Genomic DNA, 144,179 nt, shown 5'->3' with positions numbered 1-144,179 from the left:
ATTTGATTGCAATCGCACTAAAACATTAGATGTGAGGCCAAAAGTGTCAGCATGTAAGTGCAGATTTATTGTTCTTTACTGTACTCTCTTGTCTGACACCTGTAAGGCCAGCAATTTGTAGAAACGCTAAGCTTGCTCAATTTTCTGCTTTCTGTTTTTAGCTGTAATTGCACTCATTTTGAATTTTTTTGTGTCAGCATTAATAAGCCTCAGTAAGGAAGTCTCTAATTGAACTGAAATCATTATGTGTGCTACAATATATATAAGATCAGCACTGTGCAAACATTTTCATTTTTATGCTAATGTATGCACCCCGGGGGATGCAGCACTTTACCTAGTAAACAGATATGTGACGGGCAACAAATATTAATAAAGGATAAAGAAAGTCTAAGGCCTTTTTAAAGCCAGCTTGGCTGTCAGGGGAGATACAATCTGGCACAAGGTACAGAGTGCAACATTTACAAGGCACAAGGCAGCCCTGTAAGGTGGTAACAATTGGGCCCCAATGCGGCCTTCATAGTCCAATGAGCATCTGAATGACAGGCAAGCTAGGGGGCGGTAGGGGGTTCTACATGCCCCCCCCATGAGTTAGGGGGGAAAGTTGACATAATGCTTATCATACATATCAATATAAATTATAGTTAACAATGCAATAACTAAATGGTATTTAGTTTTAATATTATTATGCCATTGTATCGAATGTAACATATTCTTTTCATCTGCATAACATTAGCTGTCATACTGATTTCATTTGTTTAATATGAAAATCAAATCAAATATTTTCAAAATAAAACAACGCAATAACAATTCAATTGGCCATTAAAGGCAAAATATACCCCTCTTTTTACATGAGTTTGTTCAATTGAGCTTATGTAGAAAGGAAACCATGATACTATGGTTAACCAATTTTTAAGCACCCTTAAGATACACTGGCAGATATAAACTGCTGACAGATTAAGTTGCCCAGTGTATAGCGTCCTTCGCTTCCCCCACGATATCTGGCTGAAAGTTAGCCAGACGATGATTGGCCGGGCTTAAAAATTCAGTCGGATCGAGGACCGCATTGGTTCGTTGATGTGGTCCAAGATCCAACCATCCATTTTCTGATCTGATCATTGATCTGATCATTGGGCCCTAGGGCCACGATCAGCCTGATATCTCCCACCTCTTGTATAGCCAGCTTTAGGCTCACAGAGTAACACATCCCCTCCCTCATCTTGTTCCATTGTGAAGTAGTGGATCCTGGGAACTGATTCCCTCGGGGGGGGGGGGAGTCGGGGGGGAGAGAAGACTTTTATGTTTTCTTTCAATCTGTGGTTTTATCACAGTTTTATCTGTGTAAAAAATATATTTTTTGGAAGTTCAGATAGTGTTTAAGCACCTTAAATATCTTTATTAAACATACCCCAGTTATAACTCCTGCAACATTGCAGTAGCACCTATTGTCTGACAGGGTCTAGTTTAAAGCCCAAGAACTTCCAGGAAAATGTATATCCTCCCCCTTATGTGCTTATCCTGCTCGTGTTTTGTCTATGATTCCAGCACATTATCTGCCTTGAGCTTGTTAGGAGGTGATATTCACCTCAGAGTTCTATGGCCTCTATAGAAGCAACTGGCTGGCAGCCTCAAGCCTTTATATGGCCATGGAACTCCTCTGTGACTTCTAATATCATTATAATACACGAAAGCCATGAATATCTTGTAAATTATATCCTTATAAACGGTGAGTTCTGATGTCATTTCTGTCACATGACTCACTGAAACTTGTGTATTATAGTGAATAAATATGAGGATATTAGAAGTTACCTCAGAGTTCCATGACCTCGGCCTTCGGCCTCTTGTTTTTATATGGTCATGAAACTCCTCGGTAACTTATAATATCCTTATATTTTACAAGAGGGGGTACTTTATTCACTAAATAATTTACAGTAGGGCATAATTATTGTCTCTCTCTTTCAATATATATTTGTGCATGTGTTTAATCAGTGAGTATGCATGTTTATAATAATAAACCCATGAAACAACATCCATTTCTTGTACAAGTTAACCAGGAGATGGCAACAAAGCACTACAGTTACTCAGCCTTATTATCCCTCTTTCCTGCACATAAGCATTTCTATGTCCACGCCTGTCCCCATAACTGTGCCTCCAGCAGATCTGCTTTGTGTGTGTTTGCAAGTCATAAACTGAAAAAAGAACTTTATAATCGTTGTATAAAGGAAGTAGCCTGGAAATTGCCAGTGAGTGCCTAATAACAGATACTAAAGACCAAATGGCGGTTACATGTCAAGATGCAGAACAATCCAAGCTGATGTTATATATAAGTAAATTTTTTGGTTCTTGAGCTGCTGCTGCACAGTTCCCAGTGTTCAGGGCCTGCATTACACTTGCCCATGGAGCAGTTATTTATCACTGTCAGCCGGGCCCTTGATTTAAACAGGCCTTTAAAATGATGATCCTAACCCAGTGGTGTCCCAGTTTGGAATGTGAAAAATGTAATTGCACATTTCCTTGTACTGCTTGAACATAAATCCACTTTTCAAGAGTCTGGCTGATAAGTGCCTTTGTTAGTTTTTATTTCTGCTGAGATATAAACCCTTGCAACTAATTAAAGAACCCCTGTCGCCCCCCCCCCAAATGGTTTCCTCCACTGGTGGTGCTAGCTAATAAATTGCACACTCCTGTTAGGGGAAACACATTTTTTTTAAAAAAATACAAGCACTAGGCCAGCTGCCCCGGAAGAGAGCTCCTAGTCCAGGTAGCTATTTGAGAATTTGTTCATCAGCTTCTGCTCATTATGCACATGTGTGTGACCTCATGCACCTAATGAGCTCCCTGGGAGAAGCACTAATTACGCACATGCACCCTAAACAATATGGCTATTTTAGCCTGCACTACTGGTGGTGGGGGGGAACAGTTTGCGGGTTACAGGTGCCCTTTACGTAATTAATTGGATTTACATTTGAAACAAAATCACCACCTGCTGTTTTTTTAAGCCAACTGGGCACAGGTAGCAGAAAATTAAATTAGTGAGTTCTCATGAGGAAGCAGGATGCTCTGTGCTCAACCTATAAAGTTCTGCAAGACAACTCCCAAAACAATCGAAGCTCTGTATAGTGCCTCTGCCTTGTGTATTATAATAATACACAGTTAGACCCATCCATGGGGCACATGCTTTGTGCATATATTACAAATCAATAGTATAAAGTTTATCTGTAGTTTAAAGATATAGGGGCTGATTTTCAGGGCTGGATTTACATAGTGGGCGCCCCTAGGCCCACTGCCGTTCGTCGTCCCTTTCCCCCTCCAAGCGGACAGTAGCAATGGGGATTGGCACATGGGAAATTTAAAAAAATGATTATATCACCAGTGCATTCCCAGTGTTTTTGAACCAATGTGGGTGTGGTTGGGCAGCATGCCGCCCCCCTAAAATCCTGCCGCCCTAGGTCCGGGCCTAGGTGGCCTTTCCACAAATCCGGGCCTGCTGATTTTGCATGAAATAAAAATAAAAATTCTTCATGTCATGGCAACATGGTATAACTAGATATCACTGGGCCCCACAGCAATGTATTTTTCAGGCCCCTAATATTTATTGAAACTGTATATGAATTAGGGCCTCATGGGGCCCTTATACCTCCTGTGCCCCCTACAGTCACAGGGTCTGCTTCCTCTGTAGTTACGCCCCTGCATGGCAATAATTCTGATGCCAGCCATCTCTGTAATGCAGTGGCACCTCCACCCCAGGCATCTCTTCTTCAACTCTTTCCTATACAATGAACATTCCTGTCCCCTTGAGCTGGTGCCCCCCGTATTCTCACTGCTTGCAACAAAACTGCCTGTAAATGAAGAATCATGAAAGACTGTTGGCATCACATTCTCCTTCATGCGGTGTTTGTTTAACAACGACCATATGAAGAACTAAACAAGTGGAAAGATGTTTAAGTAAACACAATCCTTTTTTCCGAGGGGAATTGGCATAAATTCAACATTCTCTAGAAAAATAGAAAATGATAACTGCATATCCCAAGAATGCTGACAGAAATAAGCCCAAGTTAATTTACTAGGTAATTAGATGTATTTTAGGATATAGTTTCCTTTAACTTCCCAGAGCTTGAGGCAACAGCACATGCAAGCGGGAACCTCCATTGTACAGTTAAAGAATGTGTATGAAATTGTTGGTATTCTTTGAACCCTGAGAATGTCTTTGCTCACAGTTGTTTCCTGTTACCGTTAAGTATATCTGAGTCTGAGGCTTTCCCAATTTCCTTACCAGATGCCTGAATCTCCCTTCCCAATTCCCTTGCTTAGGTATAATTCTTTTTTCATTATGCTTAAATAATCTGTTTAGGGAGCTTTATTCCTTGGGTGGCGATGCAATGGTTATGTGACTAAGACTGTACCTTTGGTGAGCACAAATGTTCGCTGGTTGAAGGAAGAGGCCATAACTGTAATATAGAACCGTTCCTGAAACACCTGAGCTGTCAGTAGCCGTAGGACTTCAAGACATGTAATATGTCTTGAATAATTTGAAAGACATTTTTAGGAACAATGAAAGAAGAAGAGACGGGCCGGCCGAATGAAAATGGATCTTCAGATAGGGTCTCTCCATATTTGTATACTAAGGCTCCTACTGCCGGGTTGTCTAATTATACTTGCACATCTGGTCCTTCCAGACAGTTTCCTGAACATGTTAAAGTTTTTAGAACTTCTGCCATTTCTTTTATGTTTGAAGAATAGCTGTATTTTTGTTTCCATATTCCTCGCGCACATTCCCCCTCCATATGTGCTCTGTGTCTGCCTTTGCTCACATCTGTTGCATAAGCTCACTCTAGTCTAATCAAGATATTCTATCTGGAATAAAAGATTTCTCAGGTTTTACTTGGCTTTCCACCTTCCTTGAAGTTTCTTTTTGTGGGGGGTTTGACAATGTATTAAACAGGCCTTGTGCGCCCCTTTATACAATGCTGAGACCACACTTTCTGTTTTCTATGAGTAGTGGTGCAACTTCATGGGCCCAGGCCCCCCCCAGTAACATTTGCCATTCAATGAGGGTTCACTTGTGTTCATGTGTGACCCATCTCAGCTTTACTTTACTCTCCACTTATACATATGCTTGGGATGTGCCATAGCATTTATGGCCTATGGGCTGAAAATAGAATAGCATTACGTTTTGACCACTAGATGGTGATGGTGACTCAGTAGTTAGAGTGCAGCGATGGGTTTGATTCTGCCCCAGTGAAGCTTACACGAGGGTCCTTTTTCATCAGTAGCCATTTTAGCCAATCAAAATGTTTGTGTAATTTTGGAGACACAGGAAGACAATATTAGGGATGTACCCAATTCAGGATTCGGTTCAGGATTCGGCCAGGATTTTTTCAGCAGGATTCTGATTCGTCTGAATCCGTGAGCATGCCTGAACCGAATCCTAATTTGCATATGTAAATTAGGTGTGGGAAGGGAAAACATGACTTTTTGTCACAAAACAAGGAAGTAAAAACTACTTTCCCCACCTTTTCCAGACCCTTATTTGCATATGCAAATTAGGATTCAGATTTGGTTCAGTATTCGGCTGAATCTTTCACAAAGGATTCGGGGATTCGGTGCATCCCTAGAAAATATAAATTCTTTGCAGACAGTTCTTGGTTGGAATAGGACTGATGTCCTCACTGCTACAAGTGGTAACCACTGAGCCACCATGAAACTCTTTAGCGGGGTTGCTATAAAGCACTGAGTATCACCCTGCTGCTATATAAATAAAGGGTAGCGATAATATTTGGAAGTTGGTGAAGAGGTGGCTGTGAAGCAAGCAATATGGTGGCTATAACTCACGCATCTGCACAAAGACAGGATATTTGATGTATGCTATAAACTCATTTACTGTCTTTTTATTTTTTACAATAAAAGAACTAATCATAGATATACAGAAGTGAATGTTATTCAAAGCTTTTAGGGGTTTAAAAAGTGAAAGGAAGGGAACATTTCACAGCTATACTGATTAATACTCTGTGATTTATAATGACTATTTTAGCCATTCCAGATAAGGCAGATAATGCTTGATTAATGGCTATAGGCTAGAATGCAGGCTACACTGGGAAATCTCCATGTGACCTTGCCTTCACTGGAAAAACCAACGTTGCCTTGAAATCGAGCTGTGCAGTAAAATTCATATCAGAACAGCATTTGGGCCAAAACAGAGGTGATAAATGACCACGGATCCATTTCTCCATGACATAAAAGCCAAGTTTTGTGCATTGTTACAATGACAAATTTATTGATATGACCCCAAAAGGCATTTGTAACAAAAACAACCTATGCCTGTACCTATCCAAGGATGTTCATTTTCTAAAGTAAGTGTCTTAACTGATTTGGCCTGCTTTAGTGTTCAACTAATCCAAGCTGGAAGTTCATCTTTAAAGGGGTTGTTCACCTTTAAACTAATGTTCAGTATGGTGTAGAAAGTGATATTCTGAGACAAAGTGCAATTGGTTTAAATGTTTTATAATTTGAGTTTTTTGAGTTATTTAACTTTTTATTCAGCAGCTCTCCAGTTTACAATTTCAGCAATCTGGATGCTAGGGTCGAAATTTCCCTAGCAACCATGCATTGATTTGAATAAGAGACTGGAATATGAATTCAGAGGGCCTGGATAGAAAGAGGAGTAATAAAGTAATACAAAGTATCAATAACAATACATTTGTAGCCTTACAGAGCATTTGATTTTAGAAGGGGTCATTGACGCCCTTGTGAAAGCTGGAAAGACGAGAAATGCAAATACTAAAAAAAAAAATTATAAAAAAGAAAAAAGTAAGGCAAATTGGAAAGTTACTTAGAAGTAGCCAAAACTTTAAGTCAACTAAAAGTTAACTTAAAGGTGGACCATCGCTTTAAATGAACCATACATTTTGGCCAGTTTTGAATATGCAAATTAGGATTAGGATTTGATTTGTTATTCACCCCAAAACATTTTGCAGAGGATTTGGTATTCAGGTGCAAAACTATGTATTAGAGTGCACTTACTGGTTGCCTACCTACCAGGGGAATAGTATCCTCAGACACCCACACCCTGTTCTTTTAACCCCCCCACACACACACACCATCAATCCATCTAAAAGTTGAGAGGCATGAGTGGGGAATTGCATGAGAGGCATGAGTGGGGAATTGCATGAGAGGCATGAGTGGGGAATTGCATGAGAGGCATGAGTGGGGAATTGCAGACCACATGGAGAGGGAGCAGATTTTTACTGCCAGAGGGGCTGCTGTAAGATGCCATAGTCCAGTGGTCCCCAACCATTGGCTCGCGAGCAACATGTTGTTCACCAACCCCTTGAATGTTACTCCCAGTGGCCTCAAAGCAAGTGCTTATTTTTTAATTCCCGACTTGGAGACAAATTTTGGTTGCATACAAAACAGGGGTACTGCCAAACAAAGCCTCTGCCAGTCCACAGATGGGCTACCAATAGTCAACCGCAGCCCATAATTGGCACCCCCAGGAAATTTTTGCATGCATGTGTTGCTCTCCAACCTTTTATACATTTGAAGGTGGCTCACAGGTAAAATAAGGTTAGGGATCCCTGCCATACACAGTCACTATTTACAGGGCTTTTTGGGCCTCTGTGTACTTGAAATGCTAGGGCCTATCTTTAATTGCAGTCCAAACCTGGCATCTTGATTGACTTTGTAGACTACATAGAATTGGTGAGGTCCTTGAATTACACCCTTGAGTCTCTTTATTTGCCACTGCCCCTTCATATCGCTTAATATGTCCTTTACACTTCTGTAGAGTCAGTAAGTCACCCATGGGCTACCTGAATACAATTACATATCACACAGCCAGCAATTCACCCTGAGACTGACTATTAGGACACCCTTTCTTGCACCTCCTCTTCAACCCACTCTTAGAATTTGGATTACATGTGTGTGTTAATTAATTATATGACATAATCTCCCATCTTTATGTCACTATCTCTTTAATTGCCGGTCTTTAGATGCAGCAGTAATGACTTACATGTGCTGAGTAGTTCAATCCTTCAGACACTAGATGGCAGTATACCTCTTCATGCTTCTGCAGAGTTGAACCATTGTATAGTTAGTATAATGATATTATAAAGACTACATTACATGTTCCTGTTATGCACTGCAAAGGGAATGCTTGTAGTTAACTTTCATTTTGCTAATTGCTTTTATGTCTAGACGCCCCTTGAGCTTATAAATGGAGTGTCTGCAGATGTGACGTGAGGGATGGAGTGACTGTTTTACATGGTACAGGTGGTGTGCCTACCTTCACTCAAAACATCCAAATATATGGCATTCTGTAGGGATTGCTTAATGCCAGTTAGGATTAAAGGTGTGTATGAAAACTTGGCAAACAGACACTGTGAATGTCTTGCCTGAACTCTGCTGGAATGGAGATGGAGATGAAGAAATAATGTTTCCTAAAAATAACTTTCTGAATTATGGACTTGCAAAGAAAAAATATAACTTCTTTTATTCGTTTGTATGTGATGTTCATTTGCAATGGAGTCCATGGAGGTCAAACTAACTTCTAACATGCATTTTACATTTTTTATTTTAATACATTGACTATAGTGTTTGTGGTAAGTATACTCTTTCATCCTACTGGAGTAATAAACCTTGTTGGTGTGAGTAGGGGAAATCTTGTGGCAGCTTTTAGTGTGAATAATGAAGGAGTGGTCTAGAACAGTGTCTCGGTCCCCCTGAAGAGTTTAAAGGAGTTTTTGTGACCCCAGCTTCAGTCCAAGTCAGGCTGTTGGACCATGTTAAGCCCCAGGAAGGGCTAGAGCAGCTGCTGTAGGAGCTATTGTTTTAATTAGAGGTATCAAGTCAATCAGTCATAGCACCCCCTAAGGACTGGTAATTGGATTTAGTATAGGAATAGCCACTGGTACAGAGATCCAACATTAATAGTATTTGGGGTAGAGGCATCCCCTTAAGTTGGCCATTCACTGGCCAATAAAAGCTCCTAGAAAGATCATGAACCTAGCCGCCAAACGATTGGATCATGCCACTTTGGCCAGCCTTAATGGTGGCCAAATCAAGTAATGATCTACTTGTTTGACAACCTTGCCAATGAGCAGCTCTTACCATGTATTCCCAATTGAAGGCACTAGTTCAGATGTGAGCATTATTTTACTGAGTCGCATGTATGTACTGTGTTGCCAGGTTCAGACTGGGCTGACGGGACACTGGGAAAAAACCCGGTGGGCCCACTGACCCAAATGCACTCTCTCCACTGACAACTGCTAGCACCGGAGGAGGTGTTAGGTATGCAGTATGCAATGGGCGGAGAGGTGGCGTTTAGAGGAGGTGAAGCTCGCAAATGTGGTGAGGGGCAATCCTGGTGAGTCCCAGATATCCCAGTCCAACACTATGTGCTGCAGGGCTGTTTCTGTCATGAATTGAGCTGAAAACACAGAAACATTACCTATACTTCAAAGGAGCTTGTGTAACTTTCTGCAGAACCCCCATTTTTAACTAGCCATTCCTCTTGTTAGTGGAGGGTAGGAGTGTTTTGGATAATTCTTTACACTAGCAAAGGTGTCTATGTTATAATAGTTGGATAGAGGCTGTTATTAGAAACCATCCACCCCAACACCTTATGGGGCAGTAACTTGACTGAGTCCAGCCTTATATGTTTGATGGTTCAGTGGGGGTAAGAGATTCTAAATGTGCCTTTTGCTTCCTGTGACCCTCCTGTGGTCCTTTTCTTTTCCTGGCGTGTCCCTTTTATTATTACTCTGAGCACCACTTGTCTGTAGGGAGATGTTTCATAGCTGGTATCCTAAAAACTAAGTTGAGTATCTGTTGTGTAAAACCATTGGAAGAAAGTTTTTTTCTTTTTTTATTGTGCTTTACTGCATGACCACAGGCCTCAATCTTATGTTCACTCCCTGAAATCAACGAATATGAATAAAATAAATAAAGAAAAGATGCTGAAAAAATGCCTTGTTCTTAGGCTGCGCATTGCAGTCACATAGAGAACCAATCTCATCCTGCTGTTTGTTGCTGAACATTTGCTATTTCTCATCTGCCAGTCATTAACAAGAATTTCCCCCATCTGTGATTGCAACACTCTCTTCTAATACATTAGATACACACATCATACATTCATAGATTCACAAGCGAAAGAAAAATGCTGGAAACAAATAGAAAATTCCATCTGGTGAAGTTATGGACCCTGTGTAACCCAAACCAAAGAGTCAACACCTGGGCCCCGACCAAACACAAAAAGGATCCTTTATGAAGGCACTGCAGTGTGCAAAAGTTCGGATGCAAATTGGCATGTTTCTTACCCATAATGCATTGTTTTGTCTGAAAATTTGAGTTTAATTATGGCTGTTGGGGAAGCTGCAATTGTGTGCAATACATCAAAGCAAACACAATAGTGTGTGTAGTTGCAGCTAGTATTTTCAGAGTGGGCACTAAGTTAATTCTAGCGCAGCAACAAAATGCCATTAGTGTGTGGTCCTTTTGGTGAAAACAGAGCCAGAACTGGGGGTAAGCACGATTGTGGGACTTCATGGGGGATTTCTGGTGTCATTTACAGGTGGCTACTGATCTCCATTTATACAGAGGTGGGTTCAAGCAGCTGTGTATAGTCAGCCAGTCCTCTCATCCTCTCTCCACAGGCGCCTTGTATTTGGGGCTTTGATTGCCCATCCTCATGCACTGACATGCAGGTGTTTGACAACCTTATTTATACTGATAATTGCTCGACAGCTGGTGCGCACATCAAAAGGAACCATTAAGAGAAGCATTTGATTTTCAGATGCCTGAAGCTTCACATATATTGGGTGCTATACTGTAGGTTAGTGTTCTACTTCAAATCCTTTCCCTGAACTACAAAGACACTTATTTGTGGGAGCTGGGTGGTACCCTTCTACTTCAAATACTTTCACTGAGCCATAAAGGCTTAAACAATCCCGTCCCCTCTTATATTATTATTCTGTTGGATAAACAATCTCTCATTTGCCTTCTAGGTACCGCTGTTGCCCAACATCACACCTCTTCTCCTGTAATCTTCCTTGCCTTGATCTAGCAATGGAATTTAGCTGTGCCTTCCCAAGGTGTTACTTTGCTGCACATTATACATAAGATAACAAAGCATCTGATACCTACAAATTATGTGTCCCAAGTACACAATCCCTCCTGGACCTTCTCACTGCTTCGACTTTATTGATTTCTGCTTTTTCAAATATTGTCACGTGACTGGGGTGCGTGAAAATCTTTTGATCACTGCCAAAGTCTCAAAGATTGCCCCAGGGCACCTTCAGCTGTCAGCCATGGTAAGTGACAGGAGTAGCCCTTAGCAGGCGATTGTCATGCACCAATGAGCAGCGGAGATCAAGAAGCTGCATGTGCCAAAGCCTTGAAGATACCATCGCCCAGATGTCTACTGGAAGAACATGAACGTGTATCCACGTTAAATAGATGTTTCTAATTGTTTTGTCCTAGTGCTTCTATGGGTGATGTCCTCTGAGGGTCTCACCCACATCCAAGTGCCTCTTTGGGTGAGGAATCAACATCTAATCACTTAGAACTAGAAATCTGACTGAGCCCTGACTATGTAAGAAAGTGAAGGAAAAGCCACTGGTGGGATAAATTAATATCTCGACAATATCTCTGTGACCACAAAATACATATAGACAAATACAAGAGTCCTCTGCACTCAACCCATTAACAATATATTTAAGATGTAGTTGGCCAGCTTAAATATATTGCAATATATGGACAAACAATCCCTGTTTTGTTTAAAGGGTAAGGCATTTTTCAGTAGCAGTATGCACAAAATGTCTCTGTCTTAAATATATTGATAATGGGTTGAGTGCAGAGGAATCTTGTATTTGTCTATACTGTATGTATTTTGTGGTCACAGCCTCATTGCAACCCCGCCTAATGTTTTTAAAAATAAGTGGTGAGCACAACTTTCCCTTGTTTGTTATAGTTATACAGGAGCAGTGACCAGCTCCATGTTGTAGCCCCCACCCTTCCCAGCTATAGTCAGGTGATCCCACTGGTGTCTAATAAAAGGGCAGCCAAGTATGGGGGTTTTACCTTGAAAGCAGCAAGTTAAGTTGCAGGTAAAACCTAGTCCCTTTGTAAAATGTATAATGAAGCAATAGAATTCTTAATGAATCAGATGAAAATTGAGCGTAGGACTGGCCAGATATGGGATGACTTTGACGTAGTTGGCCAGCTTAAATATATTGCAATATATGGACAAACAATCCCTGTTTTGTTTAAAGGGTAAGGCATTTTTCAGTAGCAGTATGCACAAAATGTCTCTGTCTTAAATATATTGATAATGGGTTGAGTGCAGAGGACTCTTGTATTTGTCTATATGTATTTTGTGGTCACAGCCTCATTGCACAACTTTCCCTTGTTTGTTATAAATGAATATCTCATCAGAGTTGACTGGTTCCTACCTGAATGCTAAAGCAATTGAGTGACTTATGAATATGCAGTCAACAGAATGGAATCACAAAGTATTTTATATACAGACATGCACAAAGAAATCCCTAGCCTGACAATTGCTCATGAATGTATAATTGTGTGCATTCTCCTGCCAAGTGGATATTGTTTGCTTACTTTTGTTCCTACAAGTCAGTAAGCATTGTTCTAATCTCTAATAGCTCACTACTGAGCAAACCCTACAATGAGGTTTCTTTTTCTTAAGGCTAATGTCATACTGGGCAAAATTCCAGCAACATTTCTACACCAAAGACTGTTGCCAAGACTGCAAGTCACGTGGGATGGATGAGCACCCTGCCTGAGCAATAGTCTGCTCTGAAGCTACATCTTGAGTCTCAGTCACCTGGTGTGATGTTAGTCTGAATAGTCACAGCACAAGGGTCATATCTGCTCATTTGATATGAACGTAGGGCTGCCAATGCATCTCTATCATTGCTAATGCTTATGAAACCCAGGCAGAGCTGAATTAAATACCTTACATAAGTGTTGCTAATTGATAGTACAAGTTGGTCATCCTGTAAAAGCCTTTGCTTGCTCTACATAAGAAAATGCAGCCATGTTGGCCAGCAGGCTAGAAGATTGACTGGCATGTTAGGATGTGTTTGCTGATGTCTTGGACAGGCTCAATATGACCCTTGCCTGACTCACAAGAGATCACATGCTTCGTGTGACAGTGCCGATAATGGGACAATAATGGAAAGTGAGATTGAAGGGCATATACCTTCCACTGGTGGTCACATAGGGGTCATTGCTATGTCTATTAATGTATCAAAATTGCCACCACAGGTTATTTGCCCAGACCCCCAGGTCTCCAGGACCATTGAAAATGGGAGTTTATATATATATATATATAGTCGTGTTCCAAGGAATGACGCACTCCAGGACTTCATAATGAGATCAAGCAAAGTGAAGTTTATTTGTCAACGTTTCAGTCCAGTCTGGACCTTTCTCAAGACATGTCTTGCGAAAGGTCCAGACTGGATCGAAACGTTGACAAATAAACTTCACTTTGCTTGATCTCATTATGAAGTCCTGGAGTGCGTCATTCCTTGGAACACGACTATCTGCACTATATATGACAGCACCCAGGCAGTAAAACTCTGCTGGATTGGAGTGCACCACAGCCTGAACTGTATATATATATATATATATATATATATATATATATATATATATATATATATATGTGCATATATATATATATATATATATATATATATATTCCATAGTGTTACCGGCACTCTCGATAAAGTTCATTGGTGTGCCTGAGTACAAAATCATCATAACTTATCCATACCTCCAGAGAAAGATCTGCACTCGCAGACTTAAAAAAACGTCACTTTATTATATAGAGCAACAGGACTGATGTTTCAACCCTCACTGGGCCTTTCTCAAAGTGCCAAATAAACACTGAAAGTGCCTTATATCTACAATGTGGCGGGAAAACAACAGCATTGCCCCTGACATGTTAACCCTGTCATACCAAATCGACTATCATTTTAAACATCGCTAGACATACATATAGCTAAATAAGTTATAAATACATATCAATTAATAAAATTATATATTGATACTATTCATTACTTGTTATACATACATTTAAAAACAAGACACATAGTAGCAATCTTTACCACGTTTATATTATAACATCTCGGCTTCCAGTTTGAATACATTTTTGCTATTGTGTCAATCTCTGAGTAAAATGTTGTTATATAAAGCTACCAGTCATTCCGTGGACCGAGAATAGTATCAATATATAATTTTATTCATTTGGCTACAATAAAATGAATTTTTTTAAGTCCTGCGAGTGCGGATCTTTCTCTGGAGGTATATATATATATATATATATATATATATATATATATATATATATATATATATATATATATATATATATATATATATATATATATATATAAATATATTCTTGGAGTTGTATGTAAACAATAGCACAGAGAGAAAACTTCTAGCAAGTTAAGTGGCAATCATTATTATTCAGGTAAGTGCAAGGTATAAAAATTATATATTTTTTTCATCCCTGTAAGTGCAGAAACTCAAGTTATGGGTGGAGGAGATACAAACATACCTAACACCTCTCATCCATAATGAATACAGTGCTGCTGAAATTGTGGTCAGTTTTGGAGTGCAAAGACCTGTGGTTATTCTGCAAAGTGCAGGGAAGAGTGACAATGTGCAAACGTAGTGACTGTGGTGTAACTATACATGTCTACTTCATATATAGCTGTAAGAAATACCCCCTCCCCAGCCGCAATCTTACCTACTCAGTGCAAGCAGCTGGGAAATGGGGGACACAAACAGGTAAGCTCTAGGGGGTGAGGGAGGACCAGGTAGTTGAACGTCAGGCCCCTCCAAAGATTTTTTCCTGGCACATGTAGTTACGCCACTAACTGTGTGCCTATATTTTGCACTTTACACCCTGCCCTGCACTTTGTATAGTAGGCTTTTCTTTGTATCCTTTATCAGTGAATCAATGCAAGCTTTTGCCATAGCACAGCATATATTAAACATTATTGATGAACAAGTTCTCCACCAATCAGTGGGCTGTCAGTAACAGCATTATAGCTGCTAGGAACTTCCCATTTTCCCCTACCTCAGTTCCCCTGCCATCGCCAGACATGGAGTGTGAGATGCCCTGTATGGATAATTAATGCTTTATATATTGAGGTGGGACAATATCCAGTATACTTATCAATAGATGCAGGTATTTGTGTGTGTTATCATTTCAGTGATTTGTTTTCAAGCTTTAAGTTAAACATTAATTTCCCAATAAATCCAAATCTGGCGATTCCAGCTAAAAATTTCCGCTAAATTTTTTCCCGTTTTTTGATGCCGACGCCCGTTTTTGATGCCAGCGAATTTTCGCGGGCGTTTTGTGAATTTATTTGCCGGCGGCGAATCGTGCACATTCGCTGCAAATTCGCGCCTGGTGAATAAACTCGCCCATCACTAGGCAGAGGACTCCAGTGAGTGGCAATTCTCAGTAGGCCAGCTAAAAATAGGGCTACCCTTGTGACAAACAAGATAATCAGATCAGCGTCCTTGGAAAATTGCCGTCTGCTCATTAAGCCAACTTTAGGCAAAAGAGAGGATTTACTTCACTGTACAATAAATCATAATAACGTTTATTTCCATAATTTGTGCAAATACTGTAATTTCAGTTTAAATAATTTAAAGGAAAACTAAACCACCCACCTTCATTTTAAAGTATCTCTTTACCCCCTAGCAAACTGCAGAACTCCAACTGTGTAAAGCCCCACGGGCCCCCTGTACCTGATCTGTAAATGTAGATTTATACAGTAGGATTTGGCCACATTGCACCCACAGTCTGGCTCGTTGGGGTTGCTTAATTACCTATGTGCTGCTACTGTGAGGACTAAACAAGCGTAAGAGTGCTACAAAACATTAACTATCCATTCATCTTTGGATTAATGGAATTTTATAGAATTGCTTGATACAATTTCCCTGTGATTGACTTGGAAAGAAATTGGATTCACAGTTCAGTGACTTCCCCAGCCACAAACAAAGGATCTATCCCCCAAACATATTTTGTAAATCTCAATAAACCAGATTTAGCATAACTTCTGTTGTGAGTGCCATCTGAGATTAAAAGACTAATCGGCTGTAGAGGGGGATTTTCAAGCTATAGAGGAAATTGACCCCCTCGGCTTCCAGTCTCCCTTTTCCCCAGGACCCCTGCAATTATTTCCTCTATAGTTACACCACTGGTCTGTTTTTATCTACATATACACAGAATTGTTAACTAGTTAAAAGGAGTTAATGAGTTAATGTTTAGTATGATGTAGTGAGTGATATTCTAGGTTTTTGAGTTACTTTAATCGTTATTCAGCAGCTCCCCAGTTTGCAATTTCAGCAATCTGTTTGCTAGGGTCCAAATTTCCCTAGCAACCATGCACTGATTTAAATAAGAGGCTGGAATATGAATAGGAGAGGCCTGAATAATAAAAAGTAGCAATAACAATAAATGTGTAGCCTTACGGAGCATTTTTTAGATGGGGTCAGCGACCCCCCCCATTTGAAAGCTGGAAAGTGAAGAAGAAGGCAAAAAGATAAAAAAATATACAAAATAAAAATGAAGACCAACTGAAAGGTTGCTTAGTTATTATCCATTCTACAACAAACTAAAAGTAAACTTAAAGGTAAATTATACCTTTAAGCTTGGCTCTAACACCCACACAACCACCATAAGTTTTGTGGCTGTCTTCACCCAACTGCCATTTATTAGTATCTCTGGGTAATGAGCTACGGAAACCTACATAAGACCACTTCAGTTGAATCCCTAATCATTTGTCTTTATTCTTATATTGTATGTTGTTTTCATAGTCCTGTTTATTTCTAATTCTATTTATAATCATAATACTATATTTCTAGTCTATCCGTGTATGTTGATATTTCAGTGATATCTGCATCGAACTAAAAGAGTACTGTCCCAAAATATCTACCCACGTAACAACAAATTCAATCATTCCCAACCAAAGCAAAACTAGGTTTCCTCTCAATATTGAACTGCCTTTAGAACAGACCGTTCTCTTCCAGTGGACATAGATTCTATACAAAACATAAGGTCTAGTTATTTATTGGTTTTTGATAAGAAAGCAAAGCAGAAAGTGTATGAAAATAACACAAAAAGAGGGCACAGAAAAAGGCAAAATGCAGGGCAGTTGTCGTGTGATGAACAGTTATTGTATATTGTACTTTTTTTTCCTTCTCAGATAGGAAATGTGGTTGTGGTCTATGAAAGAGACTCAAATGAAGTCACTTAGCAAGATTAGCAAGAATGTAGAATATGTAGCCCAGATATCAAAGTGGGCTGGTGGTTTATTAGGCACTTTTCCAACCAGAGTGAGTTTGCAATTCAGGCTGCAATCTAATTTCATCTTTATTTCATCAGTTATTGGGCAAAAGGACAAATTTCCACACAGATGTATTTGGAATACAAGTAGTTGTCAGAATATGGTTTGCCAGTTTTAGCAGGGATTTGCTATGTCCTAGGTTTGCCTTACAATAGATTTATTTGGTGTCTTATGGGGTTCTTCCATGTGACACAGAAACTATACACGTATAGGACCTGTTTTCCAGAATACTCAGGACCTGGGGCTTTCCGGAAAACAGATCTTTCCATAATTTGGATAACCTTAAGTCTACTAGAAAATCATGTAAACATTAAATAAACCCAAACAGGGTGATTTTGCTTCCATTAAGGATTAATTATATCTTAGTTTAGATCAAGTACAAGGTACTGTTTTATTATTACAGAGAAAAGAAGTCTATGGGATTTTCCTGGATAACAGGTTTACCAATAACAGGTCTCATACCTGTACTCTATATACTTTGTTCTAGTGAGACCAGATCTCCGGATAGGACCAGTGTAATATGGTGCATGGTGTCTGGCAGCCTGCAGTGCAAATGTACTTTCAACAGGGAAACATAGCAGTAAACATAGCAGTAAACATAGCAAAAATATGGTTTCTATGTTAAAAATATTTATGTTGTTGTTGTTGAGTAAAGTAAGCAGTTGATCGGGGTTCTGCAGTCAGAGGCTTTTCGTCTGCTGAGTAAATTAGAAGCATGTTATGTTCCAAGTATAAGTATGTTTGCCTTTGTTTTCTTGGCCCTTTAGCACTTCCATCCAAATGTGCACTGACTGACTGGAGCAGAAACATAAGAAGCTCAGTAGGATCACTGCCATTGTCTCTAGCATATCTTTCTGCTATAGGATTCCAGCAGGGTTCATCTCAAAGCTGAAAGAAGAGCAGAATGTCTGGGATGTATAACATGAAGATTTATTTATTTATATATATTTTATCAACGGAACTTATTGCACCAGCCTAAAGTTTCAGCTTGTCAATAGCAGCAATGATCCAGGACTTCACACTTGTCACAGGGGGTCACCATCTTGGAAAGTGTCTGTGACACTCACATGCTCAGTGGGCTCTGAGCAGCTGTTGAGAAGCTCAGCTTAGGGGTCGTCACTAATTATCCAGCAGAAAATGAGGTTGGCCTGTAATATAAGCTGATGCTACAGGGCTGATTATTAAATTCTGATGCTATTTGCACTGGTTTCTGTGCTGCCGTGTAGTAATTATCTGTATTAATTACTAATCAGCCTTATATTGTGTCATTTATATTCTATGTGTACTTAGGGTTGCCACCCGGCCAGTATTTTACCGGCTCAGCCGGTAAAACACCTGCCAGGGCCGGGGGCTGGTATTACAAATGTACCGGCAATGTAGCTGCTGGTAATTTGTAATACCATTTACAAAATCCCTTGCCCGCCGATGAAAACTTACATTTTTGTGACGCTATACCCCATGGCCCCTCCCTTTTGTGGGGCGCTTCATCTGCTCCGCCATTTTTGTGTCATGTCCCGCCCCTTTATTTTCTGCCCCCACCACTGACCGGTAATTTTTTTTTTAAAGGTGGCAACCCTATGTGTACTGTATATTGTGAGTGGGTCCCTAAGCTCAGTAAGTGACAGCAGCACAGAGCATGTGCAGTGAATCAGCAGAAAAGAAGATGGGGAGCTACTGGGGCATCTTTGGAGACACAGATCTTTACTGCTAAAGGGATGTGGTTGCCTTGGGCTGGTACAGAAGTCCAAAACATAATGTACAACATTTCAAGCCTACTTCTTTAGTTAAGCTTTAGTTTTCCTTTAATCAGAACTAGAACCTATGGTCCAACATTTAAATCCCCCCATTATCCTTATTGCTTGGGATGCCTCCTCATAGTCCTGCTGCTGCACTGAGGGCCTCCTAGTGGGTCTCATTCACCCGCTGTCCCCAGAGGATTTATGCCACTGATCTTCACGTTCAAACAAAAGCAGCTAAATTACATTTTATAGAACCTTTTGCAGTTGCTTCCTTTGTGTCCACAATTTCCTTTCCCTAAATCTCCCCATAACTTGCCATCAAGCTACCTCCCCTACCCATCGCTTCCCTGCTTTGGCCTCTCCATGGGGTGGGTGCGACCCAGAAAGTTCAGGAAATTCTGCTGTAAACCATTAGCGACAGATAAAAAGAGCAACCATCTATCAATATGCAGCGAAGCTGAAAAGGCTCCCATACCCTGCAGTGACTGATGGAGGAAATAATGAAATCACCAAGTGCACATATATTTTGTTTTGCCTTTTTAATATTCCCTTGCAAATGCCTCAGGGTGGTGGCAACATCCCAAAACGAAACAAGAAAATAAAGTCAGACGTAAATCTCCGTTAAACGCACATGCCCTTTAATCTAACAGAAGCATAAACCAAATAAAAATGTACCTTATTATTTTTTTTTTATAGCTAAAAGCAAATGCCCTTTGTCAGGCTCTGGAGTGCTATTTCCCCCCTCGGGTCTCATTTCCATCTGTACTTCTAATTTAGCCGTGCAGTTAATTCTACAAGATTAAAGGCTATTTATTTAGTCTGGTTTATTTTTCTGTAGTCCTGCCCATGGGCTTTTTTTTGTTGCTGCTGTAATGTATGCAACATAAGTAAGTGCCAATCTTCTCTTTTGTGACTCCGGCACTTCACACAGAGACAGGCCGTCTTTTCTTTCTTTTCCTTGGGGTTTTTCAGCCTCTCCATCTTTGCAATTGGTCTTTGCAAGCACAGGAGCATCGGAATAGATAACCCAAGGAATTATTTGTGCTTCCAGGCACAAGCATAGAGTTTCCAGATGAAAGATCTGATCCAAAATAAAGTCCAGCAAACAATCAGCGAGTACTAAAGTGTCCATGGGAATGTGTCCTCACTCAGCCCAGCCAGGGAACCATGCTCCCATCTGCTTATTGCCAGCACTCAGTAACCTTAAATAAATCAAAAGAAAAGAAAACCGTGGCATCTGCTGCCCAGTGACCCAAACATGATGAACATTTTCAGTTAAAAGCCCTGTGTTGCCTATAAAAAAGAATGCAATCTTAATGACTGTCACGGCTAATGATTCTGTTGACAAATACAGCTGTCGGCCCAGTTTACTTCCTGCCCCCCTCATTAGGTTTCCACTCGGATGTGGGGGCTCGTAAAAAAAAGCTTAAAAGAAACAATATCAGGGAAAGAAATGTTTTTCATTTGCGTCTGTAAGCGATGAGTAATATAGAGGGAGCCCATAATGCAAACAAATGATATACATTGCTTTTTATTAGTTACGGCTTTTGTTTACTGCTTCCTGTGCAGCGATCAGCGCAGTCAGAGCTCATTTTAATTGGTTATGTGCTGTGGCATAATACACGAATGTGTGTTTATCTTTATTTATGTATACCCCGCGCTGTATGTTTTTATTATACATGGACAGTACAGAGGAGGGGACAAACGCTGCAATAAAAATAAGCACAGATACAAAGATTATTGGGCAGTTCTTATGAGACACAGGAGGTTCCTACCCTGAAGTGCTTACAATCTAATACGGACTATTGTTATGATTCCTGTTGGCTAAACAACACAGTTTTATGGTAACTATTATTATCAATATGTATTTATAAATGGCAACATATTCCGCAGCATTTTACAGTAAATGGCCGCATACATAAAAAATATAAGAAAACATACAAAACAACCAACACAAGAGGTAAAGAGGTTGCTTTTTTTTATATTGATCCAAGGCTTGTGTGCTTTACAGCAAAATCATGTTTAAGGTCTCTAGTGATGGGCGAATTTGTTCCGTTTCACTTTGCCAAAAAATTTGCGAATGACGCCGGCGATAATTTGACGCCCGTCAATTTTGTCCAATTGCATTAAGGCCTCAGGCGGCAGTGAACGGCCAGTTACAAGGGGCAGCAAAAAGCCACCTCCTATAACTTTAAAGGGATACTGTCATGGGAAAAATTTTTTTTTCAAAATGAATCAGTTAATAGTGCTGCTCCAGTAGAATTCTGCACTGAAATCCATTTCTCAAAAGAGCAAACAGATTTTGTTATATTCAATTTTGAAATCTGACATGGGGCTAGACATATTGTCAATTTCCCAGCTGCCCCAAGTCATGTGACTTGTGCTCTCATAAACTTCAATCACTCTTCACTGCTGTACTGCAAGTTGGAGTGATATCACCCCCTCCCTTTTCCCCCCCAGCAGCCAAACAAAAGAACAATGGGAAGGTAACCAGATAGCAGCTCCCTAACACAAGATAACAACTGCCTGGTAGATCTAAGAACAACCCTCAATAGTAAAAACCCATGTCTCACTGAGACACATTCAGTTACATTGAGAAGGAAAAACAGCAGCCTGGCATAAAACATTTCTCTCCTAAAGTGAAGGCACAAGTCACATGACATGGGGCAGCTGGGAAATTTACAAAATGTCTAGCCCCATGTTAGATTTCAAAATTGAATATAAAAAAATCTGTTTGCTCTTTTGAGAAATGAATTTCAGTGCAGAATTCTGCTGGAGTAGCACTATTAACTGATGCGTTTTGAAAAAAACATGTTTTCTGATCACAGTATCCCTTTAAGAGCCGAATATCCAGTTTTTAAACTGGACATTCGGCTCTGCTATTGCAGAAAGCGCAGTACAAGCTCATTGCACTAGCGAGACAGCCCCTTTGACCTGCTCCAATGCTAAACTTTTAAGCGCGGAGCGGGAGAGCCCACGGATCGCCCCTGGGTGCCTCAAATTGTCGCTGGCGTCAAAATTTCGGGAATTTTTTCACTGGCAGCGAAACACAGAAATTTGCCCCAAATTTGCACCTGGAAAAAAATTCACCCATCACTAAAGGTCTCCAATTAGAAACCTGCAGTGGGTTGGGTACCAGCAGAATGCCCGTAAAGCCGTAGGGTTTCGGACAAAAAGTTCCTGATTCACTAACCCGTCCGCTGGGTACCCTGTCTAGGTATCCGGTTCACCAGGATGATCTAGCAATTTTTTTTCCTTTACCTGATTGATCCGCGTCCAGAATGATGTCATTTGCCATTAATAGTGACGGCACTTCCAGTATCACTGATCCACTGATCAACTGGTAAGGTGGTGCGGGTTAGATAGGGGGTATATCGGGGTGATGGGTGCAGGACTCTACCTCCAATCGTTCCTGAAGGTTATCTGTATTTAAAACATACAGTATATTGAAAATGCACATCAAGACCCCCAACAGCTGCTTCCCCCATATGTTCTATTGCTGAGCCCCTGATAGTAAGACCTATTTTTATTGCCATATGAGTGACTAGGATACTTAGCAATTGTGTCCAATACCTCAAAACACACACAAATGTGCTTGTGTTATGTGGCGAATTAGCAAATTGCTAAAAATTTAAACAACTGCCAGTGGCGTAACTAGATGTTACTGGGCCCCACAGCAAATCAATTTTAGGGCCCCCAAAATATCCAGAGGTTTGGTTTCATTGGGCCCCCATACCTTCTGCACGGTCTGCTTCCTCTGTAGTTACACCCCTGACAACTGCAACGTAACTGCACCTTAATGACACTTTTGCCATTTACATTATTTTTTTTAAGTTCCATGATATTAGCAGTTGTTTACTGTTGTTGTGTACTGACAGCAAACAACATGAAAAAAGGAGAAAAAAACCCGATGAAAATTGCAGAAATGCTCAGAAAAAGTTTTCCATTAAATGATATGGTTGAGTACTCCTTTGAGTAGTCAGGCTAGGTTGTACTGTAGGAATCTTGTCCCTTTTCTTGGATGGAGGGGGTGTTATAAGTAAGAAATTATGGGGCAGGCCACAGTGGGAAGCCTATATGTGCTATTTGCCTTATAAGAATGTAGATATGCTGTACATGTAAAGGACAATGCATACAATATTTAAAACCTTGACGAAAGATAAATGTATATATATATGTATATACTGTACTAATAAGCTCATTATCAGATGATTTGTGATAACCCTTTTCTCCATTTGCTCCGTATTCCAAGTTCTCACACGTTGCTTCTCCTTATGATAAGTTATAGGCTCTCCTGGGGGCAGTGATTTCTTTCCATTTGTACTTAATTCCCAGAACTTGTCTATTTTACGCAGTATTTATTGCGCCTGTGTGTATGAATTGTCTTATTCTTGTCTCCAAAGGAATGTACCCTTGTGGCTCTATATACACAAAGCAACACAATATAGTTCTGAAGGGTAAATAAACAGTGTGGCCCAGGGCCCAGGATGATATATAGATGATATATATATTATATTCTTGTCTGGTTGTGGCTGAAATGCAGCAGTAAATGAAACTCATCAGGAGATTAAGGTGAAGCCTGACCTGCATTCTATCAGCTGGGGCATCCGGTGCCATGTAGAGGAACTTTAATGGACAGAGTGCTGTTAGGGATCTTTCGGCAAGACGTATATCAATTATTTGGCAGCGAGGAGAAACTGTAGCTATTAAGGGCACATTCATCTTTTCATTTTATTTGTGTGCTGAAAAATGATAATGATGTTCCAGTTGCATTGCTTCCCTGGCTTCTATAAATGTCTTTTTAAAGCTGCAGTTCACTTGCCAATTAACTTAGTATGTTATAGAGTTACCAATTCTAAGCAACTTTTCAATTGGTCTTCATTATTTATTTTTTATAGTTTTTTTTTTAAATTATTTGCCTTCTTCTACTGACTCTTTGCAGCTTTTTTGACTCCATCAAAAAGCAAATGCTCTGTAAGGCTACAAATATATTGTTATTGCTACTTTTTCAATGCATGGTTGCTAGGGTAATTTTGACCCTAGCCACAGATGGCTGTAATTGCAAACTGGAGAGCTGCTGAATAAAAAGCAAAATAACTCAAAACAACTGCAAATAATAAAAAATGAAAACTAATTAAAAATTATGTCAGAATATCACTCTCTACATTATACTAAAAGTTAACTCAAAGGTGAACAACCCTTTAAATGAATCTACGGCGAAAACAGTTTTATTTTGTATTGTGATAGAAAATGTCATTCTAAATGTGTAAACCCTTGAAACAACTGAATGCTTGGGGGGGGGGGTTACAATTTACATTCATTCATTTTGTTTTCTAGTTTTTCAAGATATTAGCGTTTTTTAGACGACTAATACCCCTGTATAATGAATATAAAGCACTCCTCATTGCACTTTGGTCAAAACTTGGTAAAAAAAAACAGACATTGAAACAGGACTTTATTCAAGTCAAAATTTGTGCAACTTTGCCTGGTTATTGATCAGAATAAAATCACCTTTTCACTTTGCACTTAGGAGTGAAGTTAGTAGGATTCGAAACGATCGTACATCTTACGATTTTTCGTCCGACATCTGTCTGAAAACTGATCGGCCAGGTTAAAAAATCTTTGTCGGTCCCAGTGCAATCTATCTGTGTTTGTAGGGACAAGAAGGCAGCTCCCCTTTGTTTTCCTGGCAAATTGTCTTTTTTTTAGTTGATGGACAATTCGTACAATCGTTTCGAGATAATCTTGGTCTCACGATGACGATCGGATCTTTTAAAAATCTTTACATCTATGGCCAGCTTTAGGTGGTTGTTTCATATCTCAACTGTTTAGGGACTAATACACTGAATCTGAAACACCACCACCTGCTGTTCATTTTGGCCAACTACAGCCTGCAACTACAGAGAAATTTTATGTTGTTGCCAGGGCCGGATTTACATAGTGAGCGCCCCTAGGCCCACTGCCGTTCGTCGCCCCTGTCCCCTCCCCTTTTATCATCTGGACCGGAGCAATGGGGATTGGCGCATGGGAAACTTAAAAAAATGGTTGTATCTCCAGCGCATCCCCACTGTTTTTTAACCAATGTGGGTGTGGTTGGGCAGCAAGCCTCCCCTCTAAAATCCTGCCACCCTAGGTCCGGGCCTAGGTGGCCTTCCCACAAATCCGGGCCTGGATGTTGCGCTGCTTAGAACTCGCCAGAGAAATGTCCATTGACTCTTCTCTCCTGCTGCTTCAAATTCATTATTTTAACAGTATCAAAATTGCTAATATCTTGAAAACAAGAAACAAAATCATGTAAATTGCAGAAATCAAGATGGCCAAAATATAGCAACTGGCTCTCAAAATTTTTATGCATAACCCTGTAAATAAATGTATTTGATTGACTAACCCTGATTTCAATTTCAGTAGCCCAATTGTAAAATTTCAATTGCCTAAAGTATTAGCATTGGTTAGAATTAAAATGGCTATAACCAGACTGATATAAGCAGCGTTTGGACTGGGGGGGCCCCCACACCCCCTGCCCCAGCCCAGGTCTGCATGACTGTGTTAGTGGTGCCCCCGGGTTTTTTCCCAATGTCCCTGTACAAACTTGGTTATAAGCTCTTCGGACCAAGTTAGAAGCTTATTATCCTGTGTTTAGCCTGCACCATCAATAGGTAGCCAAAATTTGGACAGATATTTATTGGGGAGGTTTAAAAATGCCATCAGGTGAGGACCTCATTGGGTCTTCGCCCATTGGGTCTCCTTAAGCTGCAGCATTATCCGATCCTTGTCCCAGTGCATGGGTAATCCAATCAAGATGTGCATATAGCCCACAATATGAACTTACTTGCACCCCCTGAGTTGGACATTTTTCAGACATTCACTTTTCCTATCAACTTCACAACCGGTATTGTTTTGTACACACACTACCTATGAGCACCAAATGAGTTTCATGTAATGCACATTAGGCATTAATAAGGTTATACAAGCTAGTGGCACCCATTGGCACAGTACTGAGCCTCCCGATATAAGGCAAAAGCATTAGACACAGAATAGCTGAAAGATCTATGTTCAAGGCTGCTGTGCATTTCCATTAGACCTCTCTGTGTGAGGTTTGGGGTGAAAGTTTTAGTAAAAGGGAATTTCAAAATTGGCAAGTCGCAATGAAATGTATTAAGATGGATGGAGGCGTCGGGTCAGGGGTCAGATCTCAGATGTAAGTACCAAACTCTGCGTGTTTCTCTGTTTGTTTGGCCTAGGCCTGTATAAATCATCCACTGTTTACAGTTTGTGCTTCTCTCTGGTTTGAATTTCTGCATATTATAAATAATGGGAATATTTTTGACCACTTCATTTCCAGCCATCTGTTGCAAGGCATGCCTGCAGCTTCTTAACCCTGTCACTGCCAGCCATCAACAGTGTTTAACCCTTTCCCAACAAGCCAGGGCCCCTATACATCGTTTAAAACTGAATCCTCAGGGGAGGGTTGGAGGCCACTCATCTCATAGACACCATAATGTATCATTAGCTGTGCGGGTGTCGAAGGAGAGCGCAACTCATCAAGTGGCTGTTGTTTCAAGTTGCTTCTTTCTATTAATTTCAGTCTCAGTGGTCATTGCTTATGCCTTGGGGGCAGCCATAGGGTGTCCCTTCCAGACCTAAATGCTCAGAGCTCTGCCCCAACCCCCTTAGACATCCTGTAACATGACGCAGCTTCTCCCTCTGTAAATAATTCGCTTTATTTTTTCTCCAATAAACACGGGAATTTACAGATGCTGTAAAAATTTGGCGGCAGTGCCGGTGGGAGGGAGAGAGGGTAATTCTGGGAAAGAAACAAAAGGTTGTGATGAAATACGAATGACTATTCACCCCCGCCATGCAAGCTTCCCTATACACAGGGCCAATATCTATAGAAGGGCTTGTGCCAATGACAGGTCAGACTCACAGATATTTTAATTTTGTCTTCAGCGATGTCCTTAAAACCAGGCACAGGCCGGTGCAGCACTAAAAATATCATTATCAGAAAGGCACTCGCTAGTGCCAGTAGGTTACGCCACTGGATTCCAAGTTTAGACTTTAAGTTCTGTTTATGTGTAACTTATGGATGTCAACTACTGTAGGTCATTGCACTGGGTAGGGGCTGAATGTATGCAACCTCTGTCTCACACTACAACCCATGAGAAGCAGATATAGCATTACAATGAACTGCATTTCTATCATATTTTCCTAGATGTTTAGGTACAATATTTTTTTTTACAGATTTGTGGTAAGAACAAACGACTGTAGCTGTGCCGAGAACCATTTTTATATCTTGCTGCCAGAAGAAACTAAATACATTTATATGTTGCAAATGAATGTATTAATGGCATAAACCAAAGGCACTGGTTGAGAGCAGTGAATGGGGCAGCATGAAGGCCAGTTGGGTTTAAGGGTGATTGCTGTTATTCTATCTTCAGTACCAGGGGCGTAATGATCGAAGATGCAACTTTCATATATACTGGTAGAATGGGTCAATTTAGCAATGTTTTGGGGGCCCTAAATTGAATTTGCTGTGGGGCCCATTAACATCTATTTACACCACTGTTCAGCACCCCAGAACTATTGGACAGCAACAGTTACGTCCATGTTTTCCGCTATCTTAAGATGGCCACAGACGCAAAGATCCGATCGGACTTTCCCATCTCCCGACCTGCCACTAACCATTCAGATCAAAGTCTTACCATTCCGACCAAATAAAGTAGTTAAAGAACAGATCAGCCGATGTTCTACCCCTGACAGCAATCATACGATAGACAAAGCTAGTGACCGTCTCCCACTGAAAATCGTACGATCGGCAATACACGCAGAGAATTTTTCTAACCTGTCCGATCAACCAAACGACCGATCTCCACCGGACAAAAAATGTCGGGACTCTCCACACACGTTCTGAAAATCGTATGAATCCTCGATTTGTACGATGAGATCTTTGCGTCTATGGCCAGCTTTAGGATAATGGCCAACAGGGAGATTTTGTCACGCGCCATAAAATGGCACTACTGCACCAATTTATCGCAGGTGACAAATCTCCCCGTTGTCTACTACCCTTAAAGGACAAGGAAAGTGTTATTTACTAGGTGGCAATTAATTAGGCAACCCCTTCCCCCAAGTGAATATAATCACTAACCTTGGAGCTAGGGTTGCTGTTCCTCTACCCTGAAAAATGCACCAACCAGGGCTACTATTGCTCTGAGTGCCGTGCTTTTCTGTCATTTCCCAGGGATCCTATGGGGCAAATTCACTAACCTCCGAAAATTCGTCAGCGAGGGCTTCGCTCACAGCGCAACACTTTGCCAGGCGTAGATTCGCCAGGACAAAGCTAATTCACTAAAATCCGAAGTCGCGTCCAGGGTGCCGAATGCTGGCGAAGTTGCACTAGCGTTACTGCACCAAGCGAAGTTGCACTAGTGTTGGCTAATTTGCATTCACTCTATTGCACTTCGCTTGGCCTGAGGTGGCGAAGGCAAGTCTGGCGCAAGAGGTAACGTTCGTGAAATCCGCATCTTAGTGAATTTGCGTAGTTACGTCCATTCGCCAAAGCGTAAATTCGCCAGGCGTTAGGGAGCGAAGTACCGCTAGAGTCTATCTCCTTCACTAGCGAAGTTACGCCGGCGACCATTAGTAAATCGGCGAAGTACTGAAATTACGTTACGCTGGCAAATTTCCCCCCACATTAGTCACTTCGCGGTTTAGTATATTTACCCCTATGTCTGTTCCCTACTACTCACATACACAATTTAAAGTAAAATTTCCCATTTCACTATACTGCACATGTGCTGATTTTCAGTGTTAGCCTATTGCACAAGCACTTGGACCAGAACTGCCAAGGGATCCCTGGAAATTGGCAGAAAATGACAGCATAGAATAGTAGCCCGAATACATTATACAGTCATGATATTAGAAGTGTTTGCTAATATTGTGAAAGTAAAAAATAATGTACCTCATATACAATAAAGTACTCAGAGGGACCATTTTTTGTTTGAACAATAAATGTCAGAGGCATTAGCGATCCTAGAGGGGGGCGGGCCCTGGTGAATGACGTGCAGCCGGGCCCCCCTCCGTACGGCCGCATTTGCCTGCATTTCTCAGTGGTGCACGGACTGCCGGGGGGCCCTGAGGGGGTGCGGGCCCTGAGGGGGTGCGGGCCCGCTCGCACCCCCTGCTCCCCCCGTAGTTCCGCCACTGATCAGAGGGTATCAGAGGGTATATGTGTCCTTTAATCTCTCATATGCCATTCTCTGCCTAGTCCTGTAGATAGGAAACATCATGGCAGATCCACATTTGGTAGTTTGCAGAACTGTGTGGTGAAGACATTAAGTTCAAGCTTCAAAGTGAATGGCAAGCAAATATGCTGATATATGGATTGAATAAAGAGATGGAGGCACATAAGGCACAGTTAATAACAGGCAGACTCCATCCAAGTAAATGAGCTGAACAATGGGCTGGCCTACTGTCCTTACTTTGGGGTAGAATTAACATTGTGAAAATGATCTTTCTTCCCAAAATCCTATGCGTCCTCCAACAACGCCCAGTGTATCTCCCTAGGGTAGTTTCTGGGGCAATAAAACTACAATATTCTTGAGTAAGAAGAAAAATGGCAGCCATACTGGGGGGAACTTGTTGACTTTCATATTTCCTAGCTTCCTAGCTTAGGCTGGTGACTAGAACCAGATCCAACCCAAACACTTTCCTGAAAACCTTTGATACTGGTTTCCTTCAAAAATGCCACATGCTATATTCTATAAATAAATGGACCTACAGACCCTTTAAACCCCCTACAGACCCCTACAGTTAGGTTGCGATGGAAGGTTTGGCTTGTCCTATCTAAAACCATGAAGTGGTTCTCATTCTATTTACTCTCTCTTTATCAACCATTATGGGGCAACTCACACCTCTCATAGAGGCAGGACAACTGCCAACTTTGACTTGGATGGAGAGGTATCTAGCCCTCCCAATGGATCCTAAGGGGATACTTCTTGGTCTGGCCGGTTCTATAGTTCAGAAGACACACAAAAGCAATGTAGTTTATTTCCTTTTGTTCCTTGCCAAAAATATCTGAATCCACTAGATGGGTCAATCTCTCCAGAGATGGAACAATAAATCAATATATGAATGATTTCCCCCTATATTTAACAGCCATTACTTTCCATCAATGACACTGAACCTCTCCCCAAAACCAGAAATAACTGTTAAGTATGTGTGCATGCCTTGCCTGTGTATATTCCTCTGGCCTGATGGAAAACAGATGTATAATTATGTGGCGCTTACAAATGGAAATCTTTACACGACAATGTAAAAATAAAAGTGTACATTATTCAAAAATGTTATTTTTCTCCTTTTTAAAATAAACATTGCTCTATTTTCCCTTCAAGATTGCTAAAATTCTTCCCAACGATGTATCATACAGTGATGAATGCTTGCCATGAAGGGGGTAGGGAGTTGCTGTAGGATAATCCCATAGTGCAAACAGGTTAAGGGGGAAACTGGCCCCGTGAGTCAAGACTGGCTCCAGGTAACACTTGGCTGGATGACGGCTCTGACTCCCCCAAGACTGACCTCCTTGGCTAAAATATAACTCTCCAGGGTAGATCATTCTTGGCAGGTTTATAAGCCATTAGGGCCTGAGAATTCTCCAGGAACATAAATCACAATGACATTGAGTGGCTGCGAGAGTTAACCCCTGCACAGTAACATATATATTCTAAATGCTGATAAGTTCCCAGTCCAGCCAGAATGCCCTGATTCCAGCCATGGCTAATCATCACATAAAACTATACATCTTCTCCGCCCTTGGCTTGCTGGATCCAGTTCTTTTTTCATTACCCTGAAATTCTATACAGCCTTCATATTTTATTAGGGTTGATTCACTTCTGGATATTTTGTGGTGGAACAAGCCACAGTGAAAAATGCATCAGATTATGTCATGTTTTTGGATGTATCTGTATTGTATTGATGTCGATATTAAAGTTATGGAGACTACCATGTCTATAGATAATACCAGAATATTCCCAATCTCCAGGTGTTCCATTAGCTTTGGGCTAATCTACACTATACTATATCACCAGCTTCCTAGTTAGTCTTTCAGCAGACTCTGCTTGGCTTTATCACATGGAATTGTGTTGCATTTTCATTCCAACGCTCCCAATAACCATGGCTCCTGTGTCACTCTCCTGCCATGCTGAATGACCAATTGGCTCACCTTAGACTTCTCAAGCACAGTGTGCAATAACTTAACTCATTAAGTGCCCCTGCACACTGTAATTAAGTAGAATGTATTTGTGTGATTCGTCGTGAATGACCTCTATAGAACCCTGAGTCTTTCTGCCTTTGACAGAAATTGCTTAAGGGATGAGGTTTACATGAAATAAAAATGACTGATATCAGGAATATAATAAATTGTCTTTCATGTAGATGATATAAGCATCTTCCTTTGTTCTACTATAGTAGAAATGCCATTCTAGCACTGCCACCTATAGCAATCACTTCACTCATCTAATCATTTCCCACTTGATTCCTGCCCTAACCATATATACCCATTCATCCTTCCTAAACGCTCATCCCATCTTCATTTGGGCTTGGCAATTCTAGTGGCTCAAGAGCAGCATGTTGCTCACCAACCCCTTGGATGTTGCTCCCAGTGGCCACAAATCAGGTGCTTATTTTTGAATTCCTGGTTTGGAGGCAAGTTTTAGTTGCATAAAACCAGGTTTATGGCTAAACAGAGCCTCCTGTAGGCTGACAATCAACAAAGGGCTACCAAAAAGCCAACCATATCCTTGGTTTGGGACCCCTTTTTGTAGACCTATTATTTTTTTGTTTTTTAAATTGTTGGAAACCAAGAGACCCACCTGATGGAGCCTATATCAAATACTAAACACTTAATTCCTTTTGTTCTGCTTGCATATATTTCCTTGAATCTATCTATCTATCTATCTATCTATCTATCTACCTATTTATCTATCTACCTATTTATCTATCGATCTATCTGTCTGTCTGTCTGTCTGTCTGTCTGTCTGTCTGAACTGCTAAAGCATTCATATTCTGATATACAGGCAAATAAATATGGCCAGTGTGTGTGTGTGTATATGATACTTATTTATGTAGATTAATAAAATGATATGAAGATATCAATATCTGTTTTGCCAAATTATGCCCCTACACTGATCCATGGATGGGCAACATAAACAGACGGCTCCATTGGTTTGCATATGGTCAGCTTTAATGTACAATTGGTTGAGAACTATACAGAGAGTGCAGCCTAAACAATATATTCCCTGTATATAATCTCTCCAAGCTGTGGTCTCTGTGGCTAATTTTGCACCGATGTTCCACCCTGAACTACAGTATGAATTTAAAGGAACATATAACTAGATGAGCATGGGATATCCACAAACATTTCTAATGCAGAATGCTAAGTAAATTATGGATCTTATAATACTGAACCTTTAATGAAGAAGGGCCATACCTGTCCCGCAAGGTCGGACAAACTTTCCCAGAATGCATCTCTAAACAAAACACATATGCAAGAGAGAGTCATGGGTACATGGACTCGACCACAAATGGCACCCAGTATGTATGTATGAGCCAATGTAGCCCTGGTATGATTTGATATTTCACAAATAAATAATGTCCTATAAGCATTTATGTGTACTGTCCATTTGAAATTTGTCTACCATCATTGTGCAAAACAGACAGTATAACTCCTTGTTTATCATCTACTTCCTGTTGAACCAGTGTTGAACTGCCCCTTTATAGAAAACATTCCTACAGGATAAAAATATCTGGCATACAAGTTCAACCTTATTATATATATTTTTTTATGTTACTGGTCCATTAAGGATTCATGGGATTTAGACCCAGCAAACAACATTTAAAGGGGACCTGTCACACAGACATAAAACGCTGTATAATAAAAGTACTTTTCAAATTAAACACGATATCCAAATTTTTTTTCTATTCAAAAATCCATACCTGTTATAAACTCATTTAAAAATCTCAGCTGTCAATCATATATTGCCTGCCCCTCCTCTATGCCAGAGGTATAGAGGCCGAGCAGGCAATTACTTTCACTTTCCATTCGGCACTTCCTAGATGTCACTGCTCTCCTCACACTCCCCTTCTCTCCTCACCATCTAATTGGTTAGCCAGTGCAAGGACATGGACATCAGGTGTCCCATTCTGGTACATAAACAAGATTTTGGCATGATGAAAAGCTTGCCTTCATAACGATGTCCACAAAATGGTACCTGCCTGCTTCATGTGATTTTGAAGTCCAAGACTAAAAAATGTAAATGAAGTTTATTTTGTTTTACTAACATCATAAAATAGGATTTGGAATTATTTATTAGGATGACAGGTCCACTTTAATAGGACTGAAGGCAACAGGAACATAAATGAGATGTCCTGCCTCAAACTATTGGCTTAAAATCAATAGTTCTCATCATCTTCATTATGGTTTGGTTAACAATAAATCAGTATTTTCTGCACTGATCAGATCCTAATATTGCATGCTCTCCTTTATGGATGGGGTCGCTGATCCTCTGGTGCGTCACATCACACTCTGTAAAAGGGCCGAGCAGATATCAAGCACCAGACACCTTCCTTTCAGTGTTGGTTTGTATGACATTGATTCAGTTGGCTGATTTGAACTCAAAAAGGGGCACATGTGTCTCTTGCCCTGCCATTTAACTGTCTTATGAGAGTCTTATGGCCGCGTATTGATGGTCACTTGTACAGACTGTCCCCAGAGTCGCATTTTGAAAAACAGATTTATTATATTCCGGTCCATCCACAGGAGAAAAAAAAAAATTCACTGCACATTTCAGGCTTAAACTCTGAGAGAAACATAAGTACATTCTGATTTAACGCTATTTACAGACAAGGAAACCAAAAAGTTGCAGAGTGTGGATGTAGAATATCCAGCTATACAGGCCTGGGAAATACACGTCAGACATGGAGATATAATGTTCCCACTGTTCCTTACTACAGACATTAGAGAAGCGCACTCTTTGTAATATGCACACGCTGTATTTATATCTAAAGGTATATGTGTAGCACCCCTCAGAAGCTCCTATAGGAAATCAGTGCACATTACTCTCACACTCTGCTTATACACAGATTATAGGCCCCGCATTTTATATACACACCAGCCATTCATGTACCTCTAATCTTCTAATAAATACAATGTCATATAGAAACGTACAGTACCTCTCATCCCTTCCTTATCAACACACATAATGACACTTACCTCCCCCCAGCTAATACATATATATAAGTACACTTCTCATCCACTCCTAATACACAGATACCAAGAAACTTACCTGTAACCCTTCCTAACACACAGACAGTCACTTACCTCTCACCATCTTTTAATACAAATACAGAGACAACAGTACACTTACCGCTTAACCCTTCCAAATCAACACACTTCCTATTCCCATCTAATTGAGTGATATCAGGAAATGTACCTTCACCCCTCCTAATACATCGGGACATGTATAATCCTCCAATCCAATACTACACAGACATCAGAATATGTAGCCCAAGTCCCCCTTCTACTATACAGATATCAGTGCAGCTCCTCTTATCTCAGGGGACAAATCTCTTATCTTCTCCTGGGGCACAGACATCAATATAGGTACTAATGATGTTAGGAAAAATTCAACCGACACCCAACCCTAGCCTTCAAAACCTTAACCCGCACCCAACCCTAACCCACAAAATGCTGCCATTGTAGGATCTGTGCCCAACCTCTACCTGTGTCTTCTTGCCCTCTACACTACTTCTGTGCAGCCTCTGGTTAAAAAACAATGGGGCAAATTCACTAAGATTCGTAGTTGCACCAGGCGTAACTTCGCCGCACTTCGCCACACTTCGGCAGGCGTAGTTTCGCCAGCGCTCCGCAAATTCACTAAAATCCAAAGTTTTAGTTACACAGGGGTAGTGTAAGGTTGTGAAGTTGCTCTAGCGTTGATTCGCTAAGCGAAGTTAAGCTAGCGATGGTTAATTTGCATACGGTGCCAAATTCAAATTTCAATGGAGGAATACGTATCAGCACTACAAATGCCTGGGAAACCTTCAAAACATCAAATAAAATTTTTATTTTGCCCTACACATGTGCCCACAGTATAGTTAAGTTGCCATGAGTTAGGAAATGTAGGGGGGAAGAAGGGGAGCCCCAAAAAAAATTTCGATCTTTTTCAGCCTATCACCCATAATGTAGAAAACACGCCAGCGTTTTTTGGGACTTAGAAAAAATGTGAACTTTTTTTGAAGCAATCCCTATCTACTCTATTGCGCTTCGCCTGGTCTGAGGTGGCGAAGGATGTCTGGCGTAAAATGTAGCGTTCAGTACAATGCCCGTGTTAGTGAATTTGCGTAGTTACGTCCGTTGCGCAAATTTGCCAGGCGTAAGGGTGCGAAGTAACACTAGCGAATTTAAGCCAGCGTTTGTTAGTTAATTTGCGAAGTAACGAAAATGCCCAACGCTAGCGAATTGACGCTAGCGTTAGGCACTTCGGCGCTTAGTGAATTTGCCCCATAGAATCTCTGGGAGCAGAGGAGTAGTGTACACCCCCAGTCTGACCTGCACCAAACCCTAACCCGCAATGGTTGGCCAAATTCAACCCAAACCTGCCCAACCAGGACCTCGTGGGTTTCAGGTCAACCCACACATTACTAATAGGTACATTTCCAAACTCCTAATACACAGGCATCATGGCAAGCACCTCTCACCTCTTCCTGCTTTTAGACAAATTCAAGGACAAATACATATAACCACCTCCTCCTAATACACAGATAATAGGACAAGCGCATGTAACCTACTCCTAAGGCACATATATCAGAACATGCTCTTCGGCGGTGCTGGGCTGCACATGTGGCCATATCAGTGAATATACTGAAAAAAATGACATTTCTCAGGATAATTTTATGGACAAAAGCAAACATGGCCAATTATGTAATTATAACTATAAAACAAGTGCTTACGTCAACAGAAACTTTTTTTTGTTGTTTTCCTTGCTTGTTCCTATGTACATATTTCTTATTAAAGTTGCTTTCAACCACTTATCGTGCAACCCCTGTCTCATCTCATTTTGCACATCTTCCTAGCCAACAGGGACACCTTTAACCTTATTCCATCATCAGGGTCGTACCTCTTTTATGTGCGTGATACCACCAGGCCAGATATCTCTCAGTTGTCCTTACTGTGTTCCTTCTGATTGGCTGCTGGGATTGTGTTTATTCTCACAATACACATATAAGTGGAATTGATTTTTCCCCAATCAATAAGAACTCATTTATTCCAGTTAATCAGACAACAACACAGACAAATGGAACTCTATTCTTGTCATTAGTCTGATGACTTGAACTAATTTCTTTCTGATACATATAAACCCGTGACTTGTTTCTTCTTGTCAATCAGACAGTTAGATTCATTGCTTCCCGTTAATCGCTCTCATTCATACATAGTCACGGACAATTTGGACTCTTCTCTTATCAATTCAAAGACAATTTATACTCATGCCATACCAATACGCAGACAATTTGGACTTATGCCATACCTATACACAGACAACTCTGGTTCATTTTGTACCAATAGTGCCAAACTAGACTCATACCATACCCAGACAATTCAGACTCATTTCATGGCATTGACTCGTTTCGTGACAATACTGGAAATATTACAAAATGCAGTCACCAGAGAAACCTCCCTTACCCTAAATGTAGGCCTCAGGCTTCAGGCACCTCCCCTGTTTCTAATCCACAGGCAACAGGGACACGTACCTCATTTTAAACAAAACTGACATCGGGGGGAAAACACATCATCCAATACAATAACAAATAGTCCACTATATAAAAAGGAAGACTTGCATAAAATAACATTCCTCTGTCAGCTGTATGTTTGTGCTTCCCTGTAGAACATCACTAAGCATAATAACAAGCCTCCCCAATCCTGTTGCCCGCTCCCCTGTTATGAATAGTTCCTAGCTCATATACTGATTATAGTCTCTGTCATTTCCAGAAAATCCTGTGCCCAGTTATCCAAGGGAATCCAAGAGTATATATAAAGTGCAGACTCACACATTGCTGAAACACTTATTTCCAGTCCAATTGGATCCAATGGCTGATATATTAAGGCCAAATTTAATTTTTTTATCTACTTTTTGTTTTTTTCTGAAAGCAGTAACATATCATAAGATAAATATATCTCCTAATGCTTTTGGATAGGATACCTATGTAATTAGATTCCAATGAATTGTACATGACACGTCTGCACCTTGCAGTTATTTCTAGGTTGTGGTCACAATAGTATAAGTTCTGTAAATAATGTACCCTAATCCAATTGGAATAGAGCTCCTCTGAAATGCATACATTCTTATTGGGTTGAGCTTTCATCATGGATACAGAGGTGCTCTCACTCCTCCTCTACTCAGAGCTTTGGAGTATTGCAGTCAGTTTTAATCCGAGAGAAAAAGTGGGGACAAGATTCAAACAGATGGCGTTGGACAGGGCAAACGTCGTTGTGTAGGAGAAGGGGGCTGACACACACATCGCAATGATGTCTATGGTGTAACAACAGAGACAAAATCTTTGTCAGTGATTCTTTATTGAAGTGTCAGCCTGCAGAGCAGTGATAATGGAGAGGTGCTCTGCAAACTGTATTGCGAAGTGGTCATGGAGCAATGATCTGCAGATTCCTGAAGTACTGGTGGGTGACAGAACAACACCCTACAGTTTGTGTAGTCTGAGAGGGGTTTATGTGCAATTATCTGCAGGCTCTGGTAGTATTAAAGCAGTAACACGCCTCTGACGCTCTGCAGGTCCCTCAAGCAAAGAAGACATGAGCGTCAGGGTTTTGGTAGAATCACATGATATAAAGGGTCCCCCAATGGTGTAATGTCACATAATTTCAGAAACTAGGACCGATCCTCTCTGTCCATACTGCGCCCCAGTAAAAGAGGAATTGGCATGGGAGGAATTTCAGTTCCCCCAATAAATAAAGTCTAAGAGACTCAGGTAAAGAGTAAACCCCCTTCTTTCTTTATATATATATATTTTATATATTTATATATTTATAGTTTGTTCTGTTTTTTTGTCATGATATTTTAAGAAAAAAAAATGAGGTTTGGGTAAAAAATAAAATAAGGGTCAGTCCGGAAAGGAGGCAAGATGAGTGGGGGGGGGGAGTAAGGAGATGAAGAATAGTTGGTCCTAGAATTGGTTGGTCCTGTTTCATGTCTGCAGTTCCTCAGTGGGCGGATGATTTCTCCGGTTCCTGGCACGTTTTTGGTCCTGAAACTCCTTTGTATCAGTCTGTGTAGAGCCAGAAGGGCGCCAGTATCCCTGACAGTACTGATTGAGAAGCCCCATCTCAGGCTGAGAAAGAAGTTGTACTAAATCATCATAGGCACCTGGGGGTCCCGCTGGGTTGGTGGCAAGGGCCACAGGAGGTTCTGGGTTAAGAAGTGCTGCTGTGACAGCATCAGCCCCCAGAACATGGAGCCGGACACGCATCACAGTGTGCTTAAAATTGTTCTCGGTGGCTGTGCAGTGGTATACTCCAGAGTCGGACAGTTGCAGGGAGCGCATGAGGAGTCCTTGTTCTGTCTTCAGGAAGCGACCTTCAGAGCGGAGCTAAAGAAAGACAAGAAGCTTCAGATATCACCTCAAATCTACAAGTCAGGTCTTTATAAAACAGAGAAAAAATTGAAGGCGCACTGCTTCATAAAGTAAAAACCACTGTTTATTATAACATTAAAAAACAGGTGGCCGCTATGTGTGGACGCCTAACGTATTTCGGGAACACCCCTTAATCATAGGTTGTATAAAACAGGAAGCAATTGTGCTGGATTATGAGGCTTATTCTGTCTGCCCCCTGCTACACTGATTAAAACATATATTTAATTATATTGTTTAAGTAATAGGATATTATCAACCATAACAAATGCCAGACATGGATGAAAACATCTCCTGTGCGCAATGACAGGTGGCTCTCATTCATCCCTGTCACTACACATGAGACGGGTACTTTAATGATTTGCAACAATATGCACTCTTTTTGGAGCACTTGCAGGTGCATTTGTAAATGACCCCTTATAATAAGATTACAAGATATCAAAAACATTAGGTCACACTGAAGCCAATGATTCCTAGAAAGGTTTCACATCATCATTCAGACGCATGGTTTAACCTACACTTCAACTCCTTAAGGAGGCAACTTATCCATACCATGACCATTATGTATCACCTGTTCATAAAAAAAATATACAGCAATTCAAGGATACTTCTATTCTGCAAATGGGATATGATTACGGTTTTCATCAAACCCACGTGGAAACAATGTTTTGCATTTATATATATCCATGATGTCTCTCTTCTTTGACTTATTTTTCTTAGGTATAGAATTTCCCACTTGTTCAATTCCCACTGCACTTTAAGCCTATTGGATCACAGTTGTGGAATGTCATTGGGAGATTCTGTGATTTATTACGGTGTTTTGCCAGAAGGATATTTACACTTTCCCTAACAGTTTCCAGTTTTAAAAGGATTATTTCTAACCAGCAGAATAACGCCCACTTGCTAAACTGAAACATTATAGAAGGACTTTAAACTTTCACCTAAAATGTATGTATATAGTATAGTTGATATGTTACTTCTTCTTAAAAGTTGCAGTTATAAAAACAAGATGAAAAGACTGATGTTTGTGCTCATGCAATAATGTTTATGGGGCCAAACAGTATAAACAAGGGGGTCAAGCTTCACTACCCACTTTATTTTTAATTGGGATAATTGATGTGGCCTTTTGTGCAAATTACAAAACACCCAACATTAACTTTATATTGAAGACAAATGGAATCATAATAATTTTAGAATTACTCCATGCATTGTCCCAATAAGTTGCCAATTCTAATTGCCTCCAACACAAAATGTGTTTTTGGTAGTTTGACGCTTCCTGCACAAAATGTGATTTGCCATGACTAGAGTTGCCCCCTGGCCGGTAAAAATTATGGTTGATCCCAATGTTATTAATAGGGAAAAAAGATTAATAAAAAGGTGGCAATGACCTAGCCATGACTGACAAATCCCCTTGTGCCATTTCCCTTAGTGTTCTTGAGGCTTCCCTCTGCTAGCCAAAGACAGTGGACATGAAAATAACTAGGTCTAAGTAGGGCAACGTTTTAGGGGGTTATTTATCAAATTCCGAATGCCAAAAAATCGAAAAATTCCAGTTTTTTTTTTTACTATAAAATCCAAATTTAAGTGGAACAAAAAAACTCAAATTTTTCAGAATTTATTAAACCCAGAGGGGCAAATTCACTAAGGCGCGAAGCGCCGAACGCTAGCGTTAATTTGGTAGCGTTTGGCATTTTCGCTACTGCGCAAATTCACTAACGAACGGTGGCGTAGTTTCGCTAGTGTTACTTCGCAACCTTACGCCAGACGAATCTTCGCTAGCGACGAAACTACGCAAATTCACTAACTTGCGCAGTGTACTGAACGCTACCTTTTACGCTAGACTTCCTTCGCCACCTCAGACCTGGCGAAGCGCAATAGAGTAGATAGGGATTGTTTCAAAAAAAGTCAATTTTTTTTCTAAGTCCCAAAAAACGCTGGCGTGTTTTCTACATGATGGCTGATAGGCTGAAAAAGATCGAAAATTTTTTGGGGCTCCCCTTCCTCCCCCCTACATTTCCTGACTCATGGCAACTTACCTAGACAGTGGGCACATGTGTAGGGCAAAATAAAATTTTTATTTGCTGATTTGAAGGTTTTCTAGGCATTTGTAGTGCAGATACGTGTTCCTCCATTGAAATTTGAATTTCGCGCCGTATGCAAATTAGCCTTCGCTAGCGCAACTTCGCTTTATATAGCGAATCAACGCTAGCGCAACTTCGCAACCTTACTCTACCCCTGTGCGCAACTTCGGATTTTAGTGAATTTGCGGAGCCCTGGCGAAACTACGCCTGGCGAAGTGTGGCGAAGTGCGGCGAAGTTGCGCCTGGCGCAACTTCGCATCTTAGTGAATTTGCCCCAGAGGGTGTTAAAAGTCTAAATAAAAAAATGTACTCCAGCTCAGACCTGCCGAGATCATGTTGAAGTCAATGGCAGAAGTCCTGAAGATATCCTGAGCTGTGCTGAGTTTTGTGCAATAATCCGAAGATTTTGTGGTTATAGGGCAAAAATCATAAAAAAAACGTCAAATCCGGAAAATTTGTACGATTCAAAATTATCATGTTTTATATAGTTTTTTTCCCACAAAGGAAATTTTCGGAAAAATGTATTGCTCAATATGGGGGAAAAATCAGTGCAGATTTGGTCGGACTGTTTTATTATCAGAAATCTTCGGATTTTGATAAATAACCCCCCCCCCCCTCATTTTAGGTCAGACAATGAATCTGCCCTGGAACACATATTATGTACTTGGTATGAACATTGCTACACAGAGAGGAGGAGAAGGTAGGTAGAGGCATGGCTCTTACTCATGAATACAGATTTGCTGTTTTTGCTGTGGCTGCATATAGCAATTCTCTGCTTCAGAGATACATGGTTAGCCTATTACAAGTGTCTGAGACTACTAAGTATTGCATCAACCTCAACAGCAAATATAATTTTCTGTTTGAAATAGGTCTTTCAATATCAGCCTTTATTTCATAGGCTAAGCAAAACGTATGCATATCAAACTAACACCTTTGACAACGTCTCTGTAATCCACAATAGTTTATGTTCTCACCTCTTTCTTTCGATCAGTGTTGTCCTTCTGGAGAATCCATTTCAGTGAGGCTTGGGGGGAGCGAGGCTGACACTCCAGGAAGGCTGAGCTTCCCTCCACTCCATACTGCACTCCGTCCACCCCATTCTTACTGGCTGCACAGTGGAGAGAAAGGGGTGGATGTTAACCAGAATGCCTGAAAGTGAGACCTAAACCCTAAAAATAAATAAGGCTAAAAATGGCAGCTTCTCAAAAGCAGCAATGATCCAGGACTGCAAACTTCACCATCTTGGAAAGTGTCTGTGACACTCACATGCTCAGTGGGCTCTGAGCAGCTGTTGAGAAGCTAAGCTTAGGGGTCGTGATAAATTATGAAGCAGAAACTGAAGTTGGTCTGTATTATAAGCTGATGCTACAGGGCTGATTATAATATTCTGATGCTAATTGCACTGGTTTCTGTGCTGCCATGTAGTAATTATCTGTATTAATTACTAATCAGCCTTATATTGTGACATTTCTATTCTATGTGTACTGTATATTGTGAGTGGGCCCCTAAGCTCAGTAAGTGACAGCAGCACAGAGCATGTGCAGTGAATCAGCAGAAAAGAAGATGGGGAGCTACTGGGGCATCTTTGGAGACACAGATCTTTACTGCTAAAGGGCTGTGGTTGCCTTGGGCTGGTACCAAATCCCAAAACATAATGTACAACATTTCTAGCCTACATCGTTAGTTAGGTTTTAGTTCTCTTTTAAAGCCTAAGTAATCAGAGCTGTCAGAGTGGCTTATGGGCACAGTTGCTTGTTTGTATGTAACTTGTATAGCTGCGACATACATCCCATTAAGTGCTACAGTTACTTTGCTACCATTATAAATGACAGTGCACATAATGCCAGTCACTTCCGCAAGAGACTCAACCAGAGGAGAAGCTACCAGACAGTTTCCTTGTTACTATGATGTGCTGAGTGTGGTTGCATCAGCTTTGTCGGCTATAGAAGGGAACATAAAATGACCCTCCTAACCTGGCCCTATGAGGCACTGCTGCAACAATCTTTAATTTGTGCTCAAACCTCAAGGCTTGGGAATTGGTATGTGTTTATATGCCAGATTGGCTACATCTATATATACTGTATATGCATCTTAACGTATCAGGCTCCTTACAAGTGTATGTGTATCTATATATATATATATATATATATATATATATATATATATATATATATATATATATATATATATATATATATATATATATATATATATATACCAGTTCCATGATTGTTAGGTCCTAGATGTATGAAACTTTGCATGTTGACATGATCTCACCATTTGAATTGTACCCTCTGCACTGCCTCATTGGATTCCCGTGTCTTACATCCTGACGTCGGCTACGTCTGTGATCATCCGAGGCAAGTCACAAGGCAGGCCGCAAGAAAGACGTGATGGCAAAACAAGAGAAAATATATTGTAGTTCCTTATTTTGCTGATCAAGAGTCAGATGTCACCCTTATTCACAAACAAAACACTAAAGGTGGCCATAGACGCACAGATAATATCGCATGAAACAAATTTACCTTGAGATATTCGGTGTGTATGGTGGGAAAAGAGCCAACCGATCAGCAGAAGATTGGATATCGGTCGCCTCGTCGATTGGTCGATTGTTAGTGCTGAATCGTCAGATACTAATTCTATTGTTTCTACCTGTTTATCTGATGACTCAGCTCTACACGTGTGTATTGAAACTAACGATCTTTCTTGGAAATCCGTAATTGTTACGTCTATGGCCACCTTAAAGGGATACTGTCATGGGGAAATTTTTTTTTTCAAAATGAATCAGTTAATAGTGCTGCTCCAGCAGAATTCTGCACTGAAATCCAATTCTCAAAAGAGCAAACAGTTTTTTTTATATTCAATTTTGAAATCTGAAATGGGGCTAGACATATTGTCAATTTCCCAGCTGCCCCAAGTCATGTGACTTGTGTTTTGATAAACTTCAATCACTCTTTACTGCTGTACTGCAAGTTAGAGTGATATCACCCCCTCCCTTTTTCCCCCCAGCAGCCAAACAAAAGAACAATGGGAAGGTAACCAGATAACAGCTCCCTAACACAAGATAACAGCTGCCTGGTAGATCTAAGAACAAAACTTAATAGTAAAAACCCATGTCCCATTGAGACACATTCAGTTACATTGAGAAGGAAAAACAGCAGCCTGCCAGAAAGCATTTCTCTCCTAAAGTGCAGGCACAAGTCACATGACATGGGGGCAGCTGGGAAATTAACAAAATGTCTAGCCCCATGTCAGATTTAAAAATTGAATATAAAAAAATCTGTTTGCTCTTTTGGGAAATGGATTCAGTGCAGAATTCTGCTGGAGCAGCACTATTAACTGATTCATTTTGAAAAAAAATGTTTTTCCCATGACAGTATCCCTTTAATGTGCGACATTCTCAAATCTTATCCCAAACTCCCACAAGGCCCCACCACGTACACACCTCTTCGAAGAAGCTGAGTAGCGAGAGCAGGTCTTCCCATCCCAGGCACAGTAAGGATCTCTGGCAAGACAGCAATCTGCGCAAGCTTCACCATACACATCACAGCGATGGAGGGCCAGGTGTGTCACTCCTGACAAAGAAGCCACGTAAAGCTGTTGCTGTTAGAGAAAAATAATAAGAATTGATATTTATATCCTCATACAACGTAAGGTGTAACAAATCAGTTGTCTTAATTTTACTGTACAATGTTTCTAACACATATTATATTGCATCCGACTCTTATGGGCATTACAAGGCTTATTTATAATCACTATGTGGTCAATATGCAGTGGTTAGGCACAAATAGTCCTGTTTTTAGCTAGGGATGCACCAAATCCAGGATTCGGTTCTGGCCAAGATTTGGCCTTTTTCAGCAGGATTTAGCTGCCTGAACTGAATCCAAATCCAAAATATAATGTTACTTTTCATCACATAAACAAGGAAGTCAAATTTTTTTTAACTGAGTGATGCGCACACGGTTATCTTTCCTCCTTGTTTACCTATTTTGCATATGCAAATTAGGGGTTGGATTCATTATTTGGCTCAATCTTTCACAAAGGATTCAGGGTTCAGACGCATCCAAATAGTGGATATACCAGCTATGTTGCAGTCACCACAACTTGCTGCTAATGTGGACACATCTTTTCGACGAATCAGGTGACCGTCCAATTATGGGGATTATGTATTTTAAATGTGTGGAAATTGATATCATGAGCATCCTATTAACTGGGAGCAAGTCAGTTGTGCCCAAGGATGCATCTGGCAGGTGCAGTGTCTGACTGGCCCACCGGGATACCAGGAAAACTTCCGGTGGGCCCAGGTGTCAGTGGGCCTCTTGTTCCAAAACATTTGGCCTATTTCATGGTCATTCCCTATTTCTTTATGGGTAAACATGCTAAATAATGGGAGAATATTGTAAGTATATATAAAAGACTAGGAGAATAAAGAGGTTGAGGGAGTAGAGGAGGAATAATAGCTTGGAAAGGTCCACTGTCTAAGGTTTTGTGGTGGGCTCACAGTTTTATGTTTTCTGGTGGGCCCAAGGTCTAAGGGTTTCTGGTGGGCCCCTGGCATCCCAGTCCGACACTGGGCAGGTGCAACTGGAATCATTGCCATGTTTAGGGGGGGCAGCAATGACAACGTTCCATGTGTACAACTCTGTGCAAGTCAACAGCACAGACTAGATGTTTGTATGGATGGGCACAAGTGCCTTTGTGAATGGTGTCAATGCAGACTCAAATAAGCCTCTATAAGTGTAAATCACAGAACACACGCTGCTAGTTTGCATGAGGATTCTAAATAAGAATAAATTACAATGTGCGCTACCTCCCTTAAACAGTGACTGTTCTCTTATTAATCTTGTCGGTTTCCCTATAAATCATGACAAGCTTCCCAGTGAGGCAGCCTCAAAATATAATGTTGAACCCGCTGAGCTGAATGAGAAAGCACAGGGTCGAATGGATGATTTTCCCACAGTTTATTTACTGCTGTGGGAAAGCTGAATAAGTCTCTTATTGTGCGCACACGAGTAGCAGCTGATACAATATTTGGCAGCCGGTGAATCTTCTAGAGACGTTCTCCTTTTGCCTTTACATGCTGACTATATTGCTGTTATAACTTCACCAACGACCCACCAACTTGCCCCCTTATGATTATCTCTAGTCTGAACCTCACAGAATCAAGGTGTCTCTGATTTCTGGTTTACATTGTGTCAATGTGAAATTAGCCTAAGGGTCATAATATAAGAATGACAGACTGGTATCATTCACTGTCCCCTCCCTTGGGATCACTATTAGCAAGCTATGTGCAATATAGTATAAGAAGTTGCACAGAAATGGATACATATAAAACAAAGGCTCAGAATGCTCCCATGAGGGCTTTTCCTTAAAAGTTGGCACTTTTTAGAGGTGAAGGCAGATTTTCAGGAGGTAAACCTACTCCATCCCTGTACTGCTACAATAGACAAGAACTATTTACATAAAGTGCTTAATTCATTCTAAACCAATTTTTTAGGTTTGCGAAAATGACCTAAACTCTTAATTTGGACCCCCTGTGAAAAAAGTTATAATACACTCCCGAAGCACTTGGAAATAGCAATTATTGAACAAAATAGAGGCTTCTGATTGAAGAACGCCTTCTACATTTTAAATAAACCATGTGTCAGTGTGATTGTATAGCTCTGGAGCTCTGTAATGCCACAGACTTGTAGCTGCTGTATTGAAAGTATAGGTAGAAGCGCATTAGTGATGCACCCGACCCTAACCCGCCCTGCTCCAGCCTGCGCCCGCGCTTCCGGGGTCCTTTTATAGACCCGCACTGACAATGACGTCACAAAAGGGGCGGGCGAGCAGACGCAAGACTATAAAACCAGAACCCGGAAGTCGGCATTTGAAAGTGGCAGTGCGAGGTCGACCCGAACCCACCCGACCCACGGGTAAACCCACGGGTATCAGGTCGGCCCGCACATCACTAAAGCACATGCCTTGTGGAAATGTGCAGAAGGGATTTTTATCAGAGGACTCATGCCCCCTTTATGGCAGAGACACATGCTCAGATTCGGGGATATTAGTCGCCCAGCAACAAATCTCCTCTCCTTCGGGGCGACTAATCTCCCCGAACTGCCTCCAGCCGGCGGGTGGCAATCAGTGCGCTTCGTTTTCCCATTAGTTTGCTTCACGAGGAAACTTCGGACGACTTTGGAAAACAAAGCACTTTGAGTGCCATCCCGCCGGCGATTTATATTCTCGCCAGCGGGAGGCAGTTTGGGGAGATTAGTCGCCCCAAAAAGAGGCGTTTTGTTGCTGGGCGACTAATCTCCCCGAATCTGAGCATGTGTCTCTGCCCTTATACTGTATTCCAGACAGCAGCTAAAATCTGCAACATCCATTGTAATCCAAACGTGTGGCGTATAATAAATGGCTGTGTCCTTGTGCTGTGTTACAGTAATACATCACAGGTCACTGACTCCGCTTTGGAACTTGTCAAGGTGAATGATATAAGAAACGGCATCAAACGTGGATGTAATTAATATAATATGTGTAACTTATTTTGCTTGGATTAAATAAAGCACAACTACAAAATCAATTACACTGAAATATAAACTTTGCGTATCACTTTTTGCAAGGGCTCTGTATGTCTGTCACTGAGTTTTCTACAAAGGCAAGCTGCAATTAACTTTGGCAATAAAAGACAAGGCTAATGTGCCCTATGTATATGTTTCTGGTCTTAACTAATAAGAGAAAATGTGTAATTATGATCCAAAGAAACAGCTGGCAACTAGAAAAGGCAGTCTGGTTTGGTTGCTGCCTCCACTATAAACTTCAAGGAGATGTATAAAGTGCTGGGAATAGCAGGCTAAAAAGTAAGGAATCCCATGTAGTAAAAATGTAACTGATGTTTTACACATTTGCTATTGTTAAATTGTTCTGTGTCATGTAAGAACAAGTTCACTGGTTCCATAACACTAGCCTTCTCTTAGGTTACTGACCTTGACCTCCTCCAGTCTATCAGTAATTCTAGTCTCCCATGATACACTTTGCTTGTGACCAGGCTGTAGTGTGAAAAATGTGATGCCCTTACTAAGTCTACAGGACTAGAAATGCTTGCCCAGACTACTGGCTCACTCCTAATTCCTTTTGTCTAGCAGGGTCACTGACCTTCTGTCTGTAGAGACCAATAACTTTTTTTTTTCTCATACAAATAACCTAATCTTGCTAAATGCATTTAAATATGCTTCCGTTGAAACTAGAATTTCGAAAATTGACGCATCCAGCCAGCAATATTAAATACCCAGCACTAAGCAAAGTGACATTTGCATATTCTTGTTCTAAATGACCTTTTTACAGGAATATTTTCATATTTTAGTTCAAGGTTTAAGTAGATTGTTGGAACATTTACTAACAATAAACTTAAACCCTTTACCTCAGAAACCCCAATAAAATGTTTATAGGCAGGTCACGTTTGATGGGGAGACAAAAGAATAAAGAGGGCAGCAATTTAAATTTACTGACCCAGTATTTCTCTGCTGGATTAGTTGGTGATGGCGGATTCCTTCGGAAATTTCAAAAAAGGTTTTAATGCCTTCTTGTATGTTGCTTTCTTGCCTGACATGCTCACAACTGATCACACTTTAAAATAAATCGTGTGTTTTGCCATATGAACAATATTCAAATTTACAAACTCTTTATGCTTAAAACTTTGGTCGACTTCGGAAAATGAAGTGCTCCGAGTGCCTTCCCGCAGGGGATTTTAATTCTAGCCAGCGGGAGAACAATTGCCCCAAAGAAGAGGACATTCATCGCCGGGCGACTAATCTCCCCGAATTGCAGCGTGTGTCTCTGCCCTAAATACAAGTTTGCTTTTTGTCATACGAACAATTATCAAATTTCCAAACTCTTTATGCTCAAATACAAGTTAGCTTTTGTTATCTGCAATGACATTGTTGACCTCACATACTATTTTCTACTTACTCTCTTTGTTGAGATCTTCATGGATTTAATGGGTGCTGGTACCTGAGAAAGGAGAACAAAAGAATAAAAAATGCTGATGGGAACAAGAAGCCGGTGCTGTGTAAGTAAATAACAAGGCTGATATCTTCTTAGTAGCAGTAATAATTGCAAACCAATTATTATTTTACATGTACTGTATGTCAGTAAAATAAATGGAAGGTTCTCCATAAACATCTTTATCACATCAGCAGTATAATAATTTTGCATTGCCTCCTTGAGAAGCAATAACATTGCCCCAATAACCTCCCCTCAACTGGTCCCCAAGAGAATCTGAGGAATCCTATTGTCAGGAAATTGTTCTCACCTTGAACACTTCTACTTCTTCTAATATTAGCTCTTCTGTCTCCAAATCATCCTTTGGTAGAACAATCACTTTCTGTACTGTTCCCTTATCTGAGAAGAAATAACAATCAGTACAGAACAGATACATTCTGAGGAAAGGAGCATTGACAAGATGTATATGATAATATGCAGAGACAGAAGAGGAGAAAATAATGATAAAATGACACATGACAAAGTGAGCCAAAGTGACAAGACTACAAAAGTATATTTTAGGAAAAATATGACCAACATGAAATACAAATCAGAAAGTACCATAAAACATAAATTAAAGTTACAGTTTAATATCGAGGTGTCTTCATAAATTTAGTCTACAGCGTCTATTGGAGTGTTCGAATAGTTGACTTGTGGGTATTGTAAAACTTGAGTTGTAATAATTAGAGTTGTGCAGGCCTGGACTGGCAATCTGTGGGTTCTGGCAAATGCCAGAGGGGCTGCTGTAAGATGTCATAGACAGTCACTATTTTGTGGGCTTGTGGGAGGTTGTTTGGGCCTCTGTGTATCTGAAATGCCAGGGCCTACTTTGAATCCCAGTCCAGACCTGGAGTTGTGGACATTAATACACTATCATTGGCTACAGGTCTGTCCAAAACAAAGTTTAGGACACACTGACAAAAAAACCCCATAACCATAATGATGTGTTCTCATACTCCAGTTACACAGTAAATAGTATTAAATAAAGGGACTTTTTACTCATGACTTAGTAAGAAAAAACTTTTGTGGCTAACTGGAATGACAATTAGGGGAAGGATTAGAAATGAACTGTACCTGTGCCCAAAAACAACACTTCATAGCGCCCATCAGATGCATCCACTTGATCTACTGCAATAGTTGTGAATCGGTAGTTGACGTTGGTTCGGACTAACAATGGCTGGCGGTGCACTGGATACACAGGATTGTACATGACAGGGTGTGTGCGCATGAAGTTTATCACCTCATCTGGGTAATCCTTGGTAGACTTCATAGATGGGGTGAAGGTACCACCTGGACACTGCATAGGATTGTAGAATTCAAAGGGTTAAAAAAATGAATTATCTTGAGTTGTTTTATATAGAAAAGTACTAATAGTACAACTGGTCAGGATGTAACTAGTGGGGATTTCCTTTGTGGCGTCAATACTGTGCTCTATTTCATACCTAATTCTCACTATGTGGGACATTCACTAAGATTCGTAGTTTCGCCAGCGCTCAGGGGTAGCGTAAGGTTGCGAAGTTGCGCTACCGTTGATTCGCTAAGTGAAGCGAAGTTACGCTAGCGATGGTTAATTTGCATACGGCACCAAATTCAGATTTCAATGGAGGAATACGTACAATCATTACAAATGCCTGGGAAACTTTCAAAACATCAAATAAAATTTTTATGTGCCCACTGTATAGTTAAGTTGCCATGAGTTAGGAAATGTAGGGGGGAAGGAGGGGAGCCCCAAAAAACTTTTCGATCTTTTTCAGCCTATCACCCATAATATAGAAAAAACGCCAGCGTTTTTTGGGACTTAGAAAAAATGTTAACTTTTTTTGAAGAAATCCCTATCTACTCTATTGCGCTTCGCCTGGTCTGAGGTGGCGAAGGAAGTCTAGCGTAAAAGGTAGCGTTCAGAACAATGCGCGTGTTAGTGAATTTGCAGAGTTACGTCCGTTGCGCAAATTCACCAGGCGTAAGGGTGCGAAGTTACACTAGCGAAGTTACGCCAGCGTCCGTTAGTGAATTTGCCAAGTAACGAAAATGGCCAACTCTAGTACACTGACGCTAGTGTTAGGCGCTTCGGCGCCTAGTGAATTTGCCCCTATATGTAGCTCTGATTAAATATAACACAACATATAAGCGATATATGGAGAGCATTGCTGACATAGTGGGAAAGACAATGACCAATGTCCAGCTCCAGATTTTTAGCGAAAGGAAGGCATGTATTACGGTATAGTGTAATATAGCAGCACTTTGTAAATAAATGATAATAACAAAGGCATTCTTGAATAGTTTAGCCAGAGGCTCAAGCAGAGTAGAAAGTCTCTCACCGTGCCAGGTCGTGGGTATGGAATCTTTCCTGTGTAAGGCATCCATTGGTAGTTGGGTCCCTCTTTGTGAGCAAATGGCCCATTAAACACCATACGGATGTCGGACATGGAGTATACACAAACTGCTGACCCTTTAAACACAGATCTGCCAAATACAAAGCATAAGGTGAGTGTGCAAAGGGCACGTTGAGTAACAAGGAGAGCAGGATGGTGAAATGTGGTACTCACCCTGATGAAGAAAAGACAGCATATATGACTGGATTTTTATTGTCCTGTGTCTGCTGAATAAAGACATCCTCTGCAAACAGAAGCAATAGGTTAATATACAAAAAAGCTTAGAACCCTATTACTGAATGGCAGCAGTAAAACCAGAAAATATTTAACAAGCTTTCATTGTATACATACGTAGCTCATCAAAGTGAGTCTCTATTCCATCCTCTCCGGGCACTGAGCATATCAGTCGTGCTTTCAGAAAAGTGCTCCATTTATTGACAAGGCAGCAATGACCTCCATCGTCATTCTGTGGAAGCAATTCAAGAAGTCTATGTACCAGAGGAGCAGAAATAACCGGAGAATCTGCCACACAACCCCCACTGATATGAATGGTGGATAGTGGGCACTAGATGCATTCATCAATCTTGATTTACAGACAACACACATTTAATAAGTCAGTGGAATTGCTATATTAGAAAGATGAGACACATGCCTGCCCTGTATGTTTGTGCTTATAGTATTATGTGATAGAACAGTGCTAAGATATTATTTGTGCAACAAATGTCTGAGACGTGAGAGTAGCAGGGACAATGTTTTGACTCACAAGGCAGACGCGTCCAATGCGGGAATAGACGGTGGGACTGTGAGGCGAATCTGTAGACTTTTCACGGAAAAAGAAGTAAAGCTTGTCATCATTTCGATCTGCGCTGTCCGGAATGAGATGCACATGGACAAATGCCGGGTCTGTGGATTTGGACACATCACAGGGTTACAGAAGGGCACAATAGAATTATGTCTGGCGTGAGCTATTAGATACTGTACAATCAAGCCCAGACTGGCAATCTGTGGGTTCTGGCAAATGCCAGAGGGGCTGCCATAAGATGCCATAAAAAAAACACTATATAGTGGGCTGATGGGGAGTTGATTGGGTCTCTCTGTACTTGGAATTCCAGGGCCTATTTTGGCTCCAGTACAGACCTGTGTACATTCAAGTGGTACACTGTTGAGTGGAAGCCCACAGTGATGTGCATTATGGGGTTGCGGTGGCCATGTTTTCCTTACCATTGAGCCAGCGTGAGTTGTACTGATCTGTTCTCATTGCTGCCTGCTTTCCCATTGCTCGGAAAATGGCAGCGTCCGTCCCCATGAAATCTATATATACACCAGAGTACAGCTCTTCATCTGTGGATAACAAATGATAAAGGGGCATGTAACACCACAAATAAAAAAGAAAAACAACGACTTTATTTACCGAAAACAAGGTTATAAGATATACAATATCTTATGGAACAGACAGGAATGCAGACACCAGTGCAGAACAAGCAATAACCCCTCTAGGTACTGACAGCATGAAAGTGGAGAGGATCTGAAACTAAAATATCAGAGAAGATATGGAAAGTTCTGGGACAGTAAAGAAGACTATCTTCAATTACAGCGATGTGATATACAAGTACATAGTACAGCTTAATACAAGAATAGAATATACTTGATATGCTTAAGTCAATTTTGGGTAGCCTCTAGAAACTATTATTTAAAGAAGCAGAGGTCATGATAACTAGGGTGTAACACTCTCTCCTGCAAGCCCTGAATGGAGCACGCAATATTTGCTCACAGCTCTATGTGGTGTATGATGTGATGCTCATCTTGCTGGCTCTCAGCCCGACAGCTGCTCCTGATTAATTAGAGAGTCTCGACCTCAGATTTTAACGAAAGCCCTTCAGGATGGGATACCAAAGGGGGGGTTCATATGGCGGGTCCCTCCCAGGGGGGCAGGAGGATTAGCAGGAGTAAGATCTGGCAGCCCAGTGTCCTCAGTCTTTCTCCATTTCTATTCCACGCCTAGATCTGCAGCTGCTTTGGGACACTCTTTATACTCTTTTTAACCACTTGCAGGAAAAGTTTAGACATTTATCGGACCTTAGCACATATTAAGAGTCCCACTGAAACCTAAAATTCTTTAAGAATACTTGATAAAAGTGTATTACATTTACAGTTTCTGGCCATCTGCTTAAAGTATACTTTAATTGAATGAAAGTGATTGTAAATCAGATTACACTTGCATCTGGTGTTATCTAGTTAGATCCCATCCATATAGGCATTAGGCCCAATAATAAATGCATCTAGACAAATACAAGAGGTCCTCTGCACTTAACTCATTATCAATATATTAAGGATATTGAGACATTTTGTGCCCTCTCCTGTAAAAAAACAGGGATTATTTATCCATATCTTGCAGTATATTTAAGCTGGGCAACTACGTCAAAGTCATCCCTGGTCTGGCCAGTCCTACGCTCACTTTCATCTGATCTGATCATCATTATGAATTCTACTGCTACATTTTACCTGCTTGTTGCTTTCACAAAATTCACAAAATAATTTGCTCTTTTATTGGCCACCACTGGGATCACCTGACTATAGCTGAAAAGGGTGGGAGCTACACCATGGAGCTGGTCACTGCTCCTGTATAACTATAACAAACAAGGGAAAGTTGTCCTCACACAACTTTCCCTTTTATCCAATAGCAAATGCCCCAACAGTAAGTTGGAACCGATATATATAATGGTAAACTTGTCATCCTCCACCTGTTAACTTACTAAATGAATCTACTTAAAGAACTTGGAATTTCTTAAACTGAAGTTTGTGTCTGGGTAAAAAAAATGTTTTATTTTTTATATTATTGACAATATTATTTTTGGGGCTTTTATGGGTATAATATATACTAATCCAGAAAACTCAGGGAGATCATGAAGAACCATGTTACTGGGCTGAATTGAAATGAGACCAAGATAAAGTGAATAGTCAAAAGGTGGCAAGAAAAGAGACCCGAATACAGGTAAGCTTTAAAAAGAGGCAGGGATGTATCTAAGGGTAAGGACACACTGGACGATTTGTCGCCAACGTTTTAAAAAAGTACTGTAAATCGCGGCGACAAGACGATCGTCTTTTTTGAACAGACGATTCACAGTGACTATTGGCACAGAGCGATTTGTATCCCATTACTCTGTGCGGTACATGCTCCACCCAAACCGGAAACGGTTTGTGCTTCCCGCTGTAACCTGGCGTCTTTACGTTCTTGCGTTCTTGCGTCATTGCGTTCGCATTGTAATTTGAATACAATTGCTGCTACTTATCTGTATGTGTGTGCGTGTCTAGGAGATTTCAGTGCTTTTCTAAGTACATGCTATTTCTGATAAATCGCTCGGAAAAGGGTCTCAGTGCGTTTTGGAGCTACAGGCGATTCACAAACGCGCTGTGGGCACAGGAGCTGGCGTCTTTCATTTGGTTTTGTTCAGAGACAAAACGAGCGATATGTCGCGGCGATTTGCTTTTTAAAAACATTGGCGACAAATCGTCCAGTGTGTCCTTACCCTAACAGATTAATTCTATTAAAACTGACGGTAAAATATACAGAATAGCAAGAGATATAGTGAAAATGTAGTCCTCTAAGGATGGTGGCACATGGAGAGATTAGTCGCCAAGTGACAAGTCTTCTCTACTGCAGGCGACTAATCTCCCCAAATGCCTTCCCGAAGGCAAAAATGCAAATTGCTGGCAGGATGGCATACGTATCACTTTGTTTTCCAAAGTCGCCTGGAGTTTCCTTGTGAGGCAACTTCATTTTGGAAAACAGAAGCAATACGTAGGCCATCCCACCGGCGATTCGCATTCTTGCCAAGGCATTTCGGGGGGGTTTGGTCTCCTGCAGTAGCGAAGGTTTGTTGCAACATGGGGACTAATCTCCCCATGTGCCACCACCCTAAAGGTAACAGTTTACATTTTACTTACTGATAAGGGCTGACACACTATCTAGCTTGGGGTCATATGCACACTTTCCCTTCCCAGATTCCACACGATCCGGCTCCAGATAAAACACATAATCCTAGAAAGTAAAAAAAAATAGCAGAATTGCATCACTCTCAGTGCTCTAGACCTTCTGGTACTTAACAGCTTATCTAACCTTGTAGATCATTTATGACTAACTCCAGGTGTCCTCAAGTTGCAGAGAGAGAATGGAATACGAGGAGGTATACAAGAACCTGGGTTACCTTGCACATTATATTTGCATGAAAAAAGGAGACCTTAGGGAATTCTAAAATGCCAAATGACCCCAGCATTGCAAGGAGCATGGAGACTGGATATATTATATCTACATACTGTTATGGGATCTGATGTCAGAATAAAAGGAGCTTTCACACATTACTCATCTACTTTGGTGATCATCCATAGCATACGCCGTCAAAATAAGACATCAGACATGTCTTTGCCACATTTATAAAGGGGTACATAGATGCTGCTCTGGCCTAGAAAGTAATTACTGCCCTTTAGAGCTTACAATCTAGTACTGATGCTTTCAGAAACTTGTGGTAAATTTCCTTTAGGGGCATTTTTTGAATAAGGGGCAACAAGCCATCTATAGTACTCGGAGAACAAGATGGGCTGCAGAATTTGCCTTTATGGGGAACAAAGTGGTAACATATTTCTGGTGGTGCTCACATGATTGCTGCCAAGCACATTAAGATGGGATATATGAGCGTACCAGGATGAGTGAAGATGACTGGGCTGCTGGTCTGGGTTACAGATTTTTCAGAGCACAAGCAAGTTTTGGATTATATGAAACTGGGGTAGAGGGGAACCAACTGCAGTGGTACTGTCTGCATCTTTACTTCTGCAACTCCAAATTTTGCCAATTGCTTTCTTTTTTGGGCCCCCGTCTGGAACACTATGGGGTATATAGATCAAAGAGTGAAGTTAATAGTGAAGTTCCGCCACTAGAGTAAAATTCCACTCTCCATTCATTTCCATGGGATTTTTATAAGCGTATTTATCAAAGGGTGAACTTTCACTTCACCCATTGATAAATACGCCTTTCAGAATCCCATAGAAATGAATTGAGAGCTACTGAATTTCACTCTAGTGGCAGAACTTCACTCTTTGATAAATTTACCCCTATGACAGCAGGGGTTTAAGCAGACAGTATTTGGGAAATGTTAGGGACTGAGAGGAAACAAATGGATGAATGTCTTCTTTAGCATGGTCAGTCATGGGCAGCATGTTTTTTTTCAATTAGGAAATGGTGATGTAGAAAGTCATATTGGCTCCTCTGCTTTGATAGGCGAAATATCTTTTAGTGATTGTGTTTGAAAAGTCAGTGGTCAATATATTTTGTTGTCTGTCACATGAACAAAACAGGGTAAATGCTGTCACTCCTAGGTTTTTGGTGAGGGAAAGGGTTCTCCTTGGCCCCTGGGAGTGGCCCCACCTTATGGTCAGCAGGCGTTGGGCTGAGCAGGGAATCAGCAGCTCTGCTCCCTCGTCCTCCAGGGGGTGCTGTATGACTCAGCTCTGAGGCCTATGGAGAGGAGCATGGCAATAAGAGTTAGACCTAAAGGGAGGTCAAGAGGAGGCGGGAAGTTGGACACCTCCAGGGACATGGTTGTGACATATGACATGGATGATGGAGACACAGGGTCACAGATGGAAGCTCTGTCCCTAATACTGGGTGTTAGTTTGGATGCAGATCTGCTGCTAGGAAACATATGTGGTACAACACGTCATGTAATGAGCGCAGGCATGTGACATACACTTGTTATACAGATACATGCATATACACACAGATTCTACTGGTACCAGGAGACAGGGTGCACATGCAGAACACAATATAACAATAACAGGCAAATGATTCACATTGACATACAAGTGTGCAATACAGGTATACACAGAACAAACACAATTTAAAAACAATAGTTTACAATCAGTGTAAAAATAAAAACAGTATTTAGTCGTTAAAATCTCATGTTTTACAATCAGTGTAAAAAACAGTATTTACTCATGTATTTCTCATGGTACACGAAGACACACTTTAAACACATTCTGCTTTCTCACAGGGCACCCGCACTCCCTTTGCCAAGGAATATTGCAAAATGAATTTGAATTGATTCAAATCTGAGCTTTTGTGTGAGCACAACTGTCAAACACAAAGAGCACCAGGGGCTGAAGGATCCATTATGTGTTTTCTTTTGGGCAGATGTATCTACAGTATATTAGAAAAACTGCCGATCCATGCCATGTTGAAATATCAGAAAAAAGTTTCTTGCGTCTATGGCCTAAAGCTGTTTGTTAAACGACCGGCATATTTGCACTTCTTTCTCAGTACCACCTCCAGTGATCCTGAGTATGTCCTCCACTAATCCACTGATCATACAAGTGTGTTTTCACACCAACGTTTTGGAATTCTTACACTATAGCTAATCTTATTTTGTATATCTCATACGTTCAGATATACTTCAGATGCTTTCAGATGGATTTAAAGGGGAACTATTGTGAAAATGAGAATTTAACATAAGCTTCAGCATACTGAAATAAGAAATTTCTAAATACAATCAATTAAATTTTCTGCGTCTTTCTGAAATAAGTTTATGTTCACCATTCCTCTCTCAGCAGAATGTTTCTCTTCATTCTGTCTTCTTGCAGCAGTTATATGTCAGATAATCATTGACAGTTAGATCCAATATATCTTATAGGGGGCGGGGCTCCCTTTCCTAGCAGATGTATTAGAGTTCACTCAAATAACTGATTCCAGAACAAACAAAATAACTGCATTTTTCACAAATTCTGCATGTAGAGAGACAGGATTTCTGTTGATTTTAAGAGTGAGCTCTAATACATCTTCTAGGCAAAATGATCCCCCCTATAAGGTATATAAGGTATATAACTGTCAATGAATATCTGACACCTAACTCCTGCATTAAGAGAGAATGAAGAGAAACAGATGCTGAGAGAGGGATAGTGAAGATAAACTTGATTATTTCAGAAGCAATGCAGAATTTTTAATTGACTGTATTTAGGAAACTTCTTATTTCAGTATGCTGAAGCTAATATTGCATTTTTGCCATAGTTCCCCTTTAATTCTGACTTCCTCCACTGTGGGCAATCTTGTACAGTATTAACTAAACCCAGACATCATGCTTCGTGCTTCACATACCAGACTGTTGTACCGTTTAACATCTAGCACCCGTGAACTGCTTTCCATGTGTACACACAGCACACTTCACACACAATATTATGAACTGTTTATTCTAATTCCAATGTTCTTGTATTGCTTCCACCTGACTCAACGATCTCTCTGGCTTTCCCCAAACAGTTGCTTAGAATATGATATGGGCAAAACACTGCTTAATATTTACCCAAAGTTTTTGCATTGCTTGTTACATACCTAATAGTTTATCACTAAGTGCTGAATACTGATTATTCCATTCTATACCCATTTAATGTAAATTTATGCTGACTGCAGCTTTCTAAGACTGCTAAACCAATGAGCAATACCACTGAGCAACACTTCTGATACACAGTAAATGCCATGGACTTTATCCATACTAAAACATCTAAAATAAGGAAACTGTAGAGCTTTTCTTGCTTGAAATGAAAATTCTTCTGAACTAAGATGTGAACCCACTGACACTTGCCCCACTGAGCTGGATGAGGTTACTAAATAGCCACCGGTTTTGAGCCAAATAGAAAGACAATAAGTTAATTTCTCTGGCTGAGGGTTATTTAGTGATACCTGTGCTTTGCGCCCTCGGTTGATGTAGGTGCACACGGGATTGTATGCCCCAGTTCCACAAACATACAGGTGAGTTCTGTTCCATGGCTGGATCAGACGGATAAAGTTACCACATTCCCCCTGAGAATGAGAAATAGAGAATAACTGAAGGCAATGACACTTTGGAAAGAAAATAGGGATGAATTCATGGGTGATACTATCATAGGATTTCTCATTGCCAACTCAATAAGAGATTCAACATGATTCATAACCATAAATCATGCCTGATGTCTTCTGGGAGCCTCAAGTTACGAAGCCCTTTTAAACAGTACTACAGTATAGGATCCCTTATCCGGAAACCCGATATCCAGAAAGCTCCGAATTACGGAATGGATGTCTCCCATAGACTCCATTTTATCCAAATAATCCAAATTTTTAAAAATTATTTCCTTTTTCTCTGTAATAATAAAACAGTAGCTTGTATTTGATCCAAACTAAGATATAATTAATCCTTATTGGAAGCAAAACCAGCTTATTGGGTTTATTTAATGTTTAAATGAATTTCTAGTAGAATTAAGGCATGAAGACCCAAATTACGGGAAGATCCATTATCTGGAAACCCCCAGGTCCCGAGCATTCTGTATAACAGGTCCCATACCTGTACTACATATATGTGTGTGTGTGTATATATATTGGAGCTTCAATAAAAAAATTTTTAACTTTGAATCTGTCGCAAATCCTGTGAGTGCCGCTATCTTCTACATTCGACTATATATATATATATATATATATATATATATATATATATATATATATATATATATATATATATATATATATATATATATATATATACATATACTTTAATAGGCCTGATTAGTCATGCTTGTTGTGCTTAGCTTGGTGACTCTCGTATCCCTTTGTAAACTTTGAGATCTGCAGTCCTGTCATACTCACGTTGCTGTCTTTCCCAGATAACACACATTCTTCTATCCTCTGCTGGGATGCTGGCCAGTGAATCTGCAGACAAAGAAAGACCCAGAGGCAGTTAATTGAGTAGGAAACTTTAGAGAAAACGGGCAGAGCATGTACCCCACTGTGCTCATTCAGACCTAAACAACATCGAGATTTGTGGCACTTTCACACGTATATTTGTTAATGATACAACAAAATAATAAATATGAACACAATAGCTGTTCTACTGAATCACAATACACTGAATTTTAACAATGACGTGGAATTATAGAAGTTGCCATTTGTCTTTCAAAAAAGCAACTCATGGAAATGTGATTTTCAGGAATGCAGGCTTAGCGGAGACTGAAGTCACTCCTTGAGCTGGTGATATTTGTACAGTGTAGGATAGAAATGCTGCCTCGTAATGACCAAACAACATGATAATAACAAGTAAATAAATGCAGGTGATAAGAAAATCACTCGCTGTCCATATTAACCAAGAATAATAAGAAGACCCAAATATCCCACTCAACAAACCAAGTGGATAATTTACTTTAGTTTAATGGCAATGTCCGTACCTTCTTGAACAAAGGACAGATTAGAAGCCACATCATTATCGACACATAAAATGTATAAACATTATACTAGAGCAGGAAGGAAGAGCACTGATAATGAAATCATTTGTTGCATGACTGTGTATTAGTGATGGGCGAATCTGTCCCGTTTCACAGAATAATTTGTGAAATGGCAAACAAAGTCGTGAAACGTAAAAAAAAAATTGTGAAACGCATTGAAGTCAATGGGCATCAAAAAAATCTGTGACGCGAGCGTCAATTTTTATGCTCAAAACTATTTTGTACAAATGCATTAAAGTCAATGGGCGTTCGAATAATTTTGATGTGCGACAATTTTTATGTGTGCGCCAATTCTGACACGCAACAATTATTTTTGTCATGGCGAATTTTCACTGCAGTTTCGCAAACTTATTCGCAGGTCATGAAACACGGAGATTCGCCACAAATCCATGCCTGGTGAATTTATTCACCCATCACTACTGTGTATTATACAAAATCACCCTCTACGTGTTGGATCTCTTAGCCAAATCAATCAGCCTCTACTTATAGGTGCCTAAACCAGGTCTTGATTACAAACTAGTCATGTAGCAAGGCTCATGAAGGCTAAGAAATCACCCTAATGCAACACAGTCATCATCCCATGTAGCAAAACCAAGCAACCAGAAAGTAGCAAGGTCTGCCAACAACTGTTTTAGAAAAAAGTCAGCTACAGGGTCAGGTATATGGGAATGAATATCCCTTCAGGAAGTCAACACAGCACACAAGCATTTTATATTACGCAAATTTGTTGTTTTTTTTTCAAAAAAATGTTTAAATGTAGTTTTGATCTTTAGCATATGCACTCATTAAAAGCTGTAGAGGGTTCTTCAGTGTCCCTTTGTATATATGGGAGAGGTATTTGATGCTCAAGAAGAATACAGTCCATTGAATACTTACAATGAGAGGTTCCCGGTTGATATCTTGCAGGTCCAAAGATAAGATGAAGTCTTTGCTCCCAACATACATACGATCGTGATCTTCATCCTTTAGTAGGATCCGGTAGTCTGTTGTGTTCAGCAGGAAGCTTAGAAAGTGAGCAGTGCCAGAAGCCTTGAGATCTGTAAGAAGAGTAAGCTGTTAAAACGTGGTGTGAAGCTTAAGAAAAAGTGCATTACCCAGAAGTATTTTTAAATAGTTTACCTTGGACAAAACGTATCCAAGTGTGAGCCTTATATACACGAAGGTCTTGAAACTAAACCATGATTGAAACAACCCAATTAACAAACCCAGGTGGTGCTTGCATGAAGGTGTAGAACCTCCATTTCACGTTTTTCAGGGAACCAGAGAAAAATGGTGTAAAATCCATGAAACAGTAAAATCTGAGAAATACCCTATACATTATATACTGGTGAGACGACATAAAAACAGTGTAAAATGCTGGAAAACTTCAAATCAGAGTATGTCAGTCCACATAAGGATGTTCAAATACCCAATTACAGCTTTTATTGGGCATCCCCAAGGACTTTTTTGCTACACAACACTTTCTTTTTTACGTTTGAATATTTCTCAAGGGTAAAAAAAGGTTGGTGACTCTGGACTAGAAGAAAACAACAACAAAGTTTCTTTGTATAGGCAAAAGAAATTAAAAAATGCCTTAAAATGTGTAGCTTATAAAATGCAAATGCATACCTCTGCATCTTTGGCAAATATCACCTAGTGATAATGTCTTAAATGCTGAGACAATTCCAGGCTTTTTGTCTCACGCTGCATATTTTTTGTCTCACATCGCATATTAAGAAATGCTTCAGCCAATATTGGGCCATACTGGGTAACTCAGTTACAGATAGGGAGGTGGGAGACTGACGTTTCCTTGACTGCAGGTGCCTCAATGGCTTAAAGGTTAATTAAAAGGTGAAACTAGTGTTATTATCCTTCCTTATTTAGGAAGAAGAGGCTAAACAAGCTCTGTACAAAGCGGAAAATGCTTGGAACATTGTATAACCTCCTGAATTACAAAGGCCGGAGCATGTGTCCCACCAAAGCTAAGAAAAACAGCGAGACATTGCTAGGACTGGGCATGTGCCCCCCTGCTGAATGTAATCTCAGCTTACTCCAGGGGATGCCAGACATCCCAAATATCTTCATTAGAAGTGTGAAGGGGCTCTAAGCTCACAACAGCTGTGCCGAATGATGTCAATCAGACGTAGGGGGCCTTCATACCCACTTCCTGCACCACAATCTAACGTACAATAAAACATAACTTGTTTATAATGATACTACTCATCACCGACCTGGAAATGTACACAGATATGCTCCTACAAGCTCACAGGAAACCATAAATATTCAACTGATCTGCATTGGGAAATTCCAAAGTAGCCGATGGATCCATAATCAACATCTTGTGGTGAGGCATTTAACCTTGAGTTGACATTGCCAAGTATCCATTATTTTAAGAAATTGGGCTAGTGTGAAACGTGAAAGACCAGGAATTCACACTTATTAGTGCCATAAAAAGACTGACCCATCTCTGAACCTGTTGTTTTGGATCCCTCAAACGTGGCGCTATCTTTGTGCAGAAGGCTATGAAAGGCTTCAGAAAGGAGTATGTTCCATAGCATTGTGAGAGAGGACAGCACGGCAATTAACGTGAGGGATAATAAATGGATTGCATTTCATGTGGATTATTCTACAAATACATCCATGAAAACATTGATATGCTTTATTAGTGCTGCAGTTACCGAATGGCTGAATATTTCTTTATGTTATATATATTTGTTAAAAAATAGTCGTTCTAAAAATATTCGTAGGCAGCGTAAACAATGATTCATGGGGCCTCTATCTGTCAGCCTACCCCAGAAGTCCTGGCAGTTTGGCTAAAAGTGCTAAAGGCATAAATGTTAGATCCAAGACTGACTGCTGATTTGTGAGATCTGTCATGGACATAAAAACTTTAATTCATCAACACACTGGGCCAATGCACAGCTTAATCTTTCCCTTCCCAGGACATCATTATTTATAAAAAATCCTTGCACTGTCAGCAGTTTTGTAGGAATAATAAATACTGCTGAAATATGTTTAAATGGCTCTGCTGGTGGGAGACTACAGTTTAGATGAGCACTGCCCAACTTTTCGGAGGCCAGCTGTTTAACTAGGACTTTCGACATGCTCGGCCTGCCACTGGGTGTGCGGAGCTGCAGCTTATCAACATCAGGAAGGAAGCTGGTTGGGCAATACTGATTTACAGCCAGCGGAAGGGTAGCCTTTTTTAATCAAGAGGTGTCAACTTTCAATTTAAGTTCCCTCGGATAAACAGTTAAGTATCAAGCCATACTTACCATATACACATAAATTATTTTATAAAGATCAGTGCAAACAAAGAACAAAAGAGCGCCATCTACTGGCAGTTACAATCATCTGATTTTTCTATTCTATAATTTGCTGATCTAAACAATATGGCAACTCCTATTAACACACAGAAGAGAAAATATGCATATAATTTATTTTGAGGATGCAGTCTATGCTGGCAAATATATTGCATGACGAACCCTGATCATTATAGGGACTAGTAATAATTCCATCAAACTGGTGCAATATTTTAGCACTGGGAGTCATTTAGTATGCATAAGGGCAGAAGATCAGTTACCACCAGTGTCGGACTGGCCCACCGGGATACCAGGAAAAGTCCTGGTGGGCCAAGGTGTCATTGGGCCCTCATGCTGCTAGACATTTGACATATTTCATGGCCATTCCCTATTTCTATGAGAAAAAAGAGGCTAAATAGATGGGAAATATATAGTGTGTAAAGAAAAGAGACTAGGAGAATAAAGGTTGAGTGAGGAGAGGATGAAAAATAATACTAAGTGTGGACCCCTGGTGTAAGATTAATTGATGGGCCCCTGGTCAAAGGTTTTTGGGTGGGCCCCTGGTGTCTGAGTCTGACACTGGTTACCACGTGTTTGTAGTAGATATAAAAGATTCAATATCAAATTGTCCTTATAGTGGTCTTCCGTGTGTTCAGTGCTTCTCAACGAGCCGCAGTCCCCGTGTCAGATTGCAAAAGATTCCAAGTAAATCAAAAATAGCCGGAGAGCACACCTTTATGTTTTAAAAGGTTTTCATTTTTATTTCGCAGACAATCCTGCAAAACAAAGACAAAACCTTTTAAAACATAAAGGTGTGCTCTCCGGCTATTTTTGATTTACGTAGATATAAAAGAGTTTGTCAGTTATTTTCATACAAACCTCACAAAGTTGCCATGGTCAGCACCATTGCCCAACTAACCCAACTAAAACATCACTACTGAAATCGCAGTAGTAGTTTTAGTAGGAGAAAAACGTTAGGTTGAGGAAGCACACAAATAAACCATATCTTGTCATAACGCCCCACACGGCAATGGATAGTCTAATGCTTTATTAACTGCATTGGTGACTTCATGAAGCCATATCTTTTCTTTGTCATTTCATCTTGTATATTCTAGCCTTTATTTCTCCACAGGGAGCATTTGAGACTGAACAGACCAGCTATATATTTAAATAAATGCACATCTAGTCTAGTAGATACACAGCAGCTTACATTTAATGAACAACTGGGGTAACATTTAGCAGAAAGAGCACAAATCAGTACATAGGAGTGGCGGTCATGTACCAGTGAGTAAATATAAAGCACATAGATATCATAGAAGATGAATGTTAAAGCAGGGAACGGGTTAATGGGCTGTTCTGGCTTCAAAGCAGGTCAAATTCCAAGAGGAGAGAAACAGGCTGAGATGAGGGGGAGAAGTTGAAAGCATTTTTTGGAATAGACGGGGATGTTGTCTTGTCTGTGATCCCATAAAGTACAGAGGAAGATTAAAATCATGGCTGTCATAGCTCCAGGGGCTATAAAGCATATTCTCATATCATACCAACAATCCAACAGTGCCAGGCAGTGTAAAGTATAGGGGTATAAGGGGGGATTTGTTAAGCATAGCAATGTTTGGCAGAACTATGGTGACATAATCTTCTATAATCTATTAGTGTCACCCTGAGGGACAGAAGGATAGACTAAAGATGGTGTAATACTCTAGCTATTCGCTGTGTGTGTCTCCCTGTGGTGACCGAGATTAGATTCGTCTTCTTCAGCAATTTTCTGTCATTTTGCACCGACCTCCCTGGGAAAGAACTGACCAGCACCCTGTCCCGTGACTCATTTCTCACTGTAACCTTGCCCTGTACAGAGCAGGATTGAGTCAGCTCTTGGGTCAGGGAGGCTAGAATGACAAATGATTCCAATGGATGTCAAGATGCTCCATCATGTACTTACTCAAAGACAGTTGACACTGGGCTTTGAAGTTCAAGCTGGCCTCTGCCTGTCCTGCTGTAATTATAGAGCTTAGACTAGGAGCTGCTAATTAGGAACTGGAGAGTACAGTCACTGACTGCTGGGGGGGGGGGGTTGGAGGCCATAGATGTTTATGCAAGAATAGACTAACCTTCTGAAAGTAATAAATATGCCCCCTATTAGTACAATGCAGTTTAACAGTTAATGCTTGTGTGGGTTTTCTGCAGAAACTTGTATTTCCTACCACACATACATAAAACATACTGGTACGTTACCTGGCTCCTAATAAAATTGACCATAGAGTGTGTGTGAATATGATAGGGACCTTAGATTGTAAGCTCCACTAGGGCAGTGATTGAGGGACAATATCAATAAAGAGTTGCTGAATATGCCAGCACTATATTTCTAGATGGGTTTCTTAACCTTTCTCTCTTGTTCCCCAGATTTAATTTGGGAGTCAATTTACTGAATCAAGAATGGATCATTAATGCATATTGTAGGATGAAAAATAATTGTTGTATAAGAGATCATGGAGATGATCATGGAACCACATCATGGAACCACATCATGGACCACATCATGGAACCACACTCTAAAAGATTGTGAAGATTCACATTTCCCCATTACTTCGGGATACATTTTTGGGGTACTGAATCACAGGTGAAAAGATGCCAGTCTTATAACTTGTTAATTGGTCAAGTCAAGGGGATCAGCCTCTGTGACTTTTGTTGAAAAAAGTCTGTTTATTTGGGGAGAACATAACCAAAATCCAATGATCTTCCTGTATAAGTTCTTGGGTTATCGTTCCACATACATGCACGGGGCTGCACTTCACCACTGTAAGAGGATTATTTTAGTAAACGAGTTGTGCTTTACAAAGAAGTTAAAAGCCTAGGGTGGGGGTTTCATTGGTTGTGAGGAGTTAAAGGTAAGTCTTTGATTATAAGTGTGTGTGCACTGAGGAGGAGACACTTAAGACTTAACATGAAACAGATCCCCCTACAATTATACTTCTTCAGTATCTTCACTTTGCTAATTGGCATCACTGATGCAAACTCTAACAGGCCTGCTCTGTACCAGGATACACTTACTCTGTGACCCTCTCTAGATCTGATAACCCAAGGAATTTAATCTATACATAGCTGTAGTGCCAACATCTCCCCTCCCAAACATATCAGGGAAAATAAAAAGCAGCATTTACAATATAAGCTGCCCTAGGTACCAGCTGGAAACTAGTATGGGCCCCCATCCTTGTCAAGGCCCAATTATGCTCCTGATAGAACTAAGAACCAGGCTCTTTATCTACCCATATCCCTTAACCCCTGTATGTATAATCATGCACTGCAAGCTTAAAAATGGAAACTTTGCATCTAATGAGAAAGATTCATTGTACCAATGAGGACCCTTGTATTCTACAGCTCATCTACAGTCCTCTACTCACTAGCCGTGAAGGACCCTGCACAACAGGGCTTTCTCGCCCCCAAGGTATTTGCAATGGAGTCAAATAGAGCTGGTCTTACAGTGTAACCACAATTTAACCATAAACAACTTGACTGCAAATGTATATCTATGTAGTTACACGGAAGTCTGATTTCCACGCCGGTATCGGAATATGATACCCATAGATAACGTTACCGTTAAAATCAGATTACTATGATTCATGTCCGTATTGCAAGGGATATGACTAGTAGGTCCCCCCATTTTAAGTGTGACAAATGTGACAGCTGCTAGTGTGCAGGAAACCAAATGCACAATACCCAAACAACACACACTATTACTAGCTAGCCAGGACTCAAGTTCAAGGGGTCACTGAGTGAAATAAATGGTGGGGCAGCTTATCCAGAATAAAGCAGTAATTTAATATAAGAATAGGAGATACTTGCAACAGAGCTTGGAGAAGAGAAGCAAAATAACTTAAGGAGCAGACTGGTTGGAGTAATTAATTATTTTCTGGGGCCACCAAAGCCAAACAAAATGAGTGTTCAAGTGACATACACATGGCATACAGCTGGCGTGCACTTCCCCTCATACACAAGGGAAAGCAAATAATGCCAATCAAAACCATACTCACACATGTCTGGACTCCTAGCCAAAGCTTGTTATACAGGACGCCTATAACAATGATGATAGTGTTTCATTTTGTAGTGTCTAAGTGTCGTATATTAGAGTTCAAATCAGATTACATACAAAGATAGAAAACTCTTAAAAATCCTTTTATGGGATTTTGTGATTGACTATGAATTTTACTTGCTGATTAAAACAAATATAATCCAAATCTAAGAGGTACTGGGTTGAATAATAAGCAGCTGTCAGATCTAGACCAACATTCATTCTCCTACTTTTATTTTGTATTTGGTCACTGGGGACCTCTGTTACACTAAAGGTGGCCATAGATGTAACAATTACAATCTTTCTCGGAAAAGATCTTTCCAAGAAAGATTGTTCGTTTCAATACCAATGTGTAGAGCTGAATCGTCAGATATAAAGGTAGATATACAGGTATAAACAATAGAATTCTACCTGCATCTGACGATTCAGCACTAACAATGAACGATGTTCAAGTTATCTTCAAAGGCACCCGATCAAAATTTTCCGTCCAGCCCGATCGACAAGCCGACCGATATCCAAGTCTTCTGCACCATACACGCACCGAATACCGGACGGAAATTAGTTTCGTATGATATTATCTGAGCGTTTATGGCCACCTTAAGGCAAGAGCCAGACATTATGGATTCTTGGCAGGCGGAGAAACACAGACTGAGAGTCCGCACTTTCGCTGCTTGATGTGCCTGCACCTGGATACATTGCCTTGGCTTGGGTGCCTACAGACACAGCAGATTTCAGCGCAAAATGCAAAGCCTTGTGTTTTGGCACCAAAATCTGCTGCGTTCAGTGACAGACTGGCCCACAGGGATACCAGGAAAACTACCGGTGGGCCCAGGTGTCAGTGGGCCTTCTTGCTTATAACCATTTGGCCTATTTTATGGCCATTCCCTATTTCTATGAGAACAAAGAGTCTAAATATAAATAAATAAAATATAATAAACAGATTACAGTATATAAAGAACAGAGACTAGGAGAATAGAGGTTGATTGAGGAGAGAAACTAGTAAATGGGCCCCCACTATGAGTGGGCCCCTGGTCTAAGGTTTTTTTGGTGGGTCCCTAGTGTCCCAGTCTGACACTGCGTTTTTCTGTACCCGATCGGAGGCGGAGAAATCCGCTCCTTTGCTGCTCGATGTGCCTGCACCTGGATACATTGCCTCGGCTCGGGTGCAGGCAGACATAGCGGATTTCGCGTGAAATGCAAAACCTTGTATTTTGGCATCAAAATCTTCTGTTTTTGTCTGTACCTGATTGGAGGTGGAGAAACACAGGCAGAGAATCCACTCCTCTGCTGCTCAATGTGTCTGCACCTGGATACTTGGCAAAAAAAAATCTGCTGCGTTTGTCTGTACCCAAGCGGAGGCAATGTATTTGGGTGCAGGCACATCAAGCCGCAGAGCAGCAGTGAGGAGCAGATTCTCTGCCTACATTTTCTTCGCAGGCTGAAATCCACAACTACTGGCCCTTGCCTTGAGGTCTGGATGAGAGAACAGTACTGCAGCTCCCACTCAAATATATATATTTAAATATACAGGTTAATGGGCAAAATAACTCCAGTTATTTAAAAATAAAGTAAACGTATAAAGCTGGCCATAGATTTTTAAAAGATTAGATCCTGATCGTGAGGCCACGATCTTCTCAGAACGATCGTACGAATTTACCATCAACTAAGATTTTTTGACCTGGCCGATCAATTTCCCGACAGAAGTCGGCCGAAAAATCGTAAGATGTACGATCGTTCGAATACCACTAACCGCACGATAATTTCGAAGGATTGGTCGGGCTTCCCTAAAATCGGTCGTTCGGCAAGAAGAATCGTCGCGTCTATGGGGAGCTTTACTGTTTATCAATTGTGAATTTGCAAGTTGCTAATAATGTGCAAGTCTATGAAATGCATTGTTTACGTTTCCCTTAACGTCATTAACGACAAACATTGCCCCAGCACTGTTCAAACACACTCTTACTCAAACAAATACCATGGATGCCGAATTCATCACCCTCCTGTGAAATGCTGGATGAGGATACTGGGATTTGTAGTTTTGTTAATAGCTGTATCTCTTGCTTTAATACGAGCGGCATGGGCAGTGAAGGCCACCGGAATTGTCACAAGATTGCTTGAGAGTGTATGAAATACGCAGCGCAGGTGTGATATGGCCAAGCAAAGCACACATTTTTCCTCTTAGCAACACACATAGAGCATGGGAAGTGGCAATGCCCCTTTACACACTCACCCGCTAACCAAAGCCAACAGTGTGCACCAGAGACCACACACACACAGTGAGAGTGTTTCCTTAACCTCTCTTGGGGGTCACACTCACACAAGGCTCATTCATGGAAGTTGGAGCCTGTTATAGATCACACTCTTTAACCACATCGGCTCTGGAGAGCCTTAACAAAAGTCACTTCAGTGCCAGAGAGACAAAGAATGGAGCTGCACACAAAAATGCCCTTCTTCTCATGTTTTTCTTTAGCCGAACAAAGCAAAGTTCTTTTAAATAAACTGCACAGTACTGAATAAAGAAGCAAAAGGGCGGATTTACTATCACAAAGTGAAGCGCTAGGCACAAAACGGGCACAGATATGTGCTAGCTAAAATGTTGTTCCAAAGTGCCTACTGTTGGGCAAGAAGCATGAGGTACAGCACAATTATAAGCAAGGGAGCCTAACACCTGACTTGACCAAAGAGTTAAATAATGGCCTTGTTGTACCTATAGGAATTTGACCAACTAGCACTGAAACCATAAGACACACCACTACAAAATGCTTACACCATATGTAATACAAGGCACTACGTTTGCCCAGGAGTAGTAACCCATACCAACCAATAAGATGTTTGCTTTTAAACAGGTGACCAGTAAATTCTACCTGCTGATTGGTTGATATGAGTTAATGCTTCTGGGTAAACTTACTGCCTTTTATTACGTAAACCCATCCAAAATACCTCATCTAATTTCTCTAAGGTTGGATAGAGTTGGGTTTCTGAGATGGAAGTGGAAGAACTTAACTGATTTACACAAAGCCCTGATCTCAACCCAACTCAACACCTGTGAAATCATTCAGAATGCCAAGTGCAAGCCAGGCCAGTGCCAAACCTCACAAATGCTCTTGAAGCTGGATTGAAGCACATCCCAACAATATTTCAATATCAAGAGGGAACCCATACTAGCATGTAGAGGCGGTTATAACAGCAAAGGGCTCACCAACGTCATAGTAAAAGCCTGGGAATGAGATGCTGGACAGGCAAATGTCCTGATACTTTTGGCCATAGAGCATGGCATATACACAGCCTTTCCACTTGCCATGTACGTCAATGGGGAGAAACGCCACAGCTTTACAAATAGGTATTAAATTTGATGCCAGATTTCACACTTTTTTTGGCATAAAATTAAGCAGTAAATGAAAACAAAGTAAACAAAATAATGCAAGTTGTGCCATTATAAGAATGAAAGAAAGGAAGGAATAACTATGACTCAGTACTCGGCCATTCCCTTGACCATCATCTGTTTGCCATTGGTTTGCATCACTCTTTGGCTTTTGAGTATAATCAACTCACAGTTACAAGGACTAAGCTTCTCAAAGTGGATTGCAGAGTTGGCAATGGTGTTATCAGAAGGGATATTGTGCAGGGAAACACCCCATGATAACTCCTCTTGGGAGTCCCAAGGTTGGCACTTGAAAGAACTGCTATTTTAATACTTTCCCTTTGGGAGGAAATGGTACAGCTGAATAAGAAAAGGGGAGGAGAACGATTGTTACTGTAATTGATGAAAAATGTATGCCTATGGCTTGGACTCACATGTGTCTAGAAACATATAAGGTTATGTAGAATACCTGGGAATTTTTCACTAGGGATAAGCAGTTTATAAACAGCAGTTCTGAAGCTATGGAAAGAGTCAATAAGCAGGTAATAATAACCAGGTACAGTCACTGCAGGGATAAAGTTACCACCTTCCCTGGCAAGACAGGACTGACCACCTGCATGAATTATTTGGACGGTAACAGCATGAGAGCTCCACCGCTACAACAGCAAGATGCAGGGGGTGGAGGGACCTTTAATTGATGAAAAAAAGACTAATGGCCTCACAAGTTAGGAAACTGCCAGAGTAAAAACGGAAATGAAGAGTAAATGGAGTGATTCATAGGATATTTTAATATGGAGCAGAAGGAAGCGAGGCGTACAAAGTGCTAGAAATCCGTCACACACGCATCACTGGAGCCAAGAATAACATGGGGACATCCCAAAAGCAATGAGTCTTGGCCTGGCAGGCAATGTTCCATCATATGGGTGGAGAGCAATTTGAGGTTTATCTAAACAGCTTTTTAACTGCTTCTTTCCAGAGTGAGCTTTGGGTAGCAAAGTTACATAACTTCCTCCCTGGAATATTATCAGAGATATTAAAATAGACCTGCAACGAGTGACTAATAAACATGATCTTTTTCATACTCCTAAATCCGACAGAAGCCTTCGCTACCCATTGAACCCCCCACTGGAATGAATATGAGGTATTTTGCTAGGTATTTTGTTTGCTCTTTTCTACAAAAAAAGAGGTGACAAAAAGTGCTTGTTCAGGAAAGAATTTCAGCAGCTGCTTTGATAGTGTCCCATATAAATGGAAAGCCATTTACCATGCACTTGAACTGAGTGGCTGAATAAAAGGAATGTGCACTAGACAACTCTGGCAAGTGCTTCATGTGCCTGCTGTGTGTATGCTATGAATTATTTATTTTCATAATAACAGTGGAAACCACCCTTCCTAGCCAAAAACTGTGTGAAGAAAAATTAACTTTACGGTTGGAGGAAGGGATTTAAACACAGATTTTCATAATTACCTATAATTAGTTCAAGGGCCGTAACTTGAAGTCCCAAAAGACTTGCGTCGGCTTCTCTGAGGGGATTGTAATAAAGACTGAGGACTAGTGATGGGCAAATTTGTCCCGTTTCCCTTTGCTGAAAAATTTGCGAATTTCCTGTGAAATCCACGAAACGGCGAAAAATTCACGAAGTGCATTGAAGTCAATGGGCGTCAAATGTTATACACGTGCCTATTTTGGCCAAATGCATTAAAGTCAAAGGATGTCCAAATTATTAATTGATGATTAAACTATTTTGACACACAGCCAATTGTTTTCGTTGTGGCAGTTTTGCGAATTTATTCGTTGGTGGCGAAACGCGGAAATTAGCTGCAAATTCACGCTTGGCGAATTTATTCGCCTATCACTACTGAGGACAGCAGCTACAAAGCCTATGCACTTATATAACTGCTTTACCCAGCTGAATGCAATGTACAGTGCAGCTGAGTCTCTTTTAGACAACCCTATGAAACTTAGAGAAATCTCTGCAATTTCTCAGTGGATTGACAGAGCAGAGCTGCAGCTTTCTGTTGTATATCTGCGTCACTTCTGCTGCACAGTGTCCTCCAAATGCACTGCTTGCTTATGAGTCTATGAGTATGTGCAGGGGTCGAAGAGTGACCCACAGAATAATACAAATATGCTGTCGAGTGGTCTCAGAAGAAAGATTCCACTAAATTGAATGCTTATGCATGGCTCATATTCACTGAAATTAAAAATAAAAAATAGTGAGCAGTAAAACACATTGCTGTTTGTTAATGTCCCCAAGGAACGCGACTTCATCTGCTGGTTCATTTGAATGAAATCTGCCACAACCAGTTAAATCTCGTGCAAGTCGAATAATTTCCATAAAGTTGTGACTGTTTCGAAGATAAATGATCAGAATTCCTCGGGCAAACCAGAGCAAACATGATGAACCTCATTAGTCACCAGGGTGGTAAAAATTAACTCTAATGAGGGCAACATAATAAGTGTCATTAACAAAACACACACATACAACACAGTTTTTCCACTAAGCTATCAATTTTGCATATGTCTTACGGTAGTTAGTCTTGCTAACTCAAATGGGTCCTAGAGATTCCACTGAAATCAATCTCTCCCTACTATATCTGCTATCCCACAGCCCCAGTCCCTTCCCAGAGACCATTATCCCCGTTACTATAGGCACCATCTCTCCCTACTATACCTGCATTCCCACAGTCACACTCCCTTCCCAGAGACCATTATCCCCCTGTTACTATAGGCACCATCTCTCCCTACTATACCTGCTATCCCACAGCCACAGCCCCTTCCCAGAGACTATTATCCCACTGTTACTATAGGCACCATCTCTCCCTACTATACCTGCTATCCCACAGTCACACTCCCTTCCCAGAGACTATTATCCCACGGTTACTATAGGCACCATCTCTCCCTACTATACCTGCTATCCCACAGTCACACTCCCTTTCCAGAGACTATTATCCCACTGTTACTATAGGCACCATCTCTCCCTACTATACCTGCTATCCCACAGTCACACTCCCTTCCCAGAGACTATTATCCCACTGTTACTATAGGCACCATCTCTCCCTACTATACCTGCTATCCCACAGCCACACTCCCTTCCCAGAGACTATTATCCACTGTTACTATAGGCACCATCTCTCCCTACTATTCCTGCTACTCCACAGCCACAGCCCCTATCCCCACTGCTAATACAGGTATTACACCTACTGCTATCCCTTCTCAAAATTTACTATCCTCGTATACTTTTCGTGTTTTAAAATGATGTCTACATCATGTGTCAAAGCAACTGCTGTACCTTGTGTCTCTTTTGCATTATTACTGCTACAGACGCCACTTTGTATACCCTAATATTACTGCTACAGTTACAGACCCTTCTTTAGATGTTATTATACCCATTAGTCAGTCCTTCACTAGTACATGCTAGAAAAGAGGTGTCATATTATTGCTACAAAATTCAAAATGAACAACATCACAATGTAATTTATTATATAGTCACAATTACTCATATGTAGGCCTCTATGCATACATGAAAATACCAGAGAAACAGCATTGCCATACATAGAAAACGGAATGTGGGGATGTTGTCTCGTACATGTTATGATCTATTCTAAACTAACTGTGTATTGCACAAGGGACAGGGAAATTCAAAATTAGAATGCCAGTAGCTAAGGCAGGAAGGAAGCAGGAACCATAATTCAGTCAGATGATCAGAATTGAAGGTCAGGAGTGAAAATATGGCCAAAACATCCATCCTATGTAAATGTCCAGGAAATCCCAGTAATAATATGGATACCTTTGCTCCAAAATGTGCCCCATTTTAAAGAATTTTTTTTATCATTCATCAAGATAATTGATCCTCCTTTGTCTTGTGAGATTCTGGGTCTGATTGTAAATGTATATCTAGAATGCCTTGCATTTATTGTGTCTTGTTACAATATTCATTGCATTTTTTCTACTGTATTAAAGAGTAGAAATAAATATCTGGAATCCCTGCCATAAAGCAACATAGGAAAACTGTTGTGCGGCCGGAAGGACGAGATTCCTCCACGTAAACACATGAAAAATCAATGTTTTTTTTTTACAGATTTAATTTGTTTAATATCTAGACTACTTTGCACCTTATTACTATGTTTTGGTGGGTTTCTTTTCAGGCAAAAGTTAAAATAGAAGGAAATCTAAGCCTGTACTGAACTGCAAATAGTTTTTACATAAAAAAGAAATAAAAGAATGAAAATGCATATACCACTTTTACCACAATTCTCCAAATTTCAGCTTATGTGAGCAAAAGTTTGTTTCTTCAGGTTTTCAGCACAGTTTAAAGCAAACCTTGCAAAAAAAAAAGATTGGATTCAGCCAAATGCCAATCTGAATCCTTGCTATGGTGCATCTCTATGAGAAATAAGGGTATATAAGGTAAGTGTACACAAGTTGTTTGCCTTTCTCTTAGGGTAAGGCCACACTGGGCATTTGGGGGAGATTTGGTCGCCTGGCGACTAATCCTCTCATCTTTGTGGCGACCAATCTCCCCAAACGCCTTCCCTGACTCTGCGCCGGCTAAAATGAACAAAAAACCCCGGCGCTAATCACAGGCCGCGATTCATTTTCCAAAGTCTAAGTTGGCCGAAGTTTCCTCGTGATGCAACCTTGGGCGACTTCAGAAAACGAATCACCGCATGTGATCAGCGTCTGCGTTTTTTCATTTTAGCCAGTGCAGAGTGAGGGAAGGCGTTTGGGGATATTGGTCGACGCAAAGACGAGGCGATTAGTCGCCAGGCGACCAAATCTCCCCAAAGCATGACCTTACCCATAGTCTTCAGAATCTTACTACATACTTTCATTATCTGGTAGCACTGGATAAACATGCTGAGCCCTGCACTTACAGGCTATCGGCTTCAGGAACTAAAATCCATTAAACAAACACGCCACTGGTGTGAGAAGTGGGATTCCAGAGATAAATGGGATGAGGGAGTTTTATCTGGGCACATTTTATAGAAGGACAGGTCAGAAGGTGCTAATCCTTTGCTTAATCCACGTAAGTGGACAATAGAAGGAAAAGGTCACTGACCCTGGAGATCATTTAGGAAGTCACAACAATGTACAGATAAACCACCACTCAGCTATCGTCTGGCTTCTTGCAAACAGAGTTAGACTTCCATTGTCCTAATGATATGCGAAATAGCCTTCATTTGGCACTTGTTCTCCATCCTGGGCTTGTCTTTTCTCTTTCTGATCTGTCACACATACGTTACACCTCTGTGAGTCACTTAATGGTAGAGGAAATCCTATGATGGTCCCTGGTCTGGGTGGTAGCATGGGAAACACGGAAACCTCCACACCCATATATCTCATCTATAGGAAGTGGCAGTTAACTATCTTCCATTGCCACATAATGATACTGTGTACAGTTCATGGCACCATATTGTTTTTCAGATGCTGGATTAGATATGCAGTAGCCAAGTACGCAAATAGTCTGACGGGACGACAGGATCCCAGTAAAGATGGAACCAGAGATGTACATCTTATCAACTGACAAGATGGAACAGGGCAGTACTGTAGCTAAAAAAAACTGTTGTAATGGACACATAATATATATATATATATATATATATATATATATATATATATATATATATTATATAAAGCACATTAAAGGTTCCATAAATGTCTTAATAATAATTAATATATATTCAGTCCAAGGATATCTGAACCTTGCCAATTTGAATATAGCTCCCTTTAGGGAAACTATATGCTGAGCTCGGATATCTATCTTGGACTTTCAGACTTTTCAAACCTACTGGGGCTAGCTCTGATTTTGAAAAGATATGCTTTTCCAAAGAATGAATTATTAGTAAAACTTGGGGTCAGGAAGCATGCACCAATTATTACCCTTTTTTTGAGTATTTTTATCATTTTACTATACTGTAATTAGCCTTGGATTCCCACAACCCACTTGTTTTTTGGAGAACAGGGCTACACTCTCATAGTTTGCGCACCAACTCTGCTCCACTTTACTTTTTAAAAGCTTACACTTTGTTTAGAGAAAACCGGTTTATTAGGTGGCCCTTCCAGCTATAGCAGCAGATGACCCTTGTATTGCGTCTGACATTGGAGGATGAGATCCTTTAATGCCAGTAAGGGGCAGCTCCTATCACCAGCAATGACAACACTTCAAAACCAAAGATTTTTTTATAGAATAAATAAACAAGACAAAATAACAAATAACAATAAAATAACAAAAATAACAAGTCCTGTAGTTTATGCTAATACATATTTAAGGCACGCGTGTCACTGTAACTTTAATACTTACACATATCAGTAATTCTAATGGCAGGGGACTGAATATATTAGAAAATCCAGTTTTGGCACAGTGGTTAGCATCAACTCGCTGGAGTCCCAGGATTTGAGAAAGCTTAAACAACATCTGTATTGAATTTGCATGTAAACCCTATGTTTGTGTGGATTTCTTGTGAGTGTTCTGGTTTCCTCCCAGTCCAAAAACATACAGGCTGGTTTCTTGGCTTCTCATTTAGTAACCCTAAGGGGGTTATTTATCAAAGGCCAAGTTGTGGTTTTTTTCCGAAAAATTCAAGTTTTCAAGGGTAGTTTCAGTAATTTTTGGGGATAAAAAACCCTCAAATTATTTATGCCCCGAAGCTCCAAAAAGCTTGAATCAGAAAATACTCCAGCGAACACCTGTCGAGGTCATGTAGAAGTTAATGGCAGAGGTCACTTCAATCATTTGAAGATGTTTTTAGCCTTCGTGATTTTCGGGTCTTTTGGTGGTATAGAATGCCTATGCCAGTGCAAGAATGGACTCCACTTAAGTGTTTTAAAGCAATTTTACAATATAAAGATATGTAAAGCTGAGTGACATGAAGAGTCTGCTATTTCTGACAGATGCATTGTGGTTAAACGAATGAGGATCGGTCCTATTGCCCTAGTGGGGCTATTGGATAGGACAAAGGGCTTTAAATATCATCCAGCATAAGCACTACTTGAGCTCTATGATTATTAGAGATTATAATATTGTCACCTAATATTGTCAGAAGTTTTTTTTTTATTTTTTAGGAAGGATACAGTAGGTAGCTCAAGACCAAATACTTCATCTCAGACAGCGGAAATGTCCTATTTCCTTATAATAACATAGTATGATATTAACAGTATATAATGAGACATTTCAGCTACGCCTCACAAAGTCATACTAAAATATGCGTCATGCAAATGCACCACAGTGGGGCTGTTAAAATTCCTGTGTCTGTCACACATGAAAGCTGCATGTCCTGTACATGAAAGTATCTGAAAGTCAAACCACATAACCGTCTCCTACTTCTAAACAACAGAGACTTAGATCTAAATGATGTGACAATGTCCGAGACAGGCCTTTGCAGAGACATTGATGCTTATCCACTTCATACTCTTTTGTTCTGCACCATAAGCTTAAATGGTTGAACAGTTGAGTAAGTTACAAATGCGCAGGAAGTTTTTTTTTTTACCCACAATAGAGTGTTTTTCCCACCCGGAATTCTGGATTAATTGCAGGTATATGCAACCTAAGTTGTGTTTTGGTAAATTGCATGCAAGTTGTAGCACGTACTATTTCCCCTGATTTTGTGCTGGAACAGCATCACTGATAGCACAGCACAAGGGGCTAGTGCCTTTCACTTACACCAATTCAGTTGCCGTGAGTAACTGACGCAACCTGCAAAGGGTATTGCTGCTTGCCAGGCTGGTGGAAACTGCAGGGTTCCTTTGCATCAAGATTTGCACTTGCATGTAATTCAACACAGGAAGCTGAAGGGGTGCACTACCACTCCCCACAAATTGCAAAGAAGCATGTATAGGTGCAAGTATCTTTCTGAAAAAAATACACACTGAATTTTGCATCCAAACTAGTACTTTGCACTGGGGCATGCATTAATAAATGAGCCCTCGGATATTTTTTGGACCTTTGTGCAGACTGCACTATATCAACCAAACAACCACATACATTCTACACCTATAATCTCATATACACAGTTTCAATACAAGTTCCACCGACATCATTTCAGCTTGTTAGATAAAGACTTTAAACTGACTAGACATGAGCCGTTGGAAACATTAATCCACATAACCTCACTGAGCCTGCACAAGCAGTAATGCTACAATGATAAATGAGCCCCCTTATCTTTGCATATTGCGCTGTTTCTTGTTTGCACAAATTCTCACTGTATGTGTATGATGTAAAAGCATTTTGTTGTACAGGGTCAAGTTATACTGTTGCATAATCTATACTATTTGTATGATTAAACTGGCCATAGACGTGCAGATTATTAGCCTACAGTATGTCAGACGAACGTGCCAATCTTCCAACCTGCTACTAACCATTCAGATTACTATAAAGTAGTAAAGAAAACACATCACACGATGCTCAGGCCATTAATTTAAGATGGCCATAGATGTTGAGATTTTTAAAAGATCCGATCGTCATCGTGAGACCACGATTATCTCAAAACGATCGTTCGAATTTACCATCAACTACAAAGACCAATTTACCAGGAAAACAAAGGGGAGCTGCCTGCTTGGCCCTGCAAACATAGATAGATTGCACTGGGACCGACAAAGATTTTTTAACCTGGCCGATCAATTTTCTGACAGATGTCGGTCGAAAAATCGTAAGATGTACGATCGTTCGAATCCCGCTAACCACTAACCGTCTGATTGGTCAGACTTCGCTAAAATCGGTTGTTCGGCAAGAAAAATCTTTTCGTCTATGGGGACCTTAACACTCAGCAATCGTACGAAAGTTATGTCTGACAAATAGTAGTGACAATCTCCCACTGTTATCGTTATATAAATATAAATCGTTTAACCTGTCCGATTGACTGAAAGACTGATCACCATGGTATGAAAAATGTCAGGACACTCCATACAGGGTCTGAAAATTGTACAAATCGATAGTATCTTTGCATCTATGGCTAGCTTTAGTCTTGGGCTCCCTTTCCCAGTTATCTTTCAAAAGCTGATAGAAACAAGACAAACACCGCACTAATTGCTGGAAATTTGATGTAACCGAAACCAACAACTAGTTTGCATTGTGCTTTATTATCAAAGAAATGCCTCTTTTACTCTGACACGTAACTGCTTTGGGGTAAAAATTAAGTCTACCTGTTATGAGTTCCAACATGTATAATGTGCCTGCAAACACTGCCTGTGGAAAATGCACACAGTCCTCAGTCACAGACAGATTAACACACTCATGCTCCTTGAACACGCACATTAACACACTCACGCTCCCTCGCACATAAAAACACAATCCCTCCTGGCAGGTAATTATCTTTTGAGGACAAACTCACAGATAATCAGCTCAGAGAGAGAAAGAGGGAGGGAGAGAGATAAAGAGTAAAGGAAGAAGAGGAAGCAGGACAGAGTCAGTGGAGGAGCTGCACAGGGATGCAGTCTCTTAAAAAGATGATTAAAAAACAGAAGCAGTGAGGAGTCGCACAGTAAACAAGATTGAGGATGAATAGGAGAGATAAAACGTGCACAAAGTGAACAAAGGGTCTGCCGGTTAGTGGGAATGCTGTGCAAGGTTTAGTCATTTTGCTTCCTGCACTTAATGAGTCTGGGGAAGTGGAGTCATGGATCAGTTACCCTCACCCTCTCACAGCCCCTTTTTCAGGAGTGGGTAAGCAGGTGTCTGTGTGAGCTCAGCAGGAGCATCCTGAGGCAGCTCCCCCTTCTGCATGCGCGCCGATTCACAAGACTGAGACGGGTTAAGTGTGCATGGTGTTATTCTACAGTCTACTGAGGCACACTAGTAATAACCAGGAGCTTTGTGTTTATGTAGGTGGGGAATCAATTCTAATAGCAAGTCACATGGATCGACCCCCTTATATAGTGCCATGGGCTTGTGCTTGCACAGAGTACAATACAATATATGCAGACAATAATGGAGAGAACAAAGTGATTTTCTTTGTTTACAAATGGCAACAGGTACACTTAACCCTTTCCCTGCCAGCCGTTTTGTCCTAGATGCGAACATCTACTGCCAAGCAGTTTTTAGATATTTTGCACTCTTTCACTTTTAGGCCCCTTCCTGGGGCGGTCTTTTAGTTTACCCAGGAAAACAATATATTGTTTTTTTCAGGACAACCTGAACTTTCAAAATATGCAAGAATTTTGGTGTAATTCTACTTCTGTAAAAAAATATAGGCTTCTAAGTGTCCAATAAAATGAAAAAAATCATGTTTCACAAAGAACAATCACATATATCAGAAACATTATTTACTTTATGTATGAGAAAACAGCTGATTTGGAAAGGTCTGTGTCTCCTGAACGCGGCAATACCAAATATATATAGTTTTATGGAGATTTCTCACTTGTATAGATCAAAATCTAAAAGCAGTACACTAGCAAATGTCCAAAGCACCGCTCCCCAAACGGCATACTTCTGATTTCAAGGCCAAACATTCCACTAACAGTAGGTTTACCCTAGAAAACTACCCATTATTAGAAAGAACAGATTCTGGTGAATCAAAAATGGGTAAACATATCGTTGTACTCCAAACTCCCAAGTTGCAATTGTTTCCTAAAGTTATAATGTTTTATAGAAATTGGTGAATTTTTTGAAAAATGACCTCAAAGCTTCCAATCTACAGAATCGTATCTCCCACACATCATTAGGTATCAATGTAAAACACCCCAAATATGAAAGCCTGGGATCCACTGAACAGTTTGATGCCCAATATGTATAGGTGTACCCAAGCACGTGACATATAGGGGCCCTAAACTGTAGACACCTCATTTGAGCTATCAGTTCTGTAATTCCAGATACTGCAAAATCAGCACATTTGCATCGTTTTGGGGTGGGGTAAAAGTAAAAAAAATAAGTTCATCCCAGAAAACCATATATTTTCGGAAAGTACACATTCCCACGAATCTAAATTGGGTATGCATGTCTTTGTACTACAAAGTACCAAGCCGCAAACGATTCCTAAATTTGGTGATTTTGGCGACATTTCCAAAAATCACCTCAAAATTTCTACCCTGCAGCATCGTATTACCCACATACTTTTAGGTATCAAGAGAAATCACCCCAAATATGAAAGCCTAGGGTCCTCTGAACAGTTTGATGCCCAATATGTATAGGTGTACCCAAGCACGTGGCAGACAGGGGCCCCAAAAGGAAGACCCCCATATGGTCTGTCATTTCAGGTACTGCAAAATCAACACATTTACATAGTTTTGGGGGGGTCAAAAGTAGAAAAAAGTGGGTTCACCCCAGAAAACCATATATTTTCGGAAAGTACACATTCCCATGAATCTAAATTGGGTATGCATGTGTTTGTACTCCAAAGTACCAAGCCGCAAATCATTCCTAAATTTGGTGATTTTGGTGATACTTCCAAAAATCACCTCAAAATTTCTACCCTGCAGCATCGTATTACCCACATACTTTTAGGTATCAAGCAAAATCACCCCAAATATGAAAGCCTAGGGTCCTCTGAACAGTTTGATGCCCAATATGTATAGGTGTACCCAAGCATGTGGCATACAGGGGCCCCAAAAGGAAGACCCCCATATGGTCTGTCATTTCAGGTACAGCAAAAGCAACACATTTACATCGTTTTGGGGGGGTCAAAAGTAGAAAAAAGCAAGTTCACCCCAGCAAACCATATATTTTTGGAAAGTACACATTCCCACGAATCTAAATTGGGTATGCATGTCTTTTTACGCCAAAGTACAAAGCTGCAAACCATTCCTAAATTTGGTGATTTTGGTGATATTTCCAAAAATCACCTCAAAATTTCTACTCTGCAGCATCGTATTACCCACATACTTTTAGGTATCAAGAGATATCACCCCAAATATGAAAGCCTAGGGTCCTCTGAACAGTTTGATGCCCAATATGTATAGGTGTACCCAAGCACGTGGCATACAGGGGCCCCAAAAGGAAGGCCCCCATATGGTCTGTCATTTCAGGTACTGCAAAATCAACACATTTACATCGTTTTGGGGGGGTCAAAAGTAGGAAAAAGTGGGTTCACCCCAGATAACCATATATTTTCGGAAAGTACACATTCCCATGAATCTAAATTGGGTATGCATGTGTTTGTACTCCAAAGTACCAAGCCACAAATCATTCCTAAATTTGGTGATTTTGGTGATACTTCCAAAAATCACCTCAAAATTTCTACCCTGCAGCATCGTATTACCCACATACTTTTAGGTATCAAGAGATATCACCCCAAATATGAAAGCCTAGGGTCCTCTGAACAGTTTGATGCCCAATATGTATAGGTGTACCCAAGCACGTGGCATACAGGGGCCCCAAAAGGAAGGCCCCCCATATGGTCTGTCATTTCAGGTACTGCAAAATCAACACATTTACATCGTTTTGGGGGGGTCAAAAGTAGAAAAAAGCAAGTTCACCCCAGAAAACCATATATTTTTGGAAAGTACACATTCCCACGAATCTAAATTGGGTATGCATGTCTTTCTACGCCAAAGTACAAAGCTGCAAACCATTCCTAAATTTGGTGATTTTGGTGATATTTCCAAAAATCACCTCAAAATTTCTACCCTGCAGCATCGTATTACCCACATACTTTTAGGTATCAAGAGATATCACCCCAAATATGAAAGCCTAGGGTCCTCTGAACAGTTTGATGCCCAATATGTATAGGTGTACCCAAGCACGTGGCATACAGGGGCCCCAAAAGGAAGGCCCCCATATGGTCTGTCATTTCAGGTACTGCAAAATCAACACATTTACATCGTTTTGGGGGGGTCAAAAGTAGGAAAAAGTGGGTTCACCCCAGATAACCATATATTTTCGGAAAGTACACATTCCCATGAATCTAAATTGGGTATGCATGTGTTTGTACTCCAAAGTACCAAGCCACAAATCATTCCTAAATTTGGAGATTTTGGTGATACTTCCAAAAATCACCTCAAAATTTCTACCCTGCAGCATCGTATTACCCACATACTTTTAGGTATCAAGAGATATCACCCCAAATATGAAAGCCTAGGGTCCTCTGAACAGTTTGATGCCCAATATGTATAGGTGTACCCAAGCACGTGGCAGACAGGGGCCCCAAAAGGAAGACCCCCATTTGGTCTGTCATTTCAGATACTGCAAAATCAACACATTTACATTGTTTGGGGGGGGGGACAAAGGTAGAAAAAAGTAAGTTCACCCCAGAAAACCATATATTTTCGTAAAGTACACATTCCCCTGAATCCAATTTGGGTATGCATGTCTTTCTACTCCAAAGTACCAAGCCACAAACCATTCCTAAATGTGGTGATTTTGGTGACATTTCCAAAAATCACCTCAAAATTTCCACCCTGCAGCATCGTATTACCCACATACTTTTAGGTATCAAGACAAATCACCCCAAATATGAAAGCCTAGGGTCCTCTGAACAGTTTTTATGCCAAACATGTATAGGTGTACCCAAACACGTGACATATAGGGGCCCTAAAATGAAGACCCCCCCCATATGGTCTGTCATTTCAGGTACTGCAAAATCAACACATTTACCTTGTTTTGGGGGGGGCAAAAGTAGAAAAAAGTAAGTTCACCCAAGAAAACCATATATTTTCGGAAAGTACACATTCCCACGAATCTAAATTGGGTATGCATGTCTTTGTACTCCAAAGTACAATGCCGCAAATCATTCCTAAATTTGGGGATTTTGGTGACATTTCCAAAAATCACCTCAAAATTTCCAACCTGCAGCATCATATTTCCCACATACTTTTAGGTATCAAGATAAATCACCCCAAATATGAAAGCCTAGGGTCCTCTGAACAGTTTGATGCCCAATATGTATAGGTGTACCCAAGCACGTGGCATATAGGGGCCCCAAAAGGAAGACCCCCATATGGTCTGTCAATTCAGATACTGCAAAATCAACACATTTACATCGTTTTGGGGGGGGCAAAGGCAGAAAAAAGTAATTTCAACCCAGAAAACCATATATTTTCGGAAAGTACACATTCCGACGAATCTAAATTGGGTATGGATGTCTTTGTACTCCAAAGTACCAAGCCGCAAACCATTCCTAAATTTGATGATTTTGGCGACATTTCCAAAAATCACCTCAAAATTTCTACCCTGCAGCATCGTATAAGCCACATACTTTTAGGTATCAAGAGATATCACCCCAAATATGAAAGCCTAGGGTCCTCTGAACAGTTTGATGCCCAATATGTATAGGTGTACCCAAGCACGTGGCATATAGGGCCCCAAAAGGAAGGCCCCCATATGGTCTGTCATTTCAGGTACTGCAAAATCAACACATTTACATAGTTTTGGGGGGGGGCAAAGGTAGAAAAAAGTATGTTCGCCCCAGAAAACCATATATTTTTGGAAATTACACATTCCCGCGAATCCAAATTGGGTATGCATGTCTTTGTACTCCAAAGTACCAAGTCGCAAGCCTTTCCTAAATTTGGCGATAAAAGCAACGGTTTTTACATTTCTGAAAATCGCCTAAAAATATTGCAATTGGCCGCATTTATCTCACCCAACTTCTTACATACAATTGTAAAACACCATAAATACTGATGCCAAGGGTCTACTGAACAGTTTTATGCCCCAATATGCATTGATATACCAAGGCAGCTGGCATGTGCGGACCCCAAATGTAAATAGTGAATATGAGTTTTCTCTGCTGCCGATTCGCCTTCTGTAAACATAGACCATTGACTTCATATTATGTGCCTCAAGACCCTCCTAACAGCAAAGACCCCCCAAAACCATATGTTTTTGGAAAGTACACATTCTGACGAAAACAACCAAGATAAAGACGTCTTTCTACAGCAAAGTACCAAACTGCAAAACTTTTATAAACATAGAGATTTTTACATTTCTGAAAATCGCCTAAAAATGTTGAAGTATGCCACATTTATCTCACACAATGTTTTACGTACAAAGAAAAATCACCCCAAATATGGACATCAGAGGTCTACTGAATAGTTTGATGCCCAATATGTATAGATTTACCAAAGTATATGGTGTGTACGGCCGCAAATGAAAAATGTGCATATGAATTTTCACACTGGCCAACTAAGCTGCTGAAAAGAGAACCCCAACTGTGCGTTATGTGCCGTAAGACCCCCAAACTGTAAAAAGACCCCAGAAAACCATATATTTTGGAAAGCATATATTCTGACGGATCAATCTAAGTAAAATAATATACCAAAGCACCAAACAGCAAAACTATACTAAAGATACATAAGGAACAATAATCCAGGGATAAAATTGCAATAAAACCACAAAAATTGTGCAAATCAATGAAATAACAAAATAACTGCACCGACAGCATAATTAGTGGCCGAAATCGATTATCCAATAGTCACGCTGCTGAAATAAACAGTTTTTATGGGTAAAAAAAACACAAATTGGTGAAATGAAAAAGTAAAAAAAATAAAATGTGTATACATGTGTGTACACTTCCAAGAATTGTGTGACAGTGTATAAGTGTGTATAAGTGTGTATATAAGTCCATATAAGTGTATATAAATGCATATAAGTGCATATAAGTGGAAAATGAAAAATTAAAAAAAACGTTTTTTTTTTTTTTTTTTTTTTACTACTAAAATATGTGTGTATGTGTGTATAAGGTAGGTAGGTGTATGCAAGTGTGTAAAATAAAGGGCACTTACCGTTTTTGGCTGATCTAAGAGCTGGAGAAGAGAGATCTGCAGAGTTACAGCAAGCAGGAAGTGTGTGGGCGTCGCTGGAACACGAGGTGAGCAGGAGGAAGCAGAGCAGCAAGGCAGACACGCGATTTGCTGTGTCTGCCTCTTTTAGGTCGGCCCTGCGACAATCCAGTCGCAGGACCGACATGACAGCCCCCCAGCCTCGTTGCCCAGGGGGCTGTCAATGCTGCTAAACCTCTGCAGAGGCGGCTAAAGCCGCTGATGCAGAGTACAGCATGTAAAACTGCAAGCACGTACAATGTACGTGCTTGGCAGTTAAAGCCCTTGCCTGCCAGAACGTACGGTGTACGTGCTTGGCAGGCAAAGGGTTAAAGAAGAAAGTCCTTTTTACTTGGGGGCACCAAAAGTTAGGCACCCCTAAGTGATCACATTTACTTACCTGAAACCCCGGGCTGGCGCACCTATCAGGAGAAAACTGCACCCAGGATTTCTCCCAGCGAGCACCACAGACGCATGCGCAGTAGAATGAAATAGTTGGCTTTTTCATTAAAGTTCAGCTTTTTGCTCTACTGCGCATGTGCAGCCGCCAGAAGAAAGAAGAACCCAGAAGACAATCGTTCCGTGGTGCTCACTGGAAGAATCCAGGGCCGGTGCAGTTTTCTCTTGATAGGTGCATTGGCCCAGGGTTTCAGATAAGTAAATGCCATCACTTGGGGATGCCTAACTTTTGGCACCCCCAAGTATAACAAGACTTTACTTCTCCTTTAAGGCCCCCATACACAAACAGATATAAACTGCTGACAGATTAAGTCAGAAGCTTATTGGGCAGTGTATGGGGCCCTCAGACGGGCTTCCAAAAATCGGATCAAGGACTGCATTGGTTCATTGATGCGGTCCTCAAATTGACCGCCCCTATTCTCCTCGTTGTGATGCAATCATTGGGCCCTACCTCAAGGTGGACATATCGGGGAGAGATCTACTTGTTTGGCAATCTCCGTATGTATGGAACAAGAAAGTGCAGCCAGGTCTGAAAACTTTTTGGCTTGATTATGTATAAACGGGTATAGGACCATGCTTGGGACCTGGGGTTTTCTGCATAATGGGTTTGGATCTCCATGCCTTAAATCTGCTAAGAATAATTTAAACATTAATTAAGCCCAATAGAATTGTTTTGCACCTAATAAGTCATCATATATCTTAGTTGGGATCAAATACATGGTTCTGTTTTATAATTACAGAGAAAAAAGAAAATCCTTTTTTAAAATTTCAATTATTTGTTTAAAATGGAGTCTATGGATGGAGATTGCCTTCCCATAAGTCATCATACAATATATAAACTGTACATAAGTGGGACACTATTAAATCCTTTGTGTACACAGTAGGAACATGTGAATAGAGGGTTTGACAATATTTATTCCAGAGTTAAAGTGAGAACACTGCAGAAAGGGATCACTAGAGGTAATGCCAGACACTGAGATTTTACCAGACATTGAAACTACAATTTACTTGCAAGATTTATTCGTTAGTTTTAATAATCCAAACCCATCAGATAATGAGGCAATATAGGTTTTCTGACAGCGTAAGAGTTAATGGTAGCTCTGGGTTTGGCATTAGTACAGGGTCTCGGCTCAGTGAATCCTTTTTCCGGTGGGTTGTGGAGTCCTCATTCCAAAGTACTGACCTTGCACAGTTGGAGAATGACCTGATCATACACAAGAACCCTATATAAACATCATCATTTATATCCCACAGTGCACAGCAAGCATTTGGAGACATGCAGCTAGGTAACCAATTAAAAGGATTTGACGAAGCAAAGATGATTTAGGTGGTATCCCCCAGATGAGGGCTCTTGCATATACCTGGCACCCTGCAGCTGTGGTTACAGTAAAAGTTAAAAAAAAAAAGTTTAAATATTTGCCTCTATCTGGTATGTATCAAATGACCTGCTTGCAAAAGACAGCTTATACATGCTTTTTAATAATAGTAATAATTATATTCACAGTCTTCTACTGTATGGCTTTATAGTGCCAATTTTCAAATATTGACAGCACCAGTCATGGATTTCTTTGCTTAAAATGCCTTTATTGAGACATGGGCTCAGATCCCGATACACCAAGCATATCGGGGTCTGAGCCCATGTCTCAATAAAGGCATTTTAAGCAAAAAAATCCATGACTGGTGCTGTCAATATTTGAAAATTGTGAGTGAACGGATACATGGTGGAAACCGTTGTACGTGCCCCAGGCTCTAAGAATTGGGAGGCTACAGGTGCTGACTAAGAAACCTGCTTGGCTTTATAGTGCCATCAACTGCCCAACTTTTGCCTTGAAAGCACCAATATGACTTCTAAAATACCTCTTGAAACGCCCATTGTCCAGCAGACTCTGCAGTAGGTCATTCTAGTGGATGAATTATGGCACTTAGCCCCCTCCTGGCTATAAAAGGTTTATATGCTTATATTATTACAAAGAGGATTACTTACTTCTCAATGCAGCAAGGCCAAGAGCCTAAAGCTTACCCTACCCCCATAGGGTACCCTCATTTATTTAAATAGAGTAACATCCCACTTAATTCAAATCCCTGAAATGCCCTCAGTCCTTGGTTACAATGAGGGTGTCAATGTCTGACAGATGGGTGACACCCACTCACTTAACCCCTCCCCCCGCTCTAACCCCATCAAAGAGAGTCGGGTGAAGAGACACACTAGAGAGGGCAGTAAGCAAGAGAGTGATGACTGGCAGCTGTCACTCCCATCTCTCCTCTCTCACAAAAGCATTTTTAAGAGCTGGGAGATTTAGGGGATTTTGCAAAAGTGATGGATGAACTGATAAACCCAAACTGTGACCCATGACCATTCCAGGGTGCCGACACTCCTTGGGGCCAGATAAGAAGTGGAAAAAAAATCCTTATGTAATATAACAGTGGTAATTGTAGTGGGTTAGTCTTCATATAAAATGCCTACAAATCTCCTATTTCTTATATGCTCTATACTACTGACCTAGTCCATGCTAAACCCAGTTGTAGAAGACACCTCCAAGAATATTGTATGTGACCTCCTATACATCGCACATAAGCAACTATCTGCATCAGACTTTCTTTTCATTTATCATATGTTTTAAAAAAAAAAACCCTCCTCTTCCAAGATCGGATCTTTAAGCCTCTTCAATATGAACACAGGCAGTGGGACCCAAGCTGTGGGCCCTAATCCTATTTGAAGTCACTAGTGGTTAGGTTTGCGGTCGCTGATCATGCTCGGGCAAGTTCATTTTCTTGATTAAACCTGCTTATGTATTTTAAATGGTGACAGACGTCTACTCAAAAGCTCTGCAATTATTCCCATCTATTTATTTACATTGCTTTGATATATTACACAGTGCTTTAAATAGAATGATATTTAATCAGTCATTAGAGCCAGCAGAGCCTACAGGCTAATTTCCCTTGCACAGACACACACATATATATTAGGGTCAGTTTCATCAGAACTCAATTAACCTACTGGTATGTTTTTTGAATTGTGGTAGGAAACCAAAGAAGCAAGAGGAAACTAAACAAACATAGGAAAAGAAAAATACAGCAACAGTGTCATTGTTAAAATCAAACCCAAGACCCAATTTAAAATTTTTTAAAGGGCAAGCTGAATTTCAAATACTGATAACATAGGAACACCTAGGGGTACAACAGATAAAAATGCCACAAATTGGTTTCCCAGAGTGTTAGTAAGGGTTTAGCTAACAATACTCCTAATTACTATTTGCCTTAAACTAGCTATCAATAGAGAAAAGATGTTTATATGCAGGAGGTTATTATCTAAGACACACATGAACTGTTACCCTGAAAGCTCTAAAGGTGGCCATACACGGATAGATCCTCTCGTTTGGCGATGTCGCCAAACGAGCGGATCTCCCTCCGATATGCCCACCTTGAGGTGGGCAATATCGGGCTGATCCGATCGTGGGCCCTAGGGCCCAACGATCGGATCCTTCACGTTCGCAAACGGGCGGTCGGATCGCGGGACCGCATCAACGAACAGATGCGGCCGCGATCCGACGGGATTTTTAACCCCATCCGATCGAGATCTGGCCGACTTTCGGCCAGATCTCGATCAGGGAAGCCCGTCGGGGGCCCCCACACACAGGCCAATAAACTGCCGACTCGGTCTGTCGGCAGCTTTTATCGGCCCGTGTATGGCCACCTTTAAAATGTGAAAATCTGAAATCTGAAAATCTGAAAATGTGAATCTGGTAAAGTGGGCTGAGAAGGCCTCCCTGGATCACTGAGCAGTGCTGAATATCCAGGGATTTAGCAGAAGGCTCGCACAGACATATGTTATTCAGCTAATCTGCCATAAATCTTGTAGCGTAATTGCGGGTCCTGCTGTGGGCAACAGAAATGGGCTAAGCAGGACTCTGGACCAAGCTGGGAAACAAATATCATCAATCCCAACTAAATGGTTCTAGGAGTCATTTAATTTTGTGTTAGCAAACACAAAATAATTTAAGTCAAGGGTCACAATATCCAAGCTCCATTGAGCGCACCAGTGTCTATTTCATCAGCTATATGTAAAGTAAACACCATATTCTTTTGGTTATCGACTTGGTGCAAGAGTCGATGCTTCTATTAAGCAATAGGGGGTATAAGAGATAACCCAGCTCTGATGTGTCATAACATACAGTATAGACCTAGCATACAACAATTTATATCACAGTGCCAGTCCTATAAAATAAATTACTGAAAGAGTTATTCGCTTTACAAATGAGCAACCGAATCATGAAGCAAAATTACTTATGCCATTGCAATGACAATATATCCTTGGATGCCAGTGGAAGAGCAACTGGCATGGTTACTTGCCTTGCTCAACATGAGTTATATATATATATATACATATATATACATATATATATATATATATATATATATATATATATATATATATATATATATATATATATATATATATATATACAGTAGTTCCCCAAGATTGACGCACTCCAGGACTTCATAATGCAGTTTAGAAAAGAAAATTTATTTTCAACATTTCGGTCCCATTCTGGGCCTTTCTTAAGACAGATGTCTTACAATATGGGGGTTATTTATCAATTATTTATAAGTTCGAGTTTTAGAGGTTTGTGAGGGTTTTTTTTATCCCTCGAATAAACTCACAACACAAATGGTTTCTAATTTAAAAAAAACCTTGAATGGAAAAAACTCAGATCAGTGAATTTGGGGTGAGAAACCTGAAAACTCGTATTAATCGAGTTTTCCGCAGAAAAAAACTTGAATCACTCGATTTAATCGAGTTTTCCAGCGAAATCCACCTAAAAAAAACCCCCCCAACATCATGAAAGCTATTAACATCTTCAAATGGTTGAAGGGACCTCAGCCACTGACTTCTACATGACCTCCACAGGTTTCAGTTGGGGTGTTTTCTGATTTGAGCTATTTCCATCTTCGGGGTATAAAAAGTCTCAAAAAATTCAAGTTTTTTTTATAAACTCCTGAAAAATTTGTTTGTTTTTTTTCAACCTGAAAACTACCCTCGAAAAACTCGAATTTTTCAGGAAAACACAACTCGGTCTTAGATATATAACCCCATACTGAATATAGCTGTATATAGAAGTATATTGCCTCCTTAAAGAAATTAATTATGATCCACAGCCAGACTGGAAGGGAAAAGGTTAACCAAATGTGATTTGGGCCCCTCTGAAATCAGTGTGCCAAGAAAACCCATTACATCCTGTTTGTGTCAATTAGCTTCTAATTATGGTCTTGTAATGCTCGAGAGATAATTAACATGTAAATGACATTACAGTGTTTATAGTCAATAAACTCTCACTGGGGCATCGCTTGGCGCAGAGAATTACCTGAGACTGGCTAAACAGTAGCGTGTGCCAGATAGGAAGACAGGCGAGAAATGAGATGGATAAAAAGAGATCCACCTTCATGGGGCTACGTCATAATAAAGTGGTACAGATGTGTTTCTATTCAGTGCTGGGATTAAAGAAAGAGGAACACTGAGCCATACAAGTGCTGTTATATAGGGAATAATAAAGTCCAGTGAGTCATGTGACAAATTACATCACCAAACACCAATTATAACGGATGACATCACTAATCACAGTTAATAAGGATATATTTTACAGGGTAAACATGGTTCTTGTTTACCAAACCAACACCCATTAGCAGTTAGTTCTATGTTTGGAGTTTCAGTACAAAATGAGTTGTAAGACTGCTGGTTGTAAATCTGTGATATATACAGTGAAATATTGTATGTTTAATCTATTGTATGTTCTTGTACTCAAGGAGCTTCTTTGGATCTAGAGCACAGATACCCCTCCTGTCCTAGGGAGGGAATATATATAGAAAAGCAAATGCAAGATGTGTGTGTTGGGGGGGGCTGAAAGACTGGGAGAAAATACATAATGAAAATATATTTTTTTTTTCTGCAACGGAGAAAAAATAATACAGAGAAAGCTACATGTACAGCAAAGTCTAGGTGAAATGATATTGTTTTGTACAGGTATGGGACCTGTTATCCAAAATGCTCGGGACCTGGTGTTTTCCGGATAATGGATCTTTCCATAATTTGGATCTTCAAACCTTAAGTCTACTAGAAAATCATGTAAACATTACATAAACCCAATAGGAGGGGTTTGCTTCCAATAAGGATTTATATCTTAGTTGGGATCAAGTACAAGCTACTGTTTTATTATTACAGAGAAAAAGGAAGTCATTTTTAAGAATTTGATTAAAATGAAGTCTATGGGAGACAGCCTGCCTGTAATTCAGAGCTTTCTGGATAACAGGTTTCCGGATAATGTATCTCATACCTGTACAGAGATATTCCTCCTTATATGAGTGTGAGACAGCATGAAGAGCATAAGAGAACAATGGAGGGGGAGACGCTTAATTTGCCTAATATCAGGTTAGGGAAGCTGGTGAGCCACAGGCAGCTCTTAGTGGGAGAGAGAAAGAGCCAAGATTGGCAGATAATTATAACTGCTCGTACTGCGGCTGTCAGGGGACCCCCTACACTCAGTCATTACTAGAAAGTGAGAGACAGAGAAAAGGGATGGGGAAGAGCAAAGGAAACATTGAAGAAAAGAGGGACAAAGGGTTATAAGGGAGAAATATTCTGGATGAATTAAAGAAAGAATGTAGCGAGTAGGGATGTAGCGAACGTCGGAAAAAAAGTTCGCGAACATATTCGCGAACTTGCGCAAAAACGCGAGCGGTTCGCGAACGGTTCGCGAACCCCATAGACTTCAATGGGAAGGCGAACTTTAACATCTAGAAAAGACATTTCTGGCCAGAAAAATGATTTTAAAGTTGTTTAAAGGGTGCAACGACCTGGACAGTGGCATGCCAGAGGGGGATCAAGGGCAAAAATGTATCTGAAAAATCTGCCTGTGTGTGCTTGGAAGAGATAGTGTAGGGGGAGAGCTGTTAGTGATTTCAGGGACAGATGATAGTAAGTTTGCTGGCTAGTAATCTGCTTGATACTGCTCTGTATTGGAGGGACAGAAGTCTGCAGGGATTTGAGGGACATTTTAGCTTAGGTAGCTTTGCTGGCTAGTAATCTACTGTTCTCTTTAAACAACTGCCATACGTTGACCTTGTAGGCATTGTTTGCCCAGTTTTTTTGGACGCAGCCACTGAAGCACAGTTGCCAGAAAAAATATGCCATATAAATGCTGAAAATAGTCATTTTTCGCCATACGTTGACCTTGTAGACATTGTTTGCCCAGTTTTTTTGGACGCAGCCACTGAAGCACAGTTGCCAGAAAAATTATGCCATATAAATGCTGAAAATATAAATTTTTTTGGTTGCAGCCACTGAAGCACAGAGGCCAGAAAAATTATGCCATATAAATGCAGAAAATATGCATTTTTTTGGTCGCAGCCACTGAAGCACAGTTGACAGAAAAATTATGCCATATAAATGCTGAAAATATAAACTTTTTTGGTTGCAGCCACTGAAGCACAGAGGCCAGAAAAATTATGCCATATAAATGCAGAAAACATGCATTTTTTTGGTCGCAGCCACTGAAGCACAGTTGACAGAAAAATTATGCCATATAAATGCTGAAAATATAAATTTTTTTGGTTGCAGCCACTGAAGCACAGAGGCCAGAAAAATTATGCCATATAAATGCAGAAAATATGCATTTTTTTGGTCGCAGCCACTGAAGCACAGTTGCCAGAAAAAATATGCCATATAAATGCTGAAAATAGTCATTTTTTGCCATATACGTTGAGTCAACGTATGGCAAAAAATGACTATTTTCAGCATTTATATGGCATATTTTTTCTGGCCTCTGTGCTTCAGTGGCTGCGGCCAAAAAAACTGGGCAAACAATGCCTACAAGGTCAACGTCGTTGACCTTGTAGGCATTGTTTGCCCAGTTTTTTTGGCCGCAGCCACTGAAGCACAGAGGCCAGAAAAAATATGCCATATAAATGCTGAAAATAGTCATTTTTTTGGTCGCAGCCACTGAAGCACAGTTGCCAGAAAAATTATGCCATATAAATGCTGAAAATATAAATTTTTTTGGTTGCAGCCACTGAAGCACAGAGGCCAGAAAAATTATGCCATATAAATGCAGAAAATATGCATTTTTTTGGTTGCAGCCACTGAAGCACAGAGGCCAGAAAAATTATGCCATATAAATGCAGAAAATATGCATTTTTTTGGATGCAGCCACTGAAGCACAGTTGCCAGAAAAAATATGCCATATAAATGCTGAAAATAGTCATTTTTTGCCATACGTTGACCTTGTAGACATTGTTTGCCCAGTTTTTTTGGTTGCAGCCACTGAAGCACAGAGGCCAGAAAAAATTAAACCAGTAGGGTTTGCACCCTAGTTTGTAACGGTGGCGGAGGGAGGAGGAGGACGCTAAAGGACAGCTGTGTGTGGAGTCATGAGGCTTGAAGAGAAGGACAGCTGCATAGAAGTCAGAACAAGTCTTCCGGCGTGCAGTAACCCTCCGAGATCCACCCCTCATTCATTTTAATAAAGGTCAGGTAATCGACACTTTTGTGACCTAGGCGAGTTCTCTTCTCAGTTACAATCCCTCCTGCTGCACTGAAGGTCCTTTCTGAGAGCACACTTGAGGCTGGGCAAGACAAGAGGTTCATGGCAAATTGTGACAGCTCTGGCCACAGATCAAGCCTGCGCACCCAGTAGTCCAGGGGTTCATCGCTCCTCAGAGTGTCGATATCTGCAGTTAATGCCAGGTAGTCCGCTACCTGCCGGTCGAGGCGTTCTTTGAGGGTGGATCCAGAAGGGTTGTGGCGCTGCCTTGGACAGAAAAACATTTGCATGTCTGACGTTACAGACTGGCCAAAGGGCTTTGTCCTTGCAGGTGTGCTCGTGGCAGGATTACTGGCACCTCTGCCCCTGGAATGTTGATGAGTTCCTGAAGTGACATCACCCTTAAAAGCATTGTACAACATGTTTTGCAGGCTGGTTTGTAAATGCCGCATCTTTTCGGACTTGTGGTATGTTGGTAACATTTCTGACACTTTATGCTTGTACCGAGGGTCTAGTAGCGTTGCGACCCAGTACAGGTCCTTCTCCTTAAGCCTCTTGATACGGGGGTCCTTCAACAGGCATGACAGTATGAAAGACCCCATTCTCACAAGGTTGGATGCAGAGCTATCCATCTCCGCTTCCTCATTATCAAGGACTGCATCATCCACGGTCTCCTCCCCCCAGCCACGTACAAGACCAGGGGTCCCCAAAAGGTCACCACTAGCCCCCTGGGAAGCCTGCTCCTGTTGGTCCTCCTCCTCCTCCTCCACAAAGCCACCTTCCTCCTCTGACTCCACTTCTGGCACCTCTCCCTGCGTTGCAGCAGGTGCCTGGGTTCGTTCTGGTGATTCCGACCAGAAATCGTGCGCTTCCAGCTCCTCGTCACGCTGGTCTACAGCCTCATCTGCCACTCGTCGCACAGCACGCTCCAGGAAGAAAGTGAAGGGTATTAGGTCGCTGATGGTGCCTTCGGTGCGACTGACCATATTTGTCACCTCTTCAAAAGGTCGCATGAGCCTGCAGGCATCGCGCATAAGCACCCAGTAACGGGGGAAAAAAATCCCCAGCTGTGCAGATCCAGTCCTACCACCCAGTTCAAAAAGGTACTCGTTGACGGCCCTTTGTTGTTGCAGCAGACGTTCCAACATAAGGAGCGTTGAATTCCAGCGAGTCTGGCTGTCAGAAATCAAACGCCTGACTGGCATGTTGTAGCGCTGCTGAATGTCAGCAAGGCGTGCCATGGCTGTGTAGGAACGTCTGAAATGGGCCGACACCTTTCTGGACTGGGTGAGAACGTCCTGGAATCCTGGGTACTTGGAGACAAAACGTTGGACTATTAAATTTAACACATGTGCCATGCAGGGCACATGTGTTAAATTGCCTAGTCTCAACGCTGCCAACAGATTGCTTCCATTGTCACACACCACTTTTCCGATCTGCAGTTGGTGTGGGGTCAGCCACCGATCGGCCTGTGACTGCAGAGATGACAGGAGTACAGATCCGGTATGGTTTTTGCTTTCCAGGCACGTCATCCCCAAGACAGCGTGACAACGGCGTACCTGGCACGTCGAATAGCCTAGGGGGAGCTGGGGGTGCACAGGTGTGGAGGAGGAGAAGGAGGACCCAGCAGCAGAGTAAGAAGAAGAAGAAGACGAGGTAGAGAGCGATGGAGGAGTAGAGGTGGTGGCAGAACCGCGTGCAATCCGTGGCGGTGACACCAACTCCACTGTTGTTGTTGAGCTACCCATTCCCTGCTTCCCAGCCATTACCAAGTTCACCCAGTGGGCAGTGTAGGTGACATACCTGCCCTGACCATGCTTGGAGGACCATGCGTCAGTAGTCATATGGACCTTTGGCCCAACACTAAGTGACAGAGATGCGGTAACTTGGCTCTGCACATGTTGGTACAGGTGTGGTATTCCCTTTTTAGAAAAAAAATTGCGGCTGGGTACCTTCCACTGCGGTGTCCCAATTGCTACAAATTTGCGGAAGGCCTCAGAGTCCACCAGCTGGTATGGTAAAAGCTGGCGGGCTAAGAGTGCAGACAAGCCAGCTGTCAGACGCCGGGCAAGGGGGTGACAGTCAGACATTGGCTTCTTACGCTCAAACATGGCCTTCACAGAAACTTGGCTGGTGGCAGATGACTGGGAATGGGAACAGGTGGTCAAGGTGGAAGGCGGAGTGGAGGGTGGTTCAGACGGGTCAAGGAGAGCAGAGGTAGAGCAGTAAGATGCTGGACCAGAAGGAGTGTGGCTTTTAGTTTGCCTGTTGCCTTTGAGGTGTTGCTCCCAAAGTGCTTTGTGCTTGCCGCTCATGTGCCTTCGCATAGAAGTTGTACCTATGTGGCTGTTGGGCTTACCAAGGCTCAGTTTCTGACTGCACTCATTGCAAATTACAATGCTTTTGTCAGAGGCACACACATTAAAAAAATCCCACACTGCTGACTTTTTGGAAGTGTGCGATCTGGCGGTAACAGTAGAAGTTGGCGGCATTGGCGGCAATGGCGGGTGCGTTGGCCGGCTGAACACAGGTGCCGATACATGTTGTTGCCCTACTGATCCCTGCGGGCTGTCCTCCCTGCTTCTTCTAAGTCTTATTCTCCTACTGCCTCTCTGACTCTCCGTCTCTCCATCTGAACTACCCTCCTCTTGCTCTCTTCTACTAGGCACCCACAAAACATCAATCTCCTCATCATCATTCTCCTCAGATGCATCAATTTCTTCTGACACATCACAGAAGGAAGCAGCAGCGGGGACCTCCTCCTCATCACTCATTATGTCCATCTCTATCGTGTTCTCTGCCAGAATTAAATCTGGTGTAAGGTCCTCATCTCCTTCATCTTCTTCTGGCAATAATGGTTGCGCATTACTCAGTTCAAGAAACTCATTGGAAAATAACTCCTCTGACCCCAGTGAAGAAGGGGCACCGGTGGTGGAGGAAGTGTTACGTGGGGTGGCCATAGCAGTGGAGGATGAGGAGGATGTTGTGGTAAAGTTAGAAACGGTAGAGGATGGGGTGTGCTGTGTAAGCCAGTCAACTACCTCTTCAGCATTTTGGGAGTTCAGGGTCATTGGCTTTTTAAAACTGGGCAATTTGCTAGGGCCACAGGATTGCATAGCAGCACGGCCCCTAGCACGGCCTCTGCGTGGCGGCCTGCCTTTGCCTGGCATTATTTTTAAAAAAACAACAACAACAACAAAAACTCAGTTGGTTTTTCTGGAAACGATAATACACACAGCTAGATGGCGGGTTGAAGAAAACACTGTGCAAATAATGCCTACAAAGTCAACGTATACACTACTACAGCGGTGGATACGGATTACGTAAAATATATGAATGCTGCTTGAAAAAAAGTAACTCAAGTGGTTTTTCTAGAGACGATAATATTATCAATATTTAGACAAAATGTGAACAAGGTCACACAGCTCGATGGCGGGTTGAAGAAAACAGTGTGCAAATAATGCCTACAAGGCCAACGTATACACTACTACAGCGGTGGATACGGATTACGTAAAATATATGAATGCTGCTTGAAAAAAGTGACTCCGGTGTTTTTTCTGGAGACGGTAATATTATGGATATTTAGACAGAATGGGAACAAGGTCACACAGCTCGATGGCGGGTTGAAGAAAACAGTGTGCAAATAATGCCTACAAGGTCAACGTATACACTACTACAGCGGTGGATACGGATTACGTAAAATATATGAATGCTGCTTGAAAAAAAGTAACTCAAGTGGTTTTTCTAGAGACGATAATATTATCAATATTTAGACAAAATGTGAACAAGGTCACACAGCTCGATGGCGGGTTGAAGAAAACAGTGTGCAAATAATGCCTACAAGGCCAACGTATACACTACTACAGCGGTGGATACGGATTACGTAAAATATATGAATGCTGCTTGAAAAAAGTGACTCCGGTGTTTTTTCTGGAGACGGTAATATTATGGATATTTAGACAGAATGGGAACAAGGTCACACAGCTCGATGGCGGGTTGAAGAAAACAGTGTGCAAATAATGCCTACAAGGTCAACGTATACACTACTACAGCGGTGGATACGGATTACGTAAAATATATGAATGCTGCTTGAAAAAAGTGACTCCGGTGTTTTTTCTGGAGACGGTAATATTATGGATATTTAGACAGAATGGGAACAAGGTCACACAGCTCGATGGCGGGTTGAAGAAAACAGTGTGCAAATAATGCCTACAAGGTCAACGTATACACTACTACAGCGGTGGATACGGATTACGTAAAATATATGAATGCTGCTTGAAAAAAAGTAACTCAAGTGGTTTTTCTAGAGACGATAATATTATCAATATTTAGACAAAATGTGAACAAGCTCACACAGCTCGATGGCGGGTTGAAGAAAACACTGTGCAAATAATGCCTACAAGGCCAACGTATACACTACTACAGCGGTGGATACGGATTACGTAAAATATATGAATGCTGCTTGAAAAAAGTGACTCCGGTGTTTTTTCTGGAGACGGTAATATTATGGATATTTAGACAGAATGGGAACAAGGTCACACAGCTCGATGGCGGGTTGAAGAAAACAGTGTGCAAATAATGCCTACAAGGCCAACGTATACACTACTACAGCGGTGGATACGGATTACGTAAAATATATGAATGCTGCTTGAAAAAAGTGACTCCGGTGTTTTTTCTGGAGACGGTAATATTATGGATATTTAGACAGAATGGGAACAAGGTCACACAGCTCGATGGCGGGTTGAAGAAAACAGTGTGCAAATAATGCCTACAAGGTCAACGTATACACTACTACAGCGGTGGATACGGATTACGTAAAATATATGAATGCTGCTTGAAAAAAAGTAACTCAAGTGGTTTTTCTAGAGACGATAATATTATCAATATTTAGACAAAATGTGAACAAGCTCACACAGCTCGATGGCGGGTTGAAGAAAACACTGTGCAAATAATGCCTACAAGGCCAACGTATACACTACTACAGCGGTGGATACGGATTACGTAAAATATATGAATGCTGCTTGAAAAAAGTGACTCCGGTGTTTTTTCTGGAGACGGTAATATTATGGATATTTAGACAGAATGGGAACAAGGTCACACAGCTCGATGGCGGGTTGAAGAAAACAGTGTGCAAATAATGCCTACAAGGCCAACGTATACACTACTACAGCGGTGGATACGGATTACGTAAAATATATGAATGCTGCTTGAAAAAAGTGACTCCGGTGTTTTTCTGGAGACGGTAATATTATGGATATTTAGACAGAATGGGAACAAGGTCACACAGCTCGATGGCGGGTTGAAGAAAACAGTGTGCAAATAATGCCTACAAGGCCAACGTATACACTACTACAGCGGTGGATACGGATTACGTAAAATATATGAATGCTGCTTGAAAAAAGTGACTCCGGTGTTTTTTCTGGAGACGGTAATATTATGGATATTTAGACAGAATGGGAACAAGGTCACACAGCTCGATGGCGGGTTGAAGAAAACAGTGTGCAAATAATGCCTACAGGGCAAATAATGCCTAAAAGGTCAACTTATACACTACTACAGCGGTAGTAAAATAAAAAAAAGTAAAATAAAAAAAAAATGAATATTAAAAAAAAAAATTAAAGTTGGTGCTGCTGAACTACTAGGAGCAGCAGATTAGCACACCAGTCCCACTCCCCAACACTGCTAGACTAATAGCACTGGGCTCTTATAGTAGTAGTAGTAGTAGTAGTAGTAGTAAAACAACAAAAAAATAAATAAAAGCAGTCCTTACAAGGACTACTGTTATTGCAGCAGTCAGCAGATGAGATCAGAAGCAGGACAGCTGCCCACAGCAGCTACATACAGAGCACTGCAGTAGAAGGTAGATTACTAGCCAGCAAAGCTACCTAAGCTTAAATGTCCCTCAAACCCCTGCAGACTTCTGTCCCTCCAATAACAGAGCAGTATCAAAACGATTACTAGCCAGCAAACTTTCAACTGTCCCTGAAATCACTAACAGGCAGCAGCTCTCTCCCTACACTATCTCTTCAGCACACACAGGCAGAGTGAAAAAACGCTGCAGGGCTTCGGTTTTTATAGGGAAGGGGAGTGGTCCAGGGGAGAGCTTCCTGATTGGCTGCCATGTACCTGCTGGTCTGGGGTGAGAGGGCAAAAAAAAGCGCCAACAATGGCGAACCCAAAATGGCGAACGTCGCGCGACGTTCGCGAACTTCCGGCGAGCGCGAACACCCGATGTTCGCGCGAACAAGTTCGCCGGCGAACAGTTCGCGACATCTCTAGTAGCGAGGGAGTCAATGAGCAGAGAAGAAGAACTGAGACTAAATAAGATAGTGAACTGGGTGTCATTTGCATCTGCTAGAGAAGGGATGGCTAGTGGGTGAGACAAGATATACACTTCAATTGCATGAGATTCATTTGGAACAGCGAGCAGCTATATATGTCACATGTAAGGGAAGCAGGTTAACAGTTCACTTTCAAGTTAACTTTTAGTATGTTACAGAATGGCTAATTCTAAGAAACTTTTCAATTGGTCTTCACTTTTTCTTTTGTAAGTTTTTTGTTTTTTTAATTATCTGCCTTATTTTTCTGACTCTTTCCAGCTTTCAAATGGGGGTCAATGACCCCATCTAAAAAACTAAGGCTCTGTAAGGCTAGAAATGTATTGTTATTGCTAATTTTTATTACTCATCTTTCTATTCAGGCTTCTCCTTTTCATATTCCAGTCTCTTATTCAAATCAATGTATAGTTGTTAGGGTAATTTGGACCCTATCAACCTGACTGCTGAAATTGCAAACTGGAGAGCTGCTGATTAAAAACCTAAATGACTCAAAACCCACAAATAGTAAAAAATGAAAACCAATTGCAAATTGTCTCAGAATATCACTCTCTACATCATACGAAAAGTTAATTTAAGGGTGGTGGCACACGCTCAGATTCTGCAGGATGGCACTTGGACCGCTTCATTACCTGAAGTTGCCTCACGAGGAAACTTCGGACGACTTTGAAAAGCCATCCCGCTGCTGAGTCACATTCTAGTTGGCGAGAAGGGAAGGCATTTCAGGGAGATTAGTCGCCCGAAGAAGAGGAAATTTGTAGCTGGACGACTAAATCTCCCTCAATCACTATGTGTGCCACCACCCTAAAGGTGAACAACCCCTGTAACACTCAAAATAAGCCCTGAAATTTCAAGCATACCCAATTCCATTATCCACAGTTCTATGCATCTGGCCCTCTCCTAAGGCTAAGGCCACACTAGGCGATAGCGCCGCGATTTGACTCGCGGCGACTTTTCGCCGTGACTTTTAAGCCGCAATCTCTGGGGAAACTTTTGCGCTGGCGTCTATGGGGAATCGCGAAAAATCGCCAGCGTAAAAACACACGCGGCGATCTTTTTTCTATTGTCGCTCGAAATCGCCTAGCGAGGCAATTTCGAGCGACAGTAGAGAAAAGATCGCCGCGTGTGTTTTTACGCTGGCGATTTTTCGCGATTCCCCGTAGACGCCAGCGCAAAAGTTTCCCCAGCGATTGCGGCTTAAAAGTCGCGGCGAAAAGTCGCCGCGAGTCAAATCGCGGCGCTATCGCCTAGTGTGGCCTTAGCCTAAACAGGTACCACAGACCGGCCCAAAACTGTTTGTAACGACTGCAAAGACCTACTACACAAGGAGGGTTTATTGTTAGAGCAAATGAGTGTCAGGACTTATCAGTGATGCCATTTTGGAACACATTATTTTGTTTCTCTCTGCCTTACCTCGAAAAGATAGTTGTATGCGTGGAGTGGGCGGCGCTGAGTCCCTGGCGAAGGTGGAGCATAAGGCCTGCAGGACACACAGCCACAGGATTGGTTCCCGGGCTGGCATGGCGGGAACGCAGAAGGACACCCAGGGATCCTGTCGTAAATAAAGAATTCTCATTAATTATTTATCAGCTTTAAAGGCAAGTTTAGATAAAAATGATGAAAGGACTGTTACTATGTGTTGCTCTATATGCCCATGTGGGCCATGGTCCCAAATATGTTTCCTTATAATCACTATTTAACTATGTCAGTAATGATGTTGTTTTTCAATCGCACCAGGACTTTCCATTCCTCATCCATGGCATGCAGATATAGTTGTCAACCTCAGACTCCGCAGTTTTTAACTTCTGTGTAAACATTTTAATTATTTACATCTTGGCTTCTATAAAAAAAATACTACCTGCCCAACGTTCCCTCTAAGGTGTGCGCTCGTGCACGAATTTTGAAGCCATCACACACAACAAATTGTGGCATGCACTAAGAATTTTGTGTTACTTCTGACAGTTTTTAAAACGTGCCCACAAAAGTTTAAAATGCACGCACAAAAGCATTTTATTGCTCATATAGCTGACAAGGAATTAGAGGGAACATTGTACCTTTCCTAACTCTAATAATAGACTTGATTTCCAGTGGCTAAAAAGGGCAGAGGCGCTCAGATTCGGGAAGTCTTAGTCACCCAACGATAAACCGCCTCTTATTCAGGGCGACTAATCTTCCCGAGCTGCCTCCTGCCAGCTAGAATCTAAATTGACGGCGGGATGGCACTCACATTGAATCGTACCATCATCCCGCCGCCAATTTACATTCTAGCTGAAGGGAAGGCAGTTCAGGGAGATTAGTCGCCCCGAAGAAGAGGAGATTTGTAGCTGGGCGACTAATCTCCCCGAATCTGAACGTGTGTCTCTGCCCTAAGGGGTCATGAGTAGCTCAGTTGTCATAGATTCCCGTCTGTCTGGTAATGTTTTCAGTATATGGTGCCCAATATTGTAATCATTGTGCATGGCCAAAAAGACTATCGATCTAGTCGTTTGGAAAACTGAATGATTAGCTAGCTTGAAAGGGGACTCCTCAATGGACCCTTCGATTGTAGAAATCCCACTGAACAACATTGTTACATACCTTAACGAAACAGCATTGGGGTAAAATGGCCACAGCATTTATTCACATTTTATCCAACAAATAGGACCTTGCCAGCTTCACCCCAAGAAATAATAGTAGCCTTTTTTATATTCCTTTCTCTTCCACCCATGTCTGCAGCAGTAGTATGACTATGTAACTTCATCTCAAAATCCTTTGCTAATAAATATTGGTAAAATCCTTAGCACGTTATCTTTTTGTGATGTTTTGTAACCCTAAGGAAAGCCCGATTTCTGATGACTTGCCGGCTCGGCTGCTGAATGACTTATTGATATTATATGGTGCATTAGAAGAAAGTTGACATTTTTGCTGCACGTGGAAAAATTGCAGATACAAGTCTGTAGTTATTTCCATGTTTGTTTACATTTAGAAATAGTTTTATAAAAACCTTCTTAATTTGGTAAACCAAACTTTATCTAGTTTGTTTAAGTTGAGGTGGGTTAGAGGGATCCAATAAGGCCTGCACTATGAAATACTATATACGTATATATATATATATATAAAAAGTCTTATATATTAATGTTTTTGTAAAACTCCTTGCTCGCTACACTGAGGGGCCCATTTATTAACAAATTTATCTGGTCAAGGGGAAAACTCGAATTTTTCGTGGGGAAAAAGAACCTCAAATTTTTAGAGATTTATTATACCCCAAAGCTGCTAAAAATCCGAATCCAAAAATACTTCATCTCAAACCTGTTGAGGTCATGTAGAAGTCGATGGCAGATGTCTATAAAGTTGTTTCGTCCACTAATCCAAAAAAGTTGCGTTTTCGCAGAGATAATTGAATAAAGTCGAGTATTCGTAGCGCTAATCGTACGATAAGAATTGACGCTACATTTTGTCGTGCAGTTTTTCCACTCCGCCTTTTCTGAGAAAAATATGGATAAATGAATTTAAAAAAAAAATTGTGGAAGGGAGTTTGGTCGACTGTTTTAATAAAAAAAATTACATTAATCAGAGTTTTAGTAAATAACCCATTTATGATTGCCTTTACTTAACTAGAGAATGACCCTGATTTAGGAAAGTTGTATTTGGATGTGTGGATTTTGAAGGGGTAATTGCCTACATGTGTCATAACCATGGAAAGACTTTTTTTTTCTCAGAGTGTTTTGTTTTCTTTGGGAAAAGTTGCCAAAAAGACTAGAAAATTTCCTTTGTACTGTTATCCTACATTTTATCTCGTTATTTTTATTTTTTTTTAATGCAAAATGCTGTATCAAAATTGTGTTGGATAAGATAATAATATTCCCAAACTTTAAAGCGGTTGAACAATCATTAAAAAATGGATTCAACTGAACTCCCAGTTTTGACTTCGTTCTTTTTAAAAAGCTTTTGTATTTTGTCCAGTTTGATTTAATAATTTCTAAGGAAAGAGCTTTTCTGTTTCTAACTTAATTTAATGGGCTGCTGCTTACATGTCGATATCATCACTTCTTTGTGTCACTTGTTCTTTCATAATAATTCTCATGTATTGTTCCTTTTCTCTGCCAACTATTCTGCCATTGCTTCTTTCTTTTTGTGTCACTGAAAGGTTCTTTCTATTTCCTGGCAAAAGTGCATTCACATATGACTATGTTTAAAGGGGGAATTTTCCTGGCTTGGCTCTGTATTCAAACTGTGGCATCAAAATGCAACATAACAGCTAGAAAATCGAGCATGTAGACTTCCCTCTGTCTTACTCCAACGGTTTGCTGTAATGATCTGTTATTCATCACACAGCATAGTTGCAGTTAATAGACAAATCCCAGAGGGAAGAACTGCATGTAGCAGGGTCGCAATTTTGAGCAGTTTCCCAATGTTTGATTTGGCTTCCTCGAGAACAGGCCACGTGGTTACTAAGAGTGACAGAAATCAGCCAAAACAAAAACAAACAAAGTCTGCTTCTCCGAAGCTCTTTATAACCCTTTCACCCTCTGCTTCCCTTCCTTCTCTTATCTATGAAAGAGGAATTCCCTGGTGAGAAAGTAAGAGGAATTATGCTTCATATTTAGGATGCCCTACTGAGATTGTTATTACTGGGCAGAAATCGAATGCGTTGCAAAGCAAATGTACCAGTTAAAACTATTAACATATTTAGCCAAAACTATATTTAGGGAAATAAACCTGGTTCTTATATTTTGTATCAATAAAAATGGTTGGAACAGTTTAAAAGAAAAGAGTTGGAAAAAAGCATGGACATGCAAAGATAAGGGGCAGATTTACTAAAGGGTGAATTTTCACCATCGACCACTTCGCACACATCGCACCACTTCGCAAGGCGCAAATTCATTACCACTACGCTAATTCGCTAAAATGTGAAGTTGCATCCTGGGCGCGAACGCTGCCGATTTTTCGCAAGCAATACTTCTTCAGTGTGAGCATTTCACAATGAAGATTCGCTAGTGCTTGTTTATGCCTAGCCAAAAGTCGCTAGTGATCTTACGGTGATCTTACGCTTAGGTCAATTTGAATAGGGTGGGTACATTAAAGCTGTATGGACGTCTATTATAGATGTTGGTGCAAATGCTTGAAGTGGCCACTTTTTATAACAAATGTCCAAGGAACCTTAATAAAGACAAAAGAGATCATATAATGCCCTAGACATGAGCCCACTGTAAAATGAATGTTCCATGGCCCTCAAATGTCTTAGGAAAAATGTTAATCCAAAAAACTTCAAGTAAAAAAAAGGAAAAATTGCCAGTGTTTTTTCAACTTTAATGCAATTTTGGCAGACAGGATAAGATGTAAGTGACGTAAGATTGAAGAAGATCTAACTTCATTTTAGCAGTTCGCCTGGTCTGAGTTGGTGAAGTCAACTCTGGCAGAAGAGGTAACGTTCAGTAAAATCAGCACTTTAGTGAATTTGCGGAGCAACGTCTGAGCGAAAAGTATGAACAAACGCTAGCGATGGTCTCTTTCGCTAGTGAATTGTCATCTGTGCTTGTTAGTGAATTGGCGATGTTTCTGTGGATGGGATTTCTGGTGAAAAGTCTCTAGCGTTAGCCACTTTGTCCTTTAGTAAATCTGCCCCAAAGTGTTTAACGAAAGATGACAGATTGTATAGTGAGAATTGGAGTGCAATGGGTTTGGAAAAAGAGCCTGAAATTTACATGCAGGAAGACATTTAGATATTTAGATATTTAGAAAACAAATAGAATTGTGATATGTTCGAGGTGACGTGACAAAGTACAAGAGGAGAGGCAGAAGAGAAGTAGAGGACATAGTCTCACAGAGATTGGGGAAGAGACATGTCACAATGATGCTGAATGATACATAATTAGGAAACAACAGTCAAACAGAAGGGCTAAAAAGACAATGAAGAAATAGGAAATGGGCACCAAGAGTGAAGCAGAATGAGAATTTCTGTATTAATTTACAATTAGAACACAGATTTCCTTGCTTTATATGTTTTATGCCAAAGTAAGGTCTTACAATCCTTCATATACAACATTCTGCCCAAAGAGCATGCAAGCAAATAGAGTACCTTCAATCTCTGCTTTGTTTCTTCTTGTACATTTAAATATTTTCTAAAATACTATAAAACTGCTGGTTATTGTGTAAAGGTTCTTTGTCTCCTGTCCTGCTTGTAGCTATACTGCTTTTTACCTCCCCTGACCCTGCCTGTGATGCAGTACTGCCTACCACTCATACATGTTGTTTCTTGTACTGTTGCTTACAAATGTGCTAGTGTTTCAGGCAGTCTACTTATTGGAAACATTTATCCTCCTCCTCCAGCCATGCTGCCAAAATGATATTACTGATTATGAAAAGCATGATCACTCAATTACACTTGAAGAAGAGCTGTGAACCTGAAACGTTGTCTTTTTCTGAACCTCCAACTTGTGTTGCCCCATGTTCCTTTATTATACACCCCACAGTATTTCAGCTTTAATTCATGTTTTCAATAATCAAGTACATTCTGGTCACATTTTCCCACATGCTTCTACTCAAATCATGGTAAAAATCCAATCTCAACCCCTTAGGGCAGAGACACACACTCAGATTCGGGGAGATTAGTCACCCAGCGACAAATCTCCTCTTCTTCGGGAACTAATCTCCCCAACTGTGAATGTAAATCGCCAGCGGAATGCTTTGTTTTCTGAAGTCACCTCACGAGGAAACTTCGGGCGACTTCGGAAAACAAAGTTCTCCGAGTGCCTTCCCGTCGGCGATTTAAATTCTAGCCGGCGGGAGGCAGTTCGGGAAGATTATTCGCCCGAAAAAGAGGCAATTTGTCCCCGGGCAACTAAATCTCCCTGAATCTTCTTGTCTGTCTCTGCCCTTAAAGCCATGTGCCCTTAAAGCTCTAGACACTCAAATAAAAGCCTTTTTGTTCATAGATGATGCATTTTGTAAATTTAGTTCAGACTTATATATGCAAATTAGGGTTCAGATTTGGTTGGTATTTTTGGTTAAATCCAGAAATGTTGTATCTGGTGCATCTAACTCTTGATGGGCAGACATTAAAGTACCAGATCTGATCATACCTGAAGACTGGATGATGAACAGGCATTTATCTCGTTTAAAAGTTTAAGTTTCAGAGGTAAATTATAACAAATAGTGTGGGTGGAATATTCTGTGAAAATACTATGAATTCATTAAAAAGAAAAAAAAAAGTCATTAATGGTCTGGATATTAGACTGTAGTTTGTCGGCTGAAAAATAGGGGGGTTGAAAGAGTAAGAAATGCAAATGATGTATAAAGAATGAGAGGCCTAAAGCGAGAGAGCAATTTAAAGCGATGCAAAATCCCTAGTGTTTCCTTTCTAATGTTTTCTTTTCCAGCGTCCTGTGAGGCCAGGAAACCCAGAGCTGACAGATTGGAGTAGACTGGATTGAGGGGTTTGAAGGGAGTTATACGAGGATAACAGGGTCTGTTTGTGGAAACTGTTGAAGTAGAGAAGGATGTATCTTTGTTATCTAGAAGAGGAGCAATTGACATATTTATACATTTGTATTCCCCACAGGTCAGACAGCTTTCTGACTTAGATGTGATTCCTACACTTCATGCATGGAAATCAATTTGTATTTACTTGTTTTTTTTCCGTAGTTGTTGTGTTTTGTACGCGGAATGATAAGCTTGTAGCTGTTTATGAATGATACATGTACTGTATGTACAAAACAACCAATAATACGTGTAACACTTCAGTGCACACAGAGACCAAAGGAGGAATGTTATTTAAAGTCACAAGCGTTATTTAAATTGCGTCTATGCTAATGTTTTAAAATGCTCGCAATGTAAAATAATTTGCTGCCGAAAATTACATTGCGCATTATCGCTAAGCACAGGTTTGGCGTTAACACCTGCTTTGGAGTTTCGTTAAATATTTTATTTCAAAAACGCTTTGCGATTGCGAAATTTTATTACATACACTGTGAATGTTCCATTTGGTCGCAAACTTTATGATAAAGTTGTAGAGGTCTGTGATCAGGCAAAAAGGACACAAACATGGTTGCTAACGTTCACAAGCGTCTTTGCTCAGGTTTTTTACGCTAGCAAAACACATTACATTCTCCCACAGGAGTTTTAAAGAAACACTTGCTGGAATAGGCCATTATAACTCAAAAACATTATTTACTTAAAACTAGTGATGGGCAAATTTGCGCCATTTTGCTTCGCCGAAAAATTTGCGAATTTCCAGCGAAAATTCGCAAAATGGCGAAAAATTTGCGAAGCGGGGTTTTTTTGCCGAAAATGCACCGTCATCCAAAAAACACCATCATCCATTTTGTTTTCGATGCCAGCGAATTTTTGCTGCCGTTTCAGATATTTATCCGCCGGCGGCGAATCGTGCAAAGTCGTCGCGAATCCACACCTGCCGAATAAATTTACCCATCACTACTTAAAAAATGATTTACAACCAGCATTATGTTGCAAATATATGAAGAACATACCATTGGATCACAATTTAGGCCACAGACAATTTTGCCACGAAAATTCGCGAAATGGCGAAAAATTTGCGAAGTGCCAGTTTTTTGCCAAAAATACACCATCATCCAAAAAACGGACGCCGTCGTCCATTTTTTATTCGATGCCAGCGAATTTTCGCTGCCGTTCCACAAATTTATCCCCCGGCGGCGAATCGTGCAAAGTCGGCGCGAAATTCACACCTGCCGAATAAATTCGCCCATCACTACTTAAAAAATGATTTACAACCAGCATTATGTTGCAAATATATGAAGAACATACCATTGGATCACAATTTAGGCCACAGACATTATACATTAATAATTATTTGCTTTATTTTTTTTTAAAAAAGGATGGATTTTAATGGTTTTAGAGGTTTTTGAAACCATAACTAAAATCACAAACTCATAGGGGGTTATTTATTAAAACTTGAGTTTATCTCGGGCTTTTATTAATAAAAAATTGACCAAACTCCCATCCACAAATTAAACTCATTTATCAATCATTTTTCTCTAAAAAGTCAGAAAGAAAAAAAGTTGCATGAAAATCGAGCGTTTATGGAAATGACGCTGTGAAAACTCAACTTTAAAAAGTTATTAGAATAAAACCCTGACTTTATCGGATTATCCAGCTCAGATCACCATGTCAAGAAACAACTACAGGGACATCTGCCTTGTGATTCAATGGTATGTTCTTCATAGGTTAGCGACCATGTTTGTGTCCTTCTACATGACCGTGACAGGTTTGAGATGGAATATTTTCGCAGCTTTGGGGTATAATACATTTCTAAAAATGAAAAGTTTTTTTCCCATGAAAAATTACAATTTTCCCCTTAAAACTTTAATAAACGGGCCCCTAAAACTACAAATGTGAGAATAAAAAATCTGAATAAAAATGAATGGAAAATTACACTGAACAATGCTCTAAAAATACAAATATCTCAAAAACCTCAAAAAAAGTGTTTTGGACAATTGCTAGTGGAAAAAAAGATGAAAACCCGAAAAGTCTGAATTAATTTTGGTTGGTACAATAGCGCAGCTCCCATTGACTTCTATAGGACCTTGACAACTTTTACCTGGCAAAGTTTTGTTTTCCTTGTTTTTACACTTAATAAGTCTGGAATTTTTAGAGCTTTTTAGAGCTTACAGATTCTAGGAAAACAATCAAAATTAAATTGTAAGTAAATGATCCCCTTGATGTTGATTGGCCAAAATATAAAATTAGGCCAACAAGACCTCCATCTCCCCCTTAAACAGACTTATCAGGACAAATGTCTTGTCGAGTACTTGCTGTTTCAGCAAGAATTTATAGATTGTAAAAAGTAATAATAATGTTCCCTTTGATTGCCAAGAACCACAACGGATGCAACAAGTGTAGACTGGCACCAGAGAGGGACATGAAAAGTTCTATTTAATGTTATCATGACAATAAAATGTTTTCCTTCTTTTTAGGAAGCTGTATTCAATAAGTAGATGAATTGTACATCCCTTGAATTGTTTTATACAGGAAGGTAAGATATTCTTTGTGGTATTACAGGGGCTGACCAACATTTTTTAGTTGTATATACCAGAAAGGATTTAGGAGTCAGAGAAAACATATCTTTACAACTTCCCAAAAATGTTAGGGTTAGGGTAATCCAACCTTGTCTTAGAGACACTATGGGGTCGATTCACTAAGGGTCAAATATCGAGGGTTAATTAACCCTCGATATTCGACTAGGAATTAGATTTAGCGCAGATAGTTCGATCGAATGAACGATCGAAGGATAATTCCTTCGATCGAACGATTAAATCCTTCGAATCGAACGATTCGAAGGATTTAAATCCAACGATCGAAGGAATATCCTTCGATCAAAAAAAGTTACCCAAGCCTATGGGGACCTTCCCCATAGGCTAACATTGACTTCGGTAGCTTTTATCTGCCGAACTATGGGGTCGAAGTTTTTTTTAAAGAGACAGTACTTCGACTATCGAATGGTCGAATAGTCAAACGATTTTTACTTCAAATCCTTCGATTCGAAGTCGTAGTCGAAGGTCGAAGTAGCCCATTCGATGGTCGAAGTAGCCCAAAAAAAACCTTCGAAATTCAAAGTTTTTTAACTTTGTGAATCGGCCCCTAAGTGACACTGCAGTGTGGAATTTGATAATGTTCTGGAAAAGTCACACAAGAAGATTTATCATTTATTGCAGTTGCACCTAGAAGGCACTGATGCACAGCTAAATGTCTTGTAAAGAAAGATTAGTGGAACTAGAAATCTAAAACCAAAAGCATCAATCCACATAAGAAATAATACAGCTCCACACGTTTTAAGGTGGCCATACACAGGGAGATCCGCTCGTTTGGCGACATCGATCTTTCTCCGATATGCCCACACTGATCGTGGGCCCTAGGGCCCAACAATCAGATCAAAATGGAGGCAATACAGGCGGTCGGATCGTGGGGCCGCATCAATGAAACGATGCGGCCGCGATCCCACGGGATTTTCTACCCTGCCATGGGATTTTCTTTCGGCCAGATATAGATAGGGGAAGCCCATCAGAGGACCCCACACACAGGCCAATAAGCTGCCGACTCGGTCTGTCGGCAGCTTTTATCGGCCCGTGTATGGCGGCCTTTACTCTCTACATATTAAAATATATAATCTGCATTGCCTTCTCTTCGAAATGAAGTAAATACAGTTACAGAGTACATTGTATTTTGTTAGACATACGTATAACCATGACACACAAATATCCTAATTGTCATAACAATTACCATGATCTGAGTAGACTGTTCTGTATTCTGAGTCAGAAGAAAATGGAAATATGGTAAGTCTATAAATGGACTGCACATTAGGAACAATTAATCTGCATGGCAAATATAATACTGAAAGTAGCAAGAGCTGGATTACATTATCTATAACTTGCTGCAAATACAGAGGAAAGTGGTGTCTTATGGTATAATGTAACATTTTCTGGAAAACCAAAATCAATAGCAAGCTCCAAATTGAGCTCAGAATTAAAATTTAGAGAAATCTGGGATACATAATGTAACACACTGCCAGTAATGCAGTAAAAGCTAGAAAGCTAGTACGGTCAGACCCATATTTTCTTCAAACACAATCAAACAATATATATATATATATATATATATATATATATATATATATATAGATAGATAGATAGATATATATATATATATATATATTTATACAGGTATGGGACCCATTGTCTGGAAACCCGCTATCCAGAAATTATGGAAAGGCTTTAGCCGGCGCAAGATAGACGGAAGGCGTTCAGGGAGATTGGTCGTCGCAAAGACGAGGTGATTAGTCTTAAGGCGACTAAAATCTCCCCGAATCGCGCAGTGTGCCCCTACCCTAAAGCTGTAGAGCAAGGGTGTGTAGAGGCACAGCAAACACAAATTCTCTACAAATATAAAGGAAGAGGAAGAGCATTGGGCACATGACAGATTGTAATGAAAGAGCCAGAGCTATTCAAGAGCAGAATGCATTGAATCTCAAGGTTAGAGTTCTCTTTCTGTTGTTTAAATTCTAGCATATATTAGTAATAGCTGGTTGCTCCAGTTGGGTATATGTGTGTTTGGCATGCTGGTAATTATTAACAACAAACAGAGAGAGGAGCCCAGGATAACATGGAAGTGCAGTCTTGAGCACTTGAGTTTTATAAACCTGTTCACCCCACCAGTCCATTTTCTTTTTCTTTACAGAACTTGAAACATTGGTGAAGCAGTAATCATGTCATTTCCCCTCTAGTTAGAAGCTTATTGCTAAAGTCATTATTCAGAGCTGTAAATTGCCCTCCTCAAGTGAATCACAGAAACCTTTGTTAAAGGAGACCCTGAATAATGCAATAGACTTTTTGGCTTCATAAAGGCTCCAAGTCTGGTCATTTGTTCCACCGATTATTAGGTGTGTTCTACGGGTTTGTTAATAACCTGCTTTGACGTGACACGGGTAAAAGCAAACCTATGGGCAGTCAGCTCGTCACACTGCTGACAATATAAAGAGAGCCCAATGCCATAATAGCAGCAACAAAATACATGTGAGAAATACACCTCTGTATGTAATGAACTTTAAACATACAGCATTTTTTCAGGTCCATTTCCTTCGGTATGCCATTGTTAGTCATTCAACTCAGCTCAACTGCTTAGCTAAGAGTAATGTCACATGAGGACACTTTCGTCACCTAATCTAGTACAGCAACACCAGGTGAGGAGTGATTGGATCCTATGCCCATTGTCTTGGCTGGAGAATAACAGGGGCCAAGCCATCAACAGGCTCATTGCTAATGATTGTCAGTGAATTAATTGTAAGCACTCAATGATTAGTGTGATTGATACATGTCTTATAGTATATTATTGCTCATTCGATCTTCCAATGGACAGGCTAGAAAGTCGCTATAGAATATGTGGCAATACCTGATTATCTTGTATTGCTGCAATGTTATCATTGGAATTTCCTGTACCTTCCTATTCAATATAATTCACTTCTGTATCCTCCAAGCACAAGAAAGTAGCATCATTACATCATTGCAGAGGTATGGGATCCATTATCTGGAAAGCGGTTATCCAGAAAGCTCCAAATTACAGAATGGCCATCTGTCATATGGAGGAATGAAATATTGATTGCTTACTGAAAAATTGTTCACATTACGAACAGTTTTGACTTTACAAAAATGCGACGAACATTTTGCAAACCCTCTGCCCCTCACACGACAATAGGATAGTGATTTGGTAATTTTATTGTTTGCACAGTGTAGGGAAGAAAACTTCTTACTGAAAAAGTTGTTACATTAACTCCACCTTCAAGCACATCTTAAAAATATACAACGCCCTATTACGATTTGCAATGCAAGAAACGTCTAATGAAGAATATTACATTGCAACATGCAAATTTGTATTCTTATTTGTGCACAAATGTATGAATTTTATAACATTTCCCCTATAGACTCCTTTACGAAATAATTCAAATTTCCTTTTACTCAGTAATAATTAAACAATTCCTATTACTTGATCCCAACTAAGATATAATTCATCTGAAATGGTGGCAAAACAATTCTACTAGAATTCTAATGATTCTTTCGCATCCTTAGGCAGACCCCTTACCTGGAATACTCCAGTGCCAAGCATTCTGAAAACAGTTTTGCATCTCAGGACTTTTAAAACAATACTAAATATGTTTTATTTTCAGATTACTACTATATATAATTGAAAGGCTTTTTCTCATACAAGTCACCCAAAACTGAAGCCATGCTGTTTCTTGCTTTCTGCAACTTCTGATTGCTAACGGCAGGGATCCAACTAAATTTTAAGGCTCCTGGATGAGACTGAAACGTTAGAGGCATTTTTTGCTCATTCACTAGCTTTTTATGAATGGACTTACTCACCGTTTACTTTCATTCAGTGGATTTTTATGAGTGAGCCTGTGAAGTGCACAAATTAAATTGCACCGTCATTGTCGTACTGCTGTAGGGCTTCTTGTGGGAGCACTTAGTGACAGCACAATGCAGCCTCTCAAAGCCCTAGTCGGCTCAGGACTGAATAATATATACAGGAGCATTCTGTGCTTTTATGCATAGTTAATAGTTATGCACTCACAATTAATATTATGCCCTGCAAAAAGTATAATAATCTCTGGCAGGGCTGTCTAACTGGAGAGCCACAGTTTGAATGTGTTTGCTTCAGACCATTTTTATAGTCACCGGCCTTCTCATGGGCTCCACAGACTTCTTTGTATGACTTTATAACTTAAAATAGATTGCTGGTACAAGCAATGTCTTAGGGCAGTGGTTCCTACACTCTGGGACTGGCCTCTCTGGAGAGGTGGCAACATAAAAGTAGAAGGGACTAGCCTGGAAGTTAATTAAGGTGATTTGGGATGGGTGAATGCTTATTTACTGCCATGACATTCCAGAAATCATAGGAGAGTGACTTATGAGAATACATTTATATATGCGTGTGTATGTATAAACTAAAGCTGGCCATAGATGTTGAGATTTTTAAAAGATCAGATCCTCATCGTGAGACCACGATTTTCTCGTAACGATCGTACGAATTTACCATCAACTAAAAGACTATTTGCCAGGAAAACAAAGGGGAGCTGCCTGCTTGGCCCTGCAAACATAGATAGATTGCACTGGGACCGCCAAAGATTTTTTGACCTGTCCAATCAATTTCCTGACAGATGTCGACCGAAAAATCGTAAGATGTTTGATCGTTCGAATCCCACTAACCGCACGATAATTTCAAAGGATCGGTCGGACTTCCCTAAAATCGGTCGTTCGGCAAGAAGAATCGTCGCGTCTATGGGGAGCTTTAGGGGGGATAAAGATGGCACAACAAAGAAAGTCTGAAGACCTTTGTACTAGGGTGAGCCCTATCTGCACCCATTCTTTCTACCCTACGCTGCTTTGTTTTTTGTGTCCTTTCTATGGACCTCCTTCTTATATCAAATCAAAATCCATTGCACTTGTATTTCTGTTTTTATTTTGTTTTATGATCCTGCCAGGAAAATCAGATCTTTTCTTACAGGGATCATAGGCTTAAGGGCCTGTTCTCTGGCTTTATGTTGAAAAGAATGTTAGATATCTGTGTGACGGAAAAAGCATCGGCTTTAGCCAGAGATTCTCCAAAATATTGTTTTAGGCACTTGGCCGGAATAAGTTAAAAATAATAATTGCCTCAGTCTGGATAAGAGAGATCTATGAAACCAAACAGTTTAAGGCACCCAAGAGATCAAGATTTCATTTTTTGCCTATGTTGTGTGTCAGACAGGTTCTTGGTTAGGTATACAATATGATATAGATTAGCTAATATAAACATTAATGTAATATAATGCATCTGACCATACAATGTGATTTTTACTTTTGTCTAACTGCCTTTAGGCCTTCTTTTCTTCGGTTAAAGTTAATCTGTAATGAATAAATCTAGTTTGCAACCAGCACCATTGCACATTTATCACACATTTAATGTAGTATACTGCCCCAAATGTATTCTTTCTAAAGCTTCCTTTTTTGGGGGGGGGACCTGCTTTTTCTTTTTTTTTTTTTCATTTTAAAACTTCACTGTATATAAGTTGTTAACCATTAATATATACATATGTAATTGTAACTGATGTAAAGATGCGCATTATTACTGTTTATACTGCTAAAAGTATCTTGTGTGCAACTTTGACAGCTTTTGACAGGGTTGATTTAGGAATCTGTTGCAAAGTAGCCCTGTGCGTGTCATTGCTTATCCCTTATGCAAAACCAGTTTTAGTGTTGGAGGTTCCCAGTGTGCATTTACACTTACTAAATCAATCCCTACAACTAATAGTCAGGCCACACAGGGCGTTTTGGGGAGATTTCGTCACCTGGCGACCAATCTCCTCGTTTTTGCGGCGACCAATCTCCCCAAACGCCTTCCCTGAATATGCGCAGGCTAAAATGAAAAAACGCCGCCGCGTCTGAAGTTGCCCTAAGTTTCCTCGTGAGGCAACTTCGGGCGACTTTGGAAAACGAACCTCTGCGCCTGATTAGCGCCGGTGTTTTTTCATTTTAGCCAGCACAGGAACAGGGAAGGCGTTTGGAGAGATTGGTCGCCGCAAAAACGAGGCGATTCGTTGCCAAAACGCCCTGTGTGGACTTACCCTTACTCTTACTCCAATGGGATGCAGCACCTGGGATCCTGTAGGAGTTTATGTAGCACTATGGATATCTGAGCTGACATACCAATGCCATGTGTGTTTCAGTATGCACACAAGTCAGTGCAGATGGGAGCAGAACATTTTTTTGTTTGGTTCCACCTGCGTATTTCTTGCTGCCGGTTGCAGTCGTAGGGGCAGATTCAATAAAGGACGAATTGATGCCAGCAACCGCACTGCACTACTTCGGTAGATGCACTTTCACTACCAATACACTAATTCACTAATATGGGAAGTCGTGCCCTAGGCGCCGAACGCTGGTGACTATTCACTAGCATTACTTTGGCAGTGTGAGCATTTCATAGTGAAGATGCGCTAGCGTTCGTTTGGGCCTAGTGAAAATTCTATAGTTATCTTGCGCTTAGGTCAATTTGCATACAGCGGGTAATTTAAAGTTGTATGGAGGTCTTTATTATAAATGTTGGTGCAAATGCTTGAAGTTACCACTTTTTATTACACATGTCCAGGGAACCTTAATAAAGACAAGAGAGTTAATATAATGCCCTACACATGAGCCCACTGTAAAATGAATGTTCTGAATGTTCTGAAATGTCTGGAGAAAACCGGTTCCCCAAAAAAAGTTTGGCAATTCTGCTTCAGAAAAGGAAAAGTTGCTAGCGTTTTTGGAACTTTAATGCATTTTCGGCTCACAGGATATGATGTAAGTGACATAAGACTGAGGAAGATCTAGCTGCTGTTTAGCACTTCGCCTGGTCTTAGGTGGCGAAGTCAACTCTGGTAAAAGAGGTAACGTTCAGTAAAATCTGCACTTTTGCGGAGTAGCGGCCGTTCGCCGGAGTGAAAATATGCCTGACGATAGGGTCCGAAACTGCGCTAGCGACGGTCTGGTTCGCTAGCGAATAAGCTCTTGCATCTGTTAGTGAATTGCCAATGTCCTGCGGGTGGCAATGCTAGCAAACTGTCGCTAGCGTTAGCCACTTCGCTCTTTAGTAAATCTGCCCCCTAGAATATAAATCAAAATATATTTAAGGTTTTCAGTATTTTTATTTGTAGTTCCCATTGAAATAAGTGACTGGGAACTATGGCCCCAGTGGAAGTTCTACCACTGCAAATATAGCAGTCGTAGTTAGTATAACACCTCAACACATCACTCTTAATGAAGACTCCATTAGTACGGGCATTTGTTCTCATCTGACAACATGGTTGTTCACTGTTGCTATGGAGCGTGCATATAACATGCAGACAGAGTTTAGACTTAAAAGAAGCCATTACAGTGATGATTTAAGAGCAATACATTTTATAGAGTTCCTTCTTTATTGAGTATAACTGGAGATAGCTGAAATGTTATTGCTCTGCTCAGACCAGCTTGTCTCAATAAATTCATCTAAATATATCTATTACAGGTATAGGATCTGTTATCCAGAATGTTCGGGACCTGGGGGGTTTGTAATTTGTATCTACATGTCTTAAGTCTACTAAAAAATCATAAGCCCAATAGGCTGGTTTTGCTTCCAATAAGGATTAATTATATCTAAGTTTGGCTCAAGTACAAGTTACTGTTTTATTTTTACAGAGAAAAAGGAAATCATTTTAAACATTTTGGATTATTTGCTTTATAATGGAGTCTATGGTAGACGGCTTTTCCGTAATTCTGAGCTTTCTGGGTTTCCAGATAACGGGTTTCCAGATAACGGATCCCATACCTGTCTAATGCTTGTGTATGATTTAACCCCTGTGGTACTGCATTGGATTTCATTCAGACATTGGGGGAAGCAGTTTGATGCTGAACTCCACTCATCCTAATGTAATACAGTGCAGCAATGGGAACAGAAAGTACAGTAGTTCAAGAAACAGCAAATAAAATATCACATTGTTGGACTGTAACTTTTCTATCTAGATCTGGGAATCTTTCTGTATGATTTTCATGCAGGATTATTATTATAATAGTGTCCCCTTCAAATAGAACCGCTGGACTCCACTAAGTTGGGAAAGATCTGCAATGTCCCGGGGTGATAATATGGTATCATTATGCTTTATAAATGCTTATTACTTCAAAGCTTAAAAAAACTCTGTAGGAACCACAGTGCATTTTCTTTTTCAAAATAATCGCTTCATCGGGTGTTTTGAAGTTTGCAAAAATGTAAAAAGCTTGAAGATCCTTTGTTATTGCCTGGGGGAATAACTGAGTGCTTCCCTGCCTGGTGCATTCACACGGTGTGTTTTAGTTCTGCATTGCTCTTGCGTGTTCTTTGAGTCTCCCCTCCTGGCAGATAACGCTTAGCTGTAGAACAAGAATAAATCAAAAAACTGGCTACAGCCTCTGGCAAGGTAACCTGCTACTGGATGATTGCTGAGCTGTTTCTGTAATGAGAGCAAGAGGGCTTCAGCCATTAATGCTCAGATCTACACGGTCATTATAGAAACTCTCTGCCTAAGTCACTAGTGCATTCTAACTTTGGGCTGAAGGATAAGTACAAGTATGGGATCCGTTATCCTGAAAACCGTTATCCAGAAAGCTCCGAATTACGGAAAGGCTGTCTCCCATAGGCTCCATTTTATCCAAATTTTTAAAATGATTTCCTTTTTCTCTGTAATAACAAAACAGTACATTGTACTTGATCCAAACTAAGATATAATTACTATATATAATAAATAGGGTTTATTTAATGTTTACATGATTTTCTAGTAGACTTAAGGGACGGAGATCCAAATTATGGAAAGATCCATTATCCGGAAAAACCCAGATCCCAAGCATTCTGGATAACAGGTCCCAAAGCTGTATGAAAAAAAAAAGCTATATGCTTTGTCTAGGGCAGGGTCACAATGGAAATACCTGTTGCTACATTACATAGCATTTGTATGCACTTAATTACAGCATATTGTATTAATGGTTTACATATTGATACCAAACTTAAATAGAAATAAGCACCAAATCTTTCATGCCCTGTGAGTCATCTGCCTTGTAGAACTTATCATTTAAGCAGCTAACTTAGGCATTGACCAAAACCATTATTAAATTAGATACATTAACTACATCTTGCTTATTCACCAAGAAACTGCCAAACAGTGAAGTAATTTTACTAAACTAAAAATTGAATTATCTGTTAGGGTCAGGGCACACGCTCAGATTCGGGGAAGATTAGTCACCCAGCGACAAATCTCCTCTTCTTCGGGGCGACTAATCTCCCAGAACTGCCGCCCGTCGACTAGAATGTAAATTGCTGGCAGGATGGCACTCGGAGCGATTTGTTTTCCGAAGTCGCCCGTAGTTGCCTCAGCCGGTGATTTACATTCTAGTAGACGGGGGACAGTTCGGGGAGAAGAAGAGGAAATTTGTCATCGGGCGACTAATCTCCCCGAATCTGAGTGTGTGCCCTGACCCTTAATTGGCACTGTCCCTGTAGTGGCATCAAAACAACCCCCATATGTAATACAAGGCACAACATTTGCTCAGCTGCAGTAATCCATAGCAACCAATACAATGTTTGCTTTTATAAAAGTGACAAGTAAATGCTATCAGCCGATTGGTTACTAAACGTTATTAGGCTTGTAACAAACTTTTTACCCTTTATTATATAACCACAAAGAAGTATATGGTACTATGGGAGTTATGTAATGAACCAAATAGACCAAATCTCAAGTATTTGCCTATATAAAAAAAATTCAATACAGTTGGTACCTGTCTACCTTGCAGGACAGGTAAGAGGGGTTGGGCATATTCTGCTTTAGGTAGTTGAATGACCAGACTTTCCTCCAACAATGTATTGATATTAATATGCCTTCTTTGCATGCTATTTATAGCCAGTTTTATGTGGGCCTGGACAAATTACATAAAACAAAAGTTTAGGACACATCTGGTATTTGAAAAGGAAGGAAGATGACACAACTCAAATGCATTTCCCTATCCCATATAAAAAATAAATTAATACATAAATCACACGCTCTACAAGATGATTATTATAAAAAAAAAAAGTATGCTTGGTTTTTAGGTGCAAATAATAGTTTTCTATTTTGGCGTTAGTGTTGTATTGTATTTTTACAAATGGGTGTTGACACATGAGGAAACTGAAACTCATGGCTAGGTTTTTAGATTGAAAGCTTCTTTGGGAAGTCCTATTGAGTCACAAAACTGGTCTTGCCAGCTAGTGGAAATGCAGATTATTGAAGGCGAGCCTTGTGTATTCAAAGGCAGTGCTAGTTATTATCTTGCATATTCACACACAGTCCCTGCCTCGCTCTGGAGAGAGCCTTTCATTCATTGGGTAACAGTGGCACCCATAGGATGTCAGTTTTTCCTCCCTGAGGTGGGGCACTGTCATTCATAGGGCAGAATTTGCATTCATTTAAGGGCCTGTTTAACATACTGCAGGTCAGTTGAGGTTATTGTGTCCGGGGGACATATATGCATTCACATGCAGGTTATTGCTGAATAGAGTGTGAATGACTGAAGTACTAAAGTTTATTTTGGGTTGCAAAATGTGCATATGTTACAAATTATAAAAACGTTCTGCTGAACTGCATTGTGCATTTGTTATTCCCTTTAAGTCTTCTCTGGGCCAACTGTATCTCACTAAATGAGCATACGCATAAATATATTCATGTATATATATATACATATATACACACACAAACACATTCACATATATATATATATATATATGATGTGGCTGTCTCCTTTCTGTCTCCCTTCTCTCTCTGTGGCAGTCTCTCCATACCTCCCCCACCCCTCTCTCAGCCACGTGCAATAAAACAGGTTATCTCACAGTGTGAACAAAAGCAGAAAAAAAGGAGAAAAGCGCAGGAGGAAAAGAAAATCGACCATGAATATAAAGTAACTCTTTCAATTCCAGAGCCAACATACTCAGATATACTGCAGCAGCTAAATAATAATTACATATAGCTAGAGATATGTGTGAGTATGTATATTTATACAAGGCAACAACTAGATTTATATTATTTCGTGCAGTGCTTATTACTATCCACTGCTTGCCACTTATCTTGTCTTTAAATGATTGAGCGTGATGAGTCAGTATGTACAATGGAACCTTGTCTTGTTCTTTATGTTATAAAAGGGAGAGGAAATGCAGAACATCTGGACAGGTGAATTTGTATCTCTAATAAACCCCATTGATTTTTATTCTGATTGGAACTAGTTTTTGGAGAGGGTACAGGCCAAGTCCATGGAAACCTGATGCAAAGAAAAGGATAATGTTACCCAAGTTATGAAATCCAAATAGTCTTTATAGTGTATGATCCCTAAACTTTCCCTTTAACTGATCTACCAGAAATGAAGCCCCCCTGTATACCAAAAGCAGCAAATGCAATTTGAGACATATTCTGTATGGACCCCTTGGAACTGAGCAAGGTATTACAGACTGTGTGTGTTTATAGGGAGCAATGCTTTGTCTGTCTTTTTTGAGTGGCAATGGATTAAACTGAGCTTGAGAGCTAAAACAGAAGAATAACCTATTAATGTGTTATCCCATAGCTTATGTTTCTTGCTCTTTACACCGTTTACTCACACTGTTCCTAATTTTCTCTAGGATAATGCATTCTCAACCTGGTTTTTCCACTTCTCATTCTTCCTACCTTTATCGGGCTTTCTCTGTTCCTTCCCTTTCTGCAGCTACCTACCCCGTCTCTCCCTGCCTGCATTTCATACACTTTGCCCTTCAGCCTCCCAGATTCTCTGTTTCTTCCCTCTGTTGACACAAGAATCCCTGAGAAAGAGCAACACAAAGGCAGAAAGAGGTAATGAGAGAACAGCAAGGGAGAGAGAGTGAAAGAAATGAAAGGGAGGGCAGCAGAGGAAAGGACTGGAGAGGGGAGAAGGAAGATAGGTGAGAAAGGGAAATGAGACTGGAGGGGGAGAGAGGCGGCAGAGAGAATTGATAGAAAGTGTACAGTAACAGAACATTAAGTGTGGCTGAGAATGAAAGTGCATAGGGATAAAGAGTCTGACAGCCAAAAGCAGCAGTGGATATAGAGCCTGTCAGGTACTATGACTCATAGTAGAAAGCAAAAGTGAATTTATAATAGACAATGAGCAAGTGAGAGTGCGACGGACCTAAAATAAAATGCGATAGCAGATAAAAGAAGACATAAAAACCAGCTGACTTTGTCACTATTTACAAAGTAAGGGTTTATACAGTATAGGCAGAGAATAATGAAGATATAAGAAGGCATAGACTCCCCAAAAAGGACCAACTGCTGTACATTTGTATATAATTATGTATAAGTGCTCCAATGAAAAGCCTCTCCAAACAAAAATGTTACCTTCCTCCCAAGAAGGCTAGATAGAAGAATCCCTAGATCACGAAAGAGTACTAGAATGAAAGACCCACAGGCAGTGAACACACACAAAAAGCAGTAAAACACAGACAGGACCTAAGGATTTGACTGACTGCTTTGCTGCATATTCCAAAAGCAACATAGTATCGCTGGTATAAACCCACATCCTGATTGCACCCATCTTGCACTCACCTAACACGACCCCCGATGCCCAATGTCCAAACTCTATGCAGATGTTGGGTTCCTCAAAGTAATAGAAGAAAGACAGCAGGACTTGCTGCTCAGAAAATAAAATCGGTAAGATCCTCCTAGTCCGATTCCAAAGGGCAAGCAGGAAAAAAAGCAGCAACAATGAAAAAAAAAAAAAATCTGTGCAATTTAATTGCACACCCACATATTAGATAAAATGAAAAACTTTGATGGGACGGTGACAGAAGCTCATGCTTGTGGAGTAGAGCTGGGTACCAGCTTGAGAGGGGAAGGTTGGTGTATTCTGTAATTATGGCTTGTAGTATTCAGGACCTAGTAATAAATCCATATGGGCTCTTCTTTTCCTCTGAAGGCTGGATACCTGTCCTGGGCAGTAGCCAAAACCTTGCCTTGTATATGCAGAGCAGGGAGCTCAGGCAGCCTCAAATCCCACAGCCGTTTTTGATAATGTTCTCGCTGGAACTGAGCAGCTCCAAGCTGAGAAAGTCAGGAACTTGAGATATTTACATAAACCAGCCTCCTCCAGCCTCCCAGAGAGAGACAGCTCCCCACCCCCTGCATACATATCCTCTCACCTGGTCCTCCCCCATTCCCAGCATAAATATACTGTATTCCCTTACCTGGCCTGTCCCTTACGTGGGAAGAAAAGGTGCAGGAATCTAGAGACAGTATATTCTGCCTTCGAGGAAACTATTATCATTCGCTCTCCCTCTCTCTCTCTTCCTGTCTTGCAACATATTCTCTGTTTTCTTGTTATATCTGCCCTCCTACTTCTTTTCCTCTCACCAGCTTTGTATTTGGTCATTGTTGCATTTCATTGTGTTGCAACAATGTCCAATATCAGCCTAGACATGTAGGTTTGCTTTATTTGAAAGATAAAAAATTACTTTGGGCTCAATTTAACAAAGACCGGAAATCATGCTGGTTTTATTGAATCTCATGGTATGTTCGAGGGTTATTTACTAAACCTCAAATTTATCTGATCGGGCTTTTTGTGGCAAAAACTAAAAATTTTCGAGATTTATTATACCCAGATGCTGCAAAAAGCCTGAATCCGAAAAGTCACCATCTCAGACCTGTCGAGGTCCTGAATAAATCAATGCGAGAGGCACATATTTCAATTTGAAGTTATTGTGGTTTGCTCTTGGTTTAGCCCGAAAATCCACATTTTCAGGCAAAAACCTGAAAAAAACAAGCTATTCTGGGAAAAAAGTCAGACGATTCAGTTTTAACTAAATCTTAGTGGGTTTCTTCCCTATCCGATTAATTTGAGTTTTTTAATTAATAAATAAGTTCAAATCGGGCATGGGAGTTTGGTTGTGGTTTTTTTTTTAAATAAAATAATGAGATAAATCCGGAGTTTAGTAAATGACCCCCTTGACATTTAAAGTCTTTCTTCCAGTGGATTTGATCAATAGCATTATGAATACACTTTTTAAAGAATATATATACATTTTCAGGTCATTGATATTGTTATTGGTGTTACAATAACTTGATTATGATCTAATGAGTTTGCATTTCATAGCTGCCTTCCACCCTGCCCTGATTCTAAAGGATCCCCCCCCACTTCCAAGAAATTGTGATTTGGGTGTGGATGTGTGGTGCATGCAGGTTCTAGCAAGACAATATCTTTGGGTGCCAAGTTCAAGTGCCTTGATTGTATACCCCACCCCTCTCTATCACTCCCCACCTTAGTTCTGTGGTCTGATTATCCATAATGTGTCTATAATACACTGATTATTGATTTTCAGCAGATGCAGAAAAAGGGATCGTCTTTCATAAATCATATCTTTTATATTTAGACACTAAGGGGCACAATTATCAAGGGTTAATAAACCGAAGCATTTGCGCTAAATACTTCGAATTCGATATTTGCAAATGCTTCGATCGAAGTAAAAATCGTTCGATCGATCGAACAATAAAATAGATTTCAAGCAATCGATCGAAGGATTTTTATTCGTTAGAAAAGTGCCTGGGAAGGTCCCCATAGGCTAACATTGCACCTCGCTAGGTTTAAAGTGGCGAAGTATGAAGTCAAAGTATTTTTTAAAGAAACAGAACTTCGACTATCGAATGGTCGAATAGTTGAACGTTTTTTACTTCGAAACGTTCGAATCATTCAATTTGATCGAATTTGATCGAATTTGACCAATTTGATGGTCGTAGTAACCAAGAAAATGCTTCGAAATTCACATTTTTTAACATTCGAATTCTTCACTCGAGCTTAGTAAATCTGCCCCTAGTTGTATTTCTGTTGCGTTGGCAGTGATTTTTCCCATGGATTTGAGTTGTAGTTCTGCAGTGCAGCAGCTAGAGAGCCGCTGGTTAGACCTTGTCCAGTAATATGTTATCCTGACAGACTTGTCTACTGGAAAGCCTCTGTTTAGAATTTTACATCCCTTTTTATAACATGCTACCATATTGGCCAGTGAGTATTTGCACATTATCAGACCAGGAGGGCTTTGTATTGGGGCATTATAGATGGTGCCAAGCTGAGTTTGTTTGCTCCAGGGATAGGCATCCTGCAGCTATTGCAGAACTATATCACCCAACATTCTCAGTCAGCCTTGGAGTACTGCAGTTGCCCAACCCTGAGTTTTTTTATGGAGGCAATGTTAAGGTAATACAGAAAAAGACACATTTTAGTACATGTTTTTGTCTTTAGTCCGATTCCATTGAACCCTGTGGTTTTGCTTATAGTTGGAAAGTGTAATAATTTAATAATACAAGGTCCACTGTTTGTTGATTGTGCTATTTTAGACTATTGCTTCTTTTACAAAAGGAGATAGATCAGGGCTAAGCTGGTCACTCAGCTTTCTCAGCGTCTGACAATTTAGTCAATTAGTCAGTCACCCGTGTAATCTGTTTGGGACAAATTCATTCTGATCAGACACAAACCTCCACCCTTAAACCTGTTTGAAAGCGGATGGGTTTGGACTGTGTATGCAGTGGGATCTCCTTAATAAGTGTCTTTTCTTGGCTCTGTTAATTGATCTGCTACTCAGTCATAGGGTAATAAGAGTATAGAGCAGATTGGGATCTACCAGTAGACCTGTAGCTGATGATCAGTAGATCTCAAGACACTGTCAACAAACAGCTTGTCTAAATCACCCTCCTGTTTCATGCTTTTCATTCAGATATTTATTATGTTAAGGTTAAATAAGAAATAGTTGTTAAACATAGCAATATGAATTCTCACATAAATCAATAAAATATTTAAATAATGTTTTCCATGGAACAGAATGCTTTTATGGATGTAGATCAAAGCGGGACATTATCACTAAAAGTAGACCTTGATTTAGTAAAGTATGGGCACTCCTGGTATAGAGGGACCACACTGGACAAATAAAATAGTTCATCAGCAAATTCAATTCTCAAACCTTCCCTTTCAATGAACCGTTCCATCATTTCCATATCTATACTACCTTGATGTTGGTCAGGATCATTGGACCACCATACAGGTACCAAAAGGATTTTATCAATATGTATATAGCCAACTGTATCCTGAAATGATCTCTTTTTAGTCCTCAGCACAGTACTTAATTGGGTTACCGGGGTCTGCAGTAAATAGTTCTATCACATAGTACCACTCATTGCTGTTTAATTTTTAACGATCAAGAAAGTTACAATAAAAGGGCTTGTTGAACCCATTTGCTTTAAATATGCTTACATCTTCACAAGAAGGGTCAGACATGTTTCCCATTCAGCCTTGGGAGTGTCAGATTCTATTAAAGGTTTCCATGCTACAGAAATCTTTATAGCAGGATGCTAAATACTCATTGACCCTCAGGCCTACAGATGGAGAGCATTTCTGGATACATACATGCAGATAGCTTTGCATTGTTAGCTGATAGTTTTACAGTGTTTAGGACTCTCCTATTATGTGGCCATCCTTGTGCCTGGAGCTCTGTCCTATCATTGAGTGTACGATTTGGCATCCCAGCTGGGGGGCACCAGCTTTTTATTTCATTCATAAAAGAATTCCCCAGTGGTGGCATTTTGTGCCCCAATCTGATAATGCAATGGCCACAAACATTCTAAAATACTTCCACTTAGTATGCCTTCAAATCTTGAGGAATCATAGGTCAGTCTTTATGGCAGAGACACACGCTCAGATTCAGGGAGATTTATAAATAAATCACCTCTTCTTTGGGGCGTCTATTCTCCCCGAACTGCCTCCTGCCGGCTAGAATGTAAATCGCCGGCGGGATGGTACTCAGGGCACGTTGTTTTCCGAAGTTGCCCGAAGTTTCCTAGTGAGGCAACTTTGGAAAACGAAGCGCACGAATTGCTATCCCGCCGGTGATTTACATTCTAGCCGGCAGGAGGCAGTTCGGGGAGATTAGTCACCCAGAAGTAGAGGAGATTTATTTATATCTTTAATCTCCCGAATCTGATTGTATGTCTCTACCTTAACACTAAACAGCCTACAGTGATGTTCTACGTGAAGGACCAGAAAGGCGTCAGCCCCTCATCTTCACTGGTGTGATCCCATTGATATCATAATATGATAAAAAAAAAGATATCTATGGTACGGCTATGAATAATGGAATGTCAATGACCATGGATCAGGCGTTCTGGCAAATGCAGGAGGGGCTGCTATAAGGTGCCATGGAAAATCAGTATTTAGTGGGCTGGTGGGGGCTGTTTGGGCCTCTGTGTGGGCTGATTGGGCCGCTGCCAGGGCCTGTTTCAATTCTCAGTCTGGACCTGCCACGGATGGCCTGAATTTTCATACTTTCATCCAGGGCTGGGCCAAGGTAATTTGGCACCCTAGGCAAGGGCTTCAATCAGTGCCCCTCACCGGGTACTGCATTACCATTTCCCACCTTACCATTTATATTGCCCCCTGTTCCTGTGCCAGCAGCCATCATGTTGCCCCAATTTGTACCTGTGCCAATGTCAATCAATGCCCTCAAGCCCCCAATATGTACCTGTGCCACCATAACCCAAAATATCCATATTGTTACCCCCAATCTGTATCTGTGCCAGCAGCAGCACTTAAAATCCACAATATTTTCCCCAAATATGTACTTGTGCAAGCATGAACCAAAAATCCATCATATTGCCCCCAAATATTTGTGTACTGTGCCATCAGCGCCATATTGCCTCATGTACCTGAGCCAGCAGCAGCCAATCCCTCATATTGCCCCCAATCTGTACCTATGCTAGCAGCAGACAAAAAATCCAAAATTATGCCCCCAAATATGTGCCTGTGCCAGCAGCAGCCAAAAATCCCCAACATTGCCCCCAACATCGGTGTACTGTGCCAACAGCCAGCAGCAGCCAATCCCTCATATTGCCCCCAAACTGTACCTGTGCTAGCAGCAGCCAAAAAATCCAAAATAATGACCCCAAATATGTACCTTTGTCAGCAGGAGCCAAGAGGGAGGTGGGGAGTGCTTCTGCCCGCAGTACGAATAATGGGCAAGATGGAGTTGGAACAGGCAGTTTATAAATTTTAAAAACTATTAAAGGCTAAGCATACCAGAGTTAAAAAAAAAAGAAATTCCCCTTAAAAGTGCGCCCCCCCATGATTGCGCCCTAGACGGGCACCTACTCGGCCTACCCCTAGTTCCGGCCCTGCATTCATCAATATTCATCAATCAGTCATACATTCATCAATACATTTCATCACTTGCTCTTTGCGTATAATCTTGACTTTTTTTTATAATGTATACTTCATTGTAATATTTCCAACACTGCTATAGACACAATTACTTGCTAATATACATAATGCTGTAACATCTAATTGAATGTAGGAAAGCCTGGACAATTCTCTGCAGTTTTCAATGACTCTTCACTTGTAACCATTAAAAAAGTAGTAAAGTAAAGTAGAGAATGTGTAGAAGTGGCACTGTCCCTGAGGAAAGCAGAAGGAGGCTGAGCAGAGTGCTTGCTCTGATGGTATGCATTCTCTGCTAACCTTGCGGCAATTTACTGTTCATATTGGGGTGCCTACAGGGAATCATTAGTAGGGCTGACCCAGGGACCTTCCTGCAGGCAGCAAAATAACTACAGTCACAAGTGTATATATGACTGTGTATCTGTAGCAGAAAGTCACATCTTGTGTACAGCGCTACAGCTCCAATCTGTCACATTTCATCGAATGAGATGTCCTTCACACACAAGGACTGTATTAGCCCAACAGATGGCATATAGGAATAGCATTATTTCCCAGATCCTTTAACCCTTTTGGTAAGGAACTTGCAGCACATTAGGATTAATGTCCTTTACTCACCCATCAAAATCTGACAAAACCTGTCTAAGTGCCACTGTATAATGTGGCCGGGTCACAGGGTCTGCAAAAGGACGGCTCAGTGTTTGTTAACTCTGCATAATTAGGTATTTGTCACCTCGTTTGTAGCGGTTTATTGTCATGCTGTTACTCAACTCAGTTGAAATAAACCACTATGCCCAGACATGTTATTATATAATTAGGGGTTCTATTAAGCACAGGCACAGAGTTAGAAAAAGTCAGAGGAGGGCAATGGGAGAAGGGAGCCATAAACTGAGTATGAATTAATGGCTTTGGGATATGGTGAAGCCTTTATTCACTGCTGGGCCATAGCAGAGTAGAGTAAACGCAGGTGTTTCAGTTTTACATGAGAAATAATATGAATAATACATAATTAAAGCTGTTTTACTATATGGAATGCTTTGTTTTCTTTAAGTAATGAGCCTGCGTGTTTGGGAGGTAACACGTCCCCCTCCTCTTCTACCCAACTTATTGGCTCACGTAAGGAATGCAATTAGTGACAATTATTCTGTCAATATTTACATCTCCGCCAATGTTTGAACTGGCCTATGCTCTTCACGTAACCCTGGCTGTGTTCTGGGGATGCCTGCCAAGCACTGCAGAGGTGACAGGAGTGTGGCAATCACTGAGGCAATTTGCAGTTGTCATTGTACCTGCGACAGAAGAATGCACTTGGCACTGTGTTGTCTGCACAATAACTGCAAGACACATGCAAGACACACACAGCACACACTGAGAAACGTCACAATTTATAATGTGAACAATTGCAACAGTGTCTGTTAGGTTATGCCAGTTCTATGCATTGAAATTATGCCTTTATGCTGCTCGTATGCTGAGTGTCATTTAGCTGGTCATAAAGCAGCAACCGAGATGCAGTTACATATCTCAGATCAGCTGAAAAAGTGGACACTTCCAGAGTTTCTGTCATTCCTCATTGTGCTCTTTTTTTCATTGTGCCGTTCAAGTAATGAAGGCTTTTAGTGCAATGACTGGAATGTAGGAATGTGGTAGTTCAGGATCACACTCAGCTGTACTCTGGGGCTTGATCCACACCCTTCTCAGATGTTCTGTCATGCCCAGCAGCACTCTGCCCTCTGGGGCAACCATACTGTGGATATTGCACCTGGCCTCTTTCCACATCCAGTACTGATTATCACGCACTGCATACACTATCCTCCTTATTCTAGAAGGCTTTAAGAGGGATTGGACACCATAAGGGCAGAGACACACTGGAGATTTAAGGAGATTTAGTCGACTGGCGACAAACCGCCTCTTCCTTGGGCGACTAATCTCCCCAAACTGCCTTCCTGGCGGCTAGAATCTAAATTGCCGGCTGGATGGCACTCGGATCGTTTCGTTTTCCGAAGCCACCCGAAATTGCCTCACGAGGAAACTTCGGGTGACTTTGGGCAACTTCAGAAAATGAAGCACTCTGAGTGCCATCCAGCCTCCGATTTAGATTCTAGCCGGCGTGAAGGCAGTTTGGGGAGATTAGTCGCCTGAAGAAGTGTTGCTTTGTCGCCGGGCGACTAAACTACCCGAATCTCCACGTGTATCTCGGCCCTTAAGTTAACTTTGTATGTTACAGAATGGCTAATTCGAAGCAACTTTTCAAATGACATTCATTATTTACTTTTTTATAGTTTTGGAATTATTTGCCTTCTTCTGACTCTTTCAAATAGGCGATCACCGATCCCATCTAAAAACAAATATTCTTTAAGGCTACACATGTATCGTTATTGCTACTTTTGATTACTCATCTTTCTATTCAGGACTCTCCTATTCATATTCCAGTCTCTTATTCAAATCAGTAAATGGTTGCAACCAGATTGCTCAAATTGCAAACTGGAGAGCTGCTAAATAAAAAGCTAAATAACTCAAAAACCACAAATCATATAAAATGAAAACCAAATGCAGAAAGCCAAAGGGCTGTCTTTGATGATCGGCCAGTACTGTCGTCCAGACCTCAGACCAGTTAAACCCTTGTGGAGCTTCACTGTAAGGCAGTGGTCCCCAACCAGTAGCTCGCGAGCAACATGTTGCTCTCCAACCCCTTCGATGTTGCTCTCAGGGTCCTCAAATCACGTGCTTATTTTTGAATTCCAAGCTTGAAAGCAAGTTTTAATTGCATAAAAACTAAGTATAGTGCCAAGTTGAGCCTCTTGTAGGCTGCCAGTCCACAAAGGGGCTACCAAATAGCCAATTATAGACTTTATTTGACACCCCAAGGGACTTTTTTCATGCTTGCGTTGCTCCCCAACTCTTTTTACATTTGAATGTGGCTCACAAGTAAAAAAGGTTGGGGACCCCTGCTGTAAGGTCAAAGGAAAAAGCTCTACAAGCCAGTTACACATCTAGGAAGAGTTACAGAAGGCATGAGTGAGTTGAAATTTCCCCTGAATATCTTCCAAAACTGACAGCTAGAACGCCAAAGATCTGCAAAGCTGGAATTGCTGCAAATGGAGAATTCTTTGACGAATATAAAGTTGCTGATTAATGAATAGAACATTTATTTAAAGGGATGGTTCACCTTTTAGTTAACTTTTAGTATGCCATAGACTGGCCAATTCTGAGCAACTTTTTAATCGGTCTTAATTATTCATTAGTTTTTTCGTTATTTGCCTTCTTCTTATGACTCTTTCCAGCATTCAAATGGGGGTCACTGATCATATCTAAAAACAAATGCTCTGTATAGCTACAACCTTATTGTTATTGCTACTTTTGATTGCTCTCTTTCTTTTTATGCCTCTCCTATTCATATTCCAGTCTCTTACTGAAATCAGTGCATGGTTGCTAGGGTAATTTGGACTCAAGTAACCAGATTGCTGAAATTGCAAACTGGAGAGCTGCTGAATAAAAAGCTAAATAACTCAACAAATAATAAAAAATTAAAACCAATTGCAAATTGTCTCACTCGCTACATCAAACTAAAAGTTAGTTTAAAAGTGAACAACCCCTTAAATGTACTAACTGTCTGACTGGGGAATGGCAGGCCCCTTTGGGCAGTAAAAATATAGCACTTTTGTAGTTTTCCATATACACTGAAATGCGCTTGTCAGTGTCGGTGACTGATTGGTGTTAAGCACTACTGCATTAATACATATTTGTCATATCAATATTTCTAAGATAACTGGAGTGTATTCCCATAAAAATGCAGCAGCAACAACATCAATATTCCTAATAGCAGATCCTAAATTACATTAACCAATGTCAGCTGAAACTTAACATCTGTCTTTAATAACCGCTGGTTATGCTTACATTGCCCAGAATGTATAATCCTCTGTCCAGGGAGTTAATACTCGAAATGAGTGAGATAACCCCTTAGCCTTAAACATTATAATTGCCCCATTTTCCATTTCTTATTTATTGCTGACATTTTTATAGAGGAAGATGGTGCAACTCGTGAATGTTAAGTTGCTCTGCTGGTGAGAGACAAAATACCTGGAATGACTTTCAATTTAAATCATTGGCTATTGCTGTGACCTGTGTGGTGCACTAAACACTAGTTGAATCACTGAGATGATGTTTGAGAGCTACTAAACACTAGGGATGCACCGAATCCACTATTTTGCAAAAAGATTCGGCCGAATAGCGGAAGGAATCCAATTCCTAATTTGCATATGCAAATTAGGGCTGGGAAAGGGAAAATTTACTTCCTTGTTTTGTGACAAAAAGTCACACGATTTCCCTCCCCGGCCCTAATTTGCATATGCAAATTAGGATTCAGATTCAGTTCTGCCGGGCAGAAGGATTCGGCAGAATCCTAATCCTGCTGAATCCCGAACCGAATCCTGGATTCGGTGCATCCCTACTCAGCACTAACCAAACTTTTAAACAATTCATTAGTAACGAATACTCACACATTTGCTGGGTGTACATCCCTTGATGGTCACTTATCACAGGTATAATTCCAAAAAACAACTTAAACAACACTCCATCATCTTCACAATAAATTAAAGGTGTTGTTCACCTTTAAATTAACTATGATGTCGAGAGTGATATGTGTTTTTCCTTTTCATTTATGGAAATTAAAAGAGTGTTGTTTTTCTTTGAGTCCTAACTAGACTCATACACATGAGAGGCAATTGTTCCTGTTTAATTGCTCAGTTGCTCATGTGGATCAAGTTTGTTGTTCATAGGCTGTAAGGCTAAGCACCAGCAAATCCAATTAGGTCATTTATACATTAGACCACATATACAGCAAACAGAAGTCAGATCAGACATGACTCTGGTGAAAAGAATGAATTTTATAGCTTGTATGCAGTTGCTGTATATCTTGTTGTAGCTAAAATAGATTTCGGAATCCTTAATGACAGATTTCTAGTGTTAACTAGTTGCCTATGTTTCTGTTCAGCTAGATTTCAGAGAAAACCCTTAAACTAAGGGGTTGTTCATCCTTGAGTTAATTTTTAGTATGATGTAGAGAGAGAGAGTGATATTCTGAGTTAATTTGCATTTGGTTTATTATTTGCAATTTCTTAGTTATTTAGCTTTTTATTCAGCAGATCTCCAGTTTGCAATTTCAGCAATCTGGTTGCTGGGGTCTAATTTACCCTAGCAACCATGCACTGATTTGAATAAGAAACTGGAATATGAATAGGAGAGGCCTGAATAGAAAGATAAGTAATAAAAAGTAGTGATAACAATACATTTTGTAGCCTTACAGATCATTTGTTTTTAGATGGGGTCAGTGATCCCCATTTGAAGCTGGAAAGAGTCAGAAGAAGAAGGCAAATTAAAAAAAAAACTAAAAAATAAATAAATAATGAAGACCAATTGAAAAGTTGCTTAGAATTGACCATTCTTTAACATACTAAAAGTTTTAAGACCTTTAAGACCTCTAAAACTGGCACATATAAAAGCAACCTCATAGATGATTTGCTATACTGTAGATCATGATAAAGGGCTTTCAATGATTCAAAATGCTGGAATTTATTACAACCAATCCAATGGCGATGGCAGCTTGATTAAAGACATTTTAGTGAAAAGCAGTTAAAAGGGAAAATTCATAGCTGTTTTCAGTTTGATGCAGGAACTGAAATCTAGACTGTTTAGTCTTTTCTTATGATTTTATAGACTGGGGCTCAGAAAGCCTTAAAATACAATGCGATTGCAACACTGCACCAAGATGGTAATAAATGCTACCACTTTGAACCACATGCTTGATTCCATTTCAAGCAATATGTAAAAATGTTGCTAATGTTTAGAAGTTCTGTAAAAGTCAGGCTTTATCATTTGTCAGGTTTTTAACATGTAACTAAGCAGAATGTGGTTCCTCCCAACCTCTTTGCAGAATAATATGCCCCCTGCTAACTACCACTTCCCCATCCTCAAACAACAGCATAACAAAAATTCCTTTGATAGGTTTCAGAGACCCCCTGCGTCCCTAAAATATATTTCCCTCCCATTACTAATCATTGTGTACCTCCTGAATTAGCCCCAGTCACCCCCTTTAATCCCATTCTTTCCCCACGCGCCTACAGCTTCTTCAGGACAATTCCTCAACTTTCCAAACCTGGTGAATTGTCAACATCTTTTATTGTTCTAGAATCTAGATGAACTACTTTTCAAACTGCCAGAAGTTACCAGCTAGCATTGACAAAATAGTGCAGATGTTGTAAAATTGTTTATGAATATGGCAGATACCTGGCCTTATTTTATGTCAGTTTTGACATATCAGTGTCCTAATTTCAGCTTGTTTTCTTTTTAAAACATATGGATTCTTCTGTAGCAATCTTCCCGGACAATGAAGGAAAATTCCGAGCATTAACAGCCCTCTTGATAGGGACCTCATCATGTTTCTAAAAGGATAATAACTCTGATAGATGTGAAAGCTCAGATTCCCATCTTGCCCCTACTGTGATCTCTCACTTAACCCCTTTATTGCTCAAATTACTGCAGTGAGCTAGGCTTGTGTCTAGGTCTTATGTCTTGTAGGTCTACCCATTTTGTTTCTTGTGCCACAGTTTCTCATATTGGAAAGATCTGTAGTGATTCATTAGGGTGCACACAAGGATTGCTGTAGAACTTCTAGATCATGCAGCATCCTACCATATTGAAAGCCTCATTTGCTCCTAAACACTATCTTTGCACTTCCAGGTAGTTGTAAGCACCATTGACTGCCTCTTCTGATTAATCATGTGCAAGTGCACCTATTGACAATGGAGAGCCCTGAAGCTACTGCCGCCCTGAAACTGGAGGTAATTTCATGGTTCCCAGATTGAGGTGCATAAATAGGCACAACAGACTTATGCACCAGAATTGAGGCAACTCCAACTCTTATGATGTTAGTCAACAATTGCTGATTGGATTTACAGAGAATACATGATTGCCTTATGATGAACAATTGCACTGGATGCAATATAATGCTGCACCCAGCAATGACACTGAAATTCTGGGAGAAAATGCTTCAGTGGAGAAAACAATTGCAAATTGCATAGAATAACTGCACTATGCACACTGTGGCTGGTAGGTAAATGCTGCTTTTATTCTGCATCTTTTCCTTACTGCAATGGGAAGTATCTCCCACAAACCAATGGGCTACCATTACCAAAAAAGCATCTCTAAGAAAGAATGCACCTTAAACGGCTTTGCTCATACCTGCATTAAAACATATGCAATCCTGGCCTAGCATATTTCACGTATCTTCCTTGGAGATTGTTGACAACTGTTCCTCTGTGTGGACTTCTAGCAATGCTATAGCGCATATTGGGCAGTGATCAATTGAAGCAGCTAACATCTTTACATTGTTGTTTCTGTTATATCACTATCTATACAGTCTGATGTACAGTTATTTGCATGGAGTTGCTATTAAACAACTAAAGACAGTGCTGAAAAACATGGTCTATAATCATTCATGGAAACAGGTTGAATACAAGTTTGTACTCTGTCCTTTTGCTGTATACATAACAATATATTACAATACATACTGTGTCTTTCAAAACCAAATCAGCACATACCTGAGGCCAAAAGTCTCACAAAGCTGTTTTGCTAGTGCAGAAGCCAGGAGTTTATGCAAACTTGGTAATAATACATGGACAATACTAATAATACCCCTGAATGGGGTCAAGGTCTTTTGGCTGGACTCGCAGGCCATGACACGCCCTGGGGGAAGCTTCAGCAGAACCCAGGGTAGACGGGACTCCCCCTAGCTTTGGCGAAGGGGAGTCCAAATGCCCCCAAACCCCTTAGGGGGGCGGGGATGGTGGGCCCTCCCTAGCTTCGGCGAAGGGGGACCCACCCGTTCAAGCTGTTCGCTGGCGGTAGCTGGGAACAGCTTGGGCAACAGAGCCCATGCCTTTGGGTAGGACTCAGAAGGATGATTCAATATCATCAGTACATGGGACAAGTATGATGGACCAATAATAACAAATAACTTACACTGACAAAGTAAAGAGCTGGAGGTGAAAAAGGCTGCAGCTTTATTCCAACTGAAATTATTTTATCTGACTTTTCAATAACATAGGGATTAGCAAAAATTCATATTTTTTTTGAGTTTGTCCTGCTTCTAGCTCCAGTCGTAACTGCCAGCATACTATCACCATTTTCTTCACTCATTAAGCAATAGACATATTTCTTTTACTTCCCTCCAATGTTGCAACAAGTTTTTGGTACAGCAAAGCCATGTAAGTAGCACACCTGTGCAGCCATATTTATAACCCCTGCTGTAAGACTTGTACTATGCCAAAATTCCACCAATCAACAGTCAGCATTTTATAATATCTTTATTCCAATGTGCCCCTTGAACATTGAGCTCGCCATCCACTGTCCGATGTGCAGCTGATGCCAATGTTATGGCCCTAGCTGCCAGTTTTTTTTAATTTACAAATGTAGGCAAAGTGCAAAATTTTAACAACAATGCAACATTTTTTCTCTTAATTCCAACTAGTGATGCGTGGGTCAGGAGAAAGTCAACATGCGCCCAATCCTAACCAGCAAAACCTTATCCAACATCCAACTCCTGAGCCTAACCTGCAAAATTCATACCTGCACTTCTACTCATGCCTCTGGTTGCAAGACAGGTAATCTATGGGAGCAGAAGAGATGTGTACTTCCTCTCTCTGACCCAACCAGAACCCACAAGATCGGGCAAATCTGAGCCCAAAGCCACACAACCCGCAGGTCAACCCACACTTCACTAATTCCAGCGTAACTGCAGGCGCATGTAAAATTTAGTCCACTGCAGCTTGGGCTTGATACACCAATTTGGTGCAAATTAACATCTGTTTTAATAGCAGTATCTGCTGCAGAATATACAGTATAACTGCATTTCACTATCCATGAAGCTTATGTATAGCGTATGCATGTGCATGTACATCATGGTTATGAACCTTGTACTGTAAATTATAGCAATATTAGGCAATGCCAAAGACTTCTTTTATCACAAAAATATACATGTCTGAACTCTTGGGATGTTTACTGCATTGCAACATCAATGTCTCTGAATATCAATGTATCTGAGAGGTCAAATAAAATGCCACGACAATGGACAAATACTGATACTTTCCAATATGAGAGATAAATGGGTATATTTACTATAGCAGCTGCAGTGTGCAAATTTAGACACAATTCACAATGCTGCGATTTTCCCATATTTCTAGTATAATTGTGTCCTTGAGGGAATTAGCGCAATTATGAATCAGATGCAATCGAGTGTTTGAATTGAGGATTGCATAATTTCTGGTGTATGATCACTCCTCTTTCCTCTCTGGAAAATGTATCATCAATGTAAAATCTCTTTTCTTTGGTACTCCTAGGTTCTGTAAGATTTAATAGTTACTCTATGTAGGCTCAATGAAGAATCAAAAATATAGTCTTATGGATGATGTACTCCTTTTGTTATTATGTCTGGTTCCACTTCAGAGTCAGGGCCCCGCCAGACCTGCAGACTTACTCAATTATAACATAGAACTCCGGAGAACCAAGGTAGTAGTTCAGTGATTCATTTTATTCATACAGTGCACGACATGTTTCGAGCCAACACGCTCTTCCTCAGGTGCTTAAGCACCTGAGGAAGAGCGTGTTGGCTCGAAACATGTCGTGCACTGTATGAATAAAATGAATCACTGAACTACTACCTTGGTTCTCCGGAGTTCTATGTTATAATTCAATTGAGAATCACTACTTTTAGCAAAGGGATTTGCAAGGCATCATCACTTTCCCTTGGTAAAACTAGTTGGCAGTATCCTTTGCAATCATTTTTTTTAAAACAGTGTGGCAACACTCTATTATTTATCAGGTTATATCAGGTTGTGTATTTCTCCTAAGGGGATTTTGTGCTACAGGACTAGCAACCTTTCCTCCATCAATACTTAATTAATGGCTTAAAAGCGACATGGTTAAATTAGGTTGAAAAAAGACAACTGTCCATCAAGTTCAACCCTTCCATGTGTCACGCAGCATTACTGACCCACATAAAGAAAGATAAAAGAACACTAGCTGACCCTCTCCGCTGACCCTCTCCCTATAAACACATATACAAACATATTAATAGAACACACACAAACAAACAGTGGATCTCATCCTTTATTCTATTCTTTGTGAAAAAGGTCCACCACTATCTGTCTATAATGTCCTTTAACAGCTTTTACTCAAATAGTTATCAAGTTCCCTCTTATGTACTTTTTCTCCAGAGAAAATAAATAGAGCGTTGTTAGACTTTCCTCATAGTTTGTTACATTCCTTCTACTGTGCAGGGTTTGTTGCACGTCTCTGTGCTATATTCAGTTCATTAGGACCGTGTGTTAACCCACTATAAAGATCATGCCCAACACTGTATTGCATACTCAAATGAACTCTTACCAAGAATCTATAAAGAGGCAAAGTATCTTTTCATCCCGCCATTTTTTATACCAAAGAGCAGTTTAACACTGATTGGCACTAGGCTTGTGAAGTCCGTTATCCACAGTTATCCCCCAAAGCCTAATTAATTAAGGAGACCACCAACACAATTCCATTTGCTATAACTAGTATTTATGTTATTTTTGCCCAAACACATAACTTTGCATTTGTCAATATTAATTCTCACTTGCCAGTTTTCTACCTAGTCCTTTAATGTATTGCTCTGCAAAGTGGAAACATCTGCATGGAACTTGTTTTTGCACAGTGTACTATCATCAAAAGCAGACAAGGAGGCAACCTCAAGGTCATTTATGTACAAAGTAAAAAGACAAGGACCATTGAGTTACTCCACTAACAGCACTGCTCCAACTAGAAAATGCTCCATTTATCACACTTTGTCATCTATCTTTCAGCCAGTCTTCTATTCAAGTACAAACAGAATATTTAAGGCCAATATCTCTGTATAAGTGCTACTGCGGAACAGCTGGTAGTTCATCCTTAGCAGCTGTACTGTAGCAGGTCTTTCACTGTAACAATTCTGATCTGAAAACTTTTGTCCTAAGTGGTCAGTGTGTTAACCCACTATAAAGATCATGCTGCACTTTCTTTTGTCATTGTTCCATGGCGTTCCAGTGTGAACTTGACTAATGGTCCTAATGGCAGTGCCGTAAAACAGCTGGTAGAAAAGAGCCTGGACAAATACATGCCCCCAATAGAGTGCCAGCAATGGCTGCGTCCAACTTAGATAGAGTTTGTATATTATTTATTTCTAGAGTCCTTGTCTGTTTACCTGCCACTGGGTAAGTGAAATAGTACAGAATACTGCACAGTCTGTGCATCCCAAGCTATTTTGTTGAGTAGAAGACCATGGGTACTCCCACAGTTACATCAACTTACATATGTAGGCTGAGACTAGCCTACAACACCATGCTTGTGGGGAGCTATTTGGCCCCTTTTTGCTTATGTTTTATAGTTCATGTAGCATAATATAATGGTGAATGCCTATATAACATGTTCAATTTTACACTTCTCCATAACAAACACAAAATAACCCCAGATTCTCTCCATATCATGTATTTTTATAGGGCCAGCACATTACACATCACTTTACAATACATATAAATATTCAATATAAATATGCAATATACCTCTATGCAATTCTAAAATAGTGCACCCCTATAAAATACTATACTAGGAAGCCATGCTTTTTTTTTTTACTCAACACTATTCATTGCATCATGAAAGACACTCAGGGTTCTATTTATCATACTGTGTAAAAAGTGGAGTGAAACATTACTCATAGCAACCAATCAGATTTTTGCTTTTGTTTTCTAACTGTTGAATTCTAATTGCTGATTGGTTGCTCGGACAACATTACCGGTAATGCTTCGCTCCACATTTTACACAGCATAATAAATAGGCCCCTCACTGTACAGATTCATTTCACAGTGCAACAATGCATTCATTCAGTTCAGTGGGGACCCATTTTTTATGGGCTTCTATTTGGAAAATGGAAGCCAGAGACCCGCACCCGACCCGAGCCCGCCTGCACCCGCCGCCTCCCCTCTATTTATATGCCCACGCTGACCTGCCCCACTGATGATGTCGGGCAAGTGCACGTCTATAAAAACAGAAGCAGGAAGCCGGCAGTGTAAGGTTCGTGGGCAGGCCAGGGAGAGTAGGGTGGCCACCTTTTTTTCGAAAATGGGCAGGGGTGAAGATGTGGGGAAGCAAGGCAGGTGATGTCAGGGACTGAACTAATGACTTGGTGATCAGTAATTGGCTGATCGACATGTCATTCACTTCAATGTCCTGTCCGGATTTCCTAATTTGAACTTGAACCGGGCTGTCCATGTGAAATCCGGACAGGTGACAACCCTAGGGGAGAGCAAGCAGGAAAGCTCAACCCGGACCCTCCCATGATACCAGGGCCAGAACTAGGGATAGGCAGAAGATGCAGCTGCCTAGGGCACAATGATTGGGGAAATAGGAATAGGAAAGGTTAAACACAAAGAAGAAATATTGGGTGCACCTACCATCAGTTAGAGCAGGGAGCCCCAACCTTTTGAACCTGTGAGCAACATTCAGAAGTAAAAGGAGTTGGGGAGCAACACTAGCATAAAAAAAGTTCTTGGGGTGCCAAATAAGTGCTTGTGATTGGCCATTTGGTAGCCCCAATGTGGATTGTCAACCTAGATTGAGGCTCTGTTTGGCATTGCACCTGGTTTTTACAAAACCAAAACTTGCCTCCAAGCCTGGAATTCAAAAATAAGCTCCTGCTTTGAGGTCACTGGGAGCAACATCCAATGGGTTAGAGAGCAACATGTTGCTCACAAGCTACTGTTGGGGATCACTGAGTTAGAGAAACCAAGATGGCGTGCAAGGTCAAAAAATTATATGATTAAAGCCAAAGTGAAAAGAATCACCAAAAAGAATGACCCTTTAAATGGCACCGTCCCATCAATAAAGTCTGATAGGAATGCCGAAGTGAAAAGAATAATCAAAAAGAATGACCCTTTACAAGAGGAGAGGGCCAATGACAATACATTTGTAGCCTTATAGAACATTTGTTTTTAGATGGGGTCAGTGATCTCCAGTTGAAAGCTGGAAAGAGTCAGAAGAAGAAGGCTAATAATTAAAAAACTATAAAAGAAAATAACAATGAAGACCAATGGGAAAGTTGCTTAGAACTGGCCATTCTATAACATACTAAAAGTTAACTTAAAGGTGAACCAACGCTTTAACTGAACAGGTATGAAGCACTGCAGGCACACAGAAACATCTGTACTTAGTCAATAAGATTAATTAATAGAATTAAAACAAACTGACTTGTTCAAAAAGGAAATATCACTGTTGCTTTAAATTATTCATTTCTTCCTCATCTTTTTTAGCTCATTGCAAAAGTTTCTATATACAGTTTATCACTTATCGAGTCCATAAATTATTTAGCCCGCATAACGCTCAACAAAAATACACAAGGCACGACCTTGTTATAATAACACAACAAAATATTCCTTCTTACAGCATGCCTTATTACCGCATCCCTTCATCATGCATTTTCCAGTACTGAAGCATCCTCTGGAACTGCCGAGTGATGTGTCACTCATTACTCTTACTTCCACTAATGCTGTGAAAATGTCTTTACCTT

General features: G+C 40.5%; 1 protein-coding gene across 3 annotated transcripts; it reads right to left on the bottom strand.

Annotated features, from left to right (window-relative positions):
• Positions 1–36,409: 36,409 nt before the first annotated feature.
• sema3f.L (semaphorin 3F L homeolog) lies at positions 36,410–125,482 on the bottom strand. Of its 3 annotated transcripts, none has more exons than XM_018258960.2 (19): positions 124,915–125,482; positions 103,719–103,857; positions 61,458–61,618; positions 59,950–60,012; positions 59,014–59,133; positions 56,713–56,802; positions 55,239–55,332; positions 52,515–52,634; positions 52,057–52,196; positions 51,645–51,759; positions 51,468–51,537; positions 51,240–51,384; positions 49,996–50,218; positions 49,193–49,281; positions 48,850–48,891; positions 44,342–44,499; positions 43,174–43,241; positions 41,871–42,004; positions 36,410–38,773 (listed from the first exon to the last, which is right to left on the bottom strand). In XM_018258960.2, the coding sequence occupies exons 2-19, from the start codon at positions 103,825–103,827 to the stop codon at positions 38,372–38,374; spliced, it is 2,343 nt and encodes a 780-aa protein (XP_018114449.1). In that variant the 5' UTR covers positions 103,828–103,857; positions 124,915–125,482; the 3' UTR covers positions 36,410–38,371. The 3 variants fall into 3 exon arrangements, with proteins under 3 accessions (XP_018114449.1, XP_041446707.1, XP_018114447.2); XM_041590773.1 differs by lacking the exon at positions 124,915–125,482 and adding an exon at positions 124,021–124,151; XM_018258958.2 differs by lacking the exons at positions 56,713–56,802; positions 124,915–125,482 and adding an exon at positions 124,021–124,151.
• Between the last annotated feature and the right edge of the window lie 18,697 nt (positions 125,483–144,179).

This window comes from Xenopus laevis, chromosome 4L (genome assembly GCF_017654675.1).
Source record: "Xenopus laevis strain J_2021 chromosome 4L, Xenopus_laevis_v10.1, whole genome shotgun sequence".
NCBI classification, from domain to species: Eukaryota; Metazoa; Chordata; class Amphibia; order Anura; family Pipidae; genus Xenopus; species Xenopus laevis.
This window is presented reverse-complemented; position numbering and strand designations above follow the sequence as displayed.

What these genes read in the sequence shown, in the direction of transcription:
- sema3f.L (XM_041590773.1), bottom strand. Translation starts at nt 124,086, where the DNA reads ATGCAGGCAGGGAGAGACGGGGTAGGTAGCTGCAGAAAGGGAAGGAAC. An exon ending in CAACGCCTGCTGACCATAAG is followed by an intron (nt 55,333 to 56,712) that starts GTGGGGCCACTC and finishes TTTACTTTCTAG; the next exon opens with GATTATGTGTTTTATCTGGA. An exon ending in CAGAGGGTACAATTCAAATG is followed by an intron (nt 42,005 to 43,173) that starts GTGAGATCATGT and finishes TCCACTGTGCAG; the next exon opens with CCAGTAAGAATGGGGTGGAC.